Source organism: Hyla sarda, chromosome 13 (genome assembly GCF_029499605.1).
Source record: "Hyla sarda isolate aHylSar1 chromosome 13, aHylSar1.hap1, whole genome shotgun sequence".
Lineage (NCBI taxonomy): Eukaryota > Metazoa > Chordata > Amphibia > Anura > Hylidae > Hyla > Hyla sarda.
Window position 1 is genome coordinate 19,758,716 of NC_079201.1, and position 124,634 is coordinate 19,883,349.

At 44.1% G+C, this 124,634-nt stretch overlaps 2 protein-coding genes across 6 annotated transcripts in view; one reads left to right on the forward strand and one right to left on the reverse strand.

The window, feature by feature from the left end:
* TOP1 (DNA topoisomerase I) overlaps window positions 1–1,811 on the forward strand; it is a 41,744-nt gene extending 39,933 nt beyond the window's left edge. Inside the window, exon 21 of the mRNA XM_056549726.1 lies at window positions 311–1,811. Within this exon, the coding sequence (XP_056405701.1) occupies window positions 311–413 (103 nt within the window). The 3' untranslated portion in view covers window positions 414–1,811. The remainder of the gene's footprint in view (window positions 1–310) is intronic.
* Window positions 1,812–31,650: 29,839 nt separating this feature from the next.
* Window positions 31,651–121,106, reverse strand: CEP131 (centrosomal protein 131). Of its 5 annotated transcripts, none has more exons than XM_056549715.1 (27): window positions 120,944–121,106; window positions 117,175–117,354; window positions 116,197–116,279; window positions 115,136–115,250; window positions 109,211–109,326; window positions 109,009–109,122; window positions 105,591–105,740; window positions 101,629–101,746; window positions 94,143–94,259; window positions 92,398–92,560; window positions 88,580–88,674; window positions 85,042–85,209; window positions 84,750–84,956; window positions 83,447–83,584; window positions 81,470–81,595; window positions 80,596–80,712; window positions 57,303–57,332; window positions 52,065–52,167; window positions 50,118–50,319; window positions 49,524–49,631; window positions 47,283–47,400; window positions 44,563–44,637; window positions 43,521–43,663; window positions 41,840–42,017; window positions 33,705–33,901; window positions 33,094–33,154; window positions 31,651–31,860 (listed from the first exon to the last, which is right to left on the reverse strand). In XM_056549715.1, the coding sequence occupies exons 2-27, from the start codon at window positions 117,346–117,348 to the stop codon at window positions 31,789–31,791; spliced, it is 3,288 nt and encodes a 1,095-aa protein (XP_056405690.1). In that variant the 5' UTR covers window positions 117,349–117,354; window positions 120,944–121,106; the 3' UTR covers window positions 31,651–31,788. The 5 variants fall into 5 exon arrangements, with proteins under 5 accessions (XP_056405690.1, XP_056405691.1, XP_056405692.1 ...); XM_056549716.1 differs by lacking the exon at window positions 120,944–121,106 and adding an exon at window positions 118,636–118,655; XM_056549717.1 differs by lacking the exon at window positions 57,303–57,332.
* Window positions 121,107–124,634: the final 3,528 nt, after the last annotated feature.

A 124,634-nucleotide genomic window follows, 5' to 3' on the forward strand; every position in this document is an offset into this window, starting at 1 on the left:
CACTCATTCATGGCCACTTCCTGCTAATTTAACTGTTCATACACAATAGCGTATACTCACTGTAGGGACTGTTTCTATTGAAGTCTATGGAGCTTGTTTCCTGCTTTGAGAAGCTTGCGGCCAAGAGCTTCTCCCTGCTCCTCCTAGTGATCTGGGGGAATTCTTTGTACTAGTGAACTGGGGGCCAATTCTCGTCGCTCTTCATTGGGGGACACCTTACTGATGGGTGTATGCCCATGATAGAAATGGGAGTTTATTTTCTTATTCTAAACCTTTTGTGGTAATTTCATGTGTTTTGACTCCCGGACAGGTGTAAGAAGTTCGAAATTCCTATTGAAAAAATCTACAACAAAACTCAGCGGGAGAAGTTTGCGTGGGCTATCGATATGACGGACGAGGACTTTGAATTTTAATGCGAGAGACAATGTTTGTTTTATAATTTGTTCTTAATTATTTTATTTTAAGCCTGGATGTCACCTCGGAAAGGGATTTCCTAGAGAGCTGTGAGCCTTACCTTTTATCAACTTTTATGTTCAGACGGGAAGGGGATATGCAGCAGATTAAGGGGGATAAAAAGACCCACAAAAATATTGGATAATGTCCCCATGCTGCCTTCGAGTATTGTCCCATGGACAAGGAGTTATATACATATGTACAAAATGGGATATCTGAAATTGTGATTTTACATTTGTTTTTAGGTGTTTTAAGATGGGAGGTTTTCACCAGGCGTAAAAAAAAAATCCGCTTTTCAAAAAAGTCTGTATTATAGAATTAAGAAAATATCCTGTGTGTTTTTACAGTTAAGATTTTTTTTTTCAATATCTTCTATTTTAATAGAAAATATAAACTTAACCCTTCCCTTTCATCTGAACATATCCCCTTACCCTGGTTACACTGAAGAGAGGGGCCTATTATCTGGCAGCTGAGGGGGTCTCATTGACTCCTGTTTAACCTTCCCAGTAAACGTGAAACAATATTCAAGCCAATCCCCGCGCGCTTGGTTTGGAGACACTGAAATGTGATTCTTTTGTCGCAATTCTGAAAGGAGGAAATTTTCTGAAACTTTTGATATTTTTTTTTTTTTCTTAATATCAATGTGAATTATTTTTCTTTTTTTCTTTGCCCAAGTCTATCTATTGTACCATTATTTCAAGTATTTAATCCTTTTTATCTTACAAAAAAAAAACCTTTTAACTGTTGTACAATTGTAGGGATATCTGAATTCTTTTCACTTCAGCAGATTTTACCACAGAATTTAATTTAATGTGAAGAGTAACTTTTTAGAAGTGCAATGAAGACCAAACTTGTTACACTTTTTTTTTATTAATAAGAGAAGAGCATTGTCAGACTGAACCGCTGTGCCGCAATCCCTCTGTTGTATGGGGTATTCGAGTCTTAGCGCTATGAATGTCATTTGGGAGCCCGGCCTGGCGGCATCAACTTTATTTACTCATCGTCGGTTGTCTGGATGGAATCGAGTGTTTGAAAAAAAAAATATTCTATATATTTTACTTGAATGACGTTACACTATGGACTTCCTCATGTCTGTAACATCAGTTGCAAAAGATTGGTGAGTTTTTATTTTTTCTTTGCTTGAAAAATGCCCGGTGAACAGATTTGTGACACTTCTTTTTTTTTTTTTTTTTTTGCTTAGGATGCTTTTATTTTATTTTTTTCCTTTTTTTAATTATAAAATCGAGTGTTCAGAAGAGTCCATCTTTTTGGACATTACCCCTCCTATCTTCTATTTTTATCATGAATTGCCATTAACTTGAGTGTAGGTTACTTAAAATAAAACCCTACAACTTGCATTTGCCTGAGTCTCTTTGTGTGTCTGTGTGTGTGTGTGTGTGTGTGTGTGTGTGTGTGTGTGTCTGTCTGTCTGTCTGTGTGTGTGTGTGTGTGTGTGTGTGTGTGTGTGTGTAGGTAGCTCAACTTTGCGGCGCAACCAGTAAGTGGAACAGATGGTTACGGTCTAGAGATGCCATTGGGGCAGTATAGGTGAGATGATCTCAAGTGCATTTTGACAATGGCTGCAGTAGGTCTATTTACACGTACAGTATCCTGCGCATATTTCATACTGCAGGTTTTGCCATCATTAGTAGCTTAGAGCTCCCTGATCACACACCTCATTATAATTTGTTTGATATTGTTTGTCTTGTTTGACAATTCAGGTAATCGGTCATATGGGCGGAAATGTAATTTTAATTGGATTGGCTCTCTCCATTCGCTCCAAGCAGATATACTGCAATGGAGAAGAGCCTTTTGGAAAACTTTAAAGGCTAGTGTATGAGCTTGTGGATGTTTGTGTTTGAATATGAAGTGTGAAGACTTTAAATTAACCCCTTTTAAAGGGAATGTGTCACCATTTTTTCTCGGTTGCTCTTCATTGGGGGACACCTATACTATTGAGTATATGCTCTTGCCACTAGGAGGCGCTGACGCTAAGAAAATTCGGCTCCTCCCTGGCAGGATATACCCCCCTAATCAGTTTTAGCTAGTGTGTGTCTGTGTTCTGTCCCCACATCGGGGAACATTTGTGAACCGCGGGCGCGGGGCTTCTGTTCTGATCGGAGAACAGAAACTGTCACCTCCCACTGAAAGCCAGTGAGCCACGGGTGCAGGGCTTCTGGTCTGATCAGAAGGGACGGGGATCAGAAGCTCTTCAGTGCCCACGGCTCACTGGCTTTCAGTGCTTGCAGGGGGAGGTCACAGCTTCCGTTCTCTGATAAGAACAGAAGCCCTGCGCCCGTGGCTCACAAATCATTCATTTCTCTCTCGGCTCCATTGGGGGACACAGACCTTGGGTATATGCTGTTGTTGCTGGGAGACGTGACACTAAGGAAACCAAAAAGTCAGCTCCTCCCAGCAGGATATACCCGCCTACAGAGCCTGAGGTAATCAGTTTTAGCTTAGGGTCTGCAGGAGATGGACACTGGTCTGGGGTTTTCCCCAGACCTGGTCTAACTTTTTTATTTTTATAGAATAGGGACGTTTAGTTTTTCATATTCCCCTTTTTTTCTTTTTTCAGGTGGGGACTTAGGAACATAGCGTTCACTGTTTCCCCATTTGCGATTGAGGGGGCACAAGCATCGTGGATGTACTGTTAACCCCTTCTCGCCAACGGTCAGCGCTTGGGGTTGTACCTTATGGGTCCGGGTCCCCCACTTTTCCCTGCTCGTCTCGCTTTTTAAGCCCGGCATGATGCAGGTGATAAATAACATGGCTGAAGACTTCATGAGGTGGGTTCTTCAGATTGAGGTGAGTATTCTTCCCCCCTTTTTTTTTTTTGTTGTGGGGGCTTGCAACTGCTGGAGACCCCCTGTTTTGGTCCCACTCCTTTTTATTCTATCTAGTGGGAATCCCTATTGGGCAAGGGTTCCCTAACTTTTATTGGGGGCACTTGGGAATGCAGGGGCCTATGGAGTAAGTGGTGTAGGACGGTGTATGGACTTCTTTCACAGTTATCAGCAGCCGCGGCGTTTTTTTTTTTTTTACTTTAGTTTCTTCTGTGCTCTGGCCCCGTCCTATGCGACACGACCGGGGTGCAGTTTACTTTCACTTTCGCAGCGGCCGCTGCGCTGGCATTCTCGCTCGCTCCCGTTCCCCTTCAGTCACATAAGCTTCAGGGACGGGAGCGGGCGCCATTATTTACCGGCCTCCTTCTCAGCAGAGTTTGCGCCCTTGGAAGAGCGCAAATCTCTCTGGCCAATGGGGACTGAGCAGGGATCTGTCAGCCAATCAGAGGTGCCTCAGTCTAGTCCGGCCCCTCTTTTTTGATTGGTCCCGGCCATCCCTGCTAGTGTTCTCTCTTCTCGTTCCCTTCCTCACAGCAACTGCCTGAGGCGACACGGACGCTAGTGAGGCTGTTTCATTTTGTTTTGTTCATGTTCCTCCCTCTAAACAGGTACCTGGGGCCCTGGTCACCTACTACACTTGTAAGGGCTGTAACTCCAAAATGCCTGGGTCTGCTGTACCAACTTGTTCCGCCTGACCCCCCCCCCCCCCTGGTATTTCTATTCAGGATGCTCCCCCAGACCCAGTGGGTTCTGCTGCCCCTCCAAAATGGATGTCTTCCCTCTCGGTTTATTTCTGATTTGGCGCAGGTCTCCCGCTCCGTGGTGACTGCCTTAGAGAGGTCTTCCTTACACCGTTCCCCTAGAGAGCCTCGCTCTCCGAGTTGCCGTTCTAAATCTCCAGAACGGTGCGCCAGGTCAGTGTCTCCCTCCTCTAATGCTGCCTCCAGCCGTTCCCACTCTCCTGGTGAACTAGTTGATGAGGCTGCTTCTGACTCAGAAGACCATGCAGACATGCCCAATACGGTGGACTCATTGGTTTCGGCCTTAAGAGACACTTTTCGCTTAGAGGACCCAGGAACTTCAGACACTGTCCCAGAAGTTTCCTTTTATCATGCCCGTCCGGCACCCAAAACGTTCAGCTCTGAATTTGAAGCCTTGCTAGAGTCTGCCTGGAGGCACCCTGACAAAAGGTTTCAAGAAATAAAGAAGGTTCAAACGTGTCATCCCTTTGCTAAGGACCTTATGACCCGGTGGACCTCACCTCCTACGGTGGACCCACCAGTCTCCCATCTATCTAAGACCACTACCTTACCTCTGTCCGATGCTGCATCCTTTAAGGATCCAGCGGACAAAAGGTGGAAACCTTGGCTAAGTTTGCCTTTGAGGCTACGGGTTCGTCTCTTCTCCCTACCTTTGCCTCTGCCTGGGTTTCCAGGGCCCTGGCGATTTGGGTTTCCGACTCCGCCAGGGTATTTCTTCAGGGGCTTCCTTGGAAGAACTGGCCGATTGAATTCTCCTGCTTTCTAAAGCGGGAGACTTTCTATGTTCTGCTTCCATGCAGTCGGCCCACTGCTGCTTTTGCCATGGGTAACCTTGTGGCTCTCCGTAGGTCCATGTGGCTTAAAGCCTGGGATGGGGACGCAGCTTCTAAAAGGTCTCTCACTGAGCTTCCTTTTACTGGCTCTCGGCTTTTTGGTAAGCGCCTAGACTAGATCATCTCGGAAGCCACGGGAGGGAAGAGTTCCTAATTACCTCAAAATAAGGCCCATACTACTACCTCCTGCCGTAAATCTACCTTTTTTTTTTGGTCCTTTTGGAACTTCGGGGTCACGAAGGGGACTAGGCAGGAAATCGGATAACCGTTCTGGCCGCTCCTCGCCCAAGGCGGGTACCGGCAAACCCACCTCTGCCTGAAGGGATGCCCCCACCCGCGGATTTTTCTCGGGTGGGAGGTCGTTTGTTACTCTTCCGGGACGTCTGGACCACACAGGTGCAGGACTCCTGGGTCAGAGATGTGGTGTCCAACAGTTACTGGATCGAGTTTGCCTCTCTTCCAAAGGATAGTTTTTTCCTTTCCCGAGCTCCGTGGTCTCCCTCTTTGGCAAAGGCCTTTCGGGGGTGCACTTCATTCCCTCCTCATTCATGGGGTCATTGTCCCAGTTCCTCCCAGGGAACGCTTTCAAGGTTTTTTTATTCCAACCTCTTTGTAGTTCCCAAGAAAGGGGGTTCCGTATGCCCAATCTTGGATCTAAAGCTTCTCAACAGGCATCTCCTCCTGCGCCACTTCCGCATGGAGTCTCTCCGTTCGGTTGTGGCAACCATGGATCAGGGGGAGTTTCTTTCCTCTGTGGACATCAGGGACACCTACCTCCATGTTCCGATTTTTCCGGGACACCAGCGGTTCCTCCGATTTGCTGTCCCGGAGGGACATTTCCAGTTTATGGCTCTCCCCTTCGGCCTGGCCACAGCTCTGAGGGTATTCACCAAGGTCCTTGCACCGGTGATCGGCCTGCTTCGGACAAGGGGGGTCTCAGTGATCAAGGCTCCATACAGAAACCAGAATCTAGAGAGCCTCACCCTCAGGGCCCTGTCTCGCTTCGGTTGGTTGGTTGGTCAATCGGGACAAGTCCAAAATATCCCCCACTCAGTCCCTGGTTTTTCTAGGACTTTGGTTCGACACTATGTCCGTCCAGGTTCACCTCCCATCGGACAAGCGATTGACCCTTCTGTCAGGGGTTTGTATACTCAGGAACCCTTCCCCAGTGTCCATCCGATTTTGCATGGAAGTCCTGGGTCGGATGGTGGCGGCCATGGAGGCGGTTCCCTTCGCTCAGTTTCATTTCCGTCCCCTTCAACTTGCGATTCTATCGCGGTGGGACAGGTCTCCATTGTCCCTCGATCGCAAGATCGTACTTCCTCGGGCATCTCTCTGCTCCCTTCTGTGGTGGCTCTGCTCCCCCCAGCTTCTTCAGGGACTCTCCTTCCTGCCCCTCCATTGGCTGGTAGTCACGACGGATGCCAGCCTGTCGGGTTGGGGGGGGGGGGGTTTTATCTTCAGAGACTGGACAGTCCAGGGCCTTTGGTCTCCCGGGGAGACGCTCTTCTCGATCAACATCCTGGAACTGAGAGCAATCTAAAGTTTGTCTGTTACATTGGGATAACCTTCTCCAGGGCCGCCCAGTTTGTGTTCAGTCGGACAACTCCACTGCGGTGGCATACATCAATCCCCAGGGCGGCACCCGCAGCTCTGCGGCGATGGCGAAGTTTCCAAGATCCTTCTCTGGGCGGAGCTCAGGGTTCCGGCCATCTCGGCTAGCCACATTCCAGGCGTAAACAATTGGGAAGCGGACTTCCTAAGCCGGTCCTCTCCCGATTCGAGACTGGTCCCTTCAGCCGGAGGTGTTTGCAGAGATCTGCGGCCTCTGGGGAACTCCAGATGTGGACCTCTTTGCATCCCGCCACAACAAGAAGGTTCCCCTCTGTGTCAGTCACGGGACCCCCGTGCTCTAGCAGCAGACGCACTGGTAATTCCTTGGTCGGGTTTGCTCTTCCTTATCTGTTCCTTCCTCTCCTTCCCAGGGTACTGAGGAAGCTCAGAGCGGAGACCATTCCTGCCATTCTCGTGGCTCCAGATTGGCCTCGGAGGGCGTGGTACGCCGACGACGTTCCGCTGCGCCTTCCACTTCATCCAGACCTTCTCTCTCAGGGTCCCCTGTGCCACCCCAATATACCGACACGTTCTGTTGGAGCTTCCTGGGCTCTTCATAACAGAGCCTCAGCCTCTCAAGTCTGTAAGGCGGCTACCTGCTCACTTTTACTAAATTCTTCCAGGTTCATACCTTTGCATCCGCGGATGCTAGTCTGGGCCATAAGGTGTTGCAGGCGGCGGTGGCCCAGCCTGCCCCTTGATTGTTTTCTGTGCCCACCCGAGAGATGGCTTTGGTACGTCCCAAGGTCTGTGTCCCCCAATGGAGCCGATAGAGAGAGGGATTTTTGTCTTACCGTAAAATCCTTTTCTCAGGCTCCATTGGGGGACACATGAGGGAATGAGAAAAACGTGAAACCGCCATAATTTAAAAAATACCGTGATATACATTTTTGGTCATACCGCCCAGCACTAGTCAGTGGGAGGCAAGACACAGGTCTCGAGTTCTCCAGACCTGATCTTTTCTTGTTTTATAGTTAGAGGTTTATTTTCAGTTTTCAGGTGGGGGTCCAGGAGCATGACACTACCTGTTTACGGTGCGATGAAGGGGCACAGGACAGAGTATGGACAATTAACCCCTTCTCGCCAGCGCCAGGGTAGTACCTCGAGTCCAGGTCCCCTCTTGACCCTGCTCTCCGTTATCCCCCCCCCCCCCCCCCCCGGCTATGACAGCCTGGCATGATGCAGCGTGGCATTAAGCTGGCCGAAGACTCCATCATGTGAGTATGAGAGGAAGTGTTCCTGGTAGGTGAATATTCCTTCCCTCATCTCTCCTTCCCAGGCTGTGCATTCATCCATTGACAGCAGGGGTGGTTGTACTTAATCCTGCGCGGCTCTCCACCGCCTGGCACTTACTTTGCTAGGCGCCATGATGGTTGGCCAGGGAAACTGAGCATGGCTCTGCCCCCTGTCCCCTCTCCTGCATGGGGGTTTTCTTTTCCTCCCCCCAACCCCCCCCCCCCCCCCCCCCTGCTGCTTACTATGTAAACTGGCGGCCATTATATCTGAGTCGGGGCTTAGCTCCGCCCTCCTCCCCCCTCTTGGGCAGCTTTGGACATTCTTTTTATTCTTCCCCACTTTCACTGCCGCAAGCCCACTGCCTCTGTCTTTGCGCTGGGGGAATCCGACAGCTGCTATATTTATTTCAGCCCGGGGAGAGTCGGGCTTAGCTCCACACTCCTCCTCCACTTTGGCAGCTGGAGACAAATCTTTCGACAAACCCCACCCCCCGCTGTCTCCGCCACAGCAGCAGCTTGCTTTGCAAGCCGGTGGCCTCTATCTTGCCGAAGGAGTCAGGGCTTTGCTCCGCCCTCCTTCCACACTTTGGCAGCCGGGGACATTCCTTCCCTTCGCCCCCCCCTCCCAGCCAGCAGGCATTTAGAAAATGGCTGAGGGGGAATAGGCACATAGCTCTGCCCCCTTCCCACTTCTGCAGTGCGGATTCAGGGTCTTTCTGTTTCCCCCTGCTGGTCCCCTTGCAGTTGTGCGTCCGCTACGGGGGCTCTGGCAGCAGGGGGAGTGCATAGGAGAGGAGTTGTCCAGCATGTCCTCTTTCCCTTTTGGCCTGGTGGCTATAGAGTCCATCTTTCCAAAAAAGTGTATATCAATTAAATCAGGTGTTACACATGTTCATTACCGAGGATGCATATTCCCTTACATAATCCTGGGGATACATGTTATGCTGTTGCCAGGTCCTGTTTGCCTTGACCACAGACCAAAGTCCGCCACGTGGACTTTCATTCCTGGGAGGGCATTTGGAAACCTATCTGTTGTGGTTTCCTTCACCGCCAGTCACCCATCTTATGTACCCATATTTTTCCCGTACCCCATAACTAGGGCGTTGCCGGAGGAATGACCCTGCGTGTGCAGTGGTCCCTATACCAGTCAGGCAGACATTCGTCTGCATAGTCTCCTACACCACCAGGTCGGCCATCAGATCGGCCATAGTCCTGTGGGGGACTTTCAAGGAGTGACCCTGCACATTCTAGGATCCTATGCCAGTCAGCCATGTTGTTGTCTGTATGGTTTCCTACTGTGTTGGGTTGCCTGCCATACATCCCGCACCATGACGGAAGTTCAGTAACCCACTTCCAGGTGAGGTTCCGAATGAGTAAGCCCAGGTCGTTCCATGGGCCCTATGCTATGCACCACATGTGGTTTGCAGGGTTTCCTAGTCTACCAGGTCCCTTTCTACATACCTGCAGCTGAGGGCTGGTAACCCAATTTCAGTGTGTGGTTCTGAGTGCGGTATCCTGGTGTGTTCTATGATCCCTGTGCCTATTATCCAGACTGTCTACATGTGTTTCTAATCCACCAGGTCACCTTCCTCCCTCCCTCCTTCCTGACGCTTCTGCAGCTGCAGTCCAGTGATTCACTTTCATTGTGAGTTTCTGAAAACGTCACTGGTTTCATTGGATATTCTCTCTTCCTTTTATACCTGTAAGGTGGTCTGGTTCTGCTTGGTTTCTTGCACCACATGCATCTACTACGGGCATGATTACAACACACCGTTAGGTGCTGCACCTGTTTTCCCATACTGCCAGCAATTTGGATGTCTGTGCTTTCTTCATGGCTGCTGTCTTGGTGCCCCACTACTATTGTGCGGTAACCAAGTCTGTGTCCCTACATATGCTACGGACGCTTCACACCTATAGAGCCCACCTCTCCCCCTTTCGGTGGGGTGTAGCTCGGGCCTTTCTGTGATTTTGTTTCCACAGGTCTGCTGCAATTGAGCACATCTTTTCTAGCATGGGGCCTGATAGGGCTACACAGTCTATTCAACAGCTCCACTATGCCTCCAGGTATCTCTCCTGAGTTCCGGTGCACGGTGGCTCAGTTGCCTGCTCTACTGCCTTATTCAGCAAACAGATTGGCTCTGTGATTGCACCGTCAGTCCCCTCCTCTTTTTTTTTTTTTTTTTTTTTTTTTTGCAGGGACCAGTATTTCACCCCAATAGGGGCTCCTTTCACATGCTATTGGTGGCTGCGTGTGCTTCTTACTTGCATTCTCTGTACCCAGCATCAGTGTCTTGGATTCAGATCCCTCCGGGGACACACATGGCTCCTTCATACCTCGCTATGTTGCAGTACTTTGACCTGTTGCCGCAGGGCTGCGTTCCCTATTCCTACATTCTTACATTTTTTTTCCACTTACGTTGAAATAATTCCAGCCACACAATAAGGTCTCAACGTATTCACTCTTGCCCTAGGTGAATACTTTAGGGGGTGTAGTTTTGAAAATGGGGTCACTTCTGGGGGTGCGGTATAGCTAGAATGCTTTGAAAGTTTGTGGGGGCCTATAATTTGTATAATGATATCCTGAAGCCAAATGGTGCTCCTATCCTTGTGGGTCCCACCATGTGGCAATGCAACCAAATATGGCCTACGAGGGGGTACTTACTAACATGGGACAAGCAGCATAATAAGATTTGGGGTGCATTTCATTCACTTCAGAAGCTATTTAAAAAAAAAAAAAAAAGTATCCCACAAATTATGCATATGTGAAAAATGTAAATTAATTTAAATATTTTACACTGACCTGTGCTAATACATACCATCAACACAAAAAGGCCTAAAAGAACGCACTACTGAGCCAAGTAAATACATTTGGGGGTGTAGTTTCTAAAAAGGGGTCACTTGTGGACGTGCGGTATGGTTCTGTAAGCGTCAATCTTTTGCAGGCATGAAGTGGGACCTATCATTTTTTTTTTTTATTTAATTTATATTTTATTTTTTTGGTAATGTCCTGAAATCCAAATGGTGCTTCTCTCCTTTTGGGTCTCACCATGTAGCAAAGCAACCAAATATGGCTTAAAGGGGTACTCTGCTGCTCAGCGTTTGGAACAAACTGTTCCGAACGCTGGAGCCGGTGATGGGAGCTTGTGACGTCATAGCCCCGACCCTCATGATGTCACATCCTCAATGTAAATCTATGGGAGGGGGTGTGACACCCCTTCCATAGACTTGCATTGAGGGAGCGGGGCTATGGCGTCATGAGCTCTCGGCTCCAGCGTTGCAATGGGGATAGCTCTGAGATCAAGAACATAATCAGACAGTAAACAATACAATTAGCTCTCCACAAACCTCCCTTAATCCATTAAAGGGGTACTCCGGAACAGTTTGCTCCAAACGCTGAGCAGCGAACCCTGAAGTCGGCGCCGGGAGCTTGTCACGTCATAGCCCCGCCTCCTCATGACATCACACCTCACCCCCTCCATGCAAGTCTATGGGAGCCATAAAATGTCCTCCATGATTGACAGTGCTGTCCGATGTAAATCGTGCTCGGTGTGAGAGTCTCAATAAGCGGTTTCAGGCTGTCTACTGCTGTGCAAATTGTTAATTTGGAAGCTCAGATCCTGGATCTCAAGGCGCAACTAGCAAGATCGGCATCCATTGACAACTTGAGGAGGAGTCTGCTGCTCACTGAGCGGGCACTCTCTGGGGCAGAGGTTGGGAAGGGTAGTGGCCTGTGGGTGCAGAACAGTCAGGCAGTTAGGTGGGTCATGGCTCTAAAACTGGGTGGGGGAAAAAGTCAGGGAGGCTAGTCCTGATCTGGCACACCCCATAAAATGTACCTGGTTGGCAGATGAGGGAAATTTTAGTTAAGAGACACTTCCTCTGACAGCCAGAGGGGTGTCTGCTTTAGTAAGGGAGGAGTGGGGGGGACTTAATTATCAGCAGGACAGACGGGGTGATCTGTCAAATACCGGGAGAGTTGTACAATGTCTTCCGGGCGCTCTAGTTCAGCTTATTGCAGATCGGGTCGACAGATTACTGGGAGAGACTTGAGAAGACCCAGTAGCCATGTGGCACAAATGACAATATGAGTTGGGTGGAATGTCCTTAAACGATTTCCAGGATTTGGGCAGTAAACTAAAGGAGCTCCTAGGTACCAAAGAGGCAGCAGTATAGGGAGCTAAACAAGTGGCTCAGAAACTGGTGTAGGAAGGAGGAGTTTGGGTTTATGGAGAACTGGGCCAACATCTGTTGAATACAGGTTCTACCGTAGGGACGGACTGCACCTCAATGGGTAGGGGGCGCTGTGTTCAGGGAGAAGATGGCTAGAAGAGTGGAGCAATGTTTAAAATAGGGACTGTGGCAGGAAACTACAATATAGAAGGGAAGATAGTGTATATGGAGAGCTAGGACCTATTCATCTACCTGGGGGTGGAGTGGAGGGAGGGGTTAGAATAGTAAATAGGGACAGGCTTAAAGGGGTTCTCCACCATAAGGTGATTTTAGTACGTACCCGGCAGACAGTAATGGGCATGCTTAGGAAGGATCTGCGCTTGTCTTGAGACTAAATGGCTGTGTTGTGAGATTACCATCGAAGCAAAGAAAAATATTTTAAAAAAATGGAGAGTGGACCGGATCAATATTAAAGGAGTTCTCTAATCTAAAACTTTTAACCCCCGCTGTGCCCGGGCTGTAAAACTATACAGAATAACCTTTCACTTACCTGCCTACGATCCCCCGTTCCGATATCGCCGTCCCGTTCTCCGGTCCCGGTCTCTTCCACTTCCTGCGGGTCGGTGACTTCACTCTGCGCTCAGCCTGTCAGCGGCTGCGACGGGACATTGCTGCGGCCGCTGATAGGCTGAGCGCAGAGTGAAGTCACCGACCCGCAGGAAGTGGAAGAGAACGGGGACGGAGAACGGGACGGCGATATCGGAACAACAGGGGATCGTAGGCAGGTAAGTGAAAGGTTATTATGTATAGTTTTACAGCCCGGGCACAGCGGGGGTTAAAAGTTTTAGCTTAGAGAACTACTTTAAGTACAGAAAAAACATACAGTGATTTTCGTTTTCACTTACTTCACTGAGAGTAACCTGTAGATTATGATACATGGCAAAATGCGGAGAAATACTATGCTTGGGATACTAATGTTTAATGTTAAATCTATGGGAATGAATCCGTTTATGAAGTGTTTGTGATGTTTGGCCCACATATTGGGTCCCACATGGACATTCTAATACATAAATCACATAATTACTTGCACAATTCAGATTTGATCTTATGGCAATTGTTGCACTTATATAGAGGATGGGAAACAAAGTATAATAAGTGCAACAACAGGAGAAGTAATTCCCATAAGATCAAATCTGAATATTGCAAGTAATTATGTGATTTATGTATTACAATGTCCATGCGGGACCCAATATGTGGGCTAAACATCACAAACACTTTCTAAAAGGATTGCAGCGGATGAGGATCGTTAAAAGATTCTGGAGAATTATAATCCAAGCGTCTGCCATGTGTGAGTGGTTTGTGAAAAAACACTCACCAAGTGTAAGTGATATTTTCAAATTTCTGTGAAGAATTGTGTGACCGCTCCCAAAAAGTTTTTTGTGTTTTTTTTTTTTTTTTTTGCTATAGTGAGATTACCATAACAGTGTGGCTAGCTTTTTTGTTAACTGGTATTTGCTTTTTGAGTTTTTTTCTTTTTTGACTGCAAATCCCATAATTCCATTTTCCTCCCTCCCACACATCAGCCACCCCACCCATTGAAACATAAATGAGCTGCATCCATTCAAAAGACCTGTTGTTTTCAATCAGGGTGCCTACAGCTGTTGCATTAGTTGCAGATTGATCTCTCTCCCACCAAGCGATCGCTCCACCCATTGAAGCAGACAGGCTCCCTGTCATCAGCTGACTAGTGATGTCAGGTCTCGGCCGCATTTGTATGCTGGTAAAAATAAATATTGGGGTGAAAATCACAGAAGAATTGTGAGAAAACCGTCACGCACAGGTACAGACACTAGGTACAGACACTATAACTTTACAGCCCCTGTAGCATAGTCAAATAAAAAAAATTCCTGGAATACCCCTTTAACCCGTTTACACAAAATCAGGTACATGTACGTGGTGATTAGGGATGACTTCCCACATCTCCACGTACATGGACCTAAACTGTTTATTGGGCTCGGCTGTGCTGCATACTGTGAATCGATTGCAGGAGAGGGGGCCCCATCGGAGGAGGCCGTCTGCCACGCTCCGATCCTGAGTTAACCCTATAGACCCTGCGGTCACTGTGACCGCAGCGTCTATTAGGGTTACAGAAGGAGCTCCCTCTGTCACCGATCGGCGCTCTGCAAAGTGAAAGCAGAGTGACAATAGTTGCCATAGCAACCGGAGGCCTGACAGTGGCCTCTGTTGTCATGACAACCCAACAGGAGGATATCAGTCACTACCTAATGTAGACTGATCTATCCTATGTCTGTCAGTGTAAAACTGACAGCCATAGGTGTAATTTAATGGAGTACAGATGTGTACTCTATTGAATTTTGTATTATAGTAAAAACAACAAAAATGAATTATATATATATATATATATATATATATATATATACATACATACATACATATGAAAGGGGCAAGTATTCTCCTTAGGGAGGAGCACCGCTTCCGGTGTAGAACGGAGATTCAAAAAGACCATTAGCACTCCGTGGGCTTTCTGGGTAAGGAATAAGCAAAGCAGCTCATCACGCCACCTTCTCAGGTAACATGTCCTAAGATCAGCTCTGGCTCCAGTTACGAAGTCTCGGAAACTGATTAGGATTTATGCCAAACCAGAAATCTCCCCAGAAGGGAAGAGGACCCATCTGCAGACAGCTGTTTCGGGGTGCTTGCCCCTCGTCAGTACAGAACAGGGTGTTCCGGCTTGGCTGTGGTGAGAGGCCTGTGGCAAGCACCCCGAAACAGCTGTCTGCAGATGGGTCCTCTTCCCTTCTGGGGAGATTTCTGGTTTGGCATAAATCCTAATCAGTTTCTGAGACTTCATAACTGGAGCCAGAGCGATTCCATATGAATAATATATTTATATATATTTACACCCCAAAACACACCAAAACATAGTCCCCCAAAAAACTTTAATATGTCCCGCAAAAAAAAGTCAGTGAAAAAATAAAAAAGTAACAGCTCACGGAATACAGTGACTTACAAACATAACTTTTTTTACAAGAATAGTGTTTATGCTATAAATTAACTAACATAACAAAAATATATATACATTTGGTATCGCCATAATCGTATCAACCTGCAGAGTAAAGTTAATATGTCATTTATACCGCATTATGAACGACCTAAAAAAAATTAAAACTGTACAATGGATTTTTTTTTTATGTAAACCACCTAAAAATAAAATAAAAAACAATCATTGTCCCATGTACCCCAGAAAAGTACGAATGAAAGCGTCAACTTGTCTCCCAAAAATATTTTTGCACCACAAGGTTTCTGCAACTTTATTTGATGCCAGCAAAACATCCTAAACTAAAAGAAGGCCCCAAAATCCCCACAGCACCCCTTCATGTCTGAGGCCTGTGTGAGAGACACGTAGCGCACAAAGGCCACATAGCAGAATTCAGGGAATAAATCTTGAGTTGTATTTCTTAGTCAACACCTACTGGGTTACAGAAGAAACAAAATGGATTAAAATGAACAATCTGCAAAAAAATGACATTTAAAAATTCCTCCTCCACTTTGCTTTCATTTCTGTGAGACACCTAAAGGGTTAATAAACTTCCTTAAAGGGGTACTCCGCTGCCCTGCTTCGGAAGCTCCGCTCCCCAGTGTCCGGAAGTTTATTGTTCCGTACGCTGCGTGCAGGCTTCCGTCTTCCCTCGTGACGTCACGCCCAACATTAAAGGGGTACTCCACTGCCCTGCTTCGGAAGCTTCGCTCCCCAGTAGAGATGAGCGAACTTACAGTAAATTCGATTCGTAACGAACTTCTCGGCTCGGCAGTTGATGACTTATCCTGCATAAATTAGTTCAGCCTTCAGGTGCTCCGGGGGGCTGGAAAAGGTGGATACATTCCTAGGAAAGAGTCTCCTAGGACTGTATCCACCTTTTTCAGCCCACCGGAGCACCGGAAAGCTGAACTAATTTATGCAGGAAAAGTCATCAACTGCCGAGCCAAGAAGTTCGTGACGAATCGAATTTACTGTAAGTTTGCTCATCTCTACTCCCCAGCATCCAGAAGTTTATTGTTCCGTACACTGCGTGCAGGCTTCCGTGTTCAGGGCCCCCCCTCGTGACGTCACGCCCGCCTCCTCAACGAAAGTCTATGGGAAGGGGGCGCGACGGCCGCGCCCCCTTCCCATAGACTTTCGTTGAGGGGGCGGGCGTGACGTCACGAGGGGCGGCCCTGAACACGGAAGCCCGCACGCAGCGTTCGGAACAATAAACTTCTGGACGCTGGGGAGCGGAGCTTCCGAAGCAGGGCAGCGGAGTACCCCTTTAATGTCATTCTGACTACTTTAAGGGGTGCTGGGAGTTGTAGTTTTGCAACAGCTGGAGGCGCACTGGTTGGGAAACACTGTCCTAAGGGCACTTTGATCTCAGGTGTGATATTGAAGATACTTAATACATTAGTAATTGAAAAATAACATGTTTTTCTAAAGATTTGCCCCTTAACAGGGCTGTAGTATTGTTATGTATAGTTGGCAGGTAATTGCCCCCCTGGGACTGTCGGCTCAGGATACCTAACGCTACATAAATAACTTGCACAGGGAGAACAATTGGTCGAGAAGATGTTTTTGCAAAGTCTTAGCTGCAGGAACATGAAACATCGAGGGATGAGATGAAGATCCTTGTTAACACTTGAGGCATCTTAGTAGTGTCTGTATTTTTCTTTTTTGGTCTTTGTCCCCCCAGTGATGTGTCTTTTTTTTTCGGGATAGTTACTATTGTGTATCTTTTATATTATTTTGGCTGATGACACGGTGAAGTATCAGCCAAGGTTTCCAGTTCTGGCTGTAGGTCAGTGGTAAGAGCATCAGCAGAGCATATGTTGTATGTGGGAGACCAGAGTTCTAATCCTGCTTTTTCTCTTGTGCTCTTCCGCCTTCTTCTCGATAATGACATTGACTTCTATCTTCGTTTACTTTTATCTGTGAGCTGGAGGTGGCTCTGGGGGTATGTGATCAGCCTCTCATGCTGAAGACCCAGGTTCAAATCCCCCCAATGGTACCTCACAGCTCAGCTGTAGAACAAGTCCTATGGTTGATGAGTCAGATGGGCTTTGGAACCTACTAAGGGCACTTTAATCTCAGGTGTGAGTATGCTTAAAACATTTAGTTTGCCCCATCACAGGGCTGTATTATTGTTGTGTATAGCCTGCAGAGTCCCAACCAGAATAGAGACACCATCCAATATTGCCAGGATTGCCCAGTTCTTGAACCAGGGTCTTTAACACCTCAGTTGGCCCTCCTGGCTCTTTACCCCCTGAGCCACCTCCTGCTCTGAGATATAAGTGATCATTTCTCAATGCTGTTATCGAGAAGTAGGATTATCTTGTATAAATGAGAAGAAAAGCAGGATTAGAACTCTGGTCTCCCACATACTGAAAACTGCTCTTACCACTGACCTACAGCCAGATCTGGAAAACTTGACTGATATTTCTAAGGGTCATCAGTCAAAATAATATAAAGGTTACACAACAGTAACTATCACCAGAAAAGACACATCAATGTTAAGACAAAGAAGACAAAAAAAAAAACTACAGACACTACTAAGATCTATCAAGTGTTTACAAGGATCTTTATCTCAGCCCTCAATATTTCATGTTCCTACAGCTAAGACTTTGCAAAAACGTTTTCTTGACCAATTGTTCTCCCGGTCCCAATTTCTGCAAGTTATGTTATTTATGTTGTGTTAGGTATCCTGATCCGACAGTCAGAGGAGGCAATTACCTAGAGGAGCTGATATCAAGATTTTATCTAAGAGTCTTCAACTTCTTATACCAAGCTATAGCTCAGTAATCTATAAGAATTAAGATTACTGTAAGAATGTTGAGGACAGTAGGTGCCATATGCCCATATACCATATATTTACCTGTAGGATCTGAACCAGGGACTCCAACATCCCAGCCTTTCACTCAACCCACTGAGACACCTCTTGTTCTGAGATATAAGAGGATGTTTCTCAATGTCATTATCGAGAAGGAGGATCACCTTGTATAAATAGGAAAAGTAGGATTAGAACTCTGGTTTCCCACGCACAACATATGTTTCACTGATGGCTGCTCATACCAATGACCTACAGCCAGAACTGGAAACCTTGGCTGATACTTCTCAGTGTCATCAGTCAAAATAACATACAGGATACACAACAGTAACTATCCCAAGAATAGACACATCAATGGGGGAACATTAAAGAAAATTAAAAAAAGAAAGATACAAACTAAGATCCCTCAGGTGTTTACCCTCGCCCTTCATGTTTCTTGTTCCTACAGCTGAGACCTTTGCAAAAACATCCTCTCGACCAATTGTCCTTCCCCTCCCGAACACTGAAAGTTATTTATGGAGCATTAGGTATCCGGAGCTGACAACAGTCACAGGAGGCAATAACTCTAAGGAGCTGATATCAAGCTCAACCTGGAACTGTTCAAGGCTGAGTCTTGAACATTATATACCAAGCTATGGATTAGTAATCTGTATGAAAAGTAAGTAAAATAACTAAGACAATTACTGTAAGAAACTTGAGCTTCCATTTCATATTCCCAGCTCTAGGATTTGAACCTGGGTTATCAACAGTCCAGACTGAGCACCTGACTCCGTACCCCTTAAGCCACCTCCTCCTGTGTGAAGTATGTGAAGTATGTGAAGGTTTCTCTATGTCATTGTCAAGAAGGAGGAGAATGGGTCATAAAGTCATGATCTAAATAAATGAATTATCTTTAAGAAAAAAAAGAAAACAGGATTAGAACCCTGGTCACCTACATACAATATATGTGGACAACACTTTACTGCATGTGCCAACTACCAGTCAAAGGAGCTGATGAACATTTTTCAATGTCATTATTGAGAGGGAGGATAATGGGTTGCAAACTTGTGGTCTAAATAAATGAATTACCTTGTAACAAAATAGAGAAGCAGGATTAGAACCCTGTAATACCACTGACCTATAGCCAGAACTGAAGACCTTTGCTGATACTGTTGAAATTGATTAAAATGATCCTGATGACTGATCAATATATTTACTAATATGCCATTGCTAATGCTGCAAAAAGATATTTGTTACCCACCCTTAACCTATATACCAGCTTGTTATCTGCTCGTGACTAAGATGGAGACCTTGGGATGAGGACAAGAAAAGCGAGATAAAGGACGCTGAGAGTTGGAGAAGGACAGAGAAATCCAGAATTTTCCAGTATAAGGGTGCGTTCACACGCTATTTGTTTTTGCGGGTTTTCCGCTGCGTATTTGAAAGGGGGTGGGCTCTTCTCAGCTGTCTGAGAAAAAGTGGATTAGTCCATGCTGAACATTATTTTTTATTTAATTAAAAAAAAATTTCACGTCATTATGGGGTATTGAGGGCAGGATAATGAAAAAGTGTTAGATTATTTTAGGCAAAAGGAGCAACATAAAAAATGAGAAATATGTGAGCGAGTCTGTGTGCATCAAAATACCTAATAAAAAAAATACAGCATCTGGCGCCACCCCCTATATACACCGGACACTGCTGTGGCCACTGAACCCGAAGCTGGGTGGGTACCCCAAACATCTGACTAGAGAGGAGTATCATTTTTTATTTTTTTTATTGCTATATGTGTATATACAGTATATTTCCTTTTTTTTTTTTTCTTAACCCTAAAAAGAAAAAAACTTTATAAAAAATACATTTACAATAATAAAAATGAGACGTAGCACAGAATGATTTTACTATCTGAATGAAAAGAAACGTTAAAATAATCGGCAGCGGGTTTTAAAAGGGGTACTCCACTCCCCGGTGTTTGGAACATTTAGTTCTGAACGCTGGGTGCGGGCTTCAGGGGTCGCCACGACCCCTTTGTGATGTCAGGCCACACCCCCTCAATGCAAGTCTACAGGAGGGGGCGTGACGGCCGTCACGCCCCCTCCTATAGACTTGCATTGAGGGGGTGGGGCCTGATGTCATGAGGAGGGGGGGCTAATGTCACTAAGGGGGCGTGACGACCCCTGAAGCCTGCACCCAGTGTTCGGATCTAAGTGTTCAAAACGCTGGGGAGTGGAGTACCCACAATAGACGTTGCTTTCTTATTCAAAGGACAGGCCTGTCACAAGTTCGGGTCAGTAGACTGTTAGTCCGTAATGTAAATGCAAAAATGCACATGTGATCGGCTATAGCATATGTATGATCCCTAGGGTCCCTATCGGAACAGAACGCTGGTCACACACGATGCTGCTGTGGAGGGTGCTGTACCCCTCTATTGCCCCCCATCCCATAGACAATGAGCAGGTGACATGTGTACATGAGTACATGTGACTGTCACTCCATTCCAATGCAATGCTTGTGACCCCTATTCTTGAGATTGTAGGGGGGGGGGGGGGGGTCCTAATGGTCGCACCCCCACAGTCATACGGCCAGTTCTCGTTTCTATTGGAGTTCCATACAGAGCTAGGTTCACATCTGCGCGGGTGATTTCCCCTTCATTTCTGTTCCCCTGCTCACGAAAACGGAAATAAACAGATCCCATTGGCCATTTTTGTCCTCATTTTATTTTTGTTTAATCTGTTGCCCGTTTTTGGTGCGGACCAAAAAAAAAAAAACGGGGCATGCACAAATTTTTTTTTTCTGTTAAAAAAAAAACAGACAACAAAGAGAAGTCCACTCAAAATTTTACATCGACGTCCATGACGACGAATGGGCAAGGAAAAATGTTGCGTTTGCGTCCTTATTGCGTCAGTTACTTAAACTGAGCGTCCTCAAAAGGTGGAAGAGATCCAGGAGGTGAGGTCAGATCACGTGACCGGCGTTCTAGCCGGCAGAAGAGGTGTGTGGCATCTGTGGCTGCGGCAGGAGCCCATTATTAGACCCTAAATGTGAGGGATGGGTACAACGCTTTTAACACCTTAACCCCTTAAGGACCAAGCCCACTTTGACATTAAAGGGGTACTCCGGTGGAAAACATTTTTTTTTTTTTTTTTTTAAATCAACTGGTGCCAGAAAGTTAATCAGATTTGTAAATGACTTCTATTAAAAAATATTTACCCTCCCAGTACTTTTTAGCAGCTGTATGCTACAGAGGAAATTCTTTTCTTTTTGAATTTCTTTTTTGTCTTGTCCACAGTGCTCTCTGCTGACACCTCTGTCCGTGTCAGGAACTGTCCAAAGCAGCATAGGTTCCTGATACGGGCATCAGGGGTCAGCAGAGAGCACTGTGGACAAGACCAAAAAGAAATGAATGTCCTCTGTAGCATACAGCTGCTAAAAAGTACTGGAAGGGTAAAGATTTTTTTTAATAGAGGTGATTTATTTAGTATTGCAGGGTATACAGTAGTTTTGAGGAGGGTACTGTAGTATTGGGGGGTATACAGTAGTTTTGGGGAGGGTACTGTAGTATTGGGGGGTATACAGTAGTTTTGGGGAGGGTACTGTAGTATTGGGGGCATACAGTAGTTTTGGGGAGGGTACTGTAGTATAAGGGGGTATACAATAGTTTTGGGGAGGGTACTGTAGTATTGGGGGCATACAGTAGTTTTGGGGAGGGTACTGTAGTATAAGGGGGTATACAATAGTTTTGGGGAGGGTACTGTAGTATTGGGGGGTATACAGTAGTTTTGGGGAGGGTACTGTAGTATTGGGGGTATACAGTAGTTTTGGGGAGGGTACTGTAGTATAAGGGGGTATACAATAGTTTTGGGGAGGGTACTGTAGTATTGGGGGGTATCCAGTAGTTTTAGGGAGGGTACTGTAGTATAAGGGGGTATACAATAGTTTTGGGGAGGGTACTGTAGTATTGGGGGGTATCCAGTAGTTTTGGGGAGGGTACTGTAGTATTGGGGGTATACAGTAGTTTTGGGGAGGGAACGGTAGTATTGGGGGGGGTTACAGTAGTTTTGGGGAGAACACAGTAATATTGAATGCGGGGAGGGGCACCTGGGGGGGCTCAGCAGTGCTCCAGTCACCTCATCATTACTTCATAGTCCTGGTAACAGAACACAGGACGCACACAGTGCCCTATGTCACTTGACAGGCTGCCGGCATTCTGGGAGTTATAGTTCTACAGTAGAGCCCAAGGTTGCATATCGATGCTATATGGAATGGCAGATAGAGGGGAGTTTGGCACACATGCTTTCATGCCCAAGCCATGACCCCTATTGTAAGCCTTGCCCACCCCAATTTTTGGCACAAAAATATCTTTTAGCATAATGCAGATAGCACTATTTTTGGCCGATGCTACAGCATGCATCTGTAACAGCATAGGTGACTGTATAGTGTTAATAATATATTGGGTGCCATACCCAACATATACCCACATGTTAAAATCTCAGAGGAACCATGATGTAAATATGTATTTGGGGGGAGTTTATTAATAGTGTGGGTTTTGCATTCCCCACTGTGTAAAATGCATCACAACCATTATTGTCTCCTGTTAGCCAAAAAGTGCATCTTAATTGCGGCACATTGCACCGAGATCTCTCACATACATCACATGATGCATTTTTACCTCACAATTTACACTCTGGGATAGAGACAAGATGGCGGCTCGTGTCAGGAAGACACCCGAGGCCCTATTAACGCATCATAAAGACATATTTTCCACAAGAGGATGAACCTAGGTGCTAGTGCAGTGGTCTCCAAACTGCGGACCTCCAGATGTTGCAAAACTACAACTCCCAGCATGCCCGGACAGCCTTTGGCTGTCCGGGCATGCTGGGAGTTGTAGTTTTGCAACATCTGGAGGTCTGCAGGTTGGAGACCACTGTGCTAGTGGCTCCAGATGTGGTCCCATCTCCAAGCACAGCCATAGCAACAGAGGCCACCATTGTGACAATGGAGGATGTGGCTGAGTTGGTGTGAAATTTTTTTATTTTTTTTTCTTTAATCCTAAAAAAAAACTAAATATTAAGGAGGTTAATATTTGTAATTCCTGACTATGAGAGCGGACGCAGAAAAAAAATGAACATATTCGGAATTTTCACGGCAGAACTTTAGCCACATAAATTGTGCAGTGTGAACGGTTCAGCACAATCCTACTGGAAACAATGGAAAGCTGCTGCAATCGAATTCCTGAGTGGAATTTTTCTACAAACATTCTGTATTGTGAACTTACTGAACATACCCTTTAGGCCGGGTTCACACGCCAGAATTTCAGCATTGAATTCTGCAATTTATAACCAATTTACTTCAATGGGATTCCTGTAGCGGAAAATCTGCTGTTTGAATGGGACAGCAGAATCCCATTAAAGTGTATTGGCTATAAATTCATGCAGAATTTTCATTCACAATTTCATGCAGAAATTCTGTCATGTGAACCCTGCAGAATTTCTGCACTGAATTGTACATGAATTTATTATAGCAATACACGTCAATGGGATTCCGCTGTCCCATTCCGCTGTCCCAGAATTTCCACTGCAGGAATCCCATTGAAGTATAGACTATAAATTCATGCAGAATTTTGTGCAGAAATGGCGGAATGTCCACATGGAAAATCCGTACAATGCATTCTTTGAGTGGAGACGGAAAAAGGAATTTCCATGCTGGAAACATCTGGTACAAAAAATTCTGCCATGTGCACAGAGCAGCAGAATCCCGTTGAATTCAATGGGACTCTGCTACAGCGGAAATCCCGGGTGGACATTCCAAGTGGAAGTCTGCACGGAATTTCCACCGCGTGAACACGGCCATAGACTATGTCAGAAATTCTGTATGGATTTTTACATGAAAATTTCTGCATTAATTTATAGCCAATACATTGCAATGGGATTCGGCTGTGCCATTCACTCAGCTGAATTTCTGCTGCAGGAACTCCATTGAAGTGAATGGGCAATTAATTTCTGCAGAATTTACTGCAGAATTTCGTGCAGAAATTGTGCCGTGTGCACATAGCCTTATGGTACCAGGAAGAAAAGACTGCACTACCACTTCTCCTGCAATGTATTTTCTCGGTCGCTCTTCATTGGGGGGACACCTAACTGATGGGTATATGCTCTTGCCACTAGGAGGCGCTGACACTTGGAAAAAGAATAGTCGGCTCCTCCCTGGCAGGATATACCCGCCCACCTGCAGTGAGGTAACCAGTTTTAGCTAGGGTCACTTAGGAGGTAGACACACAGGTCTGGAGCTCTCCAGACCTGGTCTTTTATTATTTTCTAGTTAGGGCTGTTTAGTTAGATTCTTTACTCCTTTTTGTTTCCCTTTTTCAGGTGGGGGTTCAGGAGCACGGCGCTACCTGTACCTCCATATGTGGCTAAGGGGCACGGGACATTGACGAAGATTCCAATGCACCGTTAACCCCTTCCCGCCAACGGCCAGCGCCTGGGGTTGCACCGTGGGTCCAGGTCCCCCTATTTTCCCTGCTCGTCTTGGGCTGTAGCAGCATGACGTGTGCAGGTGACTAAAATGCTGACTGAAGACCTCTCCATGGTGAGTACATGAAGATAGGCGAATACAGCGTGAGGTGAGTATACTCCCCCTCCCCCCCCGTCCCTCCTCTCCCCTAGCAGTACGAGCGGTAGTGTTATACATTTTCTGGGGAGTCCGGACACTGAGGGGTTAACCCTCTCTATTTCATTCATGCAGCCTCGACTGCATCTATTGGGCTCAGGGGGGGGGGGGGGGGGGTTGCCTTTGTCTGGAGCCAATTACCCCTCCCTCCGCTATGCGGTTACCGGCGGGGGTGCGTTTTGGGGCAATTGGCTGCCGGGAATTTGGGGAACCATGGCGGCTCATAGCTCCGCCCTTCTTCCCTTGATTCCCGCGCGAGTTGGGAGGTTAGACAGCGCCTCCTCTCCGTCTCGCGTGTTGCTGGGGTCTAATTTCAGTGGGGTATTCTCTCGGCCGTGTCTGGCTCCGCCGCCTCCCCGCCCCCAACTGTGGGCTCGACAGCGCTTCCTTAGCTCCCCGGGCTTTAGCCTGGAAGGAGCTTCTTGTACTCCCTTCTCCTGGAGCCGAACGACGGCTTCGCAGCATTGCTGCTGTGAGCCGTCGCTGCTCCAGGGGATTTCTTCTGCCGCTTCACAAATGCGGACAGCACTTCTTGCACCGGTATGCGGTGCCAGCGGAGTTTAGCTCCGCCCCCTCCGTCCTTCAGGATCTGGCGCCGCTTTGCGCATCGGTGTCCCGAAGCTGCAGCCCGGCGGGAGCTTCTCCTGTGCGGGCTGCTTTCGGTTCAATAATATAGGCCTTCCGGCGGAGCTTAGCTCCACCCCCTCCACCTGTTCGGGAGGCGGCACCGCTTCGCGCACCGGCCTCCCGAAGCTGCAGCCCGGCGGGAGCTTCTCCTGTCCGGGCTGCTTTTCGTTTTCAGTGTCCTAGCGGGGCCTTCTGGCGGAGTGTAGTTCCGCCCCCCTTCACCTTTTCGGGAGGCGGCGTCGCTTTGCTCACCGGCCTCCCGAAGCTGCGGCCCTGTGGGAGCTTCCCCTGTTCGGGCTGCTGTTCTGACTATTAGCATCGGGGCTCTGCGGTTTCGCAGACGCTTCTGGCGTACTGCTCCTTGCCGCCGCCACTTCCGAGGCTGCCCGCTATCTGTTTTTTCCTCCTCTGAGGAGAATTGATGGCGGGACTTAAGTCCCCATTGGACAAATGGTGTAATGATGCACCGTTATTAAAAAAAATAAATAATAATAATTCATTCTGCTGCTTTTCTGAAAATTTGGGGTACTCTGGGCCCTCTTATGGCCAATCCTTATTTTTGGTTGACTTTTCATGCCTGCAGTCCTGGGTTCCTAGGGTCACTCATCTAGCAGCTGGCCCACCGGTATCTCCCTACTGTGCGAGATGTCCAATGGCATGTCTCGCCCATACCTGCAGGCGGACCCATACCGGTAAGCCAGATGGCGGTCTCTCACGACTGATGTATTGTCGCTGCATTCCAATACCCCTCTGCTGGGTGCGCTATAGGTGGAACTGACTCTTACCAGTAAGCCAGACAGTGGTCTGCATGGTTCCCTCTGCCATTTATCTCACATCTCATGGCTGAGATGCCTGTGGCGCCTGTGGCTGCAGTTCCGTTACCCCACTGCTGGGTGCGGTATATGGAGGTAAGCCAATGTGTCTTCAGGACCCATACCAGTCAGTCAGTGGTCTGCTTGGTTTCCTCTGCAGTTTGTCTTTTGTTTCACGGTCGATGTATCTGTTACTGTTATTACAGTTCCGATGACCCACTGCTTAGTGCGCTATAAGGAAAACTGACCCGATGTGTCACCCAGATCCATACCAGTAAGCCAGACAGGGGTCTGCCTGGTTTCCTCTGCCGTTTATCTCACGTCAAACGGCTGAGGTGTCTGGGGCTGCAGTTTCGTTACCTCGCCGCTGGTTCCGATTTATGGAGACCTGACCCGATGTGCCTTAAGGATTCTCTATGCTCTGCATAGTTGACTACACTGCCTGTCATGCATCGACCGGCTGCTGTTCTGCGACTGGTGTCCCAGCCCCTCTCTACCGGTAAGGTACCGATGGCATGTGTGATTTTTTTTTTTCGGTGAATCCATGCCGGTAAGCCTGACAGTGGTCTGCATGGGTGTATTCACCGCCTGTCATGCCTCCAATGGCTGATGTATCTACCCCTGGGGTTCCGGTTCCTCACTACTCGGCATGTTGCCGAGGGTAAGAGTGGTTGTCTTCTGTGGCTCTCCCTGCCAGTTGGTCAAACAGTGATCTGCATGGTTGCTGCACTGTCTGTCTATCTTCAGACAGCTTATGTCTCTGCAGCTTGGCTTCCGGTACCTCATTGCTGGTGGGGTGCCGATGGGATGTATTATTGTCTACTTTGGACCCATACCAGTACTCCAGACATTCGTCTGCTGGATTGTCTTCACCGCCTGTCCTGTATCAACCAGCTGGTGCCTCTGCTTTTTCGGTACCTCACTATTGTGTGCGGCGTCCGACGGAGTGTTCCTTTCCTTGTGAGCCAGTCAGTGGTCTTTATGGTTGCCCGCACCGCCTGTCATACATCACACGTCTGATGTATCTGAGGCTGGAGTTCCCTTACCTCACTAATGAGCGGGGTGCTGATAACGTAACTCGTCTTCTATGATCATGTCCCGGTCAGCCAGGTAGTGGTCTGCATGGTTTCCTGCGCCACTTGTTACACCTCACATCACCTGTGTATCTGCGATGGTCTTCCACAACCTCACTACGGTGCAAGGTTTCCGCTGGGATGACTCGCTGTCCCTTGGGGACTCATACCAGTTGGCCAGACAGTTGTCTGCATGTTTTCTTCTGCCGAGTGTCTCACGGCGGATGCTTTTGGGCAGGCTAGGGTTCCAGTACCCTGTGCGTGGTATACGTGGACCTGACCCAACCTGTCCCACGGACACTTTACGGGATGTCAGGGATGCATTCCGCGGTCCCTCTGCTTCCCTCTATCTCTCTCCTGGGGGCGGGGTTTATTGGCCTCCCCGCCCTTCCACCTTTGTCTTAGGTGCTCAGTTATCTCCGGTCCGGCTGCTCCCCTTGTTCGGTGGTTCCACACTGCCATGGTAGTTTTACTGTAGTCTCTCCGAGAGGCCTCTTGTGCCTTCTGCACTGCGCCTCATACTGGTTAAATGGGTTGCCTGCTACTGTTTTCAGGGGGTATCTTCCCCACTGTGTGTCTCCATGTGTGGGACCAGTTGTGCCTAGGCCCCAGGACCAGACTGTCTGCTTGGTGTTATATTCCACCTGGTCTCCTCCCACATTCGGCTGCAACTGCAGCTGTTGTCCAGTGTCTCTCTCCCAGGTGCAGTCCCGCAGAGGGTGTGCATGTGGGTTCTTAGGGCCCTTTCTTCCTGTAGGTCACTCTGTGTCAGCCTTTTTCCTGCTCCACGTTCATGCTTCGTCTCCGGAGTCTGCGGCTTCAGCCTTGGTGTTGGGCACTGTTAGGAGATGGGGTGGGGTCTTTTGTCTGTGGGTTCCAGGACTTTTTGCAGCAACAGTAGCCTCGCTCTGTTTTTTCTTCTTACGCTGCACTGTTGTTCTGCTGTGGGCATCTCTTCCTTCCTGCTGGTCCTTTGGATGTCTGCGTTTTCCCCGTGTCCGTACACCACTGTTGTCGTGGGGTTCTCATGTCTGTGTTCCTACATATGCTAGGACCGCGTTGGGGGTTTAGAGTCATCTTCCTTTTGCTCGGGGATTGCGCTCTGGGACTTTCGGGGACTTTGTCTCTGCTGTTCCGTGTCGGTTGAGCACCTCTATTCTGACATGGGGCCTGCTGGGGCGCCTGTCGGTTCAGCCCCTCGCTGTATTTCCGGGTGATTTTTTCCCGGGGTCTCTGTCCAGGGTGCCTCTGGCACCTCCTCGTCACTATCTGGATTAATCCTCAGCGGGTTTTGTATTTTTTTGCCCAGCTTCGGGGTACGGGGCTCCGATCTATCTTGGTTCGCACGGTGGCTCCTTCAGGCGGCAAGGGCTGCCGCTGGTGCCTGGGGGCTTCGTCCACCCAGTTTTGCATTCCCCTGCTCCTTCTGCACTTAGCGCGTTTGCTGCTCCCCTTTTCTCTTGGAGTGCGGGGATCAGGGTGCTTATCGTAGGTCTCTACTTGAGTCGTCGACTCAACCACCCTTGTATTTCCCTCCTGGAGGGACTCTCTTTGGTTTTTCCTTACATGCATTCAACGGTGCTTTCTGTCTGCTATCGCCGCTTAGTGCTCTGTGTGTCCTTCTTACCCTTTTGTCTGAGTCAGTTGTACTGCATTGGCTCTACAGTCTTCTGGAGTAATTTTTCCTATGCCCGCACCCTGGAAGGCCAAGCTGGGCTCTCATTGGTCCTCCTCCATTCCCGTTTTGACGGGATGTTTCTGGAGGCTGCTTGGTCTACTCGGACCACTCTGATCCCTCTCTGTTGGTCCCCTTGATTTGGACTCTGTCCTGTGATGCTGCGGTGTGCCTTCTTTTCAGGCGGCTCTCAGATTCCTTGAGCCTTGGTGAGGCTTCAGTCTTGGATTTGTAGTGACCAGCCCCCGACTCCTCGGCGTTCCATGGTCGGGGTGGTCTTTCTGTTCTGCTCTCCTTCCCTTTCTGGAAGTTTTTCTCGCAGGAAAGTTTTTTCGTGGTCATCTGGTTCCCTTTTTCCTGTGTTTTCTCGTCTCTCTATATGACCCAGGTGCCTTGGGTTTCTATAGCGGATGGACCTTCCCCTTGGTGTCCTGGTCCTTCTCCTTGGATGGGAGGTCTTACGGGAACTCATTTGTTCTGGGTTTTGTATGTCTCCGGCCTAGGGACTCGTCCATAGCCCTTGCGGGCATGCGATTTCAGTCTTGGACTGTCTGCTTTTTTGCTGGTGGTTGTTTTTTCCCACCCTAGGGGACTGCTTTGGGACATCCCATCAGTTAGGTGTCCCCCAATGAAGAGCGACCAAGAAAAGGAGATTTTTTTTGTACTTACCATAAAATCTCTTTCTCGTAGCCTTCATTGGGGGACACCACACCCACCCATTTCTTCTTTTTCAGGTTCTTGGGTTGTTTCCGGGATTCCTTTCTAGGGTCCTTCGGACGTATTCCCTCTCGGGCTTCTCCTACTGCTTTGTGACAAAACTGGTTGCTTCACTGCAGGTGGGCGGGTATATCCTGCCAGGGAGGAGCAGACTTTTCTTTTTCCTAGTGTCAGCGCCTCCTAGTGGCAAGAGCATATACCCATCTGTTAGGTGTCCCCCAATGAAGGCTACAAGAAAGCGATTTTACGGTGAGTACAAAAAAAATCTCCTTATTATACCACAGTGAGCTGATATAAGCTGAATGGCATAAATGGGAAAAAGAAAAAACAAATTTAAAAAAATACATAAGCCTCAAATTGACGGCAATAAAAAGTACAAGTCCCACCCACAAAACTAAAAATAAAATTAAATAAAAAATTACACCTCTTGGAAACAGAAAAAGTAAAACTTTCATGGCAATTAAGGGCCGAAATGATGTGGGTGGTAGGGGTTAAAAAAAATTCCATAAGACTAAATTAAAGATTATTTAAAAAAAAAAAAAAGTGGTAGAAAAATTTATGGTATAAAAAATAAATAAAATAAAAAACAATAAAACTGCAGAATTAATGAAAAAAAAAAAAAAAAACAGAAAAAAATCTTTTCCTACATTTTGCAAATAATTTCCAAATAGGAATCCTATGTGGATTGTGAACTGACACTTTCTGTAGGGTTATGATGATAAATCCAATGGTTGTGTAAACCTAACAGAGGACACGTTCTCTTTTCTCAAACCCTAATACAATTTGTAAGATGTCTAATGCTCCACCCAGCGTTCGCTTAGAGCATCAGGTGCAGCGCCGGTGGCTCGTGACGACACAGTCACGCCCCGCTCGTGAGGTCACTACACCGCCCCCTCAATGCAAATCTACGGGAGGGGGCATGACGGCCGTCACGCCCCCTCCCGTAGACTTGCATTGAGGGGATGTGATCGTGGAGTCACAAGCGGGGCGTGACTCTGATGTCACGAGCCTCCACCCCGCATCACCAGTCATCCGGCACGGAGCAAAGTTTGTAAAATTTCCAATATTGGAAGAAGCACAATGTAACACAGCCTCAGGAGAGGTGTACATCTACTATATATCCTGATCCCATAGAAATAGCAGCAGTATACAGATAGAGCTGGTAGCAGAAGTGTATAACTACTATATATCCTGATCCCACAGAGATAGCAGCAGTATACAGATAAAGCTGGAGGGGAGGTGTATAACTACTATATACCCTGATTTTATAGTAATACTAGCAGCAGTATACAGATAGAGCTGGAGGGGAGGTGTATAACTACTATATACCCTGATCCTATAGAGATAGCAGCAGTATACAGATAAAGCTGGAGGGGAGGTGTATAACTACTATATACCCTGATTCTATAATAACAGTAGCAGCAGTATACAGATAGAGCTCGAGGGGAGGTGTATAACTACTCTATACCCTGATCCTATAGAGATAGCAGCAGTATACAGATAAAACTGGAGGGGAGGTGTATAATTACTATATATCCTGATCCCATAGAAATAGCAGCAGTATACAGATAGAGCTGGTAGCAGAAGTGTATAACTACTATATATCCTGATCCCACAGAGATAGCAGCAGTATACAGATAAAGCTGGAGGGGAGGTGTATAACTACTATATACCCTGATTTTATAGTAATACTAGCAGCAGTATACAGATAGAGCTGGAGGGGAGGTGTATAACTACTATATACCCTGATCCTATAGAGATAGCAGCAGTATACAGATAAAGCTGGAGGGGAGGTGTATAACTACTATATACCCTGATTCTATAATAACAGTAGCAGCAGTATACAGATAGAGCTCGAGGGGAGGTGTATAACTACTCTATACCCTGATCCTATAGAGATAGCAGCAGTATACAGATAAAACTGGAGGGGAGGTGTATAATTACTATATATCCTGATACCATAGAGATAGCAGCAGCAGCAGCATACAGGTCTGGGTAGGGAAGGGTCTGTGAGGGGGATGGATAGTTTTGAAACAGCTGTGAGTTGGTAGTTGTAGTTTTGCAACAGCTGGAGGCACCCTGGTTGGTAAGCACTGGTTTATGGGGAATGAGTTGGGTTTGAATGACAGCTGGGGAGTGAGCCGCACACTTTACCCGACTGTAACGCACAATCCCAGTGTGTCTCATGCTGATTCATATGGACACCACGGGCGGCACATTGGATCCATGGCTGACACACTAAAGCTGCTTTTTACAATATAATATTCCAATGAATCAGACGGAGAGTAAATAAAAAAAATAATAGTTTTATCATTAGAAATGAGAGGCACCAACGAAAAGTGTGCAAAATGACAAACCAGAGAAAAAGCACAAACTAAAACTCCTGCAGTAGTGTCCGTCACAGGGAGGCACAAGTGGGCACACAAGGGGGCACAGGGTGAGGACTAGGGGTTACTTTGCCAATAGCTGTTTGCGTTGCTGTTCCAGGAGAGCTTCCAAGTGATCTGCTCTCTTGACTGCCGCCTGCAAGACAAAATAAGAGCCAGGTGAGACCCTAAGACATAAAGATGTCTCCAACCCCCCACAGAGGAAAACCTAATTCACACAGGATGGTAAGAAATACTGAGCTAAAAAATGGGAATCCTGCTAAGCACTCTCCCACCTAGAGAGGTGCCCACTAGGAATATTAGACACTGACTCCAGGGGGTATATTTTATTGTATATTATCTTGTATATTTTATTGCATATTATATTGTATATTTTATTGCATATTTTATTGGATATTCTATTGTATATTCTATTGCATATTGTATTGCATATTTTATTGCATAGTATATTGTTTATTATATTGTATATTATATGGCATATTTTATAAAATATTTTATGGTTATATTTTATTGTTTATTATATTGCATATTTTATTGTATATTATATTGTATATTTTATCGTATATTTCATTGTATGTTATATTGTATATTTTATTGCATGTTATATTGCATATTCTATTGCATATTTTATTGGATATTTTATTGTATATTATATTCCAGAGCTGCATTCACAATCTCCTAGTATTCTATGGTCCTCCCATTGTATGTGTGCCCAGCCACGCTGGAGGAAACAGGGAGCAGGCAGCAAGTCGGCCTAATGCGGCTGTAATTGCCCACTGGCCCCTGGTTTTTGCTTATCACGCAATGGTAGGTTAGAGTTAGGTCCCGTGCCACTTGAGAAACCTTGGCGTTGGTGTGCGGGCTCTGGTATGCCCTTCAGATAAGGATATACTGGCGAATGTCTCAATTTTAACATCAGTGTTGAGGGATAGCCAATGTCATTGTTTACATCTACCACAGTAGTGCACCCATATTCTTGTAATGAATTATTCTATATGTTACACATCCACACCATCTATCTGGTGTAGGATGCCATTGTGGCACTTGTAGTCTGTAGCAGGGATCCCCCATTGTATGCATTTTATACTGGGGATCGCCCTTAGCAACGGACCACAAGGGCAGGATCTGCTCCCCCAGTATATATGCACAACAGCATTTGGGGTTGAGCACCTCCAGCCATTTGAGACCACGTCTTTGTTGTTGTTTTATTCTATGCTTCTGTTTCGGCAGAGCCGGCTCTGTTGATTTGCATTTAGGGTCATATAGACTTTAGTTACTTTTTATGTAGATTATATCCATACACAAACTATAGGATGGTGGTCTAATAGATTGGCATCTATTCAGATTGTGTTTGTTGGCCGTCACTAACCTCGCACTGTTTCCGCAGACTGTTCACAGTCTCTTCTTTCTTCACTATGGCAGATTTCACTCTGTGAAAAAAAAATAATAATAATGAATGAGTTATCCACTGCTGAACAGACCCTGGGGACCCGAGGAATAGACATCTTGTTGTCCAATGAGATTCCAGTTTTGCTCATTCGCAGATTGGTTAGTAATCTGCATCCATAAGGGTCGGTCTTTCAAGTTTGACATTTGCGTAAAAGGGGTGTGCTGCTGCCTTACTATTGATGGCCTCTGTAATTTCTCTGGCTGGGAAGCTCCTCCTTCTAACTACTTAGAAGCCACAGTCAGCAATGACTGTGGCATAAAAGGGGTTAAAGTGGTACTCCACATTTAGTTCCAAACACTGGGTGCGGACGTCATGACATCATGTCACGCCCCTCAATGCAAGTATATGGGAGGGGGCGTGGCGGATGCCATGCCCCCTCCCACAGACTTGCATTGAGGGGGCGTGGTCACAATGTCACTACCTGTTGTCGAAGCCCACTGCAAATAGCGGTGTGGATGGGTCCTTAAAGGGGTTGTCCTTTTTAGATGCCCTGACAACTAAAAGTAGTGCTAAGGTATCTTTTCATTCACCTTTTGTGAACCTCCTCCAGCTCCTCTTCCTTCTCTCGTGTAACCCTTTCTAGTTCCAGGCGATGGCGCGCATGAGCTTCGGAAGCCTCAATCTTCAATCTTTTGTTTTCTTCCTCGGTTGTTACCAACCGATCTGCGAACTCTTGGCGGATGACATCTGACAGGCTCCTCCTCTCCTCGTTCAGCCGGTCGGTGATCTGTAACCAGGTCAACAATAAGAAAGTATTAAAAGAAGAAAGCCGCTATTTTATTTTGATTTACATCTTATCATACTCCGGTCACAACCAGAGCTGCACTACGGATCACTAGTTTTCTATTAACCCTCAGGCTGCATAACCACACTTCTCACTGCCCTCAATGTTGTTACATTAATTTGGAATATATATTCTAAATATAGCAGATACAGCGGTCCTTTAACATGCAATATATATTGTTCCGGGAGGATCATTGTATGTTGAATACATAACTCCATGGGAAACTGGTAATTGGTTCTGGAGTGCCTGGAATGTCAACCCAAAGTAAGAAAACTTGAAAAATAGAGAAATATTAGCACAAAATTGCAAACCACATACTTAAAGGGGTTGCCCAGGATTAGAAAATTGCATTTTTTTTTTTTTTGCAAAAACAGCACCACTCTTATCCACAGGCTGTGTGCAATACTGCAGCTCAGTCCCATTTACTTGTAGAGAGCAGAGCTGCAATACCAGGCACAACCTGTGGACAGGAGTGGTGCTATTTTTGCAAGAAAAAAGGAGATTTTTTGTACTCTTTCTCATAGCCTTCATTGGGGGACACCTTACTGTTGGGTATATGCTCTTGCCACTAGGAGGCGCTGACACTAAGGAAAAAAAGTAGTCTCCTCCCTGGCAAGATATACCCGGCCACTGGAAGTGAGGCAATCAGCTTTGTCACAGAAATACATCCAAAGGACCCTAGAAAAGAATCACAGACAAAAAAAAAACAAGAACCGGAAATGGGTGGGTGCGGTGTCCCCCAATAAGGCTACGAGAAAGAGACTTTACGGTGAGTACAAAAAATCTCCTTTTCTCGGTCGCTCTTCATTGGGGGACACCTATACTGATGGGACAAACCAAGCAGTCCCCAAGGCATGGGAAGAACAATCGCCAGAGAAACGGAATCAGTCTATAGACCGAACCCACTTGACCTTAGGGTCTGCGGATGAGACCCTGGGCCAGAGACAACCAAGGCCCACAAACTGAGCTCCTGGAAGATCCCCCGTCCATGGAGATGGACTAGGATGCCAAAGGAAGAGACCATCCATTGTAGAGACTCTAAATCTACGGCCCAAATAGAGAGACAAGAAAAGATTGACCACGAAGCCAGATGGCCCGGAACCATCCTAGAAGGAGGTGGGAACTAGACATAGGGGTACATGGGAAAAATGGAAAAGGGCACAACAAGAAAACTGGGCAGAAAACAAGCCAGGGCAGTGTACGCCTGAGCAGAAGGTGAGCACAGAAGGTGGGGACCAGAAAACTACTGGAAAAAAAGAAGAGGTGGAAAACAGCTCTAGGAAGGCCCGATGCATGACCCGACCAACTTCAGACCCAAAACCCCTGCAGCATAAAGGCGGAAAACCCTGAAAAGGAGCATCCCGGAACACTAGAGTGGCTGAGAAGGGAAATGGAGGGTCCAGAGACTCCTGGGAGACTTATATCTCGACAGTAAGTAAACCCAACGTCCACAAAACGCTCCCGGTGACCAAATGTCATGTCGTGATAAGAGGAAGTGTGACACAGAAAGACCGCCTCACAAATGGGCTTGTGGAGAAGTCTGGGCAGGATCGCTACACATGCCCGAGACCCCAAGCACCTCTAAGGCCCAAACAATCAGGAGGGCCGACCTAGAGAAGAAGACACGCTACAGCAACCAAGGATAGAATCCAAGACAAATAGAACAACAAGCCTTGGACCCCAATTGTCCAAGCGGACCGGAGCACTCCGAAGCCACATCCCGTCTGGGCGGGAACAGAGGGGGAAACAAAAAGGAACCCAGCTGGAACTCCCAGGTCCTGAGAAAATGAAGGTTACTCCAGAAGACTGAATGTCACTGTAGCGCAACTGACACTGTCAAGAGAAGGATGAACACACCCTTCCAGGGAGTGCTGAGGGAGGAGGAGAGCAATAGCAGGACCAACAACAGGTGGCGGCAAGGCCGGATGAGCAACAGTAGAGTAGAAAGTGCTCAGAAAAATAGGCCCCCAGGGGAGGGGAACACAGGGGTGGCCGAGATGAGACTCAGGCACTGACAATGCCCAGCTCCCTGTACCCCCAGGAGAAGGAGATGTGCAAAGTGCGCTAGGCACTGTAGGAGCAGGGAAAGGCCGCTCAATGGCAACAAAGTACTGGGTGGATAGGACCCCCAGGAAGCCTGCGACAACATATTGAGGTATGGGGGAGACAATTAGTGGCCCCAGAGGGATCAAAACCCTGGACACAGGTGCTGGGCAAGAAGAAAGAAGAGACGAATGCAAGAAAGAAGCACACGACCAACGGCGTCAAAAGGAACGCCCCATCAGGGAGAAACCCTGGACCAGGTGGGCGTAACAGAGCCATCCTGGTTGAAGTCTAAGACAAGAGAGCAGCTGCCTGAGCCACCCTGTATAGGAACCCAGTTAGATACCTGGAGGCATAAGGGGGGGGGGGGGGGGTCGCCCCATCAGGCCCCATGCCAGAACAGAGGTGTTCAACCACTGCAGACCTGTGGAAAAGAGATCACAAAAAGGTTCGAGGCACACCCCACCGAACAGAAGGGAAGGTGGACTCTACACGTGCAGAGTGGCCGTAGCCTACGTAGGGACACAGACATGGTTACCCCAGTGTGGAAGACCTGCGCGGCACCCAACAGCAAGGTACAACCACGCCCATAGCAGACAACATTTACGCCCTAGAAAGGGGAACAGAGAGTGCTGCTGATGCCGGAAAAAATCCAGGGACCCTGCAGGAAATGCCCACACCCCATCTCCTAATGGTGCCACACACCAGGACTGCTGTAGCAGACGCAAGAGAGAAAGGAAGGATGTATGTCGAGAAGGAAAAAGGCAGACAGTCTGACTTACAGATATAAAAGGTCCACTAAGCCCAAAGACACCAGTTTTGGAACTTCACATAGAAAGCAAGTCCCCAGACAAGGGGGGTGACCTGGTGGATTAGAAAACCATGCAGACACAGTCTGGCTAACTGGCATAGGGACCAAGGCCATACCAGGTCCCGCAATCAGAACTACACACTGAAAGCGGGTTACCAGCAGTCAGCTGGGAGAGCGACAGGCATGTAGAGAGGGACCTGCTAACGTAGGGAACCCTGTACACCAGTATGTGGTGCATAGTATAGAGCCCACAGAGCAACATGGGGTGACTCTCTCAGAACTCCACCGTGGCAGTGGGTTACCTGTAGTTGACCCAGACAACTGCCTGGCTGACTGGAAAAAGATTCCTGAACGCACAGGGTCACTTCATCGAACCCACCCACAGAAAGTGGGGTACTGGAGTGCGCCCAAATCTAGCGGGCGACCTGGCAGTGTAGGAGAGTCAGGAAACGAAAGTCAGGCCGACTGGCATCAGACCCGTGTGCCTGCAGGGACCCTCATCCAGATCCCTCACACCAGAAATGAGGTATGGGAAACATGTCTATGCCCGCGGCAGCCCTGAGACGGGAGAACGGCAGCGGAGGAAACCGTGCAGACAACAGCCTGGCTAAAGAAGTACACCTCCTGATGCTGGCGTAAAGGGGGCTACATCCAGACATGTGAATACTGTGCCCCTCTGTTACATGTGGGAGGGAGGGGAAGCCTAGGAGCCATGGATAGTATCCCCAGCACCCTGGGAGATCGGGGAAGGCTGAGGAGCGTAGATCGTATCTCCTTCACCCCGCATAGGGTCCATAGGACACACTGGGTCACTCTTCGTACACCTCGCACAGCAGTGGGGAACCGGAACTCCAGTCACAAATTCTACAGCCGTGTGATGAGCGACCGGTGGTGGAGGAAACCATGCAGACCACTGTCTGGCTTACTGGAATAGGTCCATAGTATACAAGGGGACACTCCTGCGGATACCTCTCACCAACAGTGGGGTACCGGAATGCCAGGTGCGGACGCGGCAGCTGTGAGATATGAGATAGGCGAAACTATTGTGCAGCGTGTAGATATCAGGTCCAATCCGTGTTCACGCAGGGACCCTGCCATGGAGACCTTGCACTGGATGTGAGGATCTGGAGTACAAGCTGCGGATGCGGCAGCCTGTGGAGGAGAGAATCACATAGTATGACACGCCAAGAACACCCCCTTAATGGGTGGCCGGCGGACCTAACAGAGGAGAAAACTCAAAGGAGTCCTTAGCATCCGCCAGGAATGAAAAAGCCCTTGCAAAGGCACCCGACCAGTTGCGTGCCTCGGTAAGGAGGGACAGGAATTCGGCCGAGGGCACGATGGACATGGTATGGCACTCAGTGGTAGGGCAGAACAGTCACTGGAAATAACCCTGGTAGATTCCAAGGGATCGTGAAATCTCTGGCAATAACCTGCCATGGCGGTTCGCATATGCTCTGACAGAGTTAGAACCCTGCAGAAAATAGGTACGCCAGAGGCATACCTCAACTGACTCAATGTAAATTGTCCATAGTAGGTCACCAAACAGGGTCGGACCTGACAAGCGCCACGGCGCTCTGGGTGTATGGAACGGGCTCCCGACTCCTGCCCGCTCCGTACTCTGCGGCCCCGGCTGATTTCAGTAGTCGGGGGCCGCCGCTAATAGCCAGCAAAGCTGACAGCGGCGTCTAAAGGGATCTGTGAATGCTCCCTGGTGGACTAGTGGGGTGGATCGCGGGCGGGCAATCCACTGTGGAGGTAGCCGGAGGGCTTACCTCTGCTTCCTGCTGTCCCGTGGATCTCTCATTAATAGATCCTGGCTTGACTAGGCTCTATCAATGGATCACAGATCAATGGAGTTCAATAGAACTCTATTCATCTGTCTGAGGAATCTAATGATTCCTCCTAAAAGTCTAATAAAGTGGAGCCACAATCTCCTCCTCCCCCCCCCCCCTTCCCCCTCCTTCCTGTGGGACCCTGGGGAGGCTTCATTTTGCGGGCCCTTCTGTTCCTCTCGCCGGCTCTTTCTCTGCACAGATGTCGACCGCGCTGTGCAGTAGCAAGCACAGCCGTCACTGTGGGATTCCGACAGCGGTATGCAGCGGATGCTGCAGAACCCCGCCGCCGGTTATCCGGTTCCCTGGCGGTGCATGGCCGCCTTACTGCATTTTTCTCCCGGCGGGTAGCTCCGCCCTTCTTCCCCGTTTAGTGTGCGAGTTGGGAGATATGAGCTCCTCCTCCTTGGCTCGCGCGCTGCTGAAAGTTTTGGTCCCACCCTGGTTCCCCGTTGCAGGGGTCGGTGTGGGGAACTCCGCCTGGCTCCTGCGGCAGCAGCCCTACAGGAGCTCGCGGTTCGGTCCTATATTAACCCTCCGGAGTGGCGGCTTAGCAGGCTCTTATGACACTCTCCTATGAACCGTCGCTCCATCAGTGGACCTTGTCTGCCACTTACGGGCAGCGTCGACACGCGAGTTTAGTCTTGGGACTGATTCCTTCTCTCTGGTGGTTGTACTTTCCCCACCCTAGGGGACTGATTTGGTACGTCCCATCTGTAAGGTGTCCCCTAATGAGAAGCGCAAGAGAAAAGGAGATTTTTGTACTCACCGTAAAATCTCTTTCTCATAGCTCTCATTGGGGGACACCGCACCCACCCATTTCTTCTTCTTTTTCCGGATTATTCTTTCCGGTTCTGGATTTGTCTCTCCGGGATTCCTTTCTGGGGTCCTATGGACGCATTTCTTTTTGGCTTCTCCTATTGCTTTGTGACTAAACTGATTATCTCATGGCAGGTGGGGGGGTATATCCTGCCAGGGAGGAGCCAACTCTTTTTTCTTTCTTAGTGTCATTGCCTCCTAGTGGCCTCCTAGTGGAGCATATACCCGTCTGTAAGGTGTCCCCTAATGAGAGCTACGAGAAAGAGGTTTTACGGTGTGTACAAAAATCTCCTTATTTGGTATCACTGTGTGAGTTATATATTGTTTTTGAGACAGAATTGGGATATATCGCAATATATCATATCATAAACAGAATTGGGATATATCGGATATATTGTATCGTCAAACGGGTATCGCGATACGTATCGTATCGCCAAATTCTTGCCGATTCACACCCCTAGGAAAAACAATGAAGGGGGGAGGAGATATGGGCCCTGTGCCCATAACAATGGTGATAGAATTCAATAGTCTGGCGGGGGAGGACCCTAAGAATGTGCCGGCTGAAGGGGAGTGGGCACACGTATGTGCAGGCTGAAGCCACGGCCTAAATTAAAATGCCCCCGGCATTCCGGCCACCCCACCCGGGGGAAGGCCGAAACAAAACTAGACTGCCGGCCAGCACTGCACTGTCTCCTGACAGGAGGGAGAGAGATTTGAGAGCAGCGCGCGGCTGGAAGAAGTGGGCGGAGCTACACCCGAACGTGCAGGCCAGAGCCACGGCCTAAATTAATGTGCCCCTGTCACTCCGGCCACCCTGGAAAGAACTAAGGAGGCTGTCCATACTGCCACACACCGTGACAGGGACTGCAGCTGGAGCCAGAGAAATCGCCGGGCAGATGTGCCGCCCAACGGGGACTTGTGCGGCCGCGGGGGGAGGAGAGATCAGTGAGCCACCTGAGAGGACTGGTGTAGCAAATAAGCCACGGTAAGCGCTGAAAAGGTAGCGGATGCAGCCCAAAACGAGGGCTCCTGGATCCCCGGCCCTAGTGAATATATTACCCTGTATGAGCTCCAAGGAGAGGAAGGCATAGCCCCCTAGAAAGTATAAAGATCAGCTCCCAAGTAGAAATGGAGAAGGGAGAGGGGGGGGGATACTTACCTAACCAGCCAATACTCACTTACCGATGACTTCAGCCAGCTAGGTGTCACCTGCATCATGCCACGCTGCATCAGCAAGACGAGCAGGGACCATAGGGGACCCGGACCCAAGGTACTACCACTGGCGCTGGCCATTGGCGATAAGGGGTTGACGCCCCATACTCTTATGTTCCATCCCCCTTTGTCGCATATGGGGGAACAGGTAGCGCCATGCTCCTGAACCCCCACCTGAAAATGAGAAACAAAAGGGAGGAAAAAAACCTCCCTTACTAGAAAATAATAAAAAAAAGAAGTCTTGCCTCCTACTGACACTAAGCTAAACTGATTGATTGTTTACCTCACTTCAAGTGGGCGGGTATATCCTGCCAGAGAGGAGCCGACTTTTTTCCTTAGTGTCAGCGCCTCCTAGTGGCAAGAGTATATACCCATCAGTAAGGTGTCCCCCAATGAAGAGCGACCGAGAAAGCAGGTTTTTTTTTAAGCCTGGACAACCCCCTTAATAGGGATAGGAGTCTGATCATGGAGGGTGGGGGTCTGACTGTAGGGATCCCAGTGATCTCCAGCTGGGCTCTGGCTCTCCCTGTTGCATGGAACGGTGTGTCGACACATGCTCAATACTGTCTATGGGTGCGTTGGAGATACCGGAGTACAGCACTCCGTCCCGTTCTAGACTATCAGCGTCCCAGCAGTTGGACCCCCCTGCATTTAGATGCTTATGATTTCCTAACTGTTGAAATGCCCCTTTAAGGGCAGGGTCACATGGGGCGTAACCGGCTGCGGCCAGAAAGCTCTGTGTGTCCACTCGTAGCGGTGAATGTCTACAGCAGGAAAATCCCCCACTACGATCGGACACAAGGAGCTACCTGGCCACTCTGTGACTGCCGGTGGAAGGCGTATTCACAGCGTAAAATACGCTGCAGATGCGCCCTGTGTGACCCTGCCCTAAAGGTTTATTCACATGTACAGTATCCTGTGCATATTTGATTTAGGATTTAAAGCTGCAGATTTAAAGCTATGTTCAGTCATTCAGTTTACATTAAAACCTGCAGATTCAAATCATACATATGAAATATGCACAGGATACTGTATGTATGAATACAACCTTAAGATGGCTTGCTTCATAGATAGGAAAGTTACTAGCATCATCTGTAGACTGAAACTGTGAAATGATGGATCATGGCAAGACATCAGCCATATCTGCAGATCGCTGCTCACCTTCCTGAGATCTTCCACTTCATGCTCCCTCTGCTTCAGAAGCCCTTGCAGTCTGATCTGCTCCCCTTCCAGCTCAGTCACTCGCTCTTTTAATTCTTTGCAGCGATCATGTGACTTCTTCTCGGATCGCTCCAGCTCCTGCAGCTCCATTTCATACTTTTCACGCACTCTCTTAATCCTGCCGGGATACAAGATACGCCTAGGTGAGCGCTGATCACTTTCACGCAATGTCTTACCGTGGTCTTCACCCAACTTAAAGGAGAAGTCCCATGCCCGATCAGTACAGAAAAACGTATCCCCTATCCACAGGATGGTTTTAGATCGCAAGGGGTCTGAGCACTGTGGCCCCCCGCAATCTCCTGTACGGAGCCCCGGCTCTCCCACAGAGAGGAAAGTCACGACCCCTGCCCAAAGTGGGGGCCGCCATGCGCCTTCATATATTCCTGTGGGGAGCCGAAGATAGCCAAACAGCTCTCCCATAGAGATATATTGAGGGGGCGTCCCCCGCTTCGGGCTGGGGTCATGACGCACCACTTTGAGGGAGAACCAGGGCTCCATACAGACGATCGCAAGGGGGGGCCACAGCGCTCGGACCCCCCAGCGTAGGGAATAAGATTTTCCTGTACTGATCGGGTATGGGACTTTACATATTATTTTATGAACTGGTGCCAGAAAGTTAAACAGATTTGTAAATTACTTCTATTTAAAAAATCTTTCTCCTTCCAGTACTTATTAACAGCTGTATGCTATATAGAGGAAATTCTATTCTTTTTTTAATTTCTTTTTTCTCTTGTCCACAGTGCTCTCTGCTGACACCTCTGTCTTTGTCAGAAACTGTCCAGAGCAGCATAGGTTTGCAGTGGGGATTTTCTTCTGCTCTGGACAGTTCCTGATACGGGCATCAGGTGTCAGCAGAGAGCACTGTGGACATGACAAAAAAGAAATTAAAAAAAGAAAAGAATCTCCTCTGTAGCATACAGCTGCTAAAAAGTACTGGAAGGGTAAAGATTTTTTAATAGAAGTCATTTACAAATCTGTTTAACTTTCTGGCATCAGTTGATTAAAAAAAAAATGTTTTCCACCAGAGTCCCCCTTTAATGGCAAAGCCATCTAGCTATAAATAATAGCTCAAAAAGTGTGGCTGATAATTTACTACATAACTAGGATATATTTAGTGAAATCCATCTACTGTCTCATCAGAAACTTTTCGTCTTTTCCTCTCTGCACTTTTGAAGAACTTAAACTTTTTTAGTAATGTTGTATGAGATTTTTTTTTTTAGAAACAGCGCCACTTTTGTACTGCAGATCAGCTCCAGTTTAGATCAGTAAATGGGGCTCGGCTGCAATACCAGACACAGCCATTAGACAAGAGTGGCAATGTTTATGATAATAATAAAAAAAAGAAAAGAAATAACTTTTTTCCTTATCTCATTTAACCCTTGCGTTCTGATTAACCCGGGCACCACTCAATGCCTACTACCATTTCCATTGCCATAGTCTTTATATCTGAGGAAGCCACTAGACCAGTGTTTCCAAAGGAGAGTGCCTCCAGCTGTTGCAAAACTACAACTCCCAGCATGCCCGGACAGCCAGTGGCTGTCCGGGCATGCTGGGAGTTGTAGTTTTGCAACAGACGCCCTACATTAGAGAGTATTCTTAGTTTCTCCCTGCACCCCAGTACCTGTTCTCAGCCGCCCTTTCACATTCTTCTCTTGCTGTAGACATTTCGGCCTCCAGGCGCTGGATCACCAGTTCTATCTCCTTATCTCTCCCTTTCCGTACCTCCTCTTTGAGCTCTCGCTCCCTGGTAAGGAGCCAGGCTTCCTAAAAAAGCACAAAAAAACCCATAAAATAAAAGGGATAACATTTACTGTAAATAGGAATTAAATAAAAGCTCCTGCTGCATCAATTGGAGACTGTTTTCTGCAGGAGGACATATTTTAATCTTGGACATCGCTTGAAGACTACGTCAATGCTGGAGCAGCTGCAAAGCCATCAGGCAATAGAAGAATACGAAAACGGAAAGACCAATAGATCTGGGTTGACTTGGTATGTACAGCATTTGATAATCCAGGCCTTGTGTTATCTAAGCTAAAACAAAAGGAAAGCGCTCCATGGTGTGATATCGTAAAGTCAAACGAAAGATGGACACAAATTAAGGTGCTCACCCTCGATGGTTGTACTAAACCAAGTACAACAATGATCCAGCAGCCGCTCCTGAGATGAACGGCAAACACACAAAACCTCCAAGAAGAAACACAGAATCAAGCAGGGCGCGTGGATCTCAGGTAAGGTACAAAGGTTTATTACCCACAATGCAACGCGTTTCGCGGAAATCCGCTTCATCAGGCATATTGGGAACAAGAAAGATACAGGGTATTTATACACTATATATATATTGCATTTGTATGAATTTTTGCATAACAATTTTTTTTATCTGTACATTGAAGGGTTAATGTTTTGTGTATAAATACCCTGTATCTTCCCTGCTCCCAATTTGCCTGATGAAGCGGATTTCCGTGAAACGCGTTGCTTTGTGGGTAATAAACCTTTGTACCTCACCTGAGATCCACGCGCCCTGCTTGATCCTGTGTTTCTTCTTGGAGTTTTTTTTGTGTTTGTGTTATCTAAGGACATACTTTTCCGTGGTCATCCAGTAATACAGAATATTTGATAATCTGGCCTTGTTTACACAATTCTTTGGCGCGGTCTGTTGCATTTACCTCCTTCTTCCTGTAGTTCTGCTCCCACGCCTGCTTCTCTATCTCCAGACGCTCTTTGATCGCCTTCAGCTCGATCTGCAATTAAAAGTGAAAAGAAAAATGTAGTATTTTGGTTGGTAATTTGGCAAAAATGCGCACATCTTGTGACCACGTCTGTACGTGACAGCCAAAAAAAATCACAGGAATGTGTAAACTGAGCTGGATAGACAGGGAAATGCATCTACAGGGCTGCATGCTAAGGATCATTAAAGTGGTACTCCGGTGGAAAATATTTTTTTTAATAAACTGGTGCCAGAAAAGATTTGAAAATTACTTCTATAAAAAAAAAAATCTTTATCCTTCCAGTACTTATTAGCGGCTGTATATTACAGAGAAAGTTCTTTTCTTTTTGGATTTACAAATTTTTTTCTGTTCACAGTGCTCTTTGCTGACACCTCTGTCTGTATCAGGAACTGTCCAGAGCAGCATAGGTTTGCTATGGGGATTTTCTCCTGCTCTGGACAGTTCCTGATACGGACAGAGGTGTCAGCAGAAAGCACTGAGGACAGAAAAAAAAGAAATCCAAAAAGAAAATAACTTTCTCTGTAGTATACAGCAGCTAATAAGTACTGGAAGGATAAAGATTTTTTAATAGAAGTCATTGACAAAAAGTTTTCCACCGGAGTACCCCTTTAATATCATACCAGTCAGCTTTCCTGTCTTTCAGGGTACCAGGTTACCATCCAGACTGCAAATGGGTTGTACCTTTAGCAAATTTGCATAAAAAGGGGAGGTGCTTAAAAGTTTTAGAATTTGCTATTCAAATGGTTGGTTTGCAACTCTATTTAAGGTGGTCAAAGGTAGTAAAGTGGCAGTCACTATATTTAGTCACATCTTTTTTTTGTATTACATCTTTTTTTTGTGTATTTCCTACAATTATTCCCCAGAAGAACCCCTCATTACCCTGTGTACCTGTGGAGGAGGGGGGAAACGTGTCGGGACTATGAGGAATTGTTGTGTTTATTGATACGATCCTTTTTTGTTGGGTAGGAATTGTTGGTGTGGGACTGTTGATGTTGTTTCTCGACTGTGTTTCTTCGATATGGAGTGATGGAGCGGAGTGTTAGTGTAGCATGTGGTACGGTGTATAGCTTAGGGAACCTGTGCTGTATATTGTACCGTCATGCTTTGTGTGATTGTAATTTATTGTATGACTTGTAATGATGACTGAATGACGAATAAAGCTCTTTCAATACCTTTGTTGGTGTGGGACTAACATTTGAGCTCTATGTGGTTAGCTCTTTGTCTTTTCCCCCACCTCCTTTGTATATCTTGATTTAAATATTTTCTTTTTTCAACCACAATTAAGGACAATTTATTTTATATGTCAGAAATAAAGGTTAAGTTTCAATGAGCTAATACAGTGGTCCCTCAAGTTACAATATTAATTGGTTCCAGGACGACCATTGTATGTTGAAACCATTGTATGTTGAGACCAGAACTCTATGGAAACCTGGTAATTGGTTCTGAAGCCCCAAAATGTCATCCGAAAAAAAGGAAAAAGTGAGGATTAAAGAAAAATAAGTAGATAACTAATATAGATAAAGCAAATCCTTACATATAAAAGTAATAAAGATCTGCTGGGAGCTGTAATCACTGTCTATGTCAGTGTTTCCCAAGCAGGGAGCCTCCAGCTATTGCAAAACTACAACTCCCAGCATGCCCGGACAGCCGTTGGCTGTCCGGGCATGCTGGGAGTTGTAGTTTTGCAACAGCTGGAGGCACCCTGGTTGGGAAACAATGGTTTATGTAGAGGACAGGAGCTTCTTCAGGGTCCTATACAGTACACACAGTGTCCCAAATGGAGCCGCCCTTACTTGGTGTCCAAAGGAGCAGCTAACCCTGGCACAGGTAAGGAGTAGTACAGAACTTGTAATTCCTCCCTATACTGTAGGGGGTGCTACCAGACAGCCAGTCAGTGCATGCACTTCAGTAATACAGGTAAAGAGTAGTACAGAACTTGTAGTTCCTCCCTGTACTGTAGGGGCGCTACCAGACACCCAGTCAGTGCATACACTTCAGTAATAGAGGTGATTTACTAGTAAAAAGCCCATTCTGATTGGTCAGTTCCTCCAGTTGTGACACATTTCACAGATCTGGACTATCTGTAGCATTATATGTTGAGTCTGGTTTCAAGTTACAATGGTACAAACAAGACCATTGTATGTTGAAGCTATTGTATGTTGAGGCCATTGTAAGTTGAGGGATCACTGTATTACATTTACTGTGACTTGTTGCTCAAAGACAATACATCATTATGGGTTGCTTTGAAAAATTCTCATTGCCAGACAATAACCTTCATGTCTATAGGCACCATCATACAACATAGCCAAGTGACCTCAATGGTAGGAGCAATGAACTAATCACTATAGTGTCAGGACCGATTAGGGTCAGTGCTCCCTCTTATCAGGACCTAAAAGGGGGGTCCGTCTAAGGACCCTCTTCTATAAGCCAAAGCAGAGAGCTGCTGAGTAGGGCTCTAGCCCCATCTGCATGAAACCTAGTAACATAGTGACATCACATCGTTTGTCCAGGCAAATAGCGCTACATGCCTTGGCACATCCTTAAGTCAGTGGGGTACGTCCGTCACCACCTGTGTCCATTGTGTGATAGATCTGACAGTATGTTGTAGTTCTCCTAACCCACCACCCGCTATGTCTATATCCAGTTTTCATTAGTACCTGGTGGCGCCGTTCCTGCTCCTCCTTGCTCTTCTCGTATTCTTCTTTCAGGACTCGTGTGGCCAGCGCGCAGTTGTCCTCTAGCTGTTTGCGGAGTTCGTCCAATTCTGCTCTTTGCCTGGGAGACAAGCGTCATAGAAAAATTCACACCAGGCAATGGAGGAGACTGCTCAAACCTCAACTATAAGACACAAATCTACGTCATATTTAGAGATGAGCGAACTTACAGTAAATTCGATTCGTCACGAACTTCTCAGCTCGGTGGTTGCTGACTTTTCCTGCATAAATTAGTTCAGCTTTCCGGTGCTCCGGTGGGCTGGAAAAGGTGGATACAGTCCTAGGAAAGAGTCTCATAGGACTGTATCCACCTTTTCCAGCCCACGGGAGCACCTGAAAGCTGAACTAATTTATGCAGCAAAAGTCATCAACTGCCGAGCCGAGAAGTTCGTGACGAATCGAATTTGCTCATCTCTAGTCATATTGTATCAAGACAAGTGCAAAGAGAAAGAAAGCATTTATTCATACATTGTATAAAAGATACCTATGAAATAAATACATAGCCAGGCTTAAATGATACAGTGTTATATCTAGGACAAGGTCTATGGGGGGGGGCAGCATGGCACAGGACCTGTCACACCCCACTCACAAAGTCCTTAGTGTTTCAGTTTTGCCTGCACTGTTCCTTTTGGGGGGGGGGGGGGGGGAGCATGGCACAGGACCTGTCACACCCCACTCACAAAGTCCTTAGTGTTTCAGTTTTGCCTGCACTGTTCCTTTTAGGGCTCATTCACACTACAGAATCTCCGACCAAATATTCCGTCTGGAGCAAGCGCCGGCAAAACAAGCTGGCGCTAGGACTGCTTGGTAGTGCGCCATCTGAACAGACTTATTTCAGAGCGGATAACGACAAAAGAACGAACATGTCTGGGGTCCGGAATTTCCGCACAAGAATGTCCGCTGCGGAAATTCTGTAGCGTTAATGGTGCAGCAGATCCCGCTGCGAACAATGGAAGGTTGCTGCATCGCAGTTTCCAAGCAGAATTCTGTCCTGAAAATAGTAAGCGTCAATGGGCCCTTAAAGGGGTACTCCGGTGGAAATGTTTTTTGTTAAATCCACTGGTGCGAGAAAGTTAAACAGATTTGTAAATTAAATGCAGTGAAGGAGTAGAAATAATCGTCAAGTCACCAGTCTTCTCTTAAAATCGGTTCCTTTATTCACATATACTCACAGCATGTAATGCAGTCGGGGAGAGGGATCAGTGCAGGGGGGGGAAGTAAGTAGTTTGTAAATTACTTCTATTTAAAAATCTTAATCCTTCCAGTACTTATCAGCTGCTGTATGCTCCACAGGAAGTCCTTTTCTTTTTGAATTTCCCTTCTGTCTGACCACAGTGCTCTCTGCTGACACCTCTGTCCATTTTAGGAACTGTCCAGAGTAGGAGCAAATTCTCATAGCAAACCTATCCTGCTCTGGACAATTTCTGTAATTTCTGACATGGACAGAGGTGTCAGCAGAGAGCACTGTGGTCAGACAGGAAAGAACTAGACAACTTCCTCTGGAGCATACAGCAGCTGATAAGTACTGGAAGGATTACACCAGTTGATTTAACAAAAAAAATTTCCACCAGAGTACCCGGAATCTCTGCCTTGAATACTTCTAAACTACTGAATACTAAATTTCAGAGTGGAATTATCAATGGATTGCTGTCAGTGGTAACGGTGCAGGTCCGATCGTTCCTAGCACCGAAGGATTTTGGTGGAAGTCGATCACACAAAATCTTTGACCGGGCAGGGACAAAGAGCAGGGATTCTGTATTTTTAACATACCCTAAGACAGGCATAGGCAACCTTCGGCACTGCAGATGTTTTGGACTACATTTCCCATGATCCTCTTACAGCCATAATGCTGCCAAAGCATCATGGGAGATGTAGTCCAAAACATTTACAGTGCCGAAGGTTGCCTATACCTGCCCTACGAGGACTTGATATCTCTACTGTCACGTCTGTCTTCATGAATGCCCAAGCAAATAACAATGCTGGAGCTTTTTGTCCTAGAACTCATTGTACTGTACTGTACTGTACTGTTCCTCAGTAATTCTTCCTGGAAACCTTGCGTCACAGTACCCAGTGTCGACAGGGTCTGTCCCTATATGTCTGCAGCAATAACAGTATACAGCTGGAATGTGACTGGCCGCCGTGTGTCATCTTTCTCCATTACGGTAGTTTTTTGGCGCTTCTCACCTGGCCGCCTGCTGTTTTAAGCGCTCCTTCTCCTCCGACACCTCGCTATATAACCGCCGGCGCTGCTCCTGCAGTGACTGCTCTTCATGGGTCAGCTGCCTCTCGTATCTGAACAGAAGAAATAACAGCTTGTAATGTAACAACAGCGGCATCGATGTCCATTTAGACCAGCGATCTGAAACTACAACTCCCAGCATGCCCAGCCACCAGTTGGCAGAGAGCATAGCCTAAGACAGGATGCAATTTGTTACAGACTTTGTACTGCCGTGTTTCCCAACCAGTGCGACTCCAGCTGTTGCAAAACTACAACTCCCAGCATGCCCGGACAGCCAAAGGCTGTCCGGGCATGCTGGGAGTTGTAGTTTTGCAACAGCTGGAGGCACACTGGTTGGGAAACCCGGCTGTACGGTGACAGGCTGCCTGTACAGATTTACAGCCTTGAAACGTAAGAATGTTTTCATTCCCTGACAGCAAGCAGAGATTTTAAAACATGAACCTAATAAAACTGGAAACTTTATACATTCTTTTAGGATAATATTGTAGATTATTGAAGCTCTTTTTTTTTTGTTATTCCAGTGACTCTTTAACATTTACCTCTGTTTCGCCAGCTCTCGCTCCCTCTGGCTCACTTCCTCCTTCTCCCGCTCCAGGTTTTGTCGCAGCTCCTCCGCTTGGCGCACGTATCGCTGTGCCGCACGCTCGTCGGACTGCAGAAGTTCGGCCTCGTGCAGAGCCTTTAACTTGCGGATCTCCTGCTTGTGTTTGGAGATCAGTCTCTGGATCTCAGGTTCCAGTCCTGGGGGGGGGGGGGGGGGGGGGGGGGGGGATGAAGAAAGTGAGAAGAAAAGGCAAATATATAAAAAGGCAACCTGAAATTGATTCTTAGGCCCCACCCATTATTGCCATGGTCACACCCAAAAAAACAACCCTATATAAAAAGAAAAAACCAAAGCCAGCACTCACCCTCCCTTCGGTAGGCATCTGCGCTAAAGGCCATGAGCATTGGTCTATCACTGGATCAAGAGGCACACTAAGGTGAAGTTTCAGCAGCACGACTCCGGTTAAATTTCTTCCTTTTATTAATTTAATCCATATAAAAATACAGGTATAATCCTCGTGACATAAAGACTCAGCACATAAGGACTGACGCATTTCAGTCCCACGACCTTAAAGGGGTATTCCAGGCCAAAACTTTTTTTTATATATCAACTGGCTCCGGAAAGTTAAACAGATTTGTAAATTACTTCTATTAAAAAATCTTAATCCTTCCAATAGTTATTAGCTTCTGAAGTTGAGTTGTTGTTTTCTGTCTAACTGCTTTCTGATGACTCACGTCCCGGGAGCTGTCCAGCTCCTATGGGGATATTCTCCCATCATGCACAGCTCCCGGGATGTGACATCATCATTGAGCAGTTAGACAGAAAACTTCAGAAGCTAATAACTATTGGAAGGATTAAGATTTTTTAATAGAAGTAATTTACAAATCTGTTTAACTTTCCGGAGCCAGTTGATATATAAAAGAAAGTTTTTGCCTGGAATACCCCTTTAATCATAAACCATGGTCTATGATTAAGGTTGTGAGATGGAAACGCGTCAGGCCTTATGTGCTGGGCCTTTCTGTCAAGTGAATTGCACCTGTATTTTTATATGGAATAAATGAATAAAAAGGATGAATTTTATCTGGAGTTGTGCTGCTAAAACTACGCCTTGGTGTGCCCCTTGATCCAAAAAAACAACAACCCTGATTGTAATCTAAAGGACTGGTGCAGAAACTCTAGTGGTGCACACTGCACGTCTGACAGGTAGTACTTAAAGCACAACTATCATCATATTTTGACCCCCCCAGACCACTATAATGGTGTCCAGATGATTATAAGGTGACTGCAGCCCTTTACCTTTGTTGCTGTTTGTTCTTCTTTTCTTACTAATAAAAACCTTTCATCCAAAAGTCAGGCACAGTCGGATAGGCGTGGCTTGGGGTTCGCCAAGCCACGCCACCGCCACGCCTATCCTGCCTTCCAGCGCTGGGACTGCTGTGTCTTACTACACAGTGCATCCACAGCGCATGCGCCCGTCCCGATGGCTCTAACATGCGTGCGCCGCCGCGTCTTGAATTGACGCTCGCTCCTGACGTCTATACGCTCGGTGCGCACGTGCTGTACTAGAGGCAGTGAGCGGACGAGCGTTTGCCTCTAGTACAGCACATGCGCACTGAGTGCACAGACTGGGCCAGACCGCATTACGTCTGCTCAAAAGCCCAGACTTTGGTCTCCTGGCAGAAGACCAAACTCAGGAAGTGCTGTCTGGCAATAGGCAGTGAATAGCATTTGCTCTCCCTGTTTCATACACAGGCAGAGAGCGAGTGCTATTCACTGCCTATGGCCAGACAGCACTTCCTGAGTTTGGACATAAAATATATATATTTTTTTTTTTTACAGGGAGTAAATTACAAACCTTATTTATTTTACCTGCTGTATCATATGCAAAAAAATATATATTTATCACAATGCCCATTTAAGGAAGCACGTTCTCTATATGTACCCTTCACTGTGATCTCTTTTATCTTCTTGGTCTTCTCGTCGATCCACTTCTCTCGCCGCACTTTTTCTGTAGCCGTCATGAGTTCCTGCAGCTTCTTCATCTCCTGGAAGACAACATGTGACATGTGAAGAAAATGGATGAATTGTTCTCACCGGCTTCCTGTATTTTATACATTTTTCCATTAACGCTAGAGAAGGGCAGCTATGGGGAGATCTAATTCACTGAAGCCGTCCATAGAGCAATGTGGCAGCATGTAAGCACGGAGCTCTCTACACAGTCACCACACTTCTGCGCTGGGGAGCTTTTCTCTGAATGATCAAGCAGAGTACTCCTGAATCATTGTGTCTGATCATGCAAAGGGCTATGTGGCTATACAGCTGCACAGTCCTCTCTATCCCCTCCCTGCACTCGTCTCTATGATCACACAGAGAACTGTGTGACTATATAGTAGTGTTTCCCAACCCTGGGTGCCGCCAGCTGTTGCAAAACTACAACTCCCAGCATGCCTGGACAGCCGTTGGCTGTCCAGGCATGCTGGGAGTTGTAGTTTTGCAACAGCTGGCGGCACCCAGGGTTGGGAAACACTACTATATAGTTACACCTGCAGAGTCCTCTCTATCCCCTCCCTGCACTCATCTTTATGATCATACAAAGAACTGTGTGGCCACACAGCTACAGCTGCACAGTCCTCTCTATCCCCTCCCTGCACTCATCTTTATGATCATACAAAGAACTATGTGGCCACACAGCTACAGCTGCACAGTCCTCTCTATCCCCTCCCTGCACTCATCTCTATTATCATACTGAGAACTGTGCGACCATATAGTTACAGCTACACAGTTCTCTCCACCACCTTGTGCACTCATCTCTACGATCATATAAAAAACGGTGTGCTCATACAGCTGCACAGTCCTCTCTATCCCCTCCCTGCACTCATCTCTACAATCAGTGCATGAAGAACCTAAACTTGCTGGAGAACAGGTATAAAAGATTAAAGAGTAGCTCCCACCATGTATATAATTTTTTTTTCTGTCCCTACCTATTGCTAATCTATCCCTAACCCCCTCCCTGCCTTTTAAAATTGTTTTCCTACCTTCTAAACAGCTACTCTGACACTGCTCACTCTTGCTGAGCAGGAAGCAGACTTCCCCAGCAGGTGCCACGTCACTGATGCCTGCTGGGTGCCGACTTCTGCCCTCAACTCATCTATGCTGCGCTCCTGTCGGGCGCATATATCAGGGGCCAATAGCACTTCAGGCTGCTCCAGGGTCTCCTCCTCCCTGTTAAGCAGTTCATGTGCTACCCAGGGAGGGGGAGTATAGGAGCATCGCCGACCTGCCGTTGTGACATACATAACAGGGACTACAACTCCCCTCCCCCCCCACCTTCACATATAGAAATCATCCCCAGCCCGAGATTTATTCTCCAGCCCCTGCAGTCTATAAATCCCCAGCCTGTGCACTTTGTCATCGTTCCGTTCAGTGAACACAGGTAGAGCTCAGGGAGGAGATGAGGGAGATGTGTAGGTTCTCTCTCCCCTGCTCTGTGTTCTCTCTACCGTGCAGACCTGCGTCCTCCGAAGGCAGAGCAGGGGGAGGGGAGATGAGGGAGGCATGTACGTCCTCTATCCCCCTGCTCTGCCTTCGCTCTGCCCTCCCACCCAGCTCTAGCTTCGGAAATCCCTGCCAGGGGTGGGGACGGGCTACGCGCGAGGCAAGTGAGCCAAAGTGCGCAGCCTCGGTGTTCACAGCTGATTGACAGGCCGGGATCGGTCCGAATTCTGCTGTGACGTCACAGCAGGCTGCAGTCAGCCACTAGGAGGGAGACCCCTAGTGGCCGGATTTCTAATAGAAAATAGAATATTTTATTACTGATTTATATTAGAGATATGTTGTAGTATATAAGTACTACAACATATAAAAAAAAAAAAAAAATAAGAAATTCATGACAGTGCCCACAGGAGTAGTCCAGCTTACATAAATGTATCCCCGACTCTCCCATGCACAGAACTGTGTCGGAACGCCCCCTCCATGCATCTCTATAGGAGAGATGGAGATACCCGAGAACAGAGCTTCGGCTTTCCTATGGAGATGAATAGAGGGCGCCTGCCGACCCCCGCTCTGTGCAGGAGGAAAGCTGGAGCGCCGGGCAGGAGATCGTGACGGGTCTCCGCGGTTGGACCCCCTGCTATCAGACACTTATCACCTATCACTTGGATAGGGGATACATTTTTCTAAGTTGGATAACCCCATTAACTCTCCTTTGCCCCCAACAAGGGATCCTTAACCATTTGACTGCCAGCAGTGATTTTGGCATTAATCCCTTCACTACCCTAAACCACCAAACAGACATTAACCCTTTACTAGTCTAGACCACCAGGAATAACCTTCACTGCATCAGGCCCAGATGCTGTTTAACCCCCGCTGTACATGTATGTTGGGAAAACATGGAGCGGGTGCTGAACGTTCACAGTATTACAGCTGACACCCATCGACGGCGGCTGGGATTGGAGATAACCTGGCTTTTTAACTCCCTAGATGCCATGGTCTAGGCTGTTAGACAGGGATGGCCCTGCTTTACATAATTAAACAAAATTGGTATCACTGCTCCAGGAAATGACCAAAAATTATGTTATTAACATGTACTGTACCGCTGTGGGAAGTAACATGGCCTAAAAGCTGACACACCGCTCCAAAATTCAACAGACTTTAAGTTCATTTTTTTATTTTTTATAGATATTTTTATGCAAAACCAGGAAATACAGAAAGGTGCAAATCATTTCATTATAGTTGTGTTGTTCTGCATGCACAACCGGGGCCACAAGCAACATTAATGGTGTTACTTCTCCTGTCTGTATCATGCGAAGCAAAGCAGCGAGAAAGGAGAAAGACAGAAAATAAAGAGCATTAGGGTGAAAAAGGAGGACAAATTGAACGATTTGGGCCACTCTTGCACATGTGCTGTCTTTTCAATGTCATGGAAGAACTCCGCCTTCCATTTAGAATAGTGTTTGGGGCTTAGTGGGAGTTTTCCAAAATCATAGCATGTTGAAACTATGGTTTTTTTTGGCACAAATCTTGGTGTTAAAGGGCTACGCCGCTGCTCAGCGTTTGGAACAAACTGTTCCGAACGCTGGAGCCGGCACCGGGGGCTCGTGACGTCATAGCCCCACCCCTCATTACATCACGCCCCCTCCCATATACTTTCATTGAGGGGGCGGGGCTATGACGTCACGAGCTTCCGGTGCCGGCTCCAGAGTTCGGAACAGTTTGTTCCAAACGCTGAGCAGCGGAGTACCCCTTTAAGCCTATAAGAGAAAAAAAACACTCCATGTGGGTTTAGCATTGGCATTTTTTTCCCCGCATTTCTTCAGTAGGGAAGGAATCACGTAACTTGTCATGATAAAAACGCAGGGGAGAAAAAATGGCAAATAAAAAAATACCAAGATTAAAACTCACTATTTTTGAAAAATAAAAATAATAATATACCACAAAAACTGCATCTTGGGAGTGCAAAATGACAGGGCAGTTTTTCGTGGCTTTATTTAAAGTAACAAAATAAACAGCTTAAAAAATAAAGTGGAAACTTAGCCTTAAAGGGTTACTCCGCACCCCTAGACATCTTATCCCCTATCCAAAGGATAGGGGATAAGATGTCAGATCGCCAGGGTCCCGCTGCTGAGGACCACCGTGATCTCAGCTGCAGCACCCACCTGGAAGGTTTCCACTTCACACCGGGAACGCTGGAGGCTTCGAATTCCGACCACAATGGCGGACGAGCGTGACGTCAAGACTCCGCCCCGTGTGATGTCACGCCCTGCCCCCTCAATGCAATTCTATGGGAGGGGGCGTGACGGACCTCCCATAGACTTGCATTGAGGGGGCGGGGAGTGACGTCACGCTCGTCCGCCATTGTGGTTGGGATCCGAAGCCTCCAGCGTTGCCGGTGTGAGGTGGAAGTTGTCCAGGTGGGTCCCCAGCAGCGGGACCCCGACGATCTGACATCTTATCCCCTATCGTTTGGATAGGGGATAAGATATCTAGGGGTGCGGAGTACCCCTTTAAAGGGGTACTCCGCTGCTCAGCGTTTGGAAGAAACAGTTGCGAGCGCTGGAGCTGGGAGCTTGTGACGTCATAGCCCCGCCCTTCATGAAGTCACGCCCCACCCCCTCAATGCAAGTCTATGGGAGGGGGCGTGACAGCTGCCACGCCCCCTCCCATAGACTTGCATTGAGGGGCGGGGCATGACATAATGAGGGGGCGGGGCTATTGTGTCACAAGCTCCCGGCGCCGGCTCCAGCGTTCGTAACAGTTTCTTCCAAACGCTGAGCAGCGGAGTACCCCTTTAAAAATGTTGTCTGGGAAGCACAAAAAAGGTCCCATTTCTTCTGCTCCCCGGGACTCCACTTCCACTACCTGAACGTCTAGTAAGAATACTGTTTTGAGACTGGAGGGGGCAGGTGCTTGTCCTGCACCTGTTGTCCAATAGATGCATAATGTCCCCACAACATCTGTAACGCAGCTATTGACATTAGCATGGCTTTGCCCCCCTCTGTCCCGTCTCGGAACAGTATACTTCCGAAACGTCCAAGGAGCAGAAGTGGAGTGCCAGGGAACAGAAGAAGTAGGACATTTTCTGCTTACCGAAAACCCCTTTTAGAGGAGGGAGCTGAAAAATTCTATTTCATGTAGTTTTACAGGACTGAGAGGCTGTCAGTGATTAAAAGGGGTACTCCATTGCTCAGTGTTTGGAACAAACTGTTTCGAACGCTGGAGCCGGCAGCTTGTGACGTCATAGCCACACCCCCTCATGATGTCACGCCCCACCCCTCAATGCAAGTATATGGGAGGGGCCGTGATGCTGCCATGCCCCTTCCCATAAACTTGCATTGAGGGGGCGAGGCGTGACACCATGAGGGGGCGGGGCTATGATGCCACAGGCTCCAGCGTTTGGAACAGTTTGTTCCAAACGCTGACAGTGGAGTACCCCTTTAATTATGATCAGTTGGTACATCAGAGAGGATGCGGCATGGCGTACATTTAAAGTGGAAGACATAGGAATATAATTTCTGGTGAGGTGTAACAGGGAGACAAATAAGTTAGTTACACAATTTCATGCTGTGGAAACACAACAATATACAGTCTATGGGGGGGGTCATAGATGGTATCAGCAGAGGTGGGGGCATCACAGACAAGGATTCTTGCATAGTGTAACATAGAGCGTGTACAGGGCTATTACCTCACACAGGGGGCCCAAAGTTTGCCAAACCTGGGGGGAAAGCAAAGAGAAGAAGAGAAGGGGGAAAGTAACAAAATCAACAAGAGAATAAAAAGTGATAAATACCCAAAAGGCCCTATGAGAATGATTCTGTGGTGGGATAAAGGAGACCCCCGTCTGGCATTCTGTGATGTAAGTACAGCCTATATGGTACAGGACAAGAGCCTGAGGTGGAACTACGGAGCCGGATGACAATATATCCCCTTGGGATTCCTGTCAGGTGCAGGACGTAAGATACAAACTTGTGGATGGTGGAAAAACATAAAACATGGAAGGAAAGTGATCACCGGATATAAGGTGAACACAGGCCCCGATACAGTGGCCAGGAGAATGTCCTTAATGACACTGGTATATGTTGTGCATACTGTATAGTACACTGGTGGTATATATGTATATTATACTGTATAGTAGACTGGTGGTATATATGTATCTTATACTGTATAGTAGACTGGTGGTATATATATATTATACTGTATAGTACACTGGTGGTATATATGTATATTATACTATATAATAGACTGGTGGTATATATGTATATTATACTGTATAGTAGACTGGTGGTATATATGTATCTTATACTGTATAGTAGACTGGTGGTATATATGTATATTATACTGTATAGTAGACTGGTGGTATATATGTATCTTATACTGTATAGTAGACTGGTGGTATATATGTATCTTATACTGTATAGTAGACTGGTGGTATATATGTATATTATACTGTATAGTAGACTGGTGGTATATATGTATATTATACTGTATAGTAGACTGGTGGTATATATGTATATTATACTGTATAGTAGACTGGTGGTATATATGTATATTATACTGTATAGTAGACTGGTGGTATATATGTATATTATACTATATAGTAGACTGGTGGTATATATGTATATTATACTATATAGTAGACTGGTGGTATATATGTATCTTATACTGTATAGTAGACTGGTGGTATATATGTATCTTATACTGTATAGTAGACTGGTGGTATATATGTATATTATACTGTATAGTAGACTGGTGGTATATATGTATATTATACTGTATAGTAGACTGGTGGTATATATGTATATTATACTGTATAGTAGACTGGTGGTATATATGTATCTTATACTGTATAGTAGACTGGTGGTATATATGTATATTATACTGTATAGTAGACTGGTGGTATATATGTATATTATACTGTATAGTAGACTGGTGGTATATATGTATATTATACTGTATAGTAGACTGGTGGTATATATGTATATTATACTGTATAGTAGACTGGTGGTATATATGTATATTATACTGTATAGTAGACTGGTGGTATATATGTATCTTATACTGTATAGTAGACTGGTGGTATATATGTATATTATACTGTATAGTAGACTGGTGGTATATATGTATATTATACTGTATAGTAGACTGGTGGTATATATGTATCATATACTGTATAGTAGACTGGTGGTATATATGTAGCCTTATACTGTATAGTAGACTGGTGGTATATATGTATATTATACTGTATAGTAGACTGGTGGTATATATGTATATTATACTGTATAGTAGACTGGTGGTATATATGTATCTTATACTGTATAGTAGACTGGTGGTATATATGTATCTTATACTGTATAGTAGACTGGTGGTATATATGTATATTATACTGTATAGTACACTGGTGGTATATATGTATATTATACTGTACAGTAGACTGGTGGTATATATGTATCTTATACTGTATAGTAGACTGGTGGTATATATGTATATTATACTGTATAGTAGACTGGTGGTATATATGTATATTATACTGTATAGTAGACTGGTGGTATATATGTATATTATACTGTATAGTAGACTGGTGGTATATATGTATATTATACTGTATAGTAGACTGGTGGTATATATGTATATTATACGGTATAGTAGACTGGTGGTATATATGTATATTATACTGTATAGTACACTGGTGGTATATATGTATATTATACTGTATAGTAGACTGGTGGTATATATGTATATTATACTGTATAGTAGACTGGTGGTATATATGTATATTATACTGTATAGTAGACTGGTGGTATATATGTATATTAAACTGTATAGTAGACTGGTGGTATATATGTATATTATACTGTATAGTAGACTGGTGGTATATATGTATATTATACTGTATAGTAGACTGGTGGTATATATGTATATTATACTGTATAGTAGACTGGTGGTATATATGTATATTATACTGTATAGTAGACTGGTGGTATATATGTATCTTATACTGTATAGTAGACTGGTGGTATATATGTATATTATACTGTATAGTAGACTGGTGGTATATATGTATATTATACTGTATAGTAGACTGGTGGTATATATGTATATTATACTGTATAGTAGACTGGTGGTATATATGTATATTATACTGTATAGTAGACTGGTGGTATATATGTATCTTATACTGTATAGTAGACTGGTGGTATATATGTATATTATACTGTATAGTAGACTGGTGGTATATATGTATATTATACTGTATAGTAGACTGGTGGTATATATGTATATTATACTGTATAGTAGACTGGTGGTATATATGTATATTATACTGTATAGTAGACTGGTGGTATATATGTATATTATACTGTATAATAGACTGGTGGTATATATGTATATTATACTGTATAGTAGACTGGTGGTATATATGTATATTATACTGTATAGTAGACTGGTGGTATATATGTATATTGAACTGTATAGTAGACTGGTGGTATATATGTATATTATACTGTATAGTAGACTGGTTGTATATATGTATCTTATACTGTATAGTAGACTGGTGGTATATATGTATATTATACTGTACAGTAGACTGGTGGTATATATGTATATTATACTGTATAGTAGACTGGTGGTATATATGTATATTATACTGTATAATAGACTGGTGGTATATATGTATCTTATACTGTATAGTAGACTGGTGGTATATATGTATATTATACTGTACAGTAGACTGGTGGTATATATGTATATTATACTGTATAGTAGACTGGTGGTATATATGTATATTATACTGTATAGTAGACTGGTGGTATATATGTATCTTATACTGTATAGTAGACTGGTGGTATATATGTATATTATACTGTATAGTAGACTGGTGGTATATATGTATATTATACTGTATAGTAGACTGGTGGTATATATGTATATTATACTGTATAGTAGACTGGTGGTATATATGTATATTATACTGTATAATAGACTGGTGGTATATATGTATATTATACTGTATAGTAGACTGGTGGTATATATGTATCTTATACTGTACAGTAGACTGGTGGTATATATGTATATTATACTGTATAGTAGACTGGTGGTATATATGTATATTATACTGTATAGTAGACTGGTGGTATATATGTATATTATACTGTATAGTAGACTGGTGGTATATATGTACATTATACTGTATAGTAGACTGGTGGTATATATGTATCTTATACTGTATAGTAGACTGGTGGTATATATGTATATTATACTGTATAGTAGACTGGTGGTATATATGTATATTATACTGTATAGTAGACTGGTGGTATATATGTATATTATACTGTATAGTAGACTGGTGGTATATATGTATCTTATACTGTATAGTAGACTGGTGGTATATATGTATATTATACTGTACAGTAGACTGGTGGTATATATGTATATTATACTGTATAGTAGACTGGTGGTATATATGTATCTTATACTGTATAGTAGACTGGTGGTATATATGTATATTATACTGTATAGTAGACTGGTGGTATATATGTATATTATACTGTATAGTACACTGGTGGTATATATGTATATTAAACTGTATAGTAGACTGGTGGTATATATGTATATTATACTGTATAGTAGACTGGTGGTATATATGTATATTATACTGTATAGTAGACTGGTGGTATATATGTATATTATACTGTATAGTAGACTGGTGGTATATATGTATCTTATACTGTATAGTAGACTGGTGGTATATATGTATATTATACTGTATAGTAGACTGGTGGTATATATGTATATTATACTGTATAGTAGACTGGTGGTATATATGTATATTATACTGTATAGTAGACTGGTGGTATATATGTATATTATACTGTATAATAGACTGGTGGTATATATGTATATTATACTGTATAGTAGACTGGTGGTATATATGTATATTATACTGTATAGTAGACTGGTGGTATATATGTATATTATACTGTATAGTAGACTGGTGGTATATATGTATATTATACTGTATAGTAGACTGGTGGTATATATGTATATTGAACTGTATAGTAGACTGGTGGTATATATGTATATTATACTGTATAGTAGACTGGTGGTATATATGTATATTATACTGTATAGTAGACTGGTGGTATATATGTATATTATACTGTATAGTAGACTGGTGGTATATATGTATATTATACTGTATAGTAGACTGGTGGTATATATGTATATTATACTGTATAGTAGACTGGTGGTATATATGTATATTATACTGTATAGTAGACTGGTGGTATATATGTATCTTATACTGTATAGTAGACTGGTGGTATATATGTATATTATACTGTACAGTAGACTGGTGGTATATATGTATATTATACTGTATAGTAGACTGGTGGTATATATGTATATTATACTGTATAATAGACTGGTGGTATATATGTATATTATACTGTATAGTAGACTGGTGGTATATATGTATATTATACTGTATAGTAGACTGGTGGTATATATGTATATTATACTGTATAGTAGACTGGTGGTATATATGTATATTATACTGTATAGTAGACTGGTGGTATATATGTATATTATACTGTATAGTAGACTGGTGGTATATATGTATCTTATACTGTATAGTAGACTGGTGGTATATATGTATATTATACTGTATAGTAGACTGGTGGTATATATGTATATTATACTGTATAGTAGACTGGTGGTATATATGTATCTTATACTGTATAGTAGACTGGTGGTATATATTGTATATTATACTGTATAGTACACTGGTGGTATATATGTATATTATACTGTATAGTAGACTGGTGGTATATATGTATCTTATACTGTATAGTAGACTGGTGGTATATATGTATATTATACTGTATAGTAGACTGGTGGTATATATGTATATTATACTGTATAGTAGACTGGTGGTATATATGTATATTATACTGTATAGTAGACTGGTGGTATATATGTATATTATACTGTATAGTAGACTGGTGGTATATATGTATATTATACTGTATAGTAGACTGGTGGTATATATGTATATTATACTGTATAGTAGACTGGTGGTATATATGTATATTATACTGTATAGTAGACTGGTGGTATATATGTATATTATACTGTATAGTAGACTGGTGGTATATATGTATATTATACTGTATAGTAGACTGGTGGTATATATGTATATTATACTGTATAGTACACTGGTGGTATATATGTATATTATACTGTATAGTAGACTGGTGGTATATATGTATATTATACTGTATAGTAGACTGGTGGTATATATGTATATTATACTGTATAGTAGACTGGTGGTATATATGTAGCCTATACTGTATAGTAGACTGGTGGTATATATGTACATTATACTGTATAGTAGACTGGTGGTATATATGTATCTTATACTGTATAGTAGACTGGTGGTATATATGTATATTATACTGTACAGTAGACTGGTGGTATATATGTATATTATACTGTATAGTACACTGGTGGTATATATGTACATTATACTGTATAGTACACTGGTGGTATATATGTATCTTATACTGTATAGTAGACTGGTGGTATATATGTATTTTATACTGTATAGTAGACTGGTGGTATATATGTATATTATACTGTATAGTAGACTGGTGGTATATATGTATATTATACTGTATAGTAGACTGGTGGTATATATGTACATTATACTGTATAGTAGACTGGTGGTATATATGTATCTTATACTGTATAGTAGACTGGTGGTATATATGTATATTATACTGTATAGTAGACTGGTGGTATATATGTATATTATACTGTATAGTAGACTGGTGGTATATATGTATATTATACTGTATAGTAGACTGGTGGTATATATGTATATTATACTGTATAGTAGACTGGTGGTATATATGTATCTTATACTGTATAGTAGACTGGTGGTATATATGTATATTATACTGTATAGTAGACTGGTGGTATATATGTATATTATACTGTATAATAGACTGGTGGTATATATGTATATTATACTGTATAGTAGACTGGTGGTATATATGTATATTATACTATATAGTAGACTGGTGGTATATATGTATATTGAACTGTATAATAGACTGGTGGTATATATGTATATTATACTGTATAGTAGACTGGTGGTATATATGTATATTATACTGTATAGTAGACTGGTGGTATATATGTATATTATACTGTATAGTAGACTGGTGGTATATATGTATCTTATACTGTATAGTAGACTGGTGGTATATATGTATCTTATACTGTATAGTAGACTGGTGGTATATATGTATATTATACTGTATAGTAGACTGGTGGTATATATGTATATTATACTGTATAGTAGACTGGTGGTATATATGTATCTTATACTGTATAGTACACTGGTGGTATATATGTATATTATACTGTATAGTAGACTGGTGGTATATATGTATATTATACTGTATAGTAGACTGGTGGTATATATGTATATTATACTGTATAGTAGACTGGTGGTATATATGTATATTATACTGTATAGTAGACTGGTGGTATATATGTATATTATACTGTATAGTAGACTGGTGGTATATATGTATATTATACTGTATAGTAGACTGGTGGTATATATGTATATTATACTGTATAGTAGACTGGTGGTATATATGTATATTATACTGTATAGTAGACTGGTGGTATATATGTACATTATACTGTATAGTAGACTGGTGGAATATATGTATCTTATACTGTATAGTACACTGGTGGTACAATGGGTTAAAAAAGTATTTAGTCAGCCACCAATTGTGCAAGTTTTCCCACTTATAAAGATGAGCGGCTGTAATTTTCGTCATAGGTTATAACCTCAACTATGAGAGACAGAATGAGAAAAAAAAAATCCATAAAATCACATTGTCTGATGTTTTGGGGCTGTCGCTGGGCAACACAGACTTTCAACTCCCTCCAAAGGTTTTCTATGGGGTTGAGATCTGGAGACTGACTAGGCCACTCCAGGACCTTGAAATGCTTCTTACGAAGCCACTCCTTCGTTGCCCAGGCGGTGTGTTTGGGATCATTGTCATGCTGAAAGACGCAGCCACGTTTCATCAAAATCTCACGATACATGGCCCCATTCATTCTTTCCTTTACAAGGATCAGTTGTCCTGGTCCCTTAGCAGAAAAACAGCCCCAAAGTATGATGTTTCCACCACCATGCTTTACAGTAGATATGGTGTTCTTTGGATGCAACTCATCATTCTTTCTCCTCTAAACACAACGAGTTGAGTTTTTACCAAAAAGTTCTACTTTTGTTTCATCTGACCATATGACATTCTCCCAATCCTCTTCTGGATCATCCAAATGTGCTTTAGCAAACTTCAGACGGGCCCGGACATGTACTGGCTTAAGCAGGGGGACACATCTGGCACTGCATGAGTCGCTGATTGCGTAGTGTGTTACTGATGGTAGCGTTTGTTACTTTGGTCCCAGCTCTCTGCAGGTCATTCACTAGGTCCCCCTGTGTGGTTCTAGGATTTTTGCTCACCGTTCTTGTGATCATTTTGACACCACGGGGTGAGATCTTGTGTGGAGCCCCAGATCGAGGGACATTATCAGTATGTTTTCCATTTTGTAATAATTGCTCCTACAGTGGATTTCTTCACACCAAGCTGCTTGCCTATTGCAGATTCAGTCTTCCCAGCCTGGTGCAGGTCTACAATTTTGTTTCTGGTGTCCTTCGATAGCTCTTTGGTCTTGGCCATAGTGGAGTTTGGAGTGTGACTGTTTGAGGTTGTGGACAGATGTCTTTTAAGCTCAAACAAGTGCCATTAATACAGGTAACGAGTGGAAGACAGAGGAGACTCTTAATCTTGCTTGTTTGTAGGTGACCAAATACATATTTTCCACCATAATTTGCAAATAAATTCTTTAAAAATCAGACAATGTGATTTTATGGATGTTTTTTTCTCATTCTGTCTCTCATAATTGAGGTTATAACCTATGATGAAAATTACAGGCCTTGCACAATTAGTGGCTGACTAAATACTTTTCCCCCCACTGTATATGTTGTTTCTTATACGGTATAGTAGACTGGTGGTATATATGTATCTTATACTGTATAGTACACTGGTGGTATATATGTATATTATACTGTATAGTAGACTGGTGGTATATATGTATATTATACTGTATAGTACACTGGTGGTATATATGTATATTATACTGTATAGTACACTGGTGGTATATATGTATATTATACTGTATAGTAGACTGGTGGTATATATGTATCTTATACTGTATAGTACACTGGTGGTATATATGTATATTATACTGTATAGTAGACTGGTGGTATATATGTATCTTATACTGTATAGTAGACTGGTGGTATATATGTATCTTATACTGTATAGTAGACTGGTGGTATATATGTATCTTATACTGTATAGTACACTGGTGGTATATATGTATATTATACTGTATAGTAGACTGGTGGTATATATGTATCTTATACTGTATAGTAGACTGGTGGTATATATGTATCTTATACTGTATAGTAGACTGGTGGTATATATGTATATTATACTGTATAGTAGACTGGTGGTATATATGTACATTATACTGTATAGTAGACTGGTGGTATATATGTATATTATACTGTACAGTACACTGGTGGTATATATGTATATTATACTGTATAGTAGACTGGTGGTATATATGTATCTTATACTGTATAGTAGACTGGTGGTATATATGTATATTATACTGTATAGTAGACTGGTGGTATATATGTATATTATACTGTATAGTAGACTGGTGGTATATATGTATATTATACTGTACAGTAGACCGGTGGTATATATGTATATTATACTGTACAGTAGACCGGTGGTATATATGTATATTATACTGTACAGTAGACTGGTGGTATATATGTATATTATACTGTACAGTAGACTGGTGGAATATATGTATCTTATACTGTATAGTAGACTGGTGGTATATATGTATATTATACTGTATAGTAGACTGGTGGTATATATGTATATTATACTGTATAGTAGACTGGTGGTATATATGTATATTATACTGTATAGTAGACTGGTGGTATATATGTATATTATACTGTATAGTAGACTGGTGGTATATATGTATCATATACTGTATAGTAGACTGGTGGTATATATGTATATTATACTGTACAGTAGACTGGTGGTATATATGTATATTATACTGTATAGTAGACTGGTGGTATATATGTATATTATACTGTACAGTAGACTGGTGGTATATATGTATATTATACTGTATAGTAGACTGGTGGTATATATGTATATTATACTGTATAGTAGACTGGTGGTATATATGTATATTATACTGTATAGTAGACTGGTGGTATATATGTATATTATACTGTACAGTAGACTGGTGGTATATATGTATATTATACTGTATAGTAGACTGGTGGTATATATGTATATTATACTGTACAGTAGACTGGTGGTATATATGTATATTATACTGTATAGTAGACTGGTGGTATATATGTATCTTATACTGTATAGTAGACTGGTGGTATATATGTATATTATACTGTATAGTAGACTGGTGGTATATATGTATATTATACTGTACAGTAGACTGGTGGTATATATGTATATTATACTGTACAGTAGACTGGTGGTATATATGTATATTATACTGTACAGTAGACTGGTGGTATATATGTATATTATACTGTATAGTAGACTGGTGGTATATATGTATATTATACTGTATAGTAGACTGGTGGTATATATGTATCTTATACTGTACAGTAGACTGGTGGTATATATGTATATTATACTGTATAGTAGACTGGTGGTATATATGTATATTATACTGTATAGTAGACTGGTGGTATATATGTATATTATACTGTACAGTAGACTGGTGGTATATATGTATATTATACTGTATAGTAGACTGGTGGTATATATGTATATTATACTGTATAGTAGACTGGTGGTATATATGTATATTATACTGTACAGTAGACTGGTGGTATATATGTATATTATACTGTATAGTAGACTGGTGGTATATATGTATATTATACTGTATAGTAGACTGGTGGTATATATGTATATTATACTGTATAGTAGACTGGTGGTATATATGTATATTATACTGTATAGTAGACTGGTGGTATATATGTATCTTATACTGTATAGTAGGCTGGTGGTATATATGTATATTATACTGTATAGTAGACTGGTGGTATATATGTATATTATACTGTATAGTAGACTGGTGGTATATATGTATATTATACTGTATAGTAGACTGGTGGTATATATGTATATTATACTGTATAGTAGACTGGTGGTATATATGTATCTTATACTGTATAGTAGACTGGTGGTATATATGTATCATTATACTGTACAGTACACTGGTGGTATATATGTATATTATACTGTATAGTAGAATAGTAGACTGGTGGTATATATGTATATTATACTGTATAGTAGACTGGTGGTATATATGTATATTATACTGTATAGTAGACTGGTGGTATATATGTATATTATACTGTATAGTACACTGGTGGTATATATGTATATTATACTGTATAGTAGACTGGTGGTATATATGTATATTATACTGTATAGTAGACTGGTGGTATATATGTATATTATACTGTACAGTAGACTGGTGGTATATATGTATATTGAACTGTATAGTAGACTGGTGGTATATATGTATATTATACTGTATAGTAGACTGGTGGTATATATGTATATTATACTGTATAGTAGACTGGTGGTATATATGTATATTATACTGTATAGTAGACTGGTGGTATATATGTATATTATACTGTATAGTAGACTGGTGGTATATATGTATATTATACTGTATATAGACTGGTGGTATATATGTATATTATACTGTATAGTAGACTGGTGGTATATATGTATATTATACTGTATAGTAGACTGGTGGTATATATGTATCTTATACTGTATAGTAGACTGGTGGTATATATGTATCTTATACTGTACAGTAGACTGGTGGTATATATGTATATTATACTGTATAGTAGACTGGTGGTATATATGTATATTATACTGTATAGTAGACTGGTGGTATATATGTATATTATACTGTATAGTAGACTGGTGGTATATATGTATATTATACTGTATAGTAGACTGGTGGTATATATGTATCTTATACTGTATAGTAGACTGGTGGTATATATGTATATTATACTGTATAGTAGACTGGTGGTATATATGTATATTATACTGTATAGTAGACTGGTGGTATATATGTATCTTATACTGTATAGTAGACTGGTGGTATATATGTATATTATACTGTATAGTAGACTGGTGGTATATATGTATATTATACTGTATAGTAGACTGGTGGTATATATGTATATTATACTGTATAGTAGACTGGTGGTATATATGTATATTATACTGTATAGTAGACTGGTGGTATATATGTATATTATACTGTATAGTAGACTGGTGGTATATATGTATATTATACTGTATAGTAGACTGGTGGTATATATGTATATTATACTGTATAGTAGACTGGTGGTATATATGTATATTATACTGTATAGTAGACTGGTGGTATATATGTATCTTATACTGTATAGTAGACTGGTGGTATATATGTATATTATACTGTATAGTAGACTGGTGGTATATATGTATATTATACTGTATAGTAGACTGGTGGTATATATGTATATTATACTGTATAGTAGACTGGTGGTATATATGTATATTATACTGTATAGTAGACTGGTGGTATATATGTATATTATACTGTATAGTAGACTGGTTGTATATATGTATCTTATACTGTATAGTAGACTGGTGGTATATATGTATATTATACTGTATAGTAGACTGGTGGTATATATGTATATTATACTGTACAGTAGACTGGTGGTATATATGTATCTTATACTGTATAGTAGACTGGTGGTATATATGTATATTATACTGTATAGTAGACTGGTGGTATATATGTATATTATACTGTATAGTAGACTGGTGGTATATATGTATATTATACTGTATAGTAGACTGGTGGTATATATGTATATTATACTGTATAGTAGACTGGTGGTATATATGTATATTATACTGTATAGTAGACTGGTGGTATATATGTATATTATACTGTATAGTAGACTGGTGGTATATATGTATATTATACTGTATAGTAGACTGGTGGTATATATGTATATTATACTGTATAGTAGACTGGTGGTATATATGTATATTATACTGTATAGTAGACTGGTGGTATATATGTATATTATACTGTACAGTAGACTGGTGGTATATATGTATATTATACTGTATAGTAGGCTGGTGGTATATATGTATATTATACTGTATAGTAGACTGGTGGTATATATGTATATTATACTGTATAGTAGACTGGTGGTATATATGTATATTATACTGTATAGTAGACTGGTGGTATATATGTATATTATACTGTATAGTAGACTGGTGGTATATATGTATATTATATTGTATAGTAGACTGGTGGTATATATGTATCTTATACTGTATAGTAGACTGGTGGTATATATGTACATTATACTGTATAGTAGACTGGTGGTATATATGTATCTTATACTGTATAGTAGACTGGTGGTATATATGTATATTATACTGTATAGTAGACTGGTGGTATATATGTACATTATACTGTATAGTAGACTGGTGGTATATATGTATATTATACTGTATAGTAGACTGGTGGTATATATGTATATTATACTGTATAGTAGACTGGTGGTATATATGTATATTATACTGTATAGTAGACTGGTGGTATATATGTATATTATACTGTATAGTAGACTGGTGGTATATATGTATATTATACTGTATAGTAGACTGGTGGTATATATGTATATTATACTGTATAGTAGACTGGTGGTATATATGTATATTATACTGTATAGTAGACTGGTGGTATATATGTATCTTATACTGTATAGTAGACTGGTGGTATATATGTATATTATACTGTATAGTAGACTGGTGGTATATATGTATATTATACTGTATAGTAGACTGGTGGTATATATGTATCTTATACTGTATAGTAGACTGGTGGTATATATGTATATTATACTGTATAGTAGACTGGTGGTATATATGTATATTATACTGTATAGTAGACTGGTGGTATATATGTATATTATACTGTATAGTAGACTGGTGGTATATATGTATATTATACTGTATAGTAGACTGGTGGTATATATGTATATTATACTGTATAGTAGACTGGTGGTATATATGTATATTATACTGTACAGTAGACTGGTGGTATATATGTATATTATACTGTACAGTAGACTGGTGGTATATATGTATATTATACTGTACAGTAGACTGGTGGTATATATGTATATTATACTGTACAGTAGACTGGTGGTATATATGTATCTTATACTGTATAGTAGACTGGTGGTATATATGTATATTATACTGTATAGTAGACTGGTGGTATATATGTATATTATACTGTATAGTAGACTGGTGGTATATATGTATATTATACTGTATAGTAGACTGGTGGTATATATGTATATTATACTGTATAGTAGACTGGTGGTATATATGTATATTATACTGTATAGTAGACTGGTGGTATATATGTATATTATACTGTATAGTAGACTGGTGGTATATATGTATATTATACTGTATAGTAGACTGGTGGTATATATAGTATATTATACTGTATAGTAGACTGGTGGTATATATGTATATTATACTGTATAGTAGACTGGTGGTATATATGTATATTATACTGTATAGTAGACTGGTGGTATATATGTATATTATACTGTATAGTAGACTGGTGGTATATATGTATATTATACTGTATAGTAGACTGGTGGTATATATGTATATTATACTGTATAGTAGACTGGTGGTATATATGTATATTATACTGTATAGTAGACTGGTGGTATATATGTATCTTATACTGTATAGTAGACTGGTGGTATATATGTATATTATACTGTATAGTAGACTGGTGGTATATATGTATATTATACTGTATAGTAGACTGGTGGTATATATGTATATTATACTGTATAGTAGACTGGTGGTATATATGTATATTATACTGTACAGTAGACTGGTGGTATATATGTATCTTATACTGTATAGTAGACTGGTGGTATATATGTATATTATACTGTATAGTAGACTGGTGGTATATATGTATATTATACTGTATAGTAGACTGGTGGTATATATGTATATTATACTGTATAGTAGACTGGTGGTATATATGTATATTATACTGTATAGTAGACTGGTGGTATATATGTATATTATACTGTACAGTAGACTGGTGGTATATATGTATATTATACTGTATAGTAGACTGGTGGTATATATGTATATTATACTGTATAGTAGACTGGTGGTATATATGTATCTTATACTGTATAGTAGACTGGTGGTATATATGTATATTATACTGTATAGTAGACTGGTGGTATATATGTATATTATACTGTACAGTAGACTGGTGGTATATATGTATATTATACTGTACAGTAGACTGGTGGTATATATGTATATTATACTGTATAGTAGACTGGTGGTATATATGTATATTATACTGTATAGTAGACTGGTGGTATATATGTATATTATACTGTATAGTAGACTGGTGGTATATATGTATATTATACTGTACAGTAGACTGGTGGTATATATGTATATTATACTGTATAGTAGACTGGTGGTATATATGTATATTATACTGTATAGTAGACTGGTGGTATATATGTATATTATACTGTACAGTAGACTGGTGGTATATATGTATATTATACTGTATAGTAGACTGGTGGTATATATGTATATTATACTGTACAGTAGACTGGTGGTATATATGTATATTATACTGTACAGTAGACTGGTGGTATATATGTATATTATACTGTATAGTAGACTGGTGGTATATATGTATATTATACTGTATAGTAGACTGGTGGTATATATGTATATTATACTGTATAGTAGACTGGTGGTATATATGTATATTATACTGTATAGTAGTAGACTGGTGGTATATATGTATCTTATACTGTATAGTAGACTGGTGGTATATATGTATATTATACTGTATAGTAGACTGGTGGTATATATGTATCTTATACTGTATAGTAGACTGGTGGTATATATGTATATTATACTGTACAGTAGACTGGTGGTATATATGTATATTATACTGTATAGTAGAATAGTAGACTGGTGGTATATATGTATAGTAGACTGGTGGTATATATGTATATTATACTGTATAGTAGACTGGTGGTATATATGTATATTATACTGTACAGTAGACTGGTGGTATATATGTATATTATACTGTATAGTAGACTGGTGGTATATATGTATATTATACTGTATAGTAGACTGGTGGTATATATGTATATTATACTGTATAGTAGACTGGTGGTATATATGTATATTATACTGTATAGTAGACTGGTGGTATATATGTATATTATACTGTATAGTAGACTGGTGGTATATATGTATATTATACTGTATAGTAGACTGGTGGTATATATGTATATTATACTGTATAGTAGACTGGTGGTATATATGTATATTATACTGTATAGTAGACTGGTGGTATATATGTATATTATACTGTATAGTAGACTGGTGGTATATATGTATATTATACTGTATAGTAGACTGGTGGTATATATGTATATTATACTGTATAGTAGACTGGTGGTATATATGTATCTTATACTGTACAGTAGACTGGTGGTATATATGTATATTATACTGTATAGTAGACTGGTGGTATATATGTATATTATACTGTACAGTAGACTGGTGGTATATATGTATATTGAACTGTATAGTAGACTGGTGGTATATATGTATATTATACTGTATAGTAGACTGGTGGTATATATGTATATTATACTGTATAGTAGACTGGTGGTATATATGTATATTATACTGTATAGTAGACTGGTGGTATATATGTATATTATACTGTATAGTAGACTGGTGGTATATATGTATATTATACTGTATAGTAGACTGGTGGTATATATGTATATTATACTGTATAGTAGACTGGTGGTATATATGTATATTATACTGTATAGTAGACTGGTGGTATATATGTATATTATACTGTATAGTAGACTGGTGGTATATATGTAGCCTATACTGTATAATAGACTGGTGGTATATATGTATATTATACTGTATAGTAGACTGGTGGTATATATGTATATTATACTGTATAGTAGACTGGTGGTATATATGTATATTATACTGTATAGTAGACTGGTGGTATATATGTATATTATACTGTATAGTAGACTGGTGGTATATATGTATATTATACTGTATAGTAGACTGGTGGTATATATGTATATTATACTGTATAGTAGACTGGTGGTATATATGTATCTTATACTGTATAGTAGACTGGTGGTATATATGTATATTATACTGTATAGTAGACTGGTGGTATATATGTATATTATACTGTATAGTAGACTGGTGGTATATATGTATATTATACTGTATAGTAGACTGGTGGTATATATGTATATTATACTGTATAGTAGACTGGTGGTATATATGTATATTATACTGTATAGTAGACTGGTGGTATATATGTATCTTATACTGTATAGTAGACTGGTGGTATATATGTATCTTATACTGTATAGTAGACTGGTGGTATATATGTATCTTATACTGTATAGTAGACTGGTGGTATATATGTATATTATACTGTACAGTAGACCGGTGGTATATATGTATATTATACTGTACAGTAGACTGGTGGTATATATGTAAATTATACTGTATAGTAGACTGGTGGTATATATGTATATTATACTGTACAGTAGACTGGTGGTATATATGTATATTATACTGTATAGTAGACTGGTGGTATATATGTATATTATACTGTATAGTAGACTGGTGGTATATATGTATCTTATACTGTATAGTAGACTGGTGGTATATATGTATCTTATACTGTATAGTAGACTGGTGGTATATATGTATATTATACTGTATAGTAGACTGGTGGTATATATGTATCTTATACTGTATAGTAGACTGGTGGTAAATATGTATATTATACTGTATAGTAGACTGGTGGTATATATGTATATTATACTGTATAGTAGACTGGTGGTATATATGTATCATATACTGTATAGTACACTGGTGGTATATATGTATATTATACTGTATAGTAGACTGGTGGTATATATGTATATTATACTGTATAGTAGACTGGTGGTATATATGTATATTATACTGTATAGTAGACTGGTGGTATATATGTATATTATACTGTATAGTAGACTGGTGGTATATATGTATATTATACTGTATAGTAGACTGGTGGTATATATGTATATTATACTGTATAGTAGACTGGTGGTATATATGTATATTATACTGTATAGTAGACTGGTGGTATATATGTATATTATACTGTATAGTAGACTGGTGGTATATATGTATATTATACTGTATAGTACACTGGTGGTATATATGTATATTATACTGTATAGTAGACTGGTGGTATATATGTATATTATACTGTATAGTAGACTGGTGGTATATATGTATATTATACTGTATAGTAGACTGGTGGTATATATGTATATTATACTGTATAGTAGACTGGTGGTATATATGTATCTTATACTGTATAGTAGACTGGTGGTATATATGTATATTATACTGTATAGTAGACTGGTGGTATATATGTATATTATACTGTATAGTAGACTGGTGGTATATATGTATATTATACTGTATAGTAGACTGGTGGTATATATGTATATTATACTGTATAGTAGACTGGTGGTATATATGTATATTATACTGTATAGTAGACTGGTGGTATATATGTATATTATACTGTATAGTAGACTGGTGGTATATATGTATATTATACTGTATAGTAGACTGGTGGTATATATGTATATTATACTGTATAGTAGACTGGTGGTATATATGTATATTATACTGTATTAGACTGGTGGTATATATGTATCTTATACTGTATAGTAGACTGGTGGTATATATGTATATTATACTGTATAGTAGACTGGTGGTATATATGTATATTATACTGTATAGTAGACTGGTGGTATATATGTATATTATACTGTATAGTAGACTGGTGGTATATATGTATCTTATACTGTATAGTAGACTGGTGGTATATATGTATATTATACTGTATAGTAGACTGGTGGTATATATGTATATTATACTGTATAGTAGACTGGTGGTATATATGTATATTATACTGTATAGTAGACTGGTGGTATATATGTATCTTATACTGTATAGTAGACTGGTGGTATATATGTATCTTATACTGTATAGTAGACTGGTGGTATATATGTATATTATACTGTATAGTAGACTGGTGGTATATATGTATATTATACTGTATAGTAGACTGGTGGTATATATGTATCATATACTGTATAGTAGACTGGTGGTATATATGTATCTTATACTGTATAGTAGACTGGTGGTATATATGTATATTATACTGTATAGTAGACTGGTGGTATATATGTATATTATACTGTATAGTAGACTGGTGGTATATATGTATATTATACTGTATAGTAGACTGGTGGTATATATGTATATTATACTGTATAGTAGACTGGTGGTATATATGTATATTATACTGTATAGTAGACTGGTGGTATATATGTATATTATACTGTATAGTAGACTGGTGGTATATATGTATATTATACTGTATAGTAGACTGGTGGTATATATGTATATTATACTGTATAGTAGACTGGTGGTATATATGTATCTTATACTGTATAGTAGACTGGTGGTATATATGTATATTATACTGTATAGTAGACTGGTGGTATATATGTATATTATACTGTATAGTAGACTGGTGGTATATATGTATATTATACTGTATAGTAGACTGGTGGTATATATGTATATTATACTGTATAGTAGACTGGTGGTATATATGTATATTATACTGTATAGTAGACTGGTGGTATATATGTATATTATACTGTATAGTAGACTGGTGGTATATATGTATATTATACTGTATAGTAGACTGGTGGTATATATGTATATTATACTGTATAGTAGACTGGTGGTATATATGTATATTATACTGTATAGTAGACTGGTGGTATATATGTATATTATACTGTATAGTAGACTGGTGGTATATATGTATATTATACTGTATAGTAGACTGGTGGTATATATGTATATTATACTGTATAGTAGACTGGTGGTATATATGTATATTATACTGTATAGTAGACTGGTGGTATATATGTATATTATACTGTATAGTAGACTGGTGGTATATATGTATATTATACTGTATAGTAGACTGGTGGTATATATGTATCTTATACTGTATAGTAGACTGGTGGTATATATGTATATTATACTGTATAGTAGACTGGTGGTATATATGTATATTATACTGTATAGTAGACTGGTGGTATATATGTATATTATACTGTATAGTAGACTGGTGGTATATATGTATATTATACTGTATAGTAGACTGGTGGTATATATGTATCTTATACTGTATAGTAGACTGGTGGTATATATGTATATTATACTGTATAGTAGACTGGTGGTATATATGTATATTATACTGTATAGTAGACTGGTGGTATATATGTATATTATACTGTATAGTAGACTGGTGGTATATATGTATATTATACTGTATAGTAGACTGGTGGTATATATGTATATTATACTGTATAGTAGACTGGTGGTATATATGTATATTATACTGTATAGTAGACTGGTGGTATATATGTATATTATACTGTATAGTAGACTGGTGGTATATATGTATATTATACTGTATAGTAGACTGGTGGTATATATGTATATTATACTGTATAGTAGACTGGTGGTATATATGTATATTATACTGTATAGTAGACTGGTGGTATATATGTATATTATACTGTATAGTAGACTGGTGGTATATATGTATATTATACTGTATAGTAGACTGGTGGTATATATGTATATTATACTGTATAGTAGACTGGTGGTATATATGTATATTATACTGTATAGTAGACTGGTGGTATATATGTATATTATACTGTATAGTAGACTGGTGGTATATATGTATATTATACTGTATAGTAGACTGGTGGTATATATGTATATTATACTGTATAGTAGACTGGTGGTATATATGTATATTATACTGTATAGTAGACTGGTGGTATATATGTATATTATACTGTATAGTAGACTGGTGGTATATATGTATATTATACTGTATAGTAGACTGGTGGTATATATGTATCTTATACTGTATAGTAGACTGGTGGTATATATGTATATTATACTGTATAGTAGACTGGTGGTATATATGTATATTATACTGTATAGTAGACTGGTGGTATATATGTATATTATACTGTATAGTAGACTGGTGGTATATATTTGTATATTTATACTGTATAGTAGACTGGTGGTATATATGTATCTTATACTGTATAGTAGACTGGTGGTATATATGTATCTTATACTGTATAGTAGACTGGTGGTATATATGTATCATATACTGTATAGTAGACTGGTGGTATATATGTATATTATACTGTATAGTAGACTGGTGGTATATATGTATATTATACTGTATAGTAGACTGGTGGTATATATGTATATTATACTGTATAGTAGACTGGTGGTATATATGTATATTATACTGTATAGTAGACTGGTGGTATATATGTATATTATACTGTATAGTAGACTGGTTGGTATATATGTATATTATACTGTATAGTAGACTGGTGGTATATATGTATATTATACTGTATAGTAGACTGGTGGTATATATGTATATTATACTGTATAGTAGACTGGTGGTATATATGTATATTATACTGTATAATAGACTGGTGGTATATATGTATATTATACTGTATAGTAGACTGGTGGTATATATGTATCTTATACTGTATAGTAGACTGGTGGTATATATGTATCTTATACTGTATAGTAGACTGGTGGTATATATGTATCTTATACTGTATAGTAGACTGGTGGTATATATGTATATTATACTGTATAGTAGACTGGTGGTATATATGTATATTATACTGTATAGTAGACTGGTGGTATATATGTATCTTATACTGTATAGTAGACTGGTGGTATATATGTATATTATACTGTATAGTAGACTGGTGGTATATATGTATCTTATACTGTATAGTAGACTGGTGGTATATATGTATATTATACTGTATAGTAGACTGGTGGTATATATGTATATTATACTGTATAGTAGACTGGTGGTATATATGTATCTTATACTGTATAGTAGACTGGTGGTATATATGTATATTATACTGTATAGTAGACTGGTGGTATATATGTATCTTATACTGTATAGTAGACTGGTGGTATATATGTATCTTATACTATATAGTAGACTGGTGGTATATGTATCTTATACTATATAGTAGACTGGTGGTATATATGTATCTTATACTGTATAGTAGACTGGTGGTATATATGTATATTATACTGTATAGTAGACTGGTGGTATATATGTATATTATACTGTATAGTAGACTGGTGGTATATATGTATCTTATACTGTATAGTAGACTGGTGGTATATATGTATATTATACTGTATAGTAGACTGGTGGTATATATGTATCTTATACTGTATAGTAGACTGGTGGTATATATGTATCTTATACTGTATAGTAGACTGGTGGTATATATGTATATTATACTGTATAGTAGACTGGTGGTATATATGTATCTTATACTGTATAGTAGACTGGTGGTATATATGTATATTATACTGTATAGTAGACTGGTGGTATATGTATCTTATACTGTATAGTAGACTGGTGGTATATATGTATATTATACTGTATAGTAGACTGGTGGTATATTTATCTTATACTGTATAGTAGACTGGTGGTATATATGTATATTATACTGTATAGTAGACTGGTGGTATATATGTATCTTATTCTGTATAGTAGACTGGTGGTATATATGTATATTATACAGTATAGTAGACTGGTGGTATATATGTATCTTATACTGTATAGTAGACTGGTGGTATATATGTATCTTATACTGTATAGTAGACTGGTGGTATATATGTATATTATACTGTATAGTAGACTGGTGGTATATATGTATATTATACTGTATAGTAGACTGGTGGTATATGTATCTTATACTGTATAGTAGACTGGTGGTATATATGTATATTATACTGTATAGTAGACTGGTGGTATATATATATTATACTGTATAATAGACTGGTGGTATATGTATCTTATACTGTATAGTAGACTGGTGGTATATATGTATATTATACTGTATAGTAGACTGGTGGTATATGTTTCTTACACATTCACGTTCTATAGCTGGACGACACCTATTGGGCTACATCCCGTTTATATACATGGGGGTAAGCTGCTGCCAGACTACTCTGTTAGCAGCTTATCTCCCCATAGAAATTGAAATCCAACATGCCTTATCTTTTATTTTATTCTAAACATCACCTGTCAGGGGAAGAGCTAGGAGGACCCCTACACATTAGAAAAGTGTTTTCCAACTAGTGTGTCTTCAGCTGTTGAAAAACTACAACTCCCAGTATGCATTGGACAGCAGGTGGGATTGGCCAGCTTTTCTCTAATGGAGGCCTTTAGAGGTGTAATCTCTACTTCCACAATGCATCATGACAGAAAACATGTTGGACATGTGCTGAACCAGGAGGACGCAGCAGTATAATGCGATATTATGCAGCTGGAGACTAAAGGAAACAATGCTGAATGCAGCTTTGGGTGGGAATGGAGTATTAGACAAACAATCTTCTTACCATATCATGCTGCTCTTGCATCTGGGAGATCTTGCTGGAGTATTTGTGATCCACCTGCTTCAGCTCACTTACCAGTGACTCACAGCGCTCACTTAGGGCTTTCTTGTCATCGATAAGCTGTGAATAGGCAGAGTTCAGTGAAGTCTCCTTTCATATTTCTAAAATACGTCCACTGTTCTGCTTATAGGTGGCAGTTCATGGGTTTCCTACTGATTACACCACTTTTTCCTAACCGATGTGTCTCCAGCTGTTGCAAAACTACAACTCCCAGCATGCCCCGACAGCCGAAGGCTGTCGGGGCATGCTGGGAGTTGTAGTTTTGCAACAGCTGGAGGCACACTGGTTGGGATACACAGGATCACACACTGATAAACTTTTTAAGGCTACGTCCACACCTTGGTCGTGCCATCCATTTATCCTTAAAGGGGTACTCCAGCGAAAAACATCTTATCCTTCGAGTAGGGGATAAGATCCTGCCGTTGGGGACCCCCGCAATCTCTGGCGCTGCACCCCAGTCAACTCAGCCGCAACGCCCCCTCCCTTCATCTCTATAGGAGGAGGCGTGATGGCTACGCACTAGCTGTCACGCCCCCTCCCATAGACATGAAGGGAGGGGGCGTGGCGTGACGTCCCGAACACGGAAGCTCCAAGCTTCCTTGTCCCGGACGGTCCCCTGCGATCAGAAATCTTTTCCCCTATCCTTTGGCTAGGGGATAAGATGTTTATCGCCAGAGTATCCCATTAACAACAGGACGGCAACAGAGCACTCTTCCCTTTACATCTGTCACCACTGATTTCAATAGGAATTTTGTATTATATTGCGATTTTACTAATGTAAAACCAGAAAGGTGTCCGTGCTATGTTCGTGACTTACCTGGTCGATAAACGTGAGGTGCCTCTGTATAGTGGCCTCATACTGCTCGCTCTGCTGTTTCAGCTGAAAGCTCATGTCTTTCTCCGTTTGCTTTACATGTCGCACAGTTAATTCCCGCTGCTGGGCCTGGAGGGGAGAAGGGGACATGACGGAATTTACACCATACAACCACAGTACTGGACAGTAATTAAAGGGGTACTCCGGTGGAAAACATTTTTTTTTTAAATCAACTGTTGGCAGAAAGTTTAACAGATTTGTAAATTACTTCTATTAAAAAATCTTAATCCTTCCAATACTTATTAACTGCTGAATACTACAGAAGAAATTATTTTCTTTTTGGAACACAGTGCTCTCTGCTGACATGACGAGCACAGTGCTCTCTGCTGACATCTCTGTCCATTTTAAGAACTGTCCAGAGTAGGGGAAAATCCCCATAGAAAACATAGGCTGCTCTGGACAGTTCCTAAAATGGACAGAGATGTCAGTAGAGAGCACTGTGCTCGTGATGTCAGCAGAGAGCTCTGTGTTCCAAAAAGAAAAGAATTTCCTCTGTAGTATTCGGCAGCTAATAAGTACTGGAAGGATTAAGGTTTTTTAATAGAAGTTACAAATCTGTTTAACTTTCTGGCACCAGTTGGTTTAAAAAAAGTTTTCCACCGGAGTACCCCTTTAAGACAGTCGCAGCCACTCAGAGGCTTCCTTTCATTTTCGTACCAAAACAAGAAAAACAAAAGCTTCAATCTGATTGGTCACCATTCCCACTTTCATTATCAAAGCCCTACTTTATTGTCTCCAACAAGTGCCATAGAACAATATTGAATAATGGGAGGGATTGCCTATATATTCCCAGGATTCATGGGAGTTCATGGGTTTTCTACTGATTACACTAGTGTTTCCTAACCAGTGTGCCTCCAGCTGTTGCAAAACTACAACTCCCAGGATGCATGCTGGGAGTTGCAGTTTTGCAACAGCTGGAGGCACACTGGTTGGGATACACAGCATTACACACTGATAAACTTTCTTAGGCTATGTTCACACATCGGTCGTGCCGTCCATTTATCATTAACAATGGTTGACAAATGGACGGTAACAGAACACTCTTCCCTTTACATTTTCAAAGCCCCACCATATTGTCTCCAACAGGCGCCATAGAACAAAATTGAATGATGGGAGGGATTGCCTATATAGTCCCAGGATTTTTTGAAGAGTGCAAAATACCAAAACAATTTCAGGATGTACTCATCACGCACCCATAGTGGAAGCGGAAGTGCTTCAATTTATGGTGCCATAAGGGTGACCTCCGTATAAAATGCCAGCAGACTGCATGCCCACACATACTTTCAAAAAGAGCTGCAGACTTTGGTTTTCGGAGACAGATTACTTGCCAACAACATTGGGGTTGTTAAGCAGTGTGTCCCTAGCAACCAGACTGTCCGAAATTAGCGGTTTGGCTCAAAACTGGCCTAGCACTGACATTAAAGGGGTACTCCATCCCTAGACATCTTATCCCCTATCCAAAGGATAGGGGATAAGATGTCTGATCGCGGAGGTCCCGCCGCTGGAACTGGAGTTCGTCTAGAGCTTCAGGTGCAGCGTTGGAGGCTCGTGACGTCACGGGCACACCCCCTCAACGCAAGTCTATGCGAGGGGGTGTGACGGCCGTCATGCCCTCTCCCATAGACTTGCATTGAGGGGGCATTGAGGGGGCGTGGCCATGACGTCACGAGCCTCCACCCCGGATCACCAGTCATCCGGCATGAAGCAAAGTTCGCTCGGTGCACCGGATGTCTGGGGTGTCGCAGCCGAGATCGCGGGGGTCCCGCCGCTGGGGTCCTTTGGATAGGGGACAAGATGTCTAGGGGCGGAGTACCCCTTTAACGAAGAGGTAACGCAGCTTGGCAGCAGTCCCATGTCAAATGACTGCACTGCAATGCGGTCAGGTTGTCACCGGGAGGACCGATAAAAGGAGATACTCACTAGTGCTGTCTGCAAAAGACTCAGTGCTTTCTTTTTCTCCTCCAGCTCCAGTCGCATCTTCAACATGGAACTTGTCACCTCAGTAGCGACAGCCGACGCCTGCTCCAGATGGTTCAGCTCTTCTTCCGACAGTAGGGCCTGTGTGAAGACGAGGAGCAATAATTGAAAATATCTAGCACCCAATCTGGAAAACCTGCAAAGGCTTCAAGCTAGCTAGGTACTACTGCAGTCTGCAAATCTGGTCACTAGGGGCAGTGTTTCACTGGAGTCTAATGAAAACTTAGAATACAGTAAAATCTCCCTTAGCGGACGGACACCTCCCAATAGAGAACCGTTTTTCATTCCCCCGGCAGAGTCTCATAAGACTTAATGCATTTGCATCCTCCAAATAGGGGGCACTACCAATAGTGGAAACACCCAATAGGGGACAACCAGACTTATGTGCCGGCCCGACATTGTACACAGGGCCGCCATCAGGGGGTGCAGCCAATACCCCAGTAAGGGGCTCAGGCTCCCAGGGGCCCCCGTCCCCACTGCACCCCCCCTGCAGCAGCCCCAGTTCTCCTGACGCCTTCTTTGCTGCACTCACTGAAAAGCTGTGAACAGTGGGGGATAAAGGGGGGAATGAAATTGCACAGGGGGTGGTAATGAGGGGGTGATGAATTTGCACAGAGGGCAATAAAGGAGGAATGAAATGGCACGGGAGGGATTTAGGGGAAATGATGTGGCACAGGGGGAAGGGAGGGATGATTTGGAACAGGGAGAATAAAGTGGCACAGGGGGTTCAAGGGGGGAGGAATGACATGGCATTGGAGGGATCAAAAGGGGGAATAAACGGGGACAGGGGGGATGAAATGGTACAGAGGAGTGATAAGGGGAGATTCTACTGTAATATTGCTTTTTATTGTGTTTTATAGGTAATTACACTCTGGAGAGAGTACAGTACAGTGTTCGGTCATTTCGAAAGATTTTTGAGCCATTTTTCAAATAGGGGATATCTCTCAATAGCAGACATTCCCCCCCCCGTTAATGTCCACTATTGGGAGAGAGATTCTACTGTAGTAGTCTCCAAACTGTGGCCCTCAAGATGTCGCAAAACTACATTTCCCAGAAAGCCTGGACAGCTGTTGGAGACCACTGATCTAGAACATCATTTGAAGCTACTACAGCTTTACTCTAAGTGTTGAGGCAAACTTAAAGCACATGAGGGTAGACATAAAACAAAAAAGTTGAGGTGGAGGAGGGAATGTATGAGATTAGAAAAATCTTTATATAGCAAGAGTAAATATTTGGGTGACTTTACCCCTCTGTGAGTGTTGGAACCTGAAGAACGTGGCCTTTCTTGTTCAGCTTTTTCCATTTCATCCAGAAAACTAATGATGTTCTGCAGCTTTGCCTCCGTCAGCAGAGCCCCAGCCCCACCATGAACTTCGTTCTGTTCCACCTGTCCGTTGCGGGTCATCTGACTATGGCGCTCCAGGTTATCCGTCGTAAGTGATGTGTCAGCGTCCTGGAAGCGTAGTCAGTAAATTACATACCGTCTAATCCTAAATGAATAGACCTTTTATCTACCTGCAGCAAATTGATAGTTTTACCCCATCGATCCAATTAAATTTGTCTTTGCCCTCTGTTCTAATATCCATTAGTGGTTCAGGCTCTTCCAGTTGCTTCAGGGTGTCCAGCAGGTCTGTCAGGTTGGTCTTAGACTGGGCAGAGGCTGCTACATCCACTTCTCCCAGAACTTGGTCAGGAGTTGACAGCACCTATAGAAAATAAATAATAAAGATGTTTTCCTATGAATACACTCTTCACTTATCCACAGGATAGGTTTTAAGTGTCTGATCAGGTGGGCCCCAGCAGACAAAAATAGCCCTTTACAGCAGTTGGCTCAAAGAGAAGAATGGAGAGCAGACACGTTTAAAGGGGACAAAAGGTCCATGATTTGTGGGGGTTCAATATCTTGGGACTCCCACCATTCAGTCACTCATCACCTTTCCTGTGGACAGATGGTAAGTGTCCTTCAAGTAAAAACAACTTCAAATGGGCACTGACGATCCAAAAACTTTTTATATGTTGCACATCTTGGCAAAACATTAACCTTTCTAATATACTTCATAAGACAATTTTATTGTAAAATTCATGGCTTATATTCATGGCTTATAAAATCATGGCTTTGTCCAAGCTGTAGCACAGGCATGGACAAAGTCCAGTAAGTAAGGGTGGGCTAGTTCTCCTCTTTGCTCTCCCCTGCATGATAGTACTCATCTGTCTGATAGTACTCCTCTGTGCTCTCTCCTGTCTGATAGCACTCCTCTGTGCTCTCTTCTGTCTGATAGGACTCCTCTGTGCTCTCTCCTGTCTGATAGGACTCCTCTGTGCTCTCTTCTGTCTGACAGTACTCCTCTGTGCTCTCCCCTGTATGATAGTACTCCTCTGTCTGATAGTACTCCTCTGTGCTCTCTCCTGTCTAATAGCACTCCTCTGTGCTCTCTCCTGTCTGATAGTACTCCTCTGTGATCTCTCCTATCTGATAGTACTCCTCTGTGCTCTCTCCTGTCTGATAGTACTCCTCTGTGCTCTCTCCTGTCTGATAGTACTCCTCTGTGCTCTCTCCTGTCTGATAGTACTCCTCTGTGCTCTCTCCTGTCTGATAGCACTCCTCTGTGCTCTCTCCTGTCTGATAGCACTCCTCTGTGCTCTCTCCTGTCTGATAGCACTCCTCTGTGCTCTCTCCTGTCTGATAGCACTCCTCTGTGCTCTCTCCTGTCTGATAGCACTCCTCTGTGCTCTCTCCTGTCTGATAGCACTCCTCTGTGCTCTCTCCTGTCTGATAGCACTCCTCTGTGCTCTCTCCTGTCTGATAGCACTCCTCTGTGCTCTCTCCTGTCTGATAACACTCCTCTGTGCTCTCTCCTGTCTGATAACACTCCTCTGTGCTCTCTCCTGTCTGATAACACTCCTCTGTGCTCTCTCCTGTCTGATAACACTCCTCTTTGCTCTCTCCTGTCTGATAGTACTCCTCCGTGCTCTCTCCTGTCTGATAGCACTCCCCCGTGCTCTCTCCTGTCTGATAGCACTCCCCCGTGCTCTCTCCTGTCTGATAGCACTCCTCCGTGCTCTCTCCTGTCTGATAGTACTCCTCAGTGCCCTTTCCTGTCTGATAGTACTCCTCTGTGCTCTCCCCTGTATGATAGTACTCCTCTGTCTGATAGTACTCCTCTGTGCTCTCTGTCTGATAGCACTCCTCTGTGCACTCTCTCTGTGTTCTCCCCTGTATGACAGTACTCCTCTGTGCTCTCCCCTTTATGATAGTACTCCTCTGTGCTCTCTCCTGTCCTATCATACAGGGGAGAGCACAGAGGAGTACTATCAGACAGGAGAGAGCTCAAAAGAGTCCTATCAGATAGGAGAGAGCACAGAGGAGTACTATCAGACAGGAAAGAGCACAGAGGAGTACAATTAGACAGGAGAGAGCACAGAGGAGTGCTATCAGACAGGAGAGATCACAGAGGAGTGCTATCAGACAGGAGAGAGATCACAGAGGAGTGCTATCAGACAGGAGAGAGCACAGAGGAGTGCTATCAGACAGGAGAGAGCACAGAGGAGTGCTATCAGACAGGAGAGAGCACAGAGGAGTGCTATCAGACAGGAGAGAGCACAGAGGAGTACTAGCCCACCCCACCCGGGAACGGGCAGTGGAAGCTCTAGATTCAGGCGTAGTAGACCTGTAATGGCGGGCCGGGGATCAGGAGCGGCCTCCAGGAGAGCGAGGGCACCGCCTGGTAGATGGTGAGAGGGTGCGAGAGCGGCGAGGAGACGTCCTATCGGGTGAGGAGTCTGAGAAAATGACCCTAGGGTGCTTGTGAGAGAGCCGGTAGGGGTGGCCAGAGGAGACTGAACAAGCCTCCCGGGAGCGAGGGCGCAAGGAGGAACGCTTTAAGGCAGTAGCTGCCTTCCTGGAGACCTGCGCCAGATCAGAGATAGTCTGAGAGTGAGAGAGGACACCCAAACCGGTGGAGGGTCAGGGACCACACGCTCCAGGGAGCCATCCTGGGTGGAAGGCACAGGAGGACTTGGACGTAAAGCGGAGCAGGCAGAACAGGTGGACTCAACCGAACTACCTGGCATTTTAGACATACAGCCCGTGCAGGAATAGTATGTGACAAAGGCAGCGACCACCTGTCTGGGGGGGAGCAGAGCCGTGCAACAGAATGGTTGTAGGGAGTGTAGGGACGGCCGTGTGACAGAATACTTGCGCAAGAATAGAGGCAGCACCTCGTGCGCAGTGAGGGACGGCTGTGCGACAGAATACTGGCGCAAGAATACAGAAGGCACCTAGTGTGCGGCATGGTCGCAGGCAAGAGAGGTGCTAGGAAGAGAGGTACAGGGAAGAGGCGCTGTTTACTGCCACGATAAGAAAACCCCTAACCCCCAATAAAGAGAACCGCCAGCCCACAACAGCCTGTAAGGCCAAGAGATCCCCCAGAGGGTGAAGGTAGAGAGGGCCGGGTGGATGGGGGGGAACGGATGGTGGAGGGGGTGTACTTACCTCAAGGGAGACGTTCCTTACATACTCACCCACCGAAGTTTTCAACCAGTCTAGTGCCATGCTGCATCATATCAGGCTGTCATAGCAGGGCGAGCAGGGGCAAGAAGGGGCCGGACCTAAGGCACATCCCTAGCATTGGTCAGTGGCAAGAAAGGGTTAATGGTGCATACTTTAAATACTGTGCCCCTTCGTCGCAAGTCGGGGATCAGGCAGCGCCATGCTCCTGTCACCCTAACCTAAATAAAAACTCTAGAAAAACAAAACAAAAACAAAAAAAAGAAGACCAGGCCCGAAGAGCTCCAGACCTGCATCTGCCTCCTACTGACACTAAGCTAAAACTGATTAGCTCAGTCGCCAGTGGGCGGGGTATATCCTGCCAGGAGGGGACGACTTCTTATTTGTTAATGCCTAAAGTCAGCAAGATATACCCATGGTTCCTGTGTCCCCAATGGAGCCGAACGAGAAATATTGTAACCTGAGGCGATCGTAAGTTGAGGGACCACTCACTGTACAAAGGAAAAAAAAGACACTGCAAAACTGCACGGCAAAGGATGGGCCTAGGATGTTTCATGAGATGCACTCACCTGGGCGCTGTGTTCACTGCTCCTGTAGTCTGGTGATGGCTTGAAGAGAGAATTCATTGAATTATCATTTTCCAATGTATCTTGCACTCTAGAATCTAACAGGACAAATAATAGCCATTATCATGGAGATCTCATGCATACAATGTCATTTAAAAGGGACAGTTGGTAATGTCAATGATATGCCTATTGAAGGACCTGATGGGAGGAACATGACACAGAGATTTAAAGAACATCAAAGAGAGAACCCCTGTGTCATGTGTTTTGCCTGTGTCATGTGTTTTCTTACAAATATAAGTAACTAGCTGAGTACCCGGCGTTGCCCGGTTTTTCCTTCCTAATCCTTGTTGGGGAAGAAAATAAACAAAGGAGGAAGCTTTTGACTTCATATCCCGACCTCCTATCCCGTCCTCCTATCCCAACCTCCTATCCTGTCCATCTATCCCGACCTCCTATCCCATCCTCATATCCCGTCCTCCTATCCCGACCTCCTATCTCGACCTCCTATCCCGTCCCCCTATCCAGTCCATCTATCTCAACCTCCTATCCTGTCCTCCTATCCCATCCTCCTATTTCAACCTCCTATCCTGACCTCCTATCTCGACCTCCTATCCCGTCCTCCTATCTCGACCTCCTATCTCGACCTCCTATCTCGAGCTCCCATCCCCACCTCCTATCCTGACCTCCTATCTCAACCTCCTTTCCCATCCTCCAATCTCAACCTCCTATCCCGTCCTCCTATCTCGACCTCCTATCTCGACCTCCTATCCCGTCCCCCTATTCAGTCCATCTATCTCGACCTCCTATCCCGACCTCCTATCTCATCCTCCTATTTCAACCTCCTATCTCGACCTCCAATCTCGACCTCCAATCTCGACCTCCAATCTCGACCTCCAATCTCGACCTCCTATCCCGACCTCCTATCCCGACCTCCTATCCCGACCTCCTATCCCGACCTCCTATCCCGACCTCCTATCCCGACCTCCTATTTCGACCTCCTATCCCGTCCTCCAATCTCGAGCTCCTAACCTGACCTCCTATCCCGTCCTCCAATCTTAATCTCCTATCCCGTCCTCCTTTTCCGACCTCCTATCCTGACCTGATATCTCGACCTCCTATCCCGTCCCCCTATCCAATCCATCTCTCCCGACCTCCTATCCCGTCCTCCTATCCCATCCTCCTATTTCGACCTCCTATCCTGACCTCCTATCTCGACCTCCTATCCCATCCTCCTATCTCGACCTCCTATCCCGTCCTTCTATTCCGACCTCCTTTCCTGTCCTTATATCTCAACCTATCTTGACCTCCTATCCCGTCCTCCTATCCCGTCCTCCTATCTCAACCTCCTATCCCGTCCTCCTTTCCCGTCCTCATATCTCGACCTCCTATCTCGACCTCCTATCCCATCCTCCTATCTCGACCTCCTAACCCGACCTCCTATCCCGACCTCCTTTCCAGTCCTCATATCTCGACCTCCTATCCCGTCTTCCTATCTCGACCTTCTATCCTGTCCTCCTATCCAGACCTCCTATCCCGACCTCATATCCAAACCCATAATATGTGTACCAGGTATTGAAATAGCTCCAGCCATACGGAAATTATACGGGAACATACATTTCCCATTGATTTGCATGGGACTTTAAACAAAAACCCTGACCCTCACAAATGGGGGTAGTTAAGGGTTAAATTAACTATCCTATATTTTAAGTGGACATATAAGTAACATGTGACCAAGTATTCTTGAAATATCTCCAGCCGTTTGGAAGTTATGCAGTAACATATATTTCCCATTGACTTGTATGGGACTTTAAACATAAACCCCGTCCCTGGCAAATGGGGGTGAGTAAGGGTTAAATCATCTATCCTATGTTTGTTGCTGACATATAAGTAACATGTGGCCAAGTTTCATGTTAATATCTTTAGCCGTTTGAAAGTTTTTGTGGAACATACACACATACATACATACACACACGTTGAGTTTTATATATATATTAGCTGAGTACCCGGCGTTGCCCGGTTTTACCTTCCTAATCCTTGTTGGGAAGGAAAATAAACAAAGGAGGAAGCTTTTGACTTCATATGCAGTCCTCATATATTGTTGTCATATCCCGTCCTCATATCCCGACCTCCTATCCCGTCCTGCTATCTCGACCTCCTATCCCGACCTCCTATACCGTCCTCCAATTTCGAGCTCCTATCCCGAGCTCCTATCCCGTCCTCCTATCCCGTCCTCCTATCCCGTCCTCATATCTCGACCTCCTATCTTGACCTCCTATCCCATCCTCCTATCTCGACCTCCTATCTCAACCTCCTATCCCGTCCTCCTATCCCGACCTCCTTTCCCGTCCTCATATCTCGACCTCCTATTCCGTCCTCCTATCTCGACCTCATATCCCAACTTCCTATCCAGACCTCCTATGCCGTCCTCATATCTTGTCCTCCTATCCCGACCTCCTATCCTGACCTCCTATCCCGACCTCCTTTCCCGTCCTCATATCTCGACCTCCTATCCCATCCGCCTATCTCGACCTCCTATCCAGACCTCATATCCTGTCCTCCTATCCCGACCTCCTATTTTGACCTCCTATCCCGTCCTCCTATCCCGACCTCCTATCCAGACCTCCTATCCCGTCCTCCTATCTTGTCCTCCTATCCCGTCCTCCTATCCCGACCTCCTATCCCGACCTCCTCTCCCGACCTCCCATCCCGACCTCATATCCTGACTCGTAATATGTGTACCAGGTATTGAAATATCTCCAGCCTAACGGGAATTAGATGGGAACATACATTTCCCATTGATTTGCATGGGACTTTAAACAAAACCCTGACCCTCACAAATGGGAGTAGTTAAGGGTTAAATTAACTATCCTATATTTTAAGTGGACATATAAGTAATATGTGACCAAGTATTATCGAAATATCTCCAGCCGTTTAGAAGTTATGCAGTAACATATATTTCCCATTGACTTGTATGGGACTTTAAACATAAACCCCGTCCCTGGCAAATGGGGGTGAGTAAGGGTTAAATTACCAATCCTATGTTTGTTGCTGACATATAAGTAAAATGTGGCCAAGTTTCATGTTAATATCTTTAGCCGTTTGAAAGTTTTTGTGGAACATACACACACACACACACACACACATATACATAGACACACACACACATATACATAGACACACACACACACATACATACACGTACATTTCTTTACAAAGCCTATTACAAGGCACCAGGCAGGTAGGCCTTATTCTGCCATCACTCATCGGCCAAACATCCCCTATAACATTGGTCACGAACTACTCGAAGAATAAGTGTTTGTTCATCAGCTGTTCGCTGGCCCATTTACAGAGAGCACTGTCAGCCTGTTTGGCCAATAATCGCCCCCTGTAATGGGGCCTTAAAGGGGTACACCGCTGCTCAGTGTTTGGAACACTGGAGACGGGAGCTTGTGACGTCATAGCCCCACCCCCTCAATGCAAGTCTATGGGAGGGGGCGTGACAGCCGTCACGCCCCCTCCCACAGACTTGCATTGAGGGGCGGGGTGGGACATCATGAGGGGGTGGGGCTATGACGTCACAAGCTCCCGGCGCCAGCGCCATCATTCGGAACAGTTTGTTGCAAACACTGAGCAGTGAAGTACGACTTTAAGGCTGTTGTTTTCCTGTGGTCCAAAAGCCCTAATAGGGTATATGGAGAGGAGCCACCATGAATCTAGTACTACAGAGTATCATGGAAATGTATTATAAAGTAATTGAAAGGTTATATAGCTCAATCTAAAGCTGCACATATCCATGGATTAAGTCCTGTGAGGTCTCTTACCTGTATTATTATTATTGGATTTCCTGCTTCTCTGTAATGAAGACTTGACCAAATTCCTGCCAACCTTTTTTCCCACCTTCCCGCTCTGTTCCAGCAGTGCCAGCTCCTCTTCTACCAGCTTCTGTGCTTCCAGGGCTTTCTGTGCCCGCTTTAGTTGCAGTTCCTACAATGCAGCAAAACATTGTACACAAGAGACTAAGGACAAATGACTAATCAGCATATAGAATGATGCATAGTTTTACCCTTCAACCCATATACGTCAGAATGCTATCTGCTCGTGACTCCGAATAGAGGCCTTGAGACGACTCCATGCGGGAGAAGAAAGACTAAACATCTGACGAACAGAGAACTTTTGCCAAGAAATTTATGGACACTAGATATGCTAATATATACGGATACAATATTTGAACAACCAATCAAACTGTAACATATTAATTGTGATGTCATAACTAACCCTCCCTAAGCCTCCTTCTTTGCACAATGTAAAAACCAACTGTTTTTCCTGAATTAAAAGAGAACTCCCTGGGATACCGAGAAGGGAACTCATACCAACCTGGCCTGGTGTGAATTTTCTTACGTCGACACTCGGCGAAAATAGTACAGCAGAAGTCACTCAAAGATTAAGGCCGCACATTAAAGGAGTAGTCCAGTGGTGACCCAGTGGTGAAAAACTTATCCCCTATCCTAAGGATAGGGGATGAGTTTGAGATCGCGGGGGGTCCGACCGCTGGGGCCCCCTGCGATCTCCTGTACGGAGCCCCGACAGCCCGCGGGAAGGGGGCGTGTCGACTTCCGCACGAAGCGGCGGCCGACACGCCCCCTCAATGCAACTCTATGGCAGAGCCGAAGCGCTGCTTTCGGCAATCTCCGGCTCTGCCATAGCGATGTATTGAGGGGACGTGTTGGCCGCGCTTCGTGCGGAGGTCGAAACCCGCTATCTGGCCGGAGAGCCTGGCCCCCGTACAGAGAGATCGCAGGGGGCCCCAGCGGTCGGGCCCCCCGCAATCTCAAACTTATCTGGACTACCCCTTTAACCAATCCTTAACACTATCAGATTTAGTCAGTAAAATACCTTAAAGGGGTACTCCGGTGGAAAACAATGTATTTTAAATCAACTGGTGCCAGAAAGTTAAACAGATTTGTAAATTACTTTATTAAAAAATCTTAACCCTTCCAGTACTTATCAGCTGCTGTTTATTGTTATTTTCTTTTTGAATTTCTTTTCTGTCTGACCACAGTGCTCTCTGCTGACACATCAGGAACTGTCCAGAGCAGGAGAGGTTTGCTATGGGGAATTGTTCCTGCTCTGGACAGTACCTGACATGGACAGAGGTGTCAGCAGAGAGCACTGTGGTCAGACAGAAAAGAAATTCAAAAAGAAAAGAACTTCCTGTGGAGCATACAGCAGCTGATAAGTACTGGAAGGGTTAAGATTTAATAGAAGTAATTTACAAATCTGTTTAACTTTAACTGGCACCAGTTGATTTAAAATAAATTGTTTTCCACTGGCGTACCCCTTTAATCATAGACCATGCTTTATGATTAAGGTCGTGGGACCGAAATGCGTCAGTCCTTATATGTCATGAGGATTGTACCTCTATTTTTATATGGATTAAATTAGTAAAAGGAAGAATTTTAACCGGAAACTTCACCTTATTGTGCCTCTTGATCCTGTTGTAGACCAATGCTCATGGCCATGGCCTAAGTGATATCTCCATAGAATTACAAGAAAATGTGGTTCATACCTGGATGGCTGCCCTTCGGGCTTGTCGTGCTTTCTCTTCTCGGATTCTCTTGCGTTCTTCCTCTTTGGACTGATGCAAATTTAAGTAACTGCCCTCATCTGTTTGATGGTGCCGTTCCTTTAAGGAGAAAAAGAGTTGTAACCTCTCCAAGTCAGACCCTAAGGTTCGCACAGTCTATAAAATCTTGGTCAGTATGGATTCAGTCTTATAAAATGCAGCCAAAAACAACATGTAAAACTATGGCTATAGTCACACATCAATTCAACATTTATTTCCACTGGAAAAAACGGAGGCTGACCCTCGGATTTTTGTAGTGGATGTGGATTTACTGCGGGTGTGCAGCAGATCAGCAGGAGTAGTCCCAGGGGCAGCAAATATCTATGCAGAAACTTTTCCATTGCTTGTAAACAGGAATATGGAAATTCTATACACATACACGGAATCCGCACCAAAATCTCCATGGAATCAGATGAGCATGAACCCACCCTGACAGACCTGCCCTATGTTAGATCTATTGAAATACGATCACCAGTACAATACTTTAACTCAGTGTTTCCCAACCAGGGTGCCTCCAGCTGTTGCAAAACTACAAATCCCGGCATGCCCGGACAGCCAAAGGCTCAGCTCATACATCTCATACATTTACTCAGCTCATACGGCTCATGCATTTACTCAGCTCATAGGGCTCATGCATTTACTCAGCTCATACGGCTCATACATTTACTCAGCTCATAGGGCTCATGCATTTACTCAGCTCATAGGGCTCATACATTTACTCAGCTCATACGGCTCATACATTTACTCAGCTCATAAGGCTCATACATTTACTCAGCTCATACGGCTCATACATTTACTCAGCTCATACATCTCATACATTTACTCAGCTCATACGGCTCATGCATTTACTCAGCTCATAGGGCTCATACATTTACTCAGCTCATACATCTCATACATTTACTCAGCTCATACGGCTCATGCATTTACTCAGCTCATACGGCTCATACATTTACTCAGCTCATACGGCTCATACATTTACTCAGCTCATAGGGCTCATGCATTTACTCAGCTCATAGGGCTCATACATTTACTCAGCTCATACGGCTCATACATTTACTCAGCTCATACGGCTCATACATTTACTCAGCTCATAGGGCTCATACATTTACTCAGCTCATACGGCTCATACATTTACTCAGCTCATAGGGCTCATGCATTTACTCAGCTCATAGGGCTCATACATTTACTCAGCTCATACGGCTCATACATTTACTCAGCTCATACGGCTCATACATTTACTCAGCTCATAGGGCTCATGCATTTACTCAGCTCATAGGGCTCATACATTTACTCAGCTCATACGGCTCATACATTTACTCAGCTCATACGGCTCATACATTTACTCAGCTCATACGGCTCATACATTTACTCAGCTCATACGGCTCATACATTTACTCAGCTCATACATTTACTCAGCTCATAGGGCTCATAACTGTTTTATAGACCCTTTCCAGAAGGCTATCCTGTCCCTGTGGGAAAAATCTCCACTTTCCCTCCACCGCCGGACACCTAGGGCTGGGCGGTATGACCAAATATGTGTATCACAGTATTTTTTTAACTTACGGCGGCGGTTCCACGGTATATAACGGTATTTTCAACCCCCCCCCTCAATCATGTGACCCGCGCGCAGTGTTCAGCGACCCCCCCCCCCCCCCAAATCATGTAACCCGCCAGGGCAGTTCTGCCCCTCCCCCCCCCCCCCAATTAATGATCATCCCAGCGGGGCACTACTCACAGATGTCACGTTCAAGCACTGCCCTCCTCCTCTTCGTTGGGGGACGCGGGGCGCTGGAACTCACTGAACGCCAATGGTCTCCAACCTGCGGACCTCCAGCTGTTGCAAAACTACAACTCCCAGTATGCCCGGACAGCCGTTGGCTGTTCGGGCAGGCTGGGAGTTGTAGTTTTGCAACAGCTGGAGGTCCGCAGGTTGGAGACCACTGCTGTACACTGTATCCCTATGCCCGGGCTGCAAAACATAAAGAAAATAAACTTTAAACTCACCTACGTCGGGGCCACACGCTGGGGACTGGGGAGGACAGCCGTCAGCCTATCACCAGCCGGAGCGATGTCCCGCCCCGGCCAGTGATAGGCTGAGCCCACTGTCATGTAAGAAGCCGGCCAGAGCTTCTTTGAATAAAACTCCAAAAAACGTTCCTGGGGCAAAACTGGCACAATGACCCCCTGTGCAGGGAGGGCGTGGAGCACCGACTGAAAAGCTGCAGCCAGGGCAGGAGAGCAGGCAGTGGAAAAAACAAATCCCGGGGAAAAGAACCAAACTCGATTCCGTAGCCATCGGAAACAATGTCACGAACCCAGGAATCCTGGACCTGCGTTAACCAAACATCCCCAAAGAGGCACAGGCAACCACCCACCCGAAAGGAATACTCGGGTTGGGGCGACCCTTCAGGCAGAGGTAGGCTTGCGGGTACCTGGTTTGGCAGAAAAACGTCCAGAACGATCGTCCTGCTTCCAGGAGGGATGCGCTTTGAAGGAAGGAGCCTTCCGAGACTGCGAGGCTGCTGGCTTGTCCTGGCGGCCCAAGGCAAAGGACTGAAAGGGCTGAAAAGAAGAGGACTTGCGGCGAGAAACGGTGGGACTGGCCTTATTCTGAGGAAGCAGAGAGCTCTTACCGCCTGTAGCCTCAGAAATAATTTCATCCAGGCATCTTCCAAAAAGACGTCCGCCAGCAGAAGGCATCTCTGTGAGAGATTTCTTGGAGGCCGCATCGGCATTCCAGGCCTTCAACCACATAGAGTGGCGGATAGCAACCAAATTGCCCGAAGCAAAGGCCGCACAACGTGCGGTCTCTAAAGATGCCGAGCACAAATAATCACAAGCATTGGAGATCTGGAGAGCCAGGTCAGCCAGGTCATCTGGAGGAGCCCTGGATAAAACGCCTTGGCGAAGTTGGGAAGCCCAGGCTGACAACGCCTTGGACACCAAGGTTGCGGCAAATGCAGGAAGTAAGGTTGAACCTACTGCTTCAAATGCAAATTTCACCAGGTTCTCAATCCGTTTGTCCACAGGGAAACTTGAAAGAAGCCACATCGGCTAGAGGAAGAGTGGTGGACTTGGAAAGGCGAGAGACCAGAGGGTCCACTGTAGGCGGGGAGCTCCATTTGGAGACCAGGTCCTGGGCAAATGGAAATATAGCCCCCAGCAGTTTAGACCCCTGGAAGCGTTTTTCAGGATGCTTCCAAGCTGCGTTCAGTAGGTCATCAAACTGCATGAGTACTGAAGACCTTGGGAGTGCGCCGAGTGTGGCGGAAGGAAACTTCTGGAGCAGGGTCCGAAGTTCCAGCGTCCTGTAGGTGAAAGGTGTCCCTGACAGCTGACACCGAACTGTCCACCATGTCCGACATGGATGACAGCTCCTCGACCTCCGAGTGCGGATCCGAGTCAGCATCCACCAGTTCCTCAGGAGACCAGGAATAGGCGGTGGAAGCTCCAGAGACCTGGAACGGCGGGCCAGAGATCGGGAGCAGCCCCCAGGAGAGCGACGACGGGAGCGAGGACGCTGCCTGGTAGATGGAGATAGGGAGCGAGAGTGGCGTGAAGACGTCCCATCAGGTGAGGAGTCTGAGTAAATGACACTAGGGCGCTTGTGAGAGCGCCGGGTGGGGTGGCCGGAGGAGGTTGAAAGAGCCTCCCGGGAGTGAGGGCGCAAGGAGGACCGCTTTAATTCAGTACTTACCTACAAGGAAGATGTCCCACATATTTCCCTCTGACGTCTTCAACAAGCCTAGTACCTCTCTGCATCATGCCAGGCTGCTGAAGCGGGGCGAGCAGCGCTGGTCGGTGGCGAGAAGGGGTTAACGGTGCATACTTTATGTACCGTGCCCCTTCCTCGCAAGTGGGGGATCAGGCAGCGCCATACTCCTGTTGCCCCAACCTAGATAAAATAACAAAAAGGAGAGAAAAATCTAATACTCTATGAAAAACTAGAAAACAATAAAACAGAAGATCAGGTCTGGAGAGCTCCAGACCTGTGTCTGCCTCCTACTGACACTAAGCTAAAACTGATTAGCTCAGAGTCAATGGGCGGGGTATATCCTGCCAGGACGGGCCTACTTCTTTTTTGTTAATGCCTAGTGCAGTGGTTCTTAACCTGGGGTTCGGCGAGTCAGTCCCGGGGGTTCGGCAGGGGAGGTCGCAACAGGACAGGCAAACCAAGCAATTGCTTGGGACCCCGACCTGGCTCGAGGCCCCGAGCAGAGCTGGTGTTTGCCCGTCCTGTAGCGAAGGGGCAATTCTCTCCATCACTATAAACTCCCTACGGCCCCGCGTTAAAACGCAGGGTCGCCGTCACGTAGCGCACGCCAGGATGTCACTGACGTCCCATGCGTGTGCCCATGGAAACAAAGGTGCCGAGGACCGAGAAGGAGGAAGACCAGCGGCACGTCAGCTTGGTAAGTGACCAGCGGCACGTCATCTTCGGTGCTCCGACCACCGGTCCCGAGACCTACTGCTATAGCCGAAGCGGTGGTCGGAGCACTGAAGTGAGCAGTACACAGGCTGTGTCTGTGGGGGAACACTGCCTACAATCAGTGGTCTTCAACCTGTGGACCTCCAGATGTTGCAAAACTACAACTCCCAGCATGCCCGGACAGCCGTTGGCATACAGCCTCCAGCCATACACTGTATATTGCTGGAGGCTGTGTCTGTGGGGGAACACTGCCTACAATCCGTGGTCTTCAACCTGTGGACCTCCAGATGTTGCAAAACTACAACTCCCAGCATGCCCGGACAGCAGTTGGCTGTCCGGGCATGCTGGGAGTTGTAGTTTTGCAACATCTGGAGGTCTGCAGGTTGAGGACCACTGGCCTACATAATGTGGGGAACACTGCCTGCCTAATGTCGGGGAAATCTGTCTGCCTAATGTGGGGGGAACTCTGCCTGCCTAATGTGGGGGGAACTCTGTCTGACTAATGTGGGGGGAACTCTGTCTGCCTAATGTGGGGGGGAACTCTGTCTGCCTAATGTGGGGGGAACTCTGTCTGCCTAATGTGGGGGAACTCTGTCTGCCTAATGTGGGGGAACACTGCCTGCCTAATGTGGGGGAACTCTGTCTGCCTAATGTGGGGGAACACTGCCTGCCTAATGTGGGGGAACACTGCCTGCCTAATGTGGGGGGAACTCTGTCTGCCTAATGTGGGGGGAACTCTGTCTGCCTAATGTGGGGGGAACTCTGTCTGCCTAATGTGGGGGGAACTCTGTCTGCCTAATGTGGGGGGAACTCTGTCTGCCTAATGTGGCGGGAACACTGCCTGCCTAATGTGGGGGAAATCTGTCTGCCTAATGTGGGGGAACTCTGTCTGCCTAATGTGGGGGAACTCTGTCTGCCTAATGTGGGGGAACTCTGTCTGCCTAATGTGGGGGAACACTGCATGCCTAATGTGGGGGAACTCTGTCTGCCTAATGTGGGGGAACACTGCCCGCCTAATGTGGGGAAACACTGCCTGCCTAATGTGGGGGAACACTGCCTGCCTAATGTGGGGGCCTGCCTACATTTTCATGGTTTTGTTCTTTGTTCTTAATGGTTTTGTTCATTTTGTGCACCTATGTATAAATATATACTTAAATATATACCTCCTATGTTTTGAATTTGAAAAAAATCATATTTTAATTTTCCAATTAAGAGGGGTTCGGTGAATGCGCATATGAATCTGGTGGGGTTCAGTACCTCCAACAAGGTTAAGAACCACTAGCCTAGTGGCAGCAAGATATACCCACGGTTCCTGTGTCCCCAATGGAGCAGAACGAGAAAAAAGGATCAAGTGGAATCTGAGACTTCTAAGTCTAATAAGTGGTGAAGTGTACGTCACATGATTCTTTTCAGAGCTGCTGATTAGCTGGCAAGATTCATGTGACTCCTCAGGATCACAAAGTACAGTGGATAGATTTACATTCATTAGAATGACTATTACCAGAGCCAACAGATGGTGATGAACAGTTCTGTCATTCAGACAGGTGCCCTTTAAAACATTTGAAACATCACCGAGACATGTCAATAGTTTTTATTATTTGGGATCGATTAGAATGAGTGGGTAGAAACGGCCCTCCCCGGCTTGCAGCAATCTCAGGCTAGGGACAGCCCCATGGACTTACAATGGTGGTGATACAGGACAGAGATCTCTGCGAGCTGCACCTCTTCATGCTCATTCTCCTATCCAGTGGGGGTCTCAGCACTGAGACCAGGTCGGATCAAAACTTTTGGCAGATACACTTTAAACTTTGTCATAGTCTGGCCAACCCTTACAAGTGACTAAGTTCTATATTAAAAGGGTCTCCTATTAAATGAACCAAGAAACTGTGCCCAGTGAGGTGCACAGTCTGGGAGAAGTGCATACATGACCACTTTCTATAGACATGTATGGGAGTCTGGACTATTTCATTATCTCTTAGGCTACTTTCACACTATGTGTGAGGCACTGTTACAAACGGACATTAAAGGGGTACTCCGCTGCTCAGCGTTTGGAACAAACTGTTCCGAACACTGGAGCCGGCGCCGGGAGCTTGTGACATCATAGCCCCGCCCACTCATGACGTCCCACACCCCCTGAATGCAAGTCTATGGGAGGGGGCGTGTCGGCTGTCACGCCCCCTCCCATAGACCTGCATTGAGGGGGCGTGGTGTGACACCATGAGGGAGCGGGGCTATGACGTCACAAGCTCCCGGCGCCGGCTCCAGCGTTAGGTACAGTTTGTTCCAAACGCTGAGCGGAGTACCCCTTTAATGGCTCTTTTTTTTTCACTTTTAACGCCATTAAAGGAGTTCTCTAAGCTAAAACTTTTAACCCCCGCTGTGCCCGGACTGTAAAACTATACATAATAAACTTTCACTTACCTGCCTACGATCCCCCGTTGCTCCGATATCGCCTTCCCGTTCTCCGATCCCGGTCTCCGGTCCCGGTCTCTTCCACTTCCTGCGGGTCGGTGACTTCACTCTGCGCTCAGCCAACAGCGGCCGCAGCAATGTCCCGTCGTGGCCGCTGATAGGCTGAGCGCAGAGTGAAGTCACCGACCCGCAGGAAAAGGAAGCTGACAGGGACCGGAGCATGGGTGGCGATATCGGAACAACGGGGGATCGTAGGCAGGTAAGTGAAAGTTTATTATGTATAGTTTTACAGCCTGGGCACAGCTGGGGATAAAAGATTTCAGGTGGAGAACTCCTTTAACGGGAGTCATAATGGGCACAGAGGATCCCATTCACTTGAATGGGATTCTCTGACGTCCGTTATTGTTGCCGTTATTCCGCCGGAAGATAGTGGGAGAAAAAGACGTTGCAGGCACAAATTTACACGGCAGTGTGAAAGGAGCCTTATTTACTTCTATGGAGACTGACTGAGCATGTGCAGCCATCTGTGCATCAAACAAAAAACAGAAGATTAAAGAGAAACTATAATACCCCCAGTGTTCTCCTTACCTCCTTTTTAGAAGCTAACATATGCCGTAGAGCTTCCTCTCCAGATCTCTGCTTCTGACGCTGGCGTCTATACCAACGCTGAATGGTGATTGCCGCATTGTTCACTTGCAAAATAAACCTGTGCAGGAAAGAGGTGCCAGTGTCAGTCATATCTATCTCCCAAACAATCGCTGTTCACCGATCACCCATAACATTAAAACCTAAAAATGGAAATGTCCCTTTTGTGCTGCCAAAACAGCTCTGATCCCTAGAGGAGTGCCTTCCAGAAGGCCTCCGAAGGAGTCTAGTGGTATCTGCCATGAAGATGTTAGCTGCAGATCCTTTAAAGGGTCACTCCAAAAGGGGGGGGGAAAAAACCATTAAAACCAACTATTTAAGCATCTTAATCCTTCCAGTACATATCGGCTGCTAAATGCTTCAGAGGAAATTGTGTAGTTCTTTCCAGTCTGAACACAGTGTTCCCTGCTGCCACCTCTGTCTGTGTCAGGAACTGTCCAAAGCAGGAGAGGTTTACTATGGGGATTTGCTCCTGCTCTGGACAGAGGTGTCAGCAGAGAGCACTGTGGTCATACTGAAAAGAACTACTACAACTTCCTCTGGAGCATACAGCAGCTGATAAGTACTGGAAAGATTTAGATTTTTAAATAGAAGTGATTTACAAATCTGTTTAACTTTCCGGCATCAGTTGATTTAAAAAATGTTTTTTTTTACCACCGGAGTACCCCTTTAAGGGCCCATTCACACTACGTATTTTCAGGACTGAATTCTGCTATGAAAATACGATGCTGCAGCCTTCTAATGTTTGCAGCGGGATCTGCTACACCATTAGCTCTACAGACTTTCTGCAGCGGACACTTTTTTTTTCTTCTCTGGAGTACCACTTTAAGTCTTATAGGTTGTGAGGTGTGGCCTTCATGGATCACGCTTGTTTTCCCAGCAGATCCCACAGATAATCGATTGAGATCTGGGGGATTTGTAGGCCAAGTCATCACTAAGATCTCTTTGTCATGAACCTTATTTTTAAGGCTGAAAGAAGCCAATCCTCTGGCAGCGGCTTTCCTTCCCCTCGCCAACGATAGCTTCATGATATCATAAGAAGAATGAAGACAGGTGGAAAACTACACAAGACACAGGTATGAAAGCCTTACGCAGCACAGAGTATTTTAGGAGAGTAATGCACAATTATTGAGTATGGGGCAAGTATTCTGTAAGGAGGTAAAATGGTGAAAGCTTGCAAAGAAAACAGAAGCAACACAAAGCATTTCTGATGAATATGCTGATCTCCCTAAAGAGTTAAAAGTTACCATGTATTACAAATAAAGAAAGTATAAGGTGGGATTTCTCTAAACGTTTAATCCAATGTTTCCCAACCAGTGTGCCTCCAGCTGTTGGGATATTATGTTAAGGACTAGACCAATGTTTCCCAACCAGTGTTTCCCAACCAGTGTGCCTCCAGCTGTTGGGATATATTATATTAAGGACTAGACCAATGTTTCCCAACCAGTGTTTCCCAACCAGTGTGCCTCCAGCTGTTGGGATATTATATTAAGGACTAGACCAATATTTCCCAACCAGTGTTTCCCAACCAGTGTGCCTCCAGCTGTTGGGATATATTATATTAAGGACTAGACCAATGTTTCCCAACCAGTGTTTCCCAACCAGTGTGCCTCCAGCTGTTGCAAAACTAAAACTGCCAGCTGCTGGGATATATTATATTAAGGACTAGACCAATGTTTCCCAACCAGTGTGTATCCAGCTGTTGCAAAACTTCAACTCCCAGCAGCCTTCGGCTGTCCGGGCATTCTGGGAGTTGTAGTTTTGCAATAGCTGCAAGCACATTGGTTGGGAAACACTGGTCTATGGGGTACTCTGTAATGGAGTAACTGTGAGTAGGATGTATTTGCAGCCAAAAAATGATTCTCATGACCCGTCAGCTGCTGCAAAACTTCAACTCCCAGCATGCCCGGACAGCCTTTGGCTGTCCGGACATGCTGGGAGTTGTAGTTTTGCAACAGCTGCAGGCACATTGGTTGGGAAACACTGGTCTATGGGGTACTCTGTCATGGAGTAACTGTAAGTAGGATGTATTTTCAGCCGTTTTAATTCAATAAAAAAAAAAACGCATAAAAACCGTGATAATTCTGCCCTAGAGGGTTCCTTCTCAGGGTGCTTCTTCCACCTCTGTGTGCTGGAGGATGACTGTTTGTGCCATTGGCTGTCTGGGCATGCTAGAAGTTGTAGTTTTGAAACAGCTGGAGGCCCCCTGGTTGGCAAACACTGCCCTCTGCGGTCTTTTTTTTAGCCTTCGGCTGTCCGGGCATGCTGGGAGTTGTAGTTTTGCAACGGCTGAAGGCACACTGGTTGGGAAACACTGGTCGAGTCCTAGACCCCATAAAAGGGTACTCCGGCGCTAAGACATCTTATCCCCTATCCAAAGGATAGGGGGATAAGATGCCTGATCACGGGGGTCCCGCCGCTGTCACGCCCCCTCCCATAGGCTTGCATCAAGGGGGCGGAGCGTGACATCACACAGGGGCAGGGCCGTGACGTTACAATGCACCGGCCCCTGTGATTGCCAGTAGTCAGACTGATTATAACGGGGTGCTGCGTGCAAGATCACGGGGGTCCCCAGCGGTGGGCCAACCGTGATCAGGCATCTTATCCCCTATCCTTTGGATAGGGGATAAGATGTCTTAGCACCGGAGTACCCCTTTAAGGACATAGCGTTTTTCCGTTCTGGCACTTTCATTTTTTCCTCCTTACCTTTTAAAAATCATAACCCTTATAATTTTGCACCTAAAAATCCATATGATTGCTTATTTTTTGCGCCACCAATTCTACTTTGTAATTACATCAGTCATTTTACCCAAAAACATATGGCGAAACAAAAAAAAATAATAATCATTGTGCGACAAAATTGAAGAAAAAACACCATTTTGTAAATCTTGGGGGCTTCCGTTTCTACACAGTACATTTTTCGTTACAAATGACACCTCTTTATTCTGTAGGTCCATACGATTAAAATGATACCCTACTTATATAGGTTTGATTTTGTCGTACTTCTGGAAAAAATCAATCATAACTACATGCAGGAAAATGAATACGTTTAAAATTGTCATATTCTGACCCCTATAACTTTTTTTTTTTTTTTTTCCGCATACGGGGCGGTATGAGGGCTCATTTTTTGCGCCGTGATCTGAAGTTTTTATTGGTACGTGATCTGAATTTTTTTTATTAATTTTTTTTATGGTATAAAAAGTGACCAAAAATATGCTCTTTTGGACTTTGGATTTTTTTTTGCGCGTACGCCATTGATCGTGCAGTTTAATTAACTATTTATTTTTATAGTTCGGACATTTAAGCACGCAGCGATACTACATGTTTATTTTTATGTACACTATTTTTTTTTATTTAAATGGGAAAAGGGAGGTACTTCAGAGTTTTATTAGGGGAGGGGTTAAATCATCCTTATTAACTTTTTTTTTTTTGCAATGTTATAGCTCCCATAGGGGACTATAACACGCATTATACAGATTGCAGGCACTGATCAATGCTATGCCATAGCTTAGCAATGATCAGTGTGATCGCCGCTTGACTGCTCCTGCCTGGATCTCAGGCACAGAGCAGTTTATTCGGCGATCGGACGCGGAGGAGGCTTGTAAGGGACCTTCCTCGTGCGTCCTAGCTGATCAGGACACCGCGGTGGTCCTGATCAGCCAGGAATCTTTCACTTTCGCTTTAGACGCAGTGATCAACTTTAAAAGTTCAATCAAAGTTGATTGCCGCGTCTAAAAACGGCGATGTCCGGCATTAGCCACGGGTTCTGGCTGCTGATAGCAGCCAGGACCATGCGGGTATGATGCAAGCTCAGCTCCTGAGTTTATGAACGGCGTTTTGCCGCAAGGGGTTAATATAATATATCCTGAGATAATAAAAAGCACAGATAAGATGGATGTACTGACCGCTCTGCCTCTTCAGCGGTGACCTCTTTTCTTTTCGGCGCTGCGCTTCTTCCGGTGTTGTTACGTCCCAGGTTGTTTGTGCTGGACAAATTCTTTTGGGATTTCTGGAAGCTGCTTCCGGATTCTTCACCATTGGCTGTCCTCTGGTTACTGGGAAGAATAAAGTAGAAAAGAACAAGGATTACTATGTGATTTTTTTATATATATTTCAATATACAAGTGAGTTATCCCAGGAGCCACATATCTCTGGGGAAAACTAAGAATTAGGTTAAAATCCAAGGTATAAGGTCGATATTTTGAGTCTGTATAAGTCTGACGAAAAAGTAATATCCATAGCCTAGAAAAGCCAGACATTTGTGATGTTGGCCTAGAATGTTCTAGTGCAATACCAGGCACAGCCTATGGGCAACAGTGGCGCTGTATCTGACTAGGGCTGCAACGATTAATCGATGTTATCGATAAAATTCGATAACGGGATTCGTTGTCGACGAATCCCATTATCGAATAATCGGCCTATTCGTTGCAAAGGGATGCCGGGCGCCAGCAGTCATGAGGCTGCAGCAGGCGGTGTGGGTGTTAGGGCGCTGAGTCTGCAGGTCCTGCAAATCCCACACTGCCACAGCCTCTTTAACAGTACCTGTCCCCAGTCCCAGAGAACTGGCGGCTGCCGCTGGACGCGGTTGCGGCGCTGTTCCTGCGGGATCAGCTGCTGCTCACAGCTCAGGAGCTGAACACCGAGCTGCTGGAGACCGGCAGGGAGCTGTCCTGGCTCCGAGACTACTTCTACAATCCTGGCAACTAGCGGGCATCAGTATCCCCAGCGGCAGTGGACAGCTGAGTAAGTGACCCGGTGACAGGGGGCAGAGCTTGCTGGGGGCGGCTGTCAGCTGGGCTGCGGATATTCCCGGTGTGGAAGGAGATAGTGACAGACGGGTGTCTCTGTCATTACAATCTGCAATAGTAAGCTTGGTGGGGCCAGTATTAGTATATAGTGTGTACTACACACACTGCTATACACATGGGGAGTACGTGCAGAGCATTGCACCCTAGTGTCTTCTGCAGACACTAGGGTGCAAATGCTCTGCACATACCCCCATGTGTATAGCAGTGTATGTACTACACACACACACACACACACACACTGCTATACACATAGTGGTATGTGCAGAGCATTGCACCCTAGTGTCTGTAGTACAGACAATATTGTGCAATGCTCTGCACATACCACTATGTGTATAGCAGTGTGTGTGTAGTACATATACACTGCTATACACATGGGGGTGTGTGCAGAGCATTTGCACCCTAGTATTTGTAGTACTACAGAGTCTGTACTACAGATATGGGTCGGGTGCAATGCTCTGCAGTCTGCGCATTCCCCCATGTGTATAGGAGTGCTATATAAAAAGAGTAAAGTAAAAAAAAATTTGAAAAAATGTAAATTAACTGCTCTCCCAATAAAAAATTAGCTCCCCCTTTTCCTATTGCTATACAAAAAAAGTAAAATAACATATTTTCTTTACATATTTGATACTGCCGCATGGCTAAATGTCTGAACTATTACAATATTAGTAAATCATTAACATTTTATTTTAATAGTTCAGATAGTTACCCATGCGGCAATATCAAATTTACCCTGGTTTCTGTACGGGATCATTAATAATGATCCTGTACGGCAACTGGTGTAAACGTAAATTTTAAATCCAAAATTGCTGCTGGCCACATCACATGCTAGAATCTTTTAATATGGCCATTGTACATCATTTTTTAAGTAAAATCTGCTGAACCCCTTTTTTTTGTAATTTTGACGATTTTTCCAATTAATCGATGAAATAATCGGCAAATAATCGATTATTAAAATGATCGTTAGCTGTAGCCCTATATCTGACAAAGAAAAACATCAGACCCTTTCTTCTCTAATCTCATACACCTTTAGGGTTCATTCACATGTCGATAACTTGCAGCGGGTTTCAGATTCGCTGTGAGTTTCACTATCATTCCCTTCAATGGGTCCGCCGGCAATTAGCACATCTGCCGCTATTACGGATATTCCTGGAACCCATTAAAGTGAATGGTAACTAAACTCACAGCGGATTTAATCTACGTGTGAACGTAAACTTAAACGGGCAGTGTCACATTAAAAAACTTTCGACATGCTGTAGAGATATGTCAAGGTTTTTTTTTTGTCAGGGTCTGAGTGTTCAGACCCTGACCTATTGCTAGAATGATGGCTCTGTGCCTTGTGATTGAGGCAAACTTACATTGAAGTCTATGGGACTGTCTCGGTCGCCAGATCAGAGAGTGAAGCGCTCAATTGCGTGAGTCTCTCCCAGCTAGTTCTAGCAATTGGTTGGGGTCTTAACATTCAGACCCCGACCGATCAAAACTTTTAAACATTTAAAAAAAAAAAAAAGACAGATACATTTAAAGGAAAAGTATCGCATACAAAAACTTGTCCCCTAACCGCAGGATAGGGAATAAGTTTTAGATCGCAGGGGGGTCCCAGGGGGGTCCTGTACAGGGCGACTCTTCCCAGGAACTGAGCGTGTCAACCCCCCCGCACAAAGCACCCCCTCCATACATCTCTCTGAGACAGCCGAAGATAGCCAAATGGCTCTCCCATAGAGATATATGGAGAGGGCATCGCTTTGTGCAGGCCCCATACCGGAGATCATAGATGGTCCCAGTGGTCAGACCCCCCGTGATCTAAAACTTACACTACGGATAGGGGATACGTTTTTGTACACAATATATCTCCTTTAAAGGGGTACTCCGGTGGAAAACTTAGTTTTTAAATCAACTGGTGCCAGAAAGTTAAACAGATTTGTAAATGACTTCTATTTAAAAAATCTTAATCCTTCCAGTACTTATTAGCTGTTAAATACTACAGAGGAAATTATTTTCTTTTTGGAACACAGAGCTCTCTGCTGACATCACGAGCACAGTGCTCTCTGCTGACATCTCTGTCCATTTTAGGAACTGTCCAGAGCAGCATATGTTTTCTATGGGGATTTTCTCCTACTCTGGACAGTTCTTAAGATGGACAGAGATGTCATCAGAGAGCACTGTGGTCATGATGTCAGCAGAGAGCTCTGTGTTCCAAAAAGAAATGAATTTCCTCTGTAGTATTCAACAGCTAATAAGTACTGGAAGGATTAAGATTTTTTTAATAGACGTAATATACAAATCTGTTTAACTTTCTGGCACCAGGTGATTTAAAAAATAAAGATGCCATTATACCAGTGTTTCCCAATCAGGGTGCCTCCAGCTGTTGCAAAACTACAACTCCCAGTATGCCCGGACAGCCAACGGCTGTCCGGGCATGCTGGGAGTTGTAGTTTTGCAACAGCTGGAGGAACCCTGGTTGGGAAATACTTCTGTATACCATAGCTGCTGAAAGAATTTTCTCCAGCCCTTTTACTTTAGAGATGGCGGCTTCTGATTGGAGCTCTTGGCAGCGAGTCCTCGATCCCCGGATGAATAGTTATTGTGCACCATGGTGGTTACGGTGTTTCCCACTGTTCCCTTGTTACTCCTATGGGAAGAAATGCAAATATTCACATAAAAAATAAATGTTCAAAAAATATATATATAATACTTAACCATGACAATGTATAAAATACCTGTTGTTGGCTGGAAAGCTGGGTGCCAGGGCGGGCATGTCTCTTCTCTTCATGCTCTGTACTGAGCTAGCACTACGGGCACTTGAAGGTATAGGAAAAGCACGAGGATGGTCATCCTGTGAAGAAAGGGGGCGAGGCCGAAAATTATCCACACCCTTTAGATCTTCATTTACTACAAATATCCTACTTAACACTATTAAAAGTACTGATGCCAAAACTCATTGTCTATAGCAATCTAATATAGTTATTTTCCTGCAAAACTGACTGGACACAAAGTTCTGGATACCTTGTGTTTTTAAAATTTCTCACAATTTTCAAGATCTCTGCATGCCCTCAGCGAATAGAAACCTTCTTGTTCAACTCCTTCAGGACGAAGGGCGTACCTGTACACCCCTCGCCCGGTCCCAGTGTTTAAAATGGTGTCACACCAGGTCGGTCCTGGCTGCTAACGATAGCCGGGACCCTGGGCTAATAGCGTGCGGCACGTGCGATCATAGTGCCGCGCGCTATTAACCCTTAAGTTGATCGCCACGTCTAAAAAGAAAAGTAAACGCTTCCCGGCAGCTCAGTCGGGCTGATCGGGACTATCGCGATAAAATTGCGATGTTCCGATTAGCTAGGAAGCGAGCGGAGACCCCCTTACCTTGCTCCATCGCGTCCGATCGGCGTTCGATTGCTCCAAGCCTGAGCTACAAAACTGCGTCCTTAAGGGGTTAAAGGGGTATTCCAGGAAAAAACTTTTATATAAAATATTTTTTTACCCAGAAGCCCGCGGAGTGCTAAATGGCCTAACTTGAATCTCCGTTACACCTGAAGAGGTGTCCTCTCCCTGAGGAAAGTACTGACCCCCTATATATCTCAACTGACTCCAGAAAGTTAAACAGATTTGTAAATTACTTCTATTAAAAAATCTTAATCCTTCCAATAATTATCAGCTGCTGAAGTTGAGTTGTCCTTTTCTGTCTGGCAACAGTGCTCTCTGCTGACATCTCTGCTGGTCTCGGGAACTGCACAGAGTAGAAGAGGTTTGCTATGGGGATTTGCTTCTAAACTGGGCGGTTCCCGAGACAGGTGTCATCAGAGAGCACTTAGACAGAAAAGAGAAACTCAACTTCAGCAGCTCATAAGTACTGAAAGGATTAAGATTTTTTTAATAGAAGTAATTTATAAATCTGTTTAACTTTCTGGAGCCAGTTGATATATATAAAAAAAATTTTTTTCCTGGATAACCCCTTTAAATCCAAAGGCTGAAAATCAGTCCTGACCTAATGCTTCTCAAAGCTGAGGCTTTGCTGCAGTTGTACCCAGCTCAGGCAATCCTCTTTGAGATTCCTGAACTTCCTGAACTATAGGATGATGCATTTAAAAGGAGAAGTATCACTTACAAAAACCTATCCCAGTGGTCGGATCCCCAGCGATCTCCTGTACGGGGGCCCAGGCTCTCCCCGGGAACAAAGAGTGTGGACACGTCCCCTCAATATATCTCTATGGGAGAGCCGAAGATAGCCAAACGCCTCTCCCATATATGTATAAAGGGGGTGTGTCAGCCACCGCTTCGTGCGGGATTCGACGCGCCCTGTTCCCAGAGAGAGCCGGGGCTCCGTACAGGAAATCGTGGGGGGGGCCCCAGCGGTCTGACCCCTCGCATTCTAAAACTTATCCTCTATCCTGCAGATAGGGGATAAGTTTTTGTACATAATATATCTCATTTAACCCCTTAAGGACTGAGCCCTTTTTCACCTTAAGGACTCGGCCATTTTTTGCAAATCTGACCACTGTCATTTTAAACATTAATAACTCTGGAATGCTTTTAGTTATCAATCTGATTCCGAGATTGTTTTTTCGTGACATATTCTACTTTAACGTAGTGGTAAAATTTTTTAGTAACTTGCATCCTTTCTTGGTGAAAAATCCCAAAATTTGATGAAAAATTAGAAAAATTAGCATTTTTCTAACTTTGAAGCTCTCTGCTTGTAAGGAAAATGGATATTCAAAATAATTTTTTTTTTAATTCACATATACAATATGTCTACTTTATATTTGCATCATAAAATTAATGAGTTTTTACTTTTGGAAGACACCAGAGGGCTTCAAAGTTCAGCAGCAATTTTCAGATTTTTCACAAAATTTTGAAACTCGCTTTTTTTCAGAGACCAGTTCAGGTTTGAAGTGGATTCTTCATATTAGAAATACCCCATAAATGACCCCATTATAAAAACTGCACCCCCGAAAGTATTCAAAATGACATTCAGTAAGTGTATTAACCCTTTACGGGTTTCACAGGAATAGCAGCAAAGTGAAGGAGAAAATACACAATCTTCATTTTTTACACTCACATGTTCTTGTAGACCCAATTTTTGAATTTTTGCAAGGGGTAAAAAGGAGAAAATTTTTACTTGTATTTGAAACCCATTTTCTCTCGAGTAAGCACATACCTCATATGTCTATGTTAATTGTTCAGCGGGCGCAGTAAAGGGCTCAGAAGGGAAGGAGCGTCAAATGGTTTTTGGGGGGCATGTCACCTTTAGGAAGCCCCTATGGTGCCAGAACTGCAAAAAAACCCACATGGCATACCATTTTGGAAACTAGACTCCTCGGGGAATGTAACAAGGGGTAATGTGAACCTTAATACCCCACAGGTGATTCACGACTTTTGCATATGTAAAAAAAAAAAAAAATTTTTTACCTAAAATGCTTGGTTTCCCTAAAGTTTTACATTTTTAAAAAGGGTAATAGCAGAAAATACCCCCCAAAATTTGAAGCCCAATTTCTCCCGATTCAGAAAACACCCCATATGGGGGTGAAAAGTGCTCTGCTGGCGCACTACAGGTCTCAGAAGAGAAGGAGTTACATTTGGCTTTTTTGAAGGAAATTTTGCTCTGGGGGCATGCCGCATTTAGGAAGCCCCTATGGTGCCAGGACAGCAAAAAAAAAACACATGGCATACCATTTTGGAAACTAGACCCCTCGGGGAACGTAACAAGGGGTAAAGTGAACCTTAATACCCTACAGGTGTTTCACGACTTTTGCATATGTAAAAAAAAAAAAAAACATTTACCTAAAATGCTTGGTTTCCCAAAAAATTTACATTTATACAAAGGGTTAAAGCAGAAAATACCCCCCAAAATTTGAAGCCCAATTTCTCCCGATTCAGAAAACACCCCATATGGGGGTGAAAAGTGCTCTGCTGGCGCACTACAGGTCTCAGAAGAGAAGGAGTCACATTTGGCTTTTTGAAAGCAAATTTTGCTCTGGGGGCATGCCGCATTTAGGAAGCCCCTATGGTGCCAGGACCGCAAAAAAAAACACATGGCATACCATTTTGGAAACTAGACCCCTCGGGGAACGTAACAAGGGGTTAAGTGAACCTTAATACCCCACAGGCGTTTCACGACTATTGCATATGTAAAAAAAATAAAAAAAAATTTACCTAAAATGCTTCTTTTCCCAAAAACTTTACATTTTTAAAAAAGGGTAAAAGCAGAAAATACCCCCCAAAATTTGAAGCCCAATTTCTCGCGAGTACGGCGATACCCCATAGGTTACCCTTAACTGTTGCCTTGAAATACGACAGGGCTCCAAAGTGAGAGCGCCATGCGCATTTGAGGCCTAAATTAGGGATTGCATAGGGGTGGACATCGGGGTATTCTACGCCAGTGATTCCCAAACAGGGTGCCTCCAGCTGTTGCAAAACTCCCAGCATGCCTGGACAGTCAACGGCTGTCCGGCAATACTGGGAGTTGTTGTTTTGCAACAGCTGGAGGCTCCGTTTTGGAAACAGTGGCGTACCAGACGTTTTTCATTTTTATTGGGGAGGGGAGGGGGGTTGTATAGGGGTATGTGTATATGTAGTGTTTTTTACTTTTTATTTTATTTTTTGTGGTAGTGTAGTGTAGTGTTTTTAGGGTACAGTCACACGGGCGGGGGTTCACAGTAGTTTCTCACTGGCAGTTTGAGCTGTTGCAGAAAATTTGCTGCAGCTCGAACTTGCAGCCCGATACTTACTGTAATCCTCCGCCCATGTGAGTGTACCCTGTACATTCACATTGGGGGGGACATCCAGCTGTTGCATAACTACAACTCCCAGCATGCACTGACAGACTGTACATGCTGAGAGTTTTAGTTTTGCAACAGCTGTAGGCACACTGGTTATGTATCACGGAGTTTGTGACCTTACTCAGTGTTTCAAAACCAGTGTGCCTCCAGCTGTTGCAAAACTACAACTCCCAGCATGTACGGTGCATGGTGTAAGGTGACTGCTGGGAGTTGTAGTTTGCAACAGCTGGAGGCACACCGGTCGTGAAACACTGAGTTAGGTAAAAAAAAAAACTCTAAGTTTCACAACCAGTGTGCCTTCAGCTGTTGCAAAACTACAACTCTCAGCAGTCACCAACAGCCAACGGGCATGCTGGGAGATGTAGTTATGCAACCAGCAGATGCACCACTACAACTCCCAGCATGCACTTTAGCTGTTTGTGCAAGCTGGGAGTTGTAGTTATACAACAGCTGAAGGTACACTTTTCCATAGAAAAAATGTGCCTCCAGCTGTTGCAAAACCATAAGTCCCAGCATGCCCATAAGGGAAAGCTGGGAGTTGTGGTGGTCTGCCTCCTGCTGTTGCATAACTACAGCTCCCAGCATGCCCTTTTTGCATGCTGGGAGCTGTTGCTAAGCAACAGCAGGAGGCTGTAACTCACCTCCTGCTGCTGCTCCATCGCAGGCTGTCCCTCGCCGCCGCCGTCGCTCCTGGGGCCCCGATCCCAACATGGACGCCGGGGATCGGGGTCCCCAGCACCGGGGGTCGTCTTCCCGCACCCGCTCACGCCCTCCGGAAGAGGGGCGGAGCGGGTGCGGGAGTGACGCCCGCAGCAGGCGCCCTGATTGGTCGGCCGGTAATCCGGCCGACGAATCAAGGCGATCGTGAGGTGGCACCAGTGCCACCTCACCCCTGCAGGCTCTGGCTGTTCGGGGCCGTCAGAGACGGCCCCGAACAGCCAGTAATTCCGGGTCACCGGGTCACTGGAGACCCGATTGACCCGGAATCGCCGCAGATCGCTGGACTGAATTGTCCAGCGATCTGCGGCGATCGCCGACATGGGGGGGCATAATGACCCCCCTGGGCGATATGCCGGGATGCCTGCTGAACGATTTCAGCAGGCATCCGGCTCCGGTCCCCAACCGGCTAGCGGTGGGGGCCGGAATTCCCACGGGCGTATGGATACGCCCTGCGTCCTTAAGGACTCGGGATGCAGGGCGTATCCATACGCCCTGCGTCCTTAAGAGGTTAAAGGGGTACTCCACCGAAAGACATCTTATCCCCTATCCAAAGGATAGGGGATAAGATGTCTGATCGCGGGCTACTTACGTTGGGGACTCCCGCGTTCTCGGCTGTGGCACCCCAGTCATCTGTTGCACAGAGCGAACTCTGCTCCATGCTCCATGACTGGCGACTACAGCTGCCAGCGCCTCCTCCATTCACATCTTTTGGAGGCGCCCCCTCCCATAGACATGAATGGAGGGGGTGTGGCGTGACGTCACAAACACGGAAGCTCCAAGCTTCCATGTTCCGGACGAGGACGCAGCCAGCCCGGAGATCGCAGGGGTCCCCAGCGGCACGACCCCTGCGATCAGACATCCTATCCCCTATCCTTTGGATAGGGAATAAGATGTTTTCCGGCAGAGCACCCCTTTAACATTGCCAAAAACTACCAAGGCAGGAGAGAGATTTGCGCTGAAGCTTTTTGGCCACAGAGGACTGTCTAGACTGGATACAACTGTAACAAACGTTGAGAATTATCATTTTTGTAGACTTCCATGTAAACAAGAATGTTTCCATTCACTGACAGGAAGCAGTGATCCTGCAAGCAGCCAATATAAATGAATGAGCAGCATGGAGTGTTTTTTTTCTCCCTCCCTACAACGTACCAGAACATTCCATGTGGTCTTCTTTTCCGGAGGGGTTTTGGCCAGTCCATGGAGCTTCTTCCTCCCGACGGAGCTGCTCGCGAAAAAGGCTAAGAAATCTTCATGCTGCTCCTGGCTGAATGAGACAAATGGGTAGAATATAAGAAACAGCTCAATCTCATCTTCTCTATTCCTGGTAAAGCTGGGTGACAGTCAAAGCCGCTACAATTACGGCATCCACGAGAGTTGTCACTCAAAACCCAAAACTCTGTACGGCAAGTTCTGTTGTGTGACAATCCATGTGATAGCTTTCAAATCCTGTAACTGCACAGAATACACAAAGCAGACGTCTTAGGTCAGAGTTATCCCAAACAGGGCGCCTCCAGCTGTTGCAAAACTACAACTCCCAGCATGCCCGGACAGCCGTTGGCTGTCCGGGCATGCTGGGAGTTGTAGTTTTGCAACAGCTGGAGGCACCCTATTTGGGAAACTGTCTTCGATATCAATACATCGCTCCAGCTGCTGGACCACAAGTGCCAGCATGCCTTGCTAGCCGCAGGTGGGAAGAGCATGCCGGGTCTTGCATATCAACGAGTGAGCAAGACAAGGTTTTCTTAAGTGTTGTAAATGTGGCCTCTCAACGGGAATTAGGAGGAAGCTCAAATGTTTACCCCCCCCCCCCCTGCCCTTCACCTACCCCCCCCCCCACCCTCACCTTTTGTAAGGCAGCATTAGGAGTCCTTCTATGTAAAGAGTGAAAGGTGATAATCTACAAGGTCTGACAAAGAGTCAGCAGTCCCCTCCGCTCCTCCCTGCAGAACATCTGTCACATTCCAGCAGAGATGAGCAGCCCCCCACCTTCCCCAACGCTCATGTATTCATACCCCCAGGGGGGGTAGCAGCTGGGAACACAAAGGTCAGAATATGAATAGGCTGCTCCTCATCTGCCCCATGTTACGCCCGCACAAAGGCCAGCGTGGCCCGGCAGCCTAACCGTGTGTCCGGCACCCTGATGTATTTACTACACATGCACACAGGCCGGCCGGGCCCTGTCATGTACTGCTAGGGGCCGATCCTGTTACCTGAAGAGCGAACTGTTGTCTGGCGTCACCTGAGTGGTACTGTTGGACCTGCGTAGGTTATTGATGGCTCGAGGCGAGTCCCTCTGTTCAGGAGAAAAATCATAGGAAGATCAGAAGAATATTTATTTTTAGGGGGGGGGGGCAATTTTATTTTTTCTATAAATAAATACATAAATTATGATACGGTATTTATATTTATATATTTTTCTATAAATAAATATATAAATTATTATATATTTTTTCTATAAATAAATACATAAATTATGATATTTATTTTTCTATAAATAAATCTATAAATTATTATATATAATTTTTTTCTATAAATAAATACATCAATTATATATTAATGTGTGTGTATATTTAAAATAAAATAAATATATATATATATATACACATATTTATTTTCTTTTAAACATACACACACTATGTTTATGTCAGCATCCCATTTGGATGTATACAGAAAGCGTAGGGCAGAATCGTGATGTGAACGAGCCCTTATTCCAAAATAATCATTAAAGCAGTGTTTTCCAACCAGGGTGCCTCCAGCTGTTGCAAAACCACAACTCCCAGTATGCCCGGACAGCCAAAGGCTGTCCGGGCATGTTGGGAGTTGTGGTTTTGCAACAGCTGGAGGCACCCTGGTTGGGTAACACTGTTATAAAATAGCTCTCCCCACTATATGTGTTTTCCAAACAGGGTGCCTCCAGCTGTTGCAAAACCACAACTCCCAGCATGCCCGGACAGACTTCGGCTGTCCGAGCATGCTGGAAGTTGTAGTTCTGCAATAGCTGGAGGCACCCTGGTTGGGTAACACTGTTATAAGATAGCTCTCCCCACTGTATGTGTTTCCCAACCAGGGTGCCTCCAGCTGTTGCAAAACTATAACTCCTCGCAGGTTGGGAAACACTGCCCTATCCTATGGATAGAGGATACGTTATTTTTTGGCTGGATAGCGCAGGACGCAGGGTCTCCTCTTACCGCCTGGTTTCCTCTGCTCCTGGTGTCAGTGATGACGGAGATGGAGCGCGAGATATGTTTGGCGTTTCCAGCGCTACTCGGACGCCGGGTCACGGAGACCTGAGAGCCGGTGAGGGCGAGACCTCCGTTATTCTCCCCGCCCTGATGGGAGGGGGTGCCGAGCGGACTCTGCATGGGCACCTGTCGGAAGACACAAAGACCAGTCATCTTGGCTTACGCTTAACCTGGGTCATTTACCCATTAACCCATTCCTGACGTGTTTATCCAGAGAGGGACATGAAGCCGGACAATGGGGGAGACTTATCGAAACCTGTGCAAAGAAAAAGTTGCCCAGTTGCCCATAGCAACCAATCAGATCGCTTCTTTCATTTTGCAGAGGCCTTGTTAAAAATGAAAGAAGAAATCTGATTGGTTGCTATGGGCAACTGGTCTACTTTTCCTCTGCACAGGATTTTGATAAATCTCCCCCTATGTGTAGGGACAATGGGGGAGGTTTATCAAAACCTGTGCAGTTGCCCATAGCAACCAGATTTCTTCTTTCACTTTCACAGGTCTCTTTTAAAAATGAAAGAAGAAATCTGATTGGTTGCTATGGGCAACTGGTCGACTTTTCCTCAGCACAGGCCTTGATGAATCTCCCCCAATGTGTGGGTGGGGGACATCTGCTTTAGGCCGGGTTCACACCACGTTTTTGCAATACAGTTCCCGTATAAGTTTTGAATTGGAAAACCGTACGGAACCGTATAGAAAACCGTATGCATTGACTCCCCATTGTAAACCATATGCCAAAAGATGCATCCAGTTGTGCCCGTTTTGCATCCTGTACGGTTTTATCATTTTTTTTCCCGTACCCAAAACCATAGTCTACCACGGTTTTTGGTCCGGGTGAAAAACCGTATTGAAACGTATACTTTTTAAAAAAAAAATTTTAAACATGGGAGTCAATGGGAACCGTACAGAACTGTATGTGCGTACGCTTCCATCCGGTTTTCACCATACGGTTTTTGACTTTGCACAGTCTTTTCTTGGAATTTCAATCAAACAAGTAAAACTTTATTCATAATGGAGTGAAAAGTTAAAAACGTATACTTTTTTTTTCTTAAAAAACAGATGCAACCGGACATCATTTTTCAAACCGTATACGGATTAAAATTTGTACACACGTTTTGATACAGTTTAGTCCGGTTTTGAGGAAAACGTTTTTTTTAAATCAAAAACCTGATACAGGAACTGTATTGCAAAACCGTGGTGTGAATGCAGCCTTAATAGGCTATAAAAGTTGTAATCTGGAAAAGCTGGGTGACAAAAAAATTTGGTCTCCACTATGGCTCCCCGGCTTTCCTAAAGTCCCGAATGGAAAATCTACCCAGGAGTTAAGGTATATAAGAACATATCGGGTAGGTGTATGATGACGTCTGCCTTATACTGCCATCACAAAGCTTTCCCGTCACATCTGCTTACCCTTCAGCCTTGTCTGTAATTGTAGCATTCATTTGCTTTCCTTTCCCCAATGTGAACAGGCAGCCCTGCAGTGTAAAGCATGGGGGAGAGACAAGATAGCAGACCTTACATGTCACTTAGCTTTCCCAGGATCCAGAAAAGTAATCTGTATGTAGCTATATGCAAGGTATCAGCGCATTACTAGGTCACCGTGCCATTCGGGGTTCTGGGAAAGCTGGGTGACAGTCTGTTTTTAAGAAAGGGGTGACTTGGGGATTTCAGGGCAAGGGTACTCTCAAGCGATTTTAGGTCTCTGATGTATACAATATATATATATATATATATATATATATATATATATATATATATATATATCAGAACAGAGGCCTCCAAACATGTGAACCTCTAGATCAGTGGTCTTCAACCTGCGGACCTCCAGATGTTGCAAAACTACAACTCCCAGCATGCCTGGACACATCTGGAGGTCCGCAGTTTGGAGACCACTGCCTTAGAAGAAGAGTATGACTGTTCCCCTTCAGAAAGCTGCAAAATTTTGGACGCCACAACCTTCAGCGGGTGTCTGGGACGGGGGGAGGGTCGGTAAATAGCAGCTGCGCTGGGAAGAATTGAGGGGTCACGAGACGTAAAAGTTCAGGGTCTCCCTCATTCAGGCGCTCATTGTCTGCTCCATCCAGGGAGTGTAAACTTTTTGTGCAGGAGGCTGCGCCTGATTGGCTGGATCGGCAGTGAGGACATGAGGAGCGGTCACATAGGGACAGCAGCATTGTGTTTGGGGGTCTCGCTCCATCAGACTAAACAAGACGGAATCCCCCCAAGTGATAGAAAAGAAGGCAGTGAGGGGCATAAACATGTGCTGGGCACAGGTACCAGTCTCTATTAGAGGCTCAGCCTCCTGGGGGCAGGTACCAGTCCCTATTAAAGGCCCAGCCTCCCTGGTGCAGGTACCAGTCTCTATTAAAGGCCCAGACTCCTTGGTGCAGGTACCAATCCCTATTAAAGGCCCAGCCTCCTTGGTGAAGGTACCAGTCTACATATAAGGCCCAGCCTACCTGGTGCAGGTACCAGTCTCTATTAGAGGCTCAGCCTCCTGGGCACAGGTAACAGTCTGCGTTAAAGGCCCAGCCTCCTGGGTGCAGGTACAAGTCTCTATTAGAGGCTCAGCCTCCTGGGGGCAGGTACCAGTCTATATTAGAGGCTCAGTCTCCTGGGGGCAGGTATCAGTCTCTATTAGAGGCTCAGCCTCCTTGGGGCAGATACCAGTCTATATTAGAGGCTCAGCCTCCTGGGGCAGGTACCAGTCTCTATTAGAGGCTCAGCCTCCTTGGTGCAGGTACCAGTCTCTATTAGAGGCTCAGCCTCCTGGGTGCAGGTACCAGTCTCTATTAGAGGCTCAGCCTCCTGGCTGCAGGTACCAGTCTCTATTAGAGGCTCAGCCTCCTGGCTGCAGGTACCAGTCTCTATTAGAGGCTCAGCCTCCTAGCTGCAGGTACCAGTATCTATTAGAGGCTCAGGCTTCTGGCTGCAGGTACCAGTCTCTATTAGAGGCTCAGTCTCCTTGGTGCAGGTACCAGTCTCTATTAGAGGCTCCGCCTCCTGGGTGCAGGTACCAGTCTCTATTAGAGGCTCAGCCTCCTGGGTGCAGGTAACAGTCTCTATTAGAGGCTCAGCCTCCTGGGTGCAGGTAACAGTCTTTATTAGAGGCTCAGCCTCCTGGGGGCAGGTAACAGTCTCTATTAGAGGCTCAGCCTCCTGGGTGCAGGTACCAGTCTTTATTAGAGGCTCAGCCTCCTGGGGCAAGTACCAGTCTCTATTAGAGGCTCAGCCTCCTGGGGGCAGGTACCAGTCTCTATTAGAGGCTCAGCCTCCTGGGGGCAGGTACCAGTCTCTATTAGAGGCTCAGCCTCCTGGGGGCAGGTACCAGTCTCTATTAGAGGCTCAGCCTCCTGGGGGCAGGTACCAGTCTCTATTAGAGGCTCCGCCTCCTGGGTGCAGGTACCAGTCTCTATTAGAGGCTCAGCCTCCTGGGTGCAGGTAACAGTCTCTATTAGAGGCTCAGCCTCCTGGGTGCAGGTAACAGTCTTTATTAGAGGCTCAGCCTCCTGGGTGCAGGTAACAGTCTCTATTAGAGGCTCAGCCTCCTGGGTGCAGGTAACAGTCTTTATTAGAGGCTCAGCCTCCTGGGGGCAGGTACCAGTCTCTATTAGAGGCTCAGTCTCCTGGGGGCAGGTAACAGTCTCTATTAGAGGCTCAGCCCCCCGGAATGATGTGCAGATTGTGCCCATTGCGAATAAACATCGTGTCCACCAACCTCCTGTGTCCGGCTCTCCCGGGTGTAGACGCTCAGGTTACCCGCGGGTGTTTGGCCTGGAGTTACCCCACAGCCTTCTTCACGGCACAGAACGGACCCGTAGCTGACAATGTTACACACAGACTTCCATGGCAGCAACACACAACAACCTAACGAACGTGGCCCGTCCTGGCCGCTGATTGGCTGACACGTTACCTCACTGACGCATGATTGGCTCTCCTACCGTCACTCAAATTGCAGGGGCGGGACCCCGCGCCGCAGTTTGGTGGAGAACACACAGGGGGCGGGGCTAGTTTACGTTATGTCTGGTCCATGCGGGAGGATGGCGTCACCCGGGCCACACAGAAAGATGGAGAAGCTCCAATGCTTCTCTATACGGGCAATATCCACAAACCTTCCACGAAACATCATTATTTTAATTTTTTTATTTTTTCATTTTATTTTCTAAGTCCTTTATTTTCTCTCCTTAAAAGCACTAATAACTGTGTTCACATTATGCAGTCATATCACGGTTTTTCTGCGTTTTTTTTTAATTGAATTAAAACGGCTGAAAATACATCATAACCCCTAATCTCTAATCCTAACCGCTATCCCTAATCCTAACCCTTACCCTTAATTCTCACCCTAATCCTATACTTTACCCCTAATTCTCACCCTAATCCTAACCCCTAATCCTAACCTTTACACCCAATCCTTACCCCTAACCCATACAACCACTAATACAGACTGGTACCCGCACAGGGACACACTTTTCTGCTTTACTGCCGACTCCCTTTCACTCCTTTACCCTAACCTCTAATCCTAACCGCTATCCCTAACCCGTACCCCTAATTCTCACCCTAATTCTAACCCTTACCCCTAATTCTCACCCTAATCCTAACCCCTAATCCTAACCTTTACAACCAATCCTAACCCCTATCCCTTACAACCACTAATACAGACTGGTCCCTGCACAGGAACACACTTTTCTGCTTTACAATTAGCTCCCTCTCACTCCCTTACCCTAACACCTAACCTCTAATCCTAACTGCTATCCCTAATCCTAACCCTTACCCCTAATTCTCACCCTAATCCTAACCTTTACAACCAATCCTAACCTCTAATCCTAACTGCTATCCCTAATCCTAACCCTTACCCCTAATTCTCACCCTATTCCTAACCCCTAATCCTAACCTTTACAACCAATCCTAACCCCTAACCCTTACAACCACTAATACAGACTGGTACCCGCACAGGAACACTCTTTTCTGCTTTACAATTAGCTCCCTCTCACTCCCTTACCCTAACACCTAACCTCTAATCCTAACTGCTATCCCTAATCCTAACCCTTACCCCTAATTCTCACCCTAATCCTAATCCTAACCTTTACAACCAATCCTAACCTCTAATCCTAACTGCTATCCCTAATCCTAACCCTTACCCCTAATTCTCACCCTATTCCTAACCCCTAATCCTAACCTTTACAACCAATCCTAACCCCTAACCCTTACAACCACTAATACAGACTGGTACCCGCACAGGAACACACTTTTCTGCTTTACAATTAGCTCCCTCTCACTCCCTTACCCTAACACCTAACCTCTAATCCTAACTGCTATCCCTAATCCTAACCCTTACCCCTAATTCTCACCCTAATCCTAACCCCTAATCCTAACCTTTACAACCAATCCTAACCTCTAATCCTAACTGCTATCCCTAATCCTAACCCTTACCCCTAATTCTCACCCTATTCCTAACCCCTAATCCTAACCTTTACAACCAATCCTAACCCCTAACCCTTACAACCACTAATACAGACTGGTACCCGCACAGGGACACACTTTTCTGCTTTACAGCCGGCTCCCACTCACTCCCTTACCCTAACCCCTAATCCTAACGGCTATCCCTAATCCTAACCCTTACCCCTAATTCACACCCTAATCCTAACCCCTTATCCTAACCTTTACAACCAATCCTAACCCTTACAAACAATCCTAACTCCTAGTCCTAACCCTTACAACCAATCCTAACCTTAACCCCAATCCGAAACCCTAATCCTAGCCCTTACTCCTAACCTTAACCCTAATCCTAACCCCTAACTACGATGAGCACTAAGAAGGACTGAGAGCGCTGAGCATATTCGGCTACGAGTCACAGTTTTTTTCACTTCACAGGCAGCCTATAGTAATGGAGCGCCAATAACACTGATCAACGCTGTTCTATGGCACAGCATCTAAAGATTCCATGTAATAGTCTCCTATGGGGACCAAAAAATTGTCAATTAAATGGTAATAAATGTAAATAAGCCCCTTCCCTAATAAAAGTTGGAATCACCCATCTTTTCCCATTCAACTAATGTAAAACAGAAATAAACCTACGTGGTATCGCCACATGTGTAATTGTACAAACTATAAAAATATAACGTTAATTATCCGCACGATCAATAGTGTACAGGTAAAAAAATATATGCCAAACTCCAGAATTGCTGATATTTGGTCACATCAAACAGCAGAAAAAAATAGTGCGATATAAAGTCCCACCAAAACAAAAAGGAGAAACCCATCAGAAATTATGGACAGGTGGATGGAGACAAATAAAGGACAATTCATGAAGAGAATCTGATGCCGTCTGCAAAAGACTTTGGGATGAAGGTTTATCTTTCAGTAGGACTATGGGAGAGATCATCAAAACTTGTGGAGAGGAATCGTTGACCAGTTACCCATAGCAACCAATCAGCTTCTTTAATACTTTAACAAGGCCTCTAAACATGAAACAATCAGATTGGTTGCTATGGGCAACTGGTCAACTTTTCCTCTGCACATGTATTGATAAATCTCCCCGATATTGGGGAGATTCATCAATACATGTGCAGAGAAAAAGTTGACCAGTTACCCATAGCAACCAATCAGATCGCTTCTTTCATTTTGCAGAGGCCTTGTTAAAAATGAAAGAAGAAACCTGATTGGTTGCCGTGGGCAACTTGGCAATTTTTCCTCTGCACATGAATTGATAAATCTCTCCGTTATGTCCTAAAATGGCCCAGTCACAGCCCGGACCTGAATCCAATTGAGAATCTATAGAAAGTCTAGGAAATTGGCATTCACATACGTTCCCTGTCCAATAACACGTGTGAACATGGCCTAAAATAGAAAATAAGAAAATCCAATGAGTACTTCGCTGTAAATAAACAAATAAATATATATATATAAATATATATATATATATATATATATATATATACAGTGACCCCCCCCCGACCTACGATGGCCCCGACATACGATCATTTCAAGATACGATGGCCTCTCAGAGGCCATCGCATGTTGAAGGCGGCATCAACATATGATGCTTTTGTGTGTCGGGGCCATCGCATTAGCGGCTATCCGGCAGTGCAGACTGCTTCAGCTGCTGCCGGATAGCCGTTTACGGTGCGCCGTGTGCCCCGACGATCACTTACATGTCCTCGGGGCTCCGGCGCGTCCTCTTCGGGGATCCCCTGCCACGCCAGCGCTCTGCTTCAACGTCAACACGTCGTCGCGCACGTCGTCCCGTCATCCAATAGGAGCGGCGTGCGTATCGACGTGATGGCGGCAAAGGAGAGCGAGGATCCGGAGTAGAGACGTTCCGGAGCTACGGGGACACCCTGGGGACGCGGCAACAGCGATGGAAGGCGACATCCAGGGCAGCGGTGACGGGTCTGGAGCGGCGGGGACAC

Bases quoted from the DNA above. Each gene is read 5' to 3' on its own strand.
- CEP131 (XM_056549715.1), bottom strand. From the start codon at position 117,348: ATGCAGAGTCCGCTCGGCACCCCCTCCCATCAGGGCGGGGAGAATAAC. The intron at 88,675-92,397 runs GTAAGAGACCTC...TTGTCCTGTTAG, and splicing joins ATCCAATAATAATAATACAG to ATTCTAGAGTGCAAGATACA. The intron at 44,638-47,282 runs GTACTAATGAAA...TTTTAATTGCAG, and splicing joins AGCAGGAACGGCGCCACCAG to ATCGAGCTGAAGGCGATCAA.